We start from the raw sequence: 106,580 nt of genomic DNA, 5'->3' as shown, positions 1-106,580 counted from the left end.
CTTAACTACTTACGCTAATTGGGTACACTATTTTCTGAAAACTCCCTAATACCTGCTTTTATAAATTGTTCCGGTGCCCCACTGCTGGGCAAAGACCCTCTCCTAGTGTTGGGAGGAATCGAGTCCTTTGAGTCCTCTGCTTCAAGACTCGACTCGGTTTTTCTGTATCATAATTAAGTCTAAACACGAGTTCTTTTCAACTTGATAGAGACTCTTGAGTCTTTTGTAGAGACTTGAGTCCTTTTCAGAGAACTCGATTTTTTTCACAAATAATTTCGAAATGCATTGTATAATTTGTGGATTAGGTACCCAAATCATACATACAATGACGCCTAATTTATTTACTGTTATTTAGGAAAAACCTATAAAAAATTTCACGGAGTCTTTATTTGGAGGCTCGAGTCCTTTTGAGTTGCTCTTAAAAAAGACTCGACTCGGGACTTAAAAGATTAAAGTGTTTTAAGCGCCGAGTCTCGTAAAAACGAGCTTGTGTCGCTTAACTTCAAAGTTCAAACTTCCATTAGACCCTCTTAGTCTCTCAGCAAATATCTAATACCCTATTACCTCTTATTAATACCAAAATCGCATAATCTGAAGCCCGCTCTAGACTACACGGCGCGAAGCCGCGAACGCGAGTGTGGAGTCTATTTCGCTGATTAGCGAACTAAACTCCACACTCGCGTTCGCAGCTTCGCGCCGCGATCGCGCATGAGTGTGGAGGGCCCTTGACAGATGGATTTACCCGAATTTGAAGTTAAGTGATACATTTGTACCTGTAAGTTATTCTTTCTAATCTGATTGTTAATTATTGCAGTTTGGCGAACTCTAAAAGAACTCAAATAAAAAACACCTGCAAATGTAATAATCTCTTAAGGCGTGATATTGAAAAAGAAGCTGTAACAAGATTGCAAGGTATTTATATTACCAAACTGTATTATAGGTTTCGAGGTATGTAATAATTGTTCTCCTCTTATGTTACTAGTTTAATATTCCGCATGAATCTGCTCGAACATTTACGAAACTCGCTCTAGGCACAGAATAAATAATAGTACTACCGTACAGAAAGGAAACTTCCTACAAAACCGAAGTTTGACAGCGGTTCAGGGTCATGTTCTAACATATGGCACTCCCTTTTGGCTATTTAAGGTTGTCAAAATTCAGGTCATTATCTTATCTGTGGTCGTGCACGCAAAGGGCGTCAAGTTGTGCCAACCCTAATAATTGCTCGGAACAATGCTGAGCCGAACGGAGTCGAGCACCCGTGCTCTAGGTACAATTGAACGTTACAAACGTAGCCAGTCTATCCTACACAAGCCATCTCGCATACGAAAAACGTATGTGACGTATGTCACTTATAAATAAGTTTAGAGAATCTTACTTATAATACTTATACGTATAAGGTCAATGTGAGGAAACTGATCTTCCTATGTCCTATGATATAAAACTTTTGGTTCTTGGTTGGGAAGACCGCGATAGGGGACTTTCGTCTTTGTATACGTACTTCGCATAGACAGTCAAAATGGAAGAGATTCGCTGCTCCTGCTATACCGACCTTCTGTAAGTGGAGTATGTAAACAAACGCAAGTTACCCAGCGTACTACGTAGGCGAACAAGACGCAAACGCGAACGCGAAGCGAAGCGATGCGGCGTGGGGTGAATCAATTATTTGATACCTACGAGTATAGAAGTGTCCTACGTGGGCGATCTCGTTGCGAACGCGAACGCCGTGGGCCTGCCGCGCCGCGCCGCGCCGCTACGCGTTCGCGAGTTGTTCGCTTACGTAAGGTTGGCAGCATAATAATTATATTTCCAGAACGTTGGTGTAATTGCGAAGCCCCGAGCGAAGGGTGCCAGACGCAAAGGGGTTGTACAGTAGTAGTGAAACATATCAAGACGCAATCGGATGCATCGCCAAGCATGCCCACGTACCGTAAGTTATTATTTGTATGTCTTTCCATATCTCGGGACCCGATGGTCCCGGACCTTTGGAGGCGTGCATGGGGCCGAAGCCAACATCGCAGAGGCCCTTTACGACACATTTTATTTCATGTAAAATTCCTGCTGGAACCCATTCACGGGTACACAGTCCCGTTTGAGACCCGTGAACCGGTCTTAGTAGGCGTTGGGGCTATAGTAACAAAAATGAAAAGAGTTCTAAAATTAATTTTGCTGTCGTAAAGACGACCAGGGGAAACACCGGTGTGAGCGGCTCAAGGGTGCCGGTGTGCGCCGCTTTCTACCCAGTGACTGTTAACAACCACTGTGCCAACTCGCGTCTTATGCTTTTTCCACTTCCACCCTCTCTAAAGACTTCTCTGGACGGCCAATGAAGGCAAGCCAGAGCTGAGAGTCCTGCGGGTCCCCTTCGGGTCCACCCACTTTGACTGATGAAGACACGCCGGAGTCGGAGACCGAAGGGGACCGACTTGGGAGCACTCGGGTCTGTGGGTTTGTTACCACAAGGCCCACAAGCTGTCATGCGGGCTTATTATTCTTATTATTGCGAGCTGATTGTGTGAGCTACTGCTGGGCAAAAGCCTCTCCCCTCTTCTTTTACTTCTCCCGGTTTAGAGTTACATCTGGCCAGTCTCTCAAAAAGGAGTCCAAGTTATCCCGCCATCGCCGACGAGGTATGCCAGATCCCCAGTTTGACACATGGGGCACCCACTCCGTGGTTATCTTGGCCCACAAATGGTAAAATAGTAATCAGTTTAAATAAAAATCATTTTAATTCGCGTACGAATCCGTACAAACTTCCAGTTATCTCATGCATGCTGATGCACCTCTAGAGACATGGCTGTTATTTTTGATATTCTTTTATTACAGATACTGCTGTGCAGAGTTATGGGACCTCTGAATGCGCCCCGAAGTACCGTACCCCAATCAAACCGTTCAAGGGCAAAGTTATAAGTAAATATAATATTATAGGTCTGCCTACAACTTGGGCCGATTTTTATTTTGTTTTCGATATTTTTTTCGCCAGGTTTTGATAAGAATGACGATTCTGAGCAGAATAAGAAGTAAACTATTAACTAAGACTTATTTTTCAAACGTGTTTTTCAATAAAAAGACACGTCAAGATTGTTTACCCGTTTTTCTAATGCTAAAAAAACGAAGTGAGAAACGATTGGTTATAAAATTCAATATACTTATTGTGCCATCAATTATCGTTGCAGAGGAAGTCACGGAAAGACTTATTTGGCCAGACAGTGATGAAGTAATACTAGAATACACAGATGAGACTGCGAAACCAAAGAGGAACAGAAATGAGACTGTAAAAGGCAATAGATCGACGTCAACCATAACAAAGGCGGTCGCCGATGTCAGCACTATCACTTCAGATTGGTGGAGCCCGCTGTTTGAGAGAAAAGTAAATGGAATAGTTAATTTAGTAGGTACTAAGCTATCTGCCCACCGATACTTAAGGGGCCCACCCATTACCAGTCCGCCGGACGATAACGGCCTGTCAGTTAGAACAAAAATTTAACAGTACCGAACAACTGACAGGCCGATATCGTCCGGCGGACTGGTAATGGGTGACCCTTTAGGATGACGTCCAGTCGGTCGCCCCAAATGTGCTCTCCTTACCGCACGATTTTCTTCCATCCTTTCGAAGTGGCCAAACCAGCGGAAACGATGTGCTTTGATCTCACCAATTACTTATTCATATTTCATATTTATTTATTCCATTACCAATACAAGATTGTGTTTGAAATTATATAACAACAGCACAAAACAAATTAAGCGCACAGAGGGCATAAGGTGGGCGGATAGAGCGGAAGTAGATCTCCATGAGCTCGGCGTCAGTGAAAACAATTTCACTATAAAGTATGAGCTGATACCATAATCACTTTTGTATTATGCTCAATTTACAACTTATACTTACCTAGACCTATAAGTAACCTAGACCTATAAATAATTAAGTATAAAAACTAGTAATCTTTGCTAATTTTAACATTATTATTTTAGCCGATGCGGAAAAATTGGGACATGGTAATGGAAAATAACCGGAATGAAAATAGATATAAAGGTCCCGCCGCGAAACGGGATCCATTGTTATGTCATCACGGTTAGTTTAATCTAACTATACTGTAGAACCCGCTTATTCAATTCAATTCAATTATTTATCGCTTGAGATCGAGTGCAAACCTGACTCTCGCTGTGCCGTGTAACAAGACCCGGTCATATGCGAAGTCTTTCACAGTGCGCGCTGTACAGTTGTGGAACAAGTTGCCATTATCCCTTAGACAGTCCCAGTCGGTAGCATCACTCAAGGGAAAATTACATAAGTTGTGGCTTTCTGATGACTTGTGTTGTACTTAGTTGAGTACTAAGATTATTTATTTAGTTGTGATAATATATATATATATATATATGTATATATATGTATTTATGGGTATATATTTGTGTTTATATGGATATGTATTGTATATATATGTTTATTTTATATTCTAGATTACAGGTTTTAATTATTTACGTTTGTAATAATTGAACCATAATTTACTTTCTGTTCATAGTGTTCGTTTGTCTATCTTGATCTGTTTATTGTTTCATTCTCAATTGCTCAAAGGTTGACTGGAAGAGATCCCTTATAGGGATAAGTCCGCCTTTGTACATTGTATATATTTATGTTCTTTTATTGTGTTTGTAATCTGTCTTATGTACAATAAAGTGTTTACATACATACATACATATTAAGATTAGTGACATACAATTACAATTCACAAAACACACACATAAATTATAAAATAAAACACAATAACAAAATAAAATAAAATCTAGGCAATCTAGATGCACCATTTCTCAACATCTGTTGCTGCCACATGTAGACTGTTCCAGTGTAAAAGCGATCACATTTTTTTTACGATTTTACTGCATAATACTATTATTTATTATTTTTTAATGAATAGTTTTATTTAAATGTCTGTGCAGTGTAGTTTTTGAGTAAGGTTAATACCTAATGCTTAAGGCTAAGGCTTAGTTTTATTTAATTTTCTTTATTGGGGAAAAAAACAGACACAGGCCAGTGACAATACCCAGATAAGATTACAAAATGATAAATTTAGCATGCATCCTAACACAACTCCCACTAGGAGTTCAGGCATTAATTTTAAGACAGCGTTGTAATCGGAACTTAAACAGATATCCCTACTTATACTAAAACTTAACAATAACGATAATTACTCGTAAAACACTTAAGCAGCTAAACCTACATAAACACAAAAATAATTATGTTTATCGAGTTCGGCCCAAATTACAGTAAATAAATGACGATTTCGATGACGGTGACCTCAACAATCAAGGTTTTTCCCTCTCATGAGCTCTTATGTGGCTGGCCAGGCCAAACTTGCTCTTAAAAACTCTTTTACACAATTCTTTTACAAATAAATAGTACACAAGAAATGAAGCTACAATATAGGTAATTAAAATTATAGGAGCAAGCTGACTTTGCGCTTGAAGTTAGATCGCGTATTATTTAGTTTATAAGTTATTATAAGTTCGTATAGGTTTAACTAACATAGACTTAAGGGAATGTACACTAACACGATGGACATGGTCTGAAAATAAAATATATCGATTGATTGATTGATTGATTGATTAAGACTAAATTGCTGTGCTCTTACGGGGTCTATATTCCATGTAAATGTAATATATTGGCAATAAAGATATTTGAACGATCATATTTTACGATCTCTCATTTAAGAGGAAATATTAGTGGTAAAATTTCCATAAAAACATTCTCAACATTTTCCTCTCTGGATTTTGGCCTACCTCGCACAGCTGGTAAGGCGCCTGTTGTATTGGCCATCGTTTAGGTCGAATCAAAACAAGATTAAAACCGTAAAAAATTGCTTAATCCGAATTGGCCTCGAGTATTAGACTGCGAACTAGAATGAGTAGTTTGATGTTGCGGGTGTGTGATTAAATACTTATGTTATTCCGTTATGACATGGATCAGTATTTTGTATGAGTTAAGTGTATTCATGGTACTAATTTAGACTATTTAAAAGGAGAATTTCTGTTCACAGATTTAGGTGGCGTTCTTTCAGCGTCTAACTATTTATTACAGGTGAGATTCCTAAACATACATATATTCGAAATTAAACTATCGTGAGACATATTTCAAAATATTTAGATCAGTACGGTTTCACTCACTATTATTTTTAATCGCTTTTGGGAATCCGAAACACGTCGCCAAAAGCGATTAAAAAGAATACTGAGTGAAACCGTACTGATCTAAATATACATAGATATACTTCTTTAACAGTGGGTTCAGCCAGCAATTTTGAAAAATCTTAGCGTTTTTTGTTTGAGGTCGTAATACGTTCACCAAAAAAAATGAATGAACCTTGATCGAGGACTTTCTATAGTAACTTCATCGATTCAAATTCGAAACCTGATTGAACAACTTTCGTCCGATAGAAAAATCACGAACATAGGTCTAACAAGCACCATTAAAAGTTTGTAACTATTTCTGCACAAAAGTTTTTAACATGAATTTTGCTTCTAAAAATGCATAATTTTATTTTTGATCGTACCCACTTCGATTGCTTTATTTTGTTAAAAATAACTAATAATAACAATTCAATAACAATGATATCCGCGATTCTTCGATTCGACTCGATTTTCGCGGTAGGCCCCCTTGGTTACGTTACTCAGAAATCCTTCCGCCAACATTGAGAAATCGAAAATTTTTATCTGCCTCTATCGCTCTTTGATATTCGGACGATAGAGGGGTAGATTATAACATATCTAAAATTAATTCATTTTTAAACGTGCAAAGCGTAAGAAAATTTACAGCTAGCAGTGAAATATGAAAATACTCCAAATTTTCTCTGAAATATTTTTAAACGTGTCATTATTGGTATGATAGCTTTACATTAACATTCGTTTTCAGTCGGAGGAGTACTACAACCAGGTATATTCTATGAACCTACTGACCTCGTCCCACTCACGTGACTCACGTATTAAGGTACTCACACACCATCACTTCGATTCGACCCAGGGCTCGGAAATCGTTTTATTTTTCAAATCGGTTTCGTTCATTCACCCGGGAACGAAAAGGATTTCGTTTCTGTTTGCGGTTACCGGTTGAACTGTTCTGTTGAGATAACGGTTTATGCCAAATACGTTCTCATTTCGTTCTTGATTAAGTTTTTAGTTAACGATATAATATAACGGTTTTGGAACGATATTAACAGGTACTTCAATACCGGTTCCGAGCCCTGATTTAGCCACAGGTCAGCAACGCCGCTTTCGCTTAACCCTTAAATTGGCAAAAAACGTAGTCGTGAGTTCAAAAAATTCAAACCTCGTTCAGAAAACAAGTAATTGTCAAAAATTTATTTTTGTGACACACACTTTTATTGCTAACTGTACTTACTTCTGATTTTTAATAAGCAACTGCCATCTGACCTTCTAACCCAGAGGGGAAGGGCGTTTAGTCCGGTTTCCCTGCGATTTTTTCCTTCACCGAAAAGCGGATGGTAAATATGACATGATACGTAGTTCCGAAAAACTCATTGGTAGGTTAGGTACGACCCGAGCTTTGAACCCGCGACCTCCGGATTGCAAGTCGCACTCTCTTAATTCTTCATATTATTTTAATTTATAATTATACAGAACTACCGTCAAGATTTTTTTTTTATGTTTCAGAAATATTCCGTAATCGAAAAGCCAAGTTTTAAAATGTATCGTTATTTGAGAAAAGGTTGGTTGTATTTTAAGGTGCAGTAGATTCAGCCAGCAGCGCTACGATTTTTACGGTTCCGTACCCAAAGGGTAAAAACGGGTCCACTGTCCGTCTGTCAGTCATTTTCTGTCTGTCTGTCTGTCTGTTCGTCTGTCTGTCAGCAGGCCTCATGAACCGTGATAGCTATGACAATTATAATTTTCACAGATTATATATTTCTGTTGCCGCTATAACAATAAATACTAAAAAGTACGGGACCCTCGGTGTGCGAGTCCGACTCGCACTTGTCCGGTTTCTTTATTATTACTTATAAGACTTCCATACAAATATTTAAATGCCACCTTATAATACTAATTAAAATCTCGAAAAAAAACGGAGGGGCATGCACCAAATTCTCAAAATCTTTTCAATAATGTTAATATCCAGAGAGGAAAATGAGGACTACACGTTTGTATGAAAAGTTTGCGTAATCGCGCGGTTGTCTTGTTTTTTGTCCTCAAAAATGTGACGGAAGGGAGCTTTTTGTTCATCATCATCCTGCTAGGCCTTGTTCCCATTTACTTGGGGTCGGCCTTCCCTGTTCTTTTCCTCCATTCTGCACGATTGAGTGCAATGTCGGCGTCTATATTAAGCTCTTTCAGGTCTCGCTGAACCGTCGTCAGCCAGGTGGTAGGTGGTCTTCCACTTCCTCGCTTCGTCGTTGGAATATCGAGCGCTACCTTAACCATGTAGTCTACTGGACGCCTCTGTACATGACCGTACCACCTCAGACGTTTTTCCGTCAGCTTTTCTGTTATTGGCGCTACTTTGAGACTACCCCGGATATACACGTTTCTTATTTTGTCCATCATGGTGACACCCGCTGACCAGCGTAACATGCGCATCTCAGTGGTGTGGAGCTTGTTCAGGTGGGGTTTATTTGTAGCCCAGCACTCGGATCCATACAGCATCGCTGGTCTTACTGCTGTCTTGTATACATGACCCTTCACCTTCAGAGGTATTTTTCTATCGCATAGGACGCCTGTGAGTTCTCGCCATTTCATCCAGCCTGTCTGAGTTCTATGGACTACATCGCTGTCAATCTTTCCGTCGTTGCTGAGTACGGAGCCAAGATACTTAAACTTTGTAACAGTTGGCAGGCGGTCATTTCCTATATAGAATTTGAAATCTTCTGGGTTATTAGCCGTTTTGTCGAACAGAAAGGACATATGTTCGGTCTTTTTACGACTTATTTTTAGGCCGTGTCCTTCTAGCGCTTCTATCCAGCTATTCAAATCGTCTCTCAGTATAGTATCAGTCTCTGCTATTAAGGCCACATCATCGGCATATAAAAGGTGCCAGGGTACAGTCCGTTGGCATTTTCGAGTGAGGTAATCCATCGTGACATTAAAGAGAAGTGGACTAAGTGTGGAACCCTGGTGTACACCGACCTTGAGCTCGAAGCTATCACTCACACCTGCTGGGCAAATCACCTGTGTAGAGACGTCTGTGTACATGTCCATAATAAGATTGATATACGGCTCTGGGATAAGCTGGGCGCGGAGAGCCTCCCATATAAGGTCGCGTGGTACATGGTCAAACGCCTTCTCAAGGTCGATGAATATCATATGCAGGTTTGTGTTGTTGACTTTGGCTTTCTCAATCAGGATTCTTATAGCCTGAATGGCGTCAGAGGTGCCCTTTCCAGCTACAAACCCGCACTGATTGGGTGTGAGCTTCACGATACCATTAAGTCTGCTGTTGATTATCCTCTCCCATAGTTTAAAGGTATGATCCATGAGCTTTATTGCTCGGTAATTCCCACAGTCACGTACATCGCCTTTTCCTTTGTAAAACGGTATTAAATGACTTCTTCTCCAAGCATCTGGTATTTTATGTCCTGCCATAAGTCTGTTAAACATCTCGCTTAGCCAGTCGATGCCAGAGTGCCCTATATGTTTCCAGATTTCTATTGGTATCTCGGTTGGACCTTGGGCTTTGTTGTTTTTCATCTTTCTAATCTCTTTGATGATTTCATCCGTTGTAACTGCTGTTATTGGACCTAGGACCGGCGATGGATTTTCATGGTTTAAATTTCTGGGATTCGTAACATTAAGCAAATGGCGGTAGTACTCTGCCCATCTTTCTCTTATATCATTGTCTTTTGTTAATAGTTTATTGTTTTTATCTGTGATATATTTGGCTGAAGTTATGTCTTTGCTGTTTTTATTTCGAGTTTTTGCGACCTGATGGATATTGATTTCTGTAGTGGAAGATTCTAATTCTTTGTAAAAGTCAGCATCGGCCTTGGCTCGTGCGATTGCCACTTCACGTTTTGCGTTAGATTTCTCTCTCTTGTAGTCTTCTTTATCCGCATCATTACCGGTTTCTTGCCATTTCTTAAATGCAAACTTCTTTGTCTGTACAGCATCCTTGACAGATTGTTGCCACCATTTGGTCTCTTTGAAGGGGGCTCTCTTACTCCTGGTTCTCCCTAAATGTGTTTCTGCGGATTTTCTACAGAACGATTCGAAATCGTTCCACATATCGTTTGGGTTTTCTACTTTTGAAGTGTCTTTTGTGCCAAAGTACGTTTCCATGTCTTGAATGAATCTTGATCCCGCGGCGGTTTTCAGGGATTTCCATTTAATTTTAGGTATCTGCTTGTTGCTGCACTTGACAGGTTTATTTAGCTTATGGACTGATACTAATAGTCTGTGCTGAGAGGTCAGGGCCTCTCCTGGAATTACCTTACAATCCCTGACTTTGCCAAGATGTTTTCGCCTTGCAAGGGCATAGTCTATTTGGGTCAGATGTCCTCCGCTCCGATATGTTATCAGGTGGTCTCTTTTTTTTTTAAAGTAAGTGTTCACAATGGCAAGTTCGTTTCTCGCTGCAAATTCTAGGATTCTATCACCGTCCGCGTTACGAGTACCGAATCCAAAACCGCCATGCCATTGCTCAGCGTTAATATTGTTTTCGCCCACATGACCGTTTAGATCTGCACCAAGATATAGGCTTTCATCCTCTGGGATTTCACTGATGAATTTGTTAAGGTCTTCCCAGAATGCGTCTTTATCATCTTCACTGCTGTTTGTTTGTGGTGCGTATGCACTGATAATATTCGTACATGGTTGACCCTCTAGGGCGATCTTCACTGCCATGAGCCTATCGCTGACTCTTTCGACGTGTAATAATCTCTGGGTTAATTTCTCAGATAGCACTATGCCAACTCCGTTTCTGCCGTTGGTGGTACCGTGGTATAGTAGTTTGTAGCCGTTGCCGAGTATTCTTGATTTTGACCCCTTCCACCTGGTCTCTTGTAAACAACATGCGTCGATGCAACGTCTCTTTAAGACATCGCTGAGTTCTGTGCCTCTGCCAGTCAAGGAACCAAGGTTCCAGGTAGCCAATCGCATTGTATCACATGTGTCGCATCGATGACCGTCGCTTGAGGGGAACGCCCTAGCATTAGTACTCAATCTTTTATCTGGACTTTTCATATTTGAACAGGGAAAGTGTTGTGGCTTCTATTTTTACTGCCGGCTGCCGCCTGACGCAAAGACAGTATTCCTCTTGGAGACGTGTGGGAGCCACCGTTGGGCTTTTCTAAGCCTCATCCGCTGCCATCCCTACTAACAGCACCCTGCCTAGTGCTGCATTCCACTGCAACCTGTGACCTCAATATGTAAGGGCAGCTTAACAGTGGGGTTTTGCCTCTTCCGCCTGCTCCGCCGTACTGGTGGTTACCACCTCCGCCTTTGCAGCCGTTAAGGTCTTCGCCCGTAACCCTGGGCACGGGATCCGCGCTATACCCCGCGGAACTGGGTCCCTGGCCGAACTCTGTGAAGGGAGCTTTTTGTATGGGGTGAAATTTAGTTTTTAATTTTGCTCGTGTGACTATCTACAGCTAGACAGGCGGTTCATGAGATACAGCTTGGTGACAGACAGACAGACAGAGTAGTCTTAGTAATAGGGTCCCGTTTTTACCCTTTGGGTACGGAGCCCTAAAAATCGAAAAAGTCGACCATTCATACCCCCTTAATATAATGGGTTGATATCTAAATAAATAACATTTTTATTTTGTGTTTATTTATTTATTTATAGCTATTGGTTAATACATAAATACAACAAATTATGCAAGACTAATATTTTCCATAATGTAAACATCCAAGAGGATATTTGGGACTACGTTAGTATGGACATAGAGTAGGTAATTTATACTAGAGCGGTACTGTCATAGTAAATTTTGTAACCCCAGTAAATTCACTGCCATCTAAATAAAAATGAAGATTTATAAAAATTGGATAAAATGTATTTAAATATAGATAAATGATTTTTTTTATTTGCATTAATTATTTTTATGATTTTGACCCATGTTCTTTCACTGATATGCGTTAAAAATGTTAAATAACAAACGAAACCGTCAACGCCATCTATACGATAGTAGGCCAAAACTAGTAGCGCCCTCTGAACGAGAATCAAATTTTCTTGATTTTCGAGGCACGTTTTTTCCTTATACTGTATCCATCTATTACGGAGTTATATCTATCTTTGGTATGGAGAGATCGTCCCCTTTCCTCTTAAGATTTCAGGAGTCTGTTTTATTTCAGGCACTAAGGCAAAGAGACTGAAGGAGTGCTACCCATGTCGTAAAAAAGTTAGTCTTCAGGTATTTAACTGTATTACACAGCGTACTACGTAGGCGAACAACACGCGAATGCGAAGCGAAGCGATACGGCGCGGGGTGAATCAATTTGATACCTATAGAAGTGTCCTACGTGGACGATCTCGTTGCGAACGCGAACGCCGTGGGCCCGTCGCGTCGCGCCGGGCCGCTTCGCTTCGCGTTCACGAGTTGGTTACGTAAGATGCAGCGTTAGCTTGCTTCTAAATATTTCTAGAATAAAAGCCTAAAGGCGATTATTATTGTTAAAAAAAATTGTCTAACATAGGATAAAGGCTGTTACATTTCATTCAGTTTCACTATTTGGCGCCTTCAGCATACAATTTTTAAGAGCATGCATGTCAAAATATGTATAATAAGTAGATATATTTACAAGTCCTTATTATCATCTAAAAAATCTTTTATAGAGTAAACCTCTTTCGAACTTAAAAAAGGCTACTATTATAGGTACCTACGTAGTGTGCTATACGTGGGCGATCTCGTTGCGAACGCGAACGCCGTGGGCCCGCCGCGCCGGTGGGGAATAATACTAAATATAAATCTTATTTTAAGCATTTACAGATGCATAGCAGCTCTGTGAACATTACGCCAAAATGGCGACCAGTCGTCACTGAGGAACAAGCTCACGCCCTGAAGTATTACAAACGCAGGTAAACTTTTATTTAAAAAAAGCCCGCTCTGAAACGCCTACCGCGAACACCGAAGTTCGCGAATTGCGGGCATCTTTCTCTTTTACTCCAATCAAGGCGTAATTAGAGTGACAGAGAAAGATGCCCGTAATTTGCGAACTTCGTCGGTATTCGCGGTAGGCCCTCAGGTTTCATTTTCGCATAGCGTCTCCGGCAAACCTCGAGTTTCAATTAATTAGCTTACTGAGAAAGGAAATTATGAACAAATGATTTGATGAAAAATATCGTGCTTTAAGTTGTGCCTTTCTGTGCTGTGCAAAAAATCTCGAGCGTGAACGTTCCCCATCCATACCAAAGAGAATATATAAGATAGAGGGATACTGTCATAGTAAATTTTGTAGTCTCATTAAATTTACTGCCATCTATCGACACACGATTAAAACTAAAAATAAAACTGTATAAAGAATAAATATCATAAAATGTATCATAATACATATGGATTAATGATTTTTTTATTTGTATTTTTTATATGATTTTGACCTATGTTCTTTCACTGATATGTGTTAAAATGGTTAAATAACAAACGTAACCGGCAACGCCATCTAGCAGAGAATAGGCCAAAGGTGTAGGCGCCATCTATCCGAGAATCATTTTTTATTGATTTCCAAGGCAAGTTTTTTCCTTAGACTGTATATCTTATACGGAGTTATATAGGTCTTAGCCCATACAAAACGGAAAACGTTATCGAGAAAGGCACATCTCTATCATGCTATTTTCAAATGGCACCTATTTACAAGAATTTTATACTATTCATAGGGTAGGTATTCAGGTAAAACTGCTGGTGCCATCTGTATTTGACTGTAGTCCAACCCCATTTTTTATCGTTTTAGGAACTCCATAGATAAAAAAGTTTATCACAAACCCAGAAAAGTGAAACAAGAAAAGGACTCGAATTCGCAAGTAATTATTGATTGCATTATTACACTTATACACGGTGTTTCCTGTAACAGGAGCAATAAATTAAACTGGAGGCTGTACGCCTCAAACTGACCAACATTTGTTCAGCACTTTTTAAAATTATGATTTATTACATTATACCTTTTTCATACTAATTAAATATTATTTTTAATGTACGCTGCCATCTGTATTTGACGTTTCTTATCATCCTTTAAACATAACAAATTTTGCAATACATTGCGTCTTAGAATAAATTTTAAAGTGTAATGAAAGTCAAAACACTAGTTATTTTTAAAAGTTGCTGAACAAATGTTGGTCAGTTTGGAGTACAGCCTACAGCTTAATTTATTACTCCTGTTACAGGAAACACCCGGTATATTCCTGCATTATTATACAGGCGTATATTCGGATTTTTATAACAGCTCATTCACATTAGATCAGCGGGCGCAGCACGGTCGCATTTTTATCGCTTGTCACCATGCCTGTCACGTTCTAACAAGTATGTAAGTGCGAAAGTGACGGGCATAGTGACAGGCGATAAAAATGGAACCATGCTGCGCCCGCTGGATCAGTTATGAACATATGATTGTTATGAATTATGAATCTGATCTGTCAGTGTCAAGTGTTATACTTTTTTTTCCAGACAAACTCGAATATGTGGTCCAGTGTTTTTTCGAGCAGCTATTGATTTATTTATAAAATGTGAAAGTTTTGTGTCATTAAATAAAGTATGTAACTAGTAAAAAGAACAATATTTTTTTCTTTCATTAACGTTTCATGTATATGTGGTGGTCAAAAATAGCGAGTTCAAACCTCAGTTGACCATACAAGGTGAAATTTTATTACTATACCTATCATAGACCTAGCATTACATAGATGAGCTATACGCGTGCGCCCGTGAGGGACAAAACATACGCAATGCGACAATATGATTGGTCGAGTAGATTTGTAGCCCACCATAAACCATACTAAATTTACGGTGGGGAATAAAAATAAAAACCGGATAAGTGCGAGTCATACTCGCCCACCGAGGGTTCCGTACTTTTTAGTATTTGTTACAGCGGCAACAGAAATACATCGTCTGTGAAAATTTCAACTGTCTAGCTATCACGGTTCATGAGATACAGCCTGGTGACAGACAGACGGACAGTGTAGTTAGGTCCCGTTTTTACCCTTTGGGTACGGAACCCTAAAAATGAGACTGACAAGGACAAACAATAACATCGCTTTCTCTGCGACTCCTACTGAAAGATACATAAGACCCACCCCACCCCTCATGACCGATCCAGTTGTACTAGATTCATGGACGAAGCCCTCCAGTCGTGAAGGCCGGATTCGAACCGGCGTCTTTAGCAATCCGGGCTAACGACTTTAACCCCTAGGCCACCCCGCCACGGCGGAACCCGTCTCAATTTCTCGACAATATGCCATCTTACTAAGACTTGACAAAAAAATTAATAAAATAATTTGATTTGTTCCCAAAGTTGTGTACATGAAAATTACAAAAATTTTGGTCAGGATCCTTATCAACATAGACAAAAGGTTAAACACCAATGCTATTGGGCTGTGTAGCGTTGAGTCATTGATTGTGTTTAAATATGAAGGGAACAATTACTATTATGTAATAACAGAATGAGAATGTTATTAAAGACACCTGACCGATGGTTAAACATAAATACAGACTTGGGAAATTCTAAAAAACTAATTGTGCACATTTATTTTTATTCAAACTAACACGATTTGCTTTTAGACTGGGCCACTTAGGTATCTGATAGGCCAATTGTGCCAATAGGGTATTTCACTGTATTTAAAATAAAATATTTTACACCATGCAGGAAATAAAGCACCAGAAGATTAATAGAGAAACGTAGACAGCAGTTAGTATTAAAGACAATTTCTATTTTAGAACCCGTTAAAACCATAAAGAGTAGGTAACTTGATCGTGACGTCACATACTAGTGTTTCATATAAATTCCAAAGTAGCAAATCGTTTTGACAGTTCGAAACAAGAAACTGATTTGACTAGTAGGAGTAGGTAGTCAAATACACTATTGTCTAAGATGTTTTTTCGGCTCAAACCCTAATTATATTAAGAGGAAAGGGGACGGCCGTTTATCCATACAAACGTAGTCCCCATTTTCCTCTCTGGATATTGACATTATGGAAAATATTATAACACAATTTGATGTATATTAACTTATTAACCATAGCTATGCCCCTACTTTTTTCGATTTTTTGATTATGGTAAAAATTAGGAGCGAAAAACAGATTTCATACAAATTTTACTGCTCACGTTTGTACGAAAAAGCGGTTTCGCGCGGGTCCTTCACTTTCGTCTTAAACAAAACGCATTGTTTAATGCAGTGGTCAGCTTCCGTCTTCGGCACACGTCCGAAGTAACAATGTCTTTTAAAACTCAACTATGATAGTACATATTAACACGTTCGCGAACGGTAAGTGACGTCATGTGTCATAGGCCAGAGGAAACAGAAGACTACGCGAATGCTTATAGCATTCGTGTCCGCGAATGTGTTCAGTTTCAAATCCAGCTCATTTGGAAATTAATGTAATAGCTAGCTCATTCGCCCACGTGCAGGTAATTTTTAACAAAACGTGTTATCCTTTTCAAATCACCTCAGAAAATTTCAACTATATATAACATGACTATAAATAGTGGTAAAGGGGGATGTATTCTATAGCCTCGTGAACGTCAGTAGCAGCACCTGACTAAAAATCGTGGTAAGTATATGTAATTTTAGATTATTTACTATTTATATTACCTATTTAGATTATTTTTAGATCAAACTTTGTAATAGTTGTTTACGCACGGAATGTAGAGCATTGGCAATGATTGTAGTGAACCGTAGGTCACGCAAACTTTAGATAATCTGAATAGTTTACAGAAGATAAATGCTAATTAGCATTGTAATGTTAGATTCGCTATAGGTACAATTCCCATTGAAGTAAATTATTTCTATTTAAGTTTTTGGCAAAAAAAATTGGTACAAGCTTTTATCGCTGACTGTACTTTTCTTTCCACAGACAACTAATATTCATCGAGACAATTCTAACAACCCCAAGTCCAAACCAGAAATTGGGAAGTGGGTCAAATTTCACTTCCAAGATTTGACGCACACTAATTAACATAGGTACCTAGCAACAGGACAAGCTAAGTAAAAACTTGTAAATATTAACATGGCAAGTTAAATAAAAGCTTGTAATAAGAATAATCCGAGCGTAACGAAGAAATAAATGCTCGCAAATATTGCAGAATCGCCCCTCACGTCAAGATATGATAGCGTCTTGTAGTGTAAGTGATAGTATCGCGTAATACGGCGGACGAGATGAGCGGCTCAGCTGCGCTCATCTGGTAAGTATATTTTTATTATTTGGATTAGATTCACTTCTCTCCCCTTATGCTCGTCACACGAACCGTCCGGAGAAGACCTGCTCATAACCGTAAAAATCCACTCCCATACAATCGGATCTTACGCTCTCATTTTGAAACGGTTAATAATAATATAATATATATTTATTGCTTTCACATTGGTAAAATTACAGATGTTCTTAATCGATAATGTATCACAACATGACACCCTGTAAGGGTATTGCAATTTTATCTATCTACTCTAAACTAATACATATGTAAATTAAACACAGAGATAACGTGCAAAATTTGGCTTTAAAAACTTCTCTCTCTAATTTCTTTGTACAGTTCCCCTCCCTGGGGAGGTTTTGGGATTATACTGAGCAACTTTTACTATGGGACTAATCACGAAATGGCGAAAAAATTTTTACCTTCCCATAGAAAATGGACCAGCGAAAATGTATGAAACAGCCAAATTTTTTACAAAACAGCGATTTCGGGGCTGGTCCCATAGTAAAAGTTGCTCAGTATAATCCCTGGCAACGGTAATGCACTTGTTTTTTAGCCACCGTGTACATTATGTTACTTGAATGTTCACGATAAATTACATGCCATTTGGCATATGGCGGCGCCCGGCGGCATGATAATAAAATTATAAGTATGTTTAAAAACCTAATTGAGAAATATGAGAATATTCGTATTTTCAGTCTTCTTTTAATCTCATGGAGCCATCATGCGTCTTCGAAGGGCGACATACGGAAATTTCCGACAGGCTTCCAATTTGGGGCTGCTACAGCGGCCTACCAAGTCGAGGGCGCTTGGGATGAAGATGGTATTAGACCTGTACCAATAACTTCTGAGGTTATAAGAATATTAATGTTGCTTATTTTTTATATATAGTTTCCAGACCATATACTAAACCTAAAAATAATATTTTGTGTCATCCTAGGTATTTGCTTAGGTAGAAATTTAGGTATTTCTTTTTTCAATCAGCATTCTGTAAAAAAAATATTCGAGACGAAATTCTTTGTTTCCCTGTAAAGGCAAAGTGGCTTCCGACGTACACACGCATTTTGTGTCATTTTCATCCACGGGTATAATGGCATTTAATAAATACCTAATATTGATCCTAAAACGCCTAAAAAAATATTAGAGTCGGTAAGTGAAGTGTTGTACTTTACAGAACATTGTTATATGTTATTCAAACAAATCTGTGTCAAATTCATCCACCGCTTTTATTTAAAAAAATTTTTTTTCTAATTAACACCCTGTATCTGCCACAAAAAAAAATTCATATTATTAAGTTTACGTCTATAATATTATAATACCACATTGAGACATCATTCATAATTTGGGTCATTTTGATCCACGGTTTTTTTACTATTTTAATAAAACTCAATTGAGCAAGAAGGGCGTGCGCGGGGAAGGGTACCTACGCGGGTGGGGTGCTTATTATACTTGCCGCAATATCAGCCGGCGACTGAGATCTTAATACTATCTCCTTTACCCTTGTTAAGTTAAGACCAACCAAGAGATGGCATTATGAGCTGTCTCGCCACTTAGTTTTGCGATACAGTGTATTTATTTCATTCGGAGGCATAATTACATTGTCTTATCAATCTTACCGTAGTAGGTATATAAATATAATTAAAAATAAACTGTAGGCTGCACTCCTCATACTGACCAACATTTGTGACGTTCCTAATCAAAAGGTACCACTTTCTCTGACAGGTTATTTGTATAAAGATATAATCAAATTTCGTCTTTATGGTAAACGACAAAGTGGTACCTACCTTTTGATTGAGAATGTCACATCAGCGACTTAAAAATTACTTTTGTTTCGATTTTTAGTAGATTTTTTAAGTTTATTTTAAGACGCAATTTATTGTGATTTTTGTTATGTTTAAGCGTGGCAAGCAACATTAATTACATTGATGATGATGTTCATTAAATACAATATTTTTTCATACTATACTGAACTGTCACCCTATACATGAGATTGAACAGCGCCCTCTTGACAATGATCATATATTACTGGTCAGGCTTTAATATGTGTCATAATTTAGTAAAGTCCCCTTTGTGGATTCTAAGTTTCCGAGTTACAGCAGTTTAGTGAAAGCGTTTTTTTTTTTAAATATAAATTAAGGGTTGAATAAAGAGGAAAGAAAATTTGATTATTTTTGCGCTACGACGCACGGTTTAGGAGATACAGCCCTATAAAGTTTTTTTTATTGTTTTTTTCTTTTTTACATTGTGTTTTTTGTATATTACTTTGGGTTTCATAAAGGGGAACGAAAATTTAATTATTTTTGCGCTACGACGCATGGTTTAGGAGATCAAGCCCTATAAAAAAAAACTTTTTTTTTTGCGTTTTTTTTTTGTATAAATTAATGGTTACATAAAGGGGACCGAAAAGTTGATTATTTTTGCGCTACGACGCACGGTTTAGGAGATACAGCCCTATATAGATTTTTTTCTTTTTCTTTTTTACGTTTTTAAATCTTAATTAAGGGCTTCTTAAGGGGAACGAAAATTTGATTATTTTTCGCTACCATGCACGGTTTAGGAGATACATCCCTAAAGTTTTTTTTCTTTTTTTTGTCATTGCGTTTTTTGTTATTACTTTGGGGTTTCATAAAAGGGAACGAAAATTTTATTATTTTTGCGCTACGACGCACGGTTTAGGAGATACAGCCCTAAAATGATTTTTTCTCTTTTTCTTTTTTGCGTTTTTAAATCATAATTAGGGGCTTCTTAAAGGGGAACGGATATTGATTATTTTTGCGCTACGATGCACGGTTTAGGAGATACAGCCCTATAAAGTTTTTTTGTTAATATTTTTTCTTTCTTTTTCTTGTGTTTTTGTATATTATTTTGGGGCTTCATAAAGGGGAACGAAAATTTTATTATTTTTGCGCTACGACGCATGGTTTAGGAGATACAGCCCTATAAAGATTTTTTTTTAAAATTTTGCGTTTTTTTAAATATAAATTATGAGTTGCATAAAGGGGAACGAAAATTTTATTGTTTTTGCGGTACCACGCACGGTTTAGGAGATACAGCTCTATAAAGTTTTTTTTCCTGGTTTTTTTTTGGTTTTTTTTTAAGTATTAATTACAGGTTTCTTAAAGGGGTTTTTTTAAATTATTTTTGCGCTACGACGCATGGTTTAAGAGATACAGCCCTATAATGATTATTTTTTTAAATTTTGCGTTTTTTTTTTTTAATATAAATTATGGGTTGCATAAAGGGGAACGAAAATTTTATTATTTTTGCGCTACGACGCATGGTTTAGGAGATACAGCCCTATAAAGATTTTTTAATTGTTTTTTTTCTTTTTTTCTTTTTTACATTGTGTTTTTTGTATATTACTTTGGGGTTTCATAAAGGGGAACGAAAATTTTATTATTTTTGCGCTACGACACATGGTTTAGGAGATACAGCCCTATAAAGTTTTTTTTTTAAATTTTGCGTTTTTTTTAAATATAAATTATGGGTTGCATAAAGGGGAACGAAAATGTTATTGTTTTTGCGGTACCACGCACGGTTTAGGAGATACAGCTCTATAAAGTTTTTTTTTCCTGGTTTTTTAAGTATTAATTACGGGTTTCTTAAAGGGGTTTTTTAAATTATTTTTGCGCTACGACGCATGGTTTAAGAGATACAGCCCTATAATGATTTTTTTTTTAAATTTTGCGTTTTTTTTTTAAATATAAATTATGGGTTGCATAAAGGGGAACGAAAATTTTATTATTTTTGCGCTACGACGCATGGTTTAGGAGATACAGCCCTATAAAGATTATTTTTTTAAATTTTGCGTTTTTTTTTTAATATAAATTATGGGTTGCATAAAGGGGAACGAAAATTTTATTGTTTTTGCGGTACCACGCACGGTTTAGGAGATACAGCTCTATAAAGTTTTTTTCCTGGTTTTTTTTGTTTTTTTTTAAGTATTAATTACGGGTTTCTTAAAGGGGTTTTTTAAATTATTTTTGCACTACGACGCATGGTTTAAGAGATAATGATATGTTTTTTTTTTAATTTTGCGTTTTTTTTTTAAATATAAATTATGGGTTGCATAAAGGGGAACGAAAATTTTATTATTTTTGCGCCACCACGCACGGATATTATATCTATATATATAGCTATAATAGCTCTATAAAGTTTTTTTTCCTGGTTTTTTTTAAAGTTTTAATTAAGGGTTTCTTAAAGGGGAACGAAAATTTGATTATTTTTGTGCTACGATGCACGGTTTAGGAGATGCAGCCCTATAAAGATTTTTTTTGTTGTTTTTTTTTTCATTGTGTTTTTTGTATATTATTTTGGGGTTCCGTAAAGGGGAACGAAAATTTTGTTCTTTTTGCGCTACCACGCACGGTTTAGGAGATATAGCTCTATAAAGATTTTTTCCTGTTTTTTTTTTGTTTTTTTTTTAAGTATTAATTAAGGGATCCTTAAAGGGGAACGAAAAATTGATTATTTTTGCGCTACGATGCACGATTAGGAGATGCAGCCCTATAAAGATTTTTTTTTGTTTTTTTTTTCATTGTGCTTTTTGTATTTTAGTTTGGGGTTCCACAAAGGGGAACGAAAATTTGATTATTTTTGCGCTACGACGGTTTAGGAGATACAGCCCTATAAAGTTTTTTTTGTTTTTTTTTTCATTGTGTTTTTTGTATATTACTTTGGGGTTCCGTAAAGGGGAACGAAAATTTTATTATTTTTGCGCTACGACGCACGGTTTAGGAGATACAGCCCTAAAATGATTTTTTTTCCTCTTTTTCTTTTTTGCGTTTTTCAATCTTAATTAGGGGTTTCTTAAAGGGATTTTTTTAATTATTTTTGCGCTACGATGCACGGTGTAGGAGATACAGCCCTATAAAGTTTTTTTGTTATTTTTTTTCTTTTTTTTCATTGTGTTTTTAGTATATTGCTTTGGGGCTTCATAAAGGGGAACGAAATTTTTATTATTTTTGCGCCACCACGCACGGTTTAGGAGATATTATATCTATATATATAGCTATAATAGCTCTATAAAGTTTTTTCCTGTTTTTTTTTAAAGTTTTAATTAAGGGTTTCTTAAGGGGAGCGAAAATTTGATTATTTTTGCGCTACGATGCACGATATAGGAGATACAGCTAATACAGCCCTATAAAGATTTTGTTTCTTTTTTTTTCATTGTATTTTTCATGTATTACTTTTGGGTTACATAAAGGGGAACGAAAATTTTATTATTTTTGCGCTACGACGCATGGTTAAGGAGATACAGTCCTATATATTTTTTTACAATGCATGTGCTCGAAAAGTGCGTTTCCTACGGAGCCATATCGTGCGGAAAGTACTGCTTTTCCGCACTAGTGCTTTTTGTTTTCAATTTTTTTTACAGTACATATGGTGCTACTTTCTCGCACTAGTGCGGAAAAGAGCACTTACCGTGCATATGTCGAAAGTTTAAAGGGCCATATGTACTGTAAAACGTACGATACACGTGCGAATAAGTAATTCGCAACTCGTGTCGATTTAAAACACTCCTTTTAATAATTAAACTTATTTGCCATGACATGTTTTTTTTATTTACTCGCACAATGCATAGTAAAACGTTGTATGATACACGTGCGTAAAGATGACTTCCGCACTTGTTGCATAAATAGCAATTTTTTTTATCAAAGAATGAAAGAAAGTCACGGTATTAATAACCAAATTTTACTTTAGTGGTACCTTTTCCCTATCACTGTCACAAATGTATGTGGCGTTCACGTAAACGCGATATTTTTAAGATTTCCCTGCGCAATGTTGCCAGCTCGCTCGCAAATCAAACATGTACTTACAGTTCTTTTGCATAATGGTGACATTGTACAATATCTATAAGTTTTAAAAAGGTAAAAGATAATTCGACGCATTCTTTGCTTGCTTGTTGCTTGTTGTTGTGTTGTTTGCGTAACTTCTTTGAATAAGTTGCGTTAATTTGGCGCACAGGCGAAGTAAACATGCGTTGCGTACGGCAAGGTCACGCCGCGGCCCCACCCTGCACGGCCTCCGTTGCCCATTCAGACCGCCCGCTAGCTTCGTTTGAACGCAAATAATATTTTTGTAATATTTGTTTATGCAGTGGATGCAAGTGACACAAATTCATACATCTTATTTATCTTGCATTTCAAATTAATAAGATGTAAACTCTAATATCTTTAATATTCTTTTGTAACGGTGACAGCCTGTTACAACAAAATCATCAAATATCTTATGAAGCTATGCCTTAATAAGACACAAAATCATTTAATGGACCTATTTAAACGATTAAATTCGACCTAAGTAATTTTTTTTAACTCTAATTTTTTTTTGTGTCATTTAGAATATTATGACATAGTATCAGATTGCAGTGGACGTAATTGACACAAACTATGTTTTCACACTAAAAACACTATCCTAAATGCAACACAGTTACATGTGTTCTCTCGAATATTTTTTTCTCCAAGATAATTCAAAATAAAAAATAATTACCACAAAATAACAAATTACTAGAAAAGCAAATTATATATATGACACAAAACAAAATGTAAGATTTACATCTTAACAAAGTATTCATAAGCGAAAACAGAATTGACTTTAATATTTTTATAACCTAGGGGTCAAAATATAGCCAGCGGTACAGGTCTATATGTCAACTGAATCCTGAATCTCTTTCACACCCGGCGTGCCAACCGCCAGCACTGCCCTGTTACGGCAAAAAAGCGTAGGTTTGAATTATTGTTTCCTATCTAGATACCTTCGCGGTTTTTGCCATAACAAGGCAGAGGCATCGATAAAACATGTTCAGGAATATTTCAAGCAATAGAGATATGGGGCATTTTCTATGAAAAGGGACCTTATTGTCGATGGCGCTTACGCCGCACAGCGGCATTGTATTTATATCGGAACATGGTTAATAATGGCGTAAGCGCCATCGACAATAAGGTCCCTTTTTATAGAGAATATCACATATATCGTCATACTGGGTGAATTTTTTTTTATGAGCCCTGGAATAAAAGTGCCTTCAAACTTTAAGTTAGTTAATTTTACTTAAAAGTGTTTCTTTTATTTAAAAAAAGAAACAAAACTGTGTTCCAAGGTTTTTTTTTTCAATTACGCATGTCTGAAAATATCATAACATTTAACTGCATCGACTAGAAGAATAAAATAGCGAGTGTTTATTTTTTGGATTTTTTTCTCGGTTCAATTCCCGGGCGAGACAAGCGAATTTTAAAAATTATTTAAATGCAGTTTTGTTTCTTTAAAAAAATAAAAGAATGTTTCCTTTTAGTAAAATGGGCTATCCAGGGCCCATACATTTTTTCCACACTGTATAACGATGTTCGATATTGGCGGTAGACCCTCTACAGTCTAGGCAGGATTTCTGTACATTTTTGAATTGAGCCACAATTGAGTCAGCGCCGTGTGTTGAGCGTGAGGATATGGGGGCCAAACAGAGGTTCCCTTTTCATTTTAATTCCTTAAATTGTTGTTGTGCCCTAACAGGGTGTCATGAATTTACTTACTTTATTTGTAACACCTTATTTTATGTATCATGACTGTGCAATAAATGAAATATGAAATAAATGTTCTATCTGTGGAAACTTGTAGGTAATTGGCTCACTCTTTCTATGTCATTACCTGACTTGTTACTCTAGCTGTACGTTTTCCTAACAAATAAAATAAACAAATGTTATTTATGTGTATACTGTATGTCTGTATGTAATACGGTCTATGTATTACGTCGATAAATTCAAGGAATTTTATTTTTGTGCCACTTCGTACCTTCTCACATAGATAATAATGAGATCACTAGCTCAAACTCAGCCTCATCCGCGCGCTTATTAGCAACTACCTACTGTACGAATTTAATGTTATTTTTACAACGACATAACCTAGTATATTACTAGGTATATTTTAACATCACTGCTGTTTATCTGTACACCAGGCAAAGGCGTATCAATATGGGATGTAGCGACACACATGGACCCATCCCCTATTGAAGATCAAAGCAATGGCGACATCACCGCTGATTCCTACCACCACTACCAACGAGACGTCGAAATGGCTAAAGAACTTGGCCTAGATTTCTACAGATTCTCCATATCCTGGACTAGAATTTTGCCCAACGGATTCCCAAACAAAATCAACCAACATGGCGTCAATTACTATAACAACATAATCAATAAATTGCTTGAGAATAACATACAACCTTTAGTGACCATGTACCATTGGGATCTTCCAGAAAACTTGCAACAGCTTGGAGGATGGTCGAACCCCCTTGTTGTGACTTGGTTTCACGATTACGCGAAAGTACTTTTCAATAAGTTCGGAGACAGGGTCAAAAGGTGGATAACTATTAATGAACCAAAACAGATTTGCTATGAAGGATATGGCAGCGATGGAAAAGCACCTTTTCTGAACGCTACTGGAGTAGGAGAATATATCTGCTCGAAGAATGTATTGCTAGCGCATGCGAAAGTCTATCATTTATATCATGATAACTACAGAACGATGCAGAACGGCACCATTGGTATTTCTATAAGCTGCACGTGGTTTGAGCCGAATACGGATACGTTGGATGATGATCAGGCCGCGTTTGATGCTAGGCAGTTCGACGTAAGTAGCCACTTTACTCAATTATTAGTGGGTATTGGCTTTAGTAAGTACGACAAACAAGCACAGTCGATTATAATTATTTAGCTAGGATATATCCAACTTCGAGAAATATGTTACTCGTGGAACTTTGAACTTAAGTAACATATACATATAATCTTTTGAAATTTCAGTGGGGCCAATACGCGCATCCAATCTTCTCAAAAGACGGCGACTATCCTCAAGAGCTGAAGCACAACGTGGCCTACAAGAGCGCGGAGCAGGGCTTTGCTCGCTCCCGCCTTCCGGAGCTCTCGGCCAAGGAGGTGGCCTACATTCGCGGGTCTTCGGACTTCTTCGGAGTTAATTCGTACACGACCAAGATGGCGTACAGGTAAAGTAAAAATAATCTATTACACTAGACGAATTTGCCACAAATATAGATAGTCAACGGAGAATATAGAGCACAACGTGGCCTAAAAGAGCACTGAGCAGGGCTTCGCTCGCTCCCGCCTAATCGATAGCTAAGTAGTTCCGCAGACAGACGGACACAGAGTCGCACCATAGGAGTTCCTGTTTAGGGTTCCGTAGCCAAATGGCAAAAAACGGAACCCTTATAGATTCGTCATGTCTGTCTGTCCGTCCGTATGTCAGCCACTTTTCTCTGAAACTATAAGAACTGTTGAAACTTGGTAAGTATTAGATGTATTCTGTGAACCGCATTAAGATTTTCACACAAGAATAGAAAAAAATCAATAAATTTTGGGGTCTCCCCATACTGAACTGAAACTCAAAAATTTTTTTTTCATCAAACCCATACGTGTGGGGTATCTATAGATAGGTCTTCAAAAATGATATTGAGGTTTCTAATATCATTTTTTTCTAAACTGAATAGTTTGCGCGAGACACTTCCAAAGTGGTAAAATGTGTGCCCCCCCCCCTGTAACTTCTAAAATAAGAGGATGATAAAACTGAAAAAAATATATGATGTACATTACAATGCAAACCTTCACCGAAAATTGGTTTGAACGAGATCTAGTAAGTAGTTTTTTTTTAATACGTCATAAATCGTAAACCGCAATTTACCTTTCACTCACGTTTTACATAAAAAGTACATTGTTAAAATTATGTCATGTACGGAACGCTCGGTGCGCGTGTCCGACTCGGACTTGGCCGGTTTTTACCTTTTTGGTACGGAACCCTAAAAAACACAACCCAAGCTAATCAAACATCGATATATAATAAAGTACCTACCGCAAAGTGTGTAGTTATGTAGAAGTAAAAATTAAATATTAAAATGTCTTTGTCTGCACATAAAAAAAGGCTTTTGTCTTTCAGGGACGCTTCGCTTGACGGCATGTATGCTACACCGTCGTATATGGACGACATGGGCGTGGTGCTCGTTAAGGATCAGTCGTGGACGCAATCGCAGTCCAGTTGGTTGCAGGTTTGTTTACTCAATTTACGTAACTGAGTAAAAGGCGGCATTAGCCCATTTTTGCCTTGTGAACGTGATCACCAGCTCATAGTCAAAAAGGGTACAAATTGACAATTACTCGGAATCTGAATGCATGGAGATATTGAAGGACAATTTTATTTTTAATACGACACCTGTCTCCTTTCAGATGGTCCCCTGGGGCTTCTACAAATTACTAATCGACATAAAAAACCAATACGACAACCCAACAGTGGTGATAACTGAAAACGGTTGGTCGACGGGCCGTGGGCTACTGGACGATACAAGAATACAGTACCACAGGAGTTACCTCAATATGCTTCTGGACGCTATAGACGAAGGCTGTGACATACAGGGCTACACCGCTTGGAGCCTTATGGATAACTTTGAGTGGAAACATGGATACAAGTGAGTGGAACTTAGTTTTTGGAAATATCTTTACTGGACGACACAATTGTCTGTGCCACAGGAGTTACCTCAATATGCTTCTGGGCGCTATAGACGATGGATGTGACATACAGGGCTACACCGCTTGGAGCCCTATGGATAACTTTGAGTGGAAACATGGATACAAGTGAGTTGATCTTATTTTAATAAGTATCTGTACCACAGGAGTTAGGTACATCAATGTGCTTCTGGATCCTATAGACGATGGCTGTGGAAACATGGATACAACTTTCAAGTGAGTAAATCTTATTTTGAAGTAGGTATAGGTCTACGTCTAGTGTATATAATTCGCGAGTTATTGGACACACAACAAAAGGATCTTGTACCACATGAGTTACCTCAACTTGCTTCTAGACGCTAAACTACTGACCGACATTGCGGCTATAAGGTTTTTCACCTATGTGTATTGATTAAAAACATGATATTTTATAACCAATTTCAGCAGTTTCTTGCATACATACATATTCGCATCAGAAAAGATTCTCAACATTTTTTTTCATATCTATTCCAGTTCACGTGAATGTTTTCTCACATACATATCTTACATTACAACCGTATGTTTTTTACCGGTGTGTATAGCCTGTGTAGGTACTTATTAAAACTTATAAAAAAATAGTCTTGATGCTAAAACCACTACAGTGTTCCTATAATAATTGAATTCATAATTGTGGGTTCCTATAGACTCTATAGAGGGTCGGTTTTTTGTCTAGAAGTCTTCTAGAAATCGATTTTTGCTCATGATTTATACATTATTTTACTATCCATTGGCGTTTATCAACGATTGCCACTTGGCTAGACCCCCAGGACCTCCTAGTGAGTATTGTATTCTTTGCCCAGGACCTAACAACTCTGTATGATCAATTTATTGACATACTATTTATTAATTGCAGGGAAAAATTCGGCTTATACGAGGTAGACTTCCATAGCAACGACCGCACCAGGACTCCGAGGAAATCTGCATTTATCTACAGGGAAATCATCAAGGCGAGGGCCCTGGACCCCAACTTTGAGCCTGATAAACTGCCGGAGATAGCGCCGCTCACCACTAGCCAAGAAACATAAGGACACAAAATAAAAGGATTTAATGCTTGCGATTAAGATAATACATTTTGAAAAATAAATTGATTTTGAAGAAGTTTGCGGTTTTTGTTTATTGTTTGCCACCGTGGTTGTATATTAAAAAAAAACTCAAACACAGCTTTTTCACTAAATACTTATAGGCGGGAGGAGTAGCAAAATATAAATACTTATTTGTGCAACAAGAGAGGAAAGTTGGTTTTTTTTGCGAGTGTTTATTTTGAGTCCCGAGAAAGCGAAAGATTCTATAATTGAATCGCGAGCGAAGCGAGTGATTCTAAGTTAAAATCTTGAGCGTAGCGAGGGACTCAAAAACACGAGATGTAAAATAACTTTGCTCTCGTGTTGCACATATAATTTTTCACCTCAGTAGTGAGAACATATTAAAGGTTAAAACGTATTTCGAATTATACAGAATAATACAGAGAAACAAAAAACAAAAACGAATTTGTAATAGAAGTATGAAGTGGCAGTTCATGGCCTTCACTAAATTAAAAAGCTACTTTGTTTCACTCCCTGGAGTGACGAAAGTAGGCTTGTTCGAGCTGCTGAGGTTAAAAAAAAATATTTGCCCTTCGTTTGATCCTCACTGAACGCGATATTCTGCATAGGTACCTATAATATAACTTTTGAATACTTATATCTCGTATTTATCACCTTAATGATGTTAGCCTCATCGTTGTTCACTTATTAAATGCTGGAATGATTACGCTCTTTACTATTGGTGTTAAAAAACACTACGAGAAAGCTAACCACGAGTCGTTTGGGTTTGCCTACTTTACGAGAAACACAAAAAAACTTACAATACTTCGAAAGGGCAGTAATAAAGTAAGTAAAATACCGTTTCTAAAATAAAAGACAGCTTGCAGACAATAACAAAGGTCACTAGACTTATATTGACCGGGATATAGACCGTGATTACCTTTTGTATTATTTGTGAGCTCCCGATATTTCGACGCAGTTACATGCATCATGTTCACGGGTGACTGAAGATAGCGGGTGGGTGTCAAAGTTGTGTAGACAGCGCTCTGTCTACCCTCATTCTTGCGCGTCGGCTGCGTTCACTTTCAACGTTACCAACGGTCGCATTCACACTTGTTGGTCCGGTCGCGTTCACACTCGTTGGTCTGTCCAAACACACTACACTCACGGTGTCACTACGCGTGTTTGATTCGGATATCACTGGTTTTTTACTACTGGTGATAGCCGAATCAAACACGCGTAGTGACACCGTGAGTGTAGTGTGTTTGGACAGACCAACGAGTGTGAACGCGACCGGACCAACAAGTGTGAATGCGACCGTTGGTAACGTTGAAAGTGAACGCAGCCGACGCGCAAGAATGAGGGTAGACAGAGCGCTGTCTACACAACTTTGACACCCACCCGCTATCTTCAGTCACCCGTGAACATGATGCATGTAACTGCGTCGAAATATCGGGAGCTCACAAATAATACAAAAGGTAATCACGGTCTATATCCCGGTCAATATAAGTCTAGTGAAACTAACCGTGAATCATTCAAAACTCTAATAACAAAGGTCCTTTGGAATATCTTTACGATCAACATCTGTTGGTTAAATAGCTATGGACTTGGAAAACAGACCGACGGACGGCACAATAGGGATGATGACACGTTGAATTTTAAAACAAAATTTACAGTCCGTTAACTCTCAGAATTACATTCGTTTTTCGGGTATAATCGGACGTAATCGCGTAATAGAAAATAACAGTCTCTCACTGATTTAGTTGCAATCCAACACCCAAAGAGTGCAGTCGTCTTTTCCCCTTCATCCACGTTCATAACCAAGATTTCATAACCAGTTATGAATATGGATTTTTTTTCACTGCTACAAAACCAGTTATCAAACAAAACTTTTTTTTTCCATTTTTACAACCAGAACCTCCTATACATGTCTGGTCTCCTGGTACTTTTCTGAATAATAAGAGTTTACTCAAACATGCAATTGGGTATGAGATTCAGTTAAACTGAAAATACAAATTTAATAGTTAAAAACACTTATAACTATTGTTCACGCCACCACTGCGTGAGGACGGAGGACGATTCCGGGCAGCGGGCGCGGGCGGCGGGCAGCGGCGCCGGAGCGGCGCGGCCGCCGTCTCCCACTCACTCTCTCTACGAACGACCGGCATGACATCATGTCGCGTCCGCGCATCAAGCGCCTGTATTTTTTACATTTATATTAATACATAACATTTACTGTGTACAGGGTTGTTTGTTTGCTGCCGAAGCCCCAATCCTGCACAAGTTGGCGACCGTGACAGGACACTGCCTGCAAGAAATGGCCAGTGAAGTCCACAGGAAAGAATAAGAAGCCATCCAATTGCCTGCACTATCACGCACTCGTCGGGCGAGGCGATCACCGGTCCAAGGTCAAGCGGCGGATCTTTCTCGAAGTCTCTCGGACAGCCATCGCTCTGGAAGACCATTCGCAAAGGAAGTAACCCGTTCCGTGTAAACCCCCGTTTTGATTCCCTTGCACCCCCTTTCGATTTGTTGTGAATAGTGTCGTGAGTTTGTGGATAGGTATAATAGGGTTAGTGTGATCCAAATTTGCACTACCAAATCGTAAGTAAAACAAATAGTTAACTTACAGTTTAGTTCAGTCGCCGGTAGGTACAGAGAAATCTACCTAACCGGGATTGCAAACATAAAATATATATAGCATAGATTCAATAAGAATAATTTGCTTTAAATTCATCAACGCCGAGTTGTTTTCAAGTTTCCAAATAACTTGTTATTTAAGTATAAAGATATACTTAACGTTTATTATAAGAAATAACGTTTCTTTGTTCAAGTTTGACTACTTATATTTAGTTTGTAGTTGCCTACCTACGTAAATACGTACTGTAATAGCAATTAGTACGATTTATTGAATCTTTATTGCCTCCGTCAGACATTTAGGGCGCAGTTTAGGCATAGATTCGTTTAGGCATTTAGTCAGTTGTGATTAATATTGCAACGTGACAAGTAACAACCCGAATAAAGGGTACAATATTTGTAGCTTATTTACAACATATATTTCGTGTTATATTTGTGCGCCGAGCATAAAAAAGGTACCGATTAAGGATAAATACTTAAAAAATTACAATAAATAGTCCCACTTAACCCTTAGATGGTCCAATCTTACATTTATTTAAGATTTGTTTTCATTTACGCATTTTCGTGTTTATTTCACGGTGCATTTAATCGCTAAATATTCGTTTGTGCTCATCATATCTAAACTTGAAACTTATTTGCACATTTTGCTTTCCCCTGTTCTCGCATCCGCAACAATCATTGCACCTCGCTTAGCCCACGCACCGAACATTCCAGGTGGTTGTGAAGCGGCGCTCGCTCGGCTACCTACTCCGGCTACGGGGCCACGTGTCCGCGCAACAGCGCGCTCGCTTATCTTCTTGCTTCGCCTCGCTGGAATTTGGTTTGCTTGCACATTTTAACCCTTCTCTTCATTTATTTATTTGGGTGCTTTGATTCAGTGAATAAATAAAATGTCAGACACTGACAGCAAGGACAGCGTGGAAATGGACGAAGTGAAACTGAAAATGTTAGTTCGCAAACGCGGTACTATTAGATCGCGGATTACTAAATTTAAGGAATTTCTTACCGCGTATGAACAAATTAATAAGGAAGAGTTGACCACTAAGAATATAAGCGATATTAAGTTAAGATTAACAAAGGTCAACGAACTCTTTCAAGAGTTTGAATCGGTTCAGACGCGGATAGAATCCAAAGACAGTGAAGAAAATTTAGATAAACGTTTGCAAGAAAGATTTGAAATAGAAAATCAGTTTTACTCTGCCATTTCTAGCGCTGAGGAAATGGTCTCCGGCCATGAGAAGCGAGCCGAAAGCCCCAGTAGGAGGCTTTCAATTGGAAGTAGTTCTAATCATCATTGCGCTGGTCACTCTGGCCAGCTACGTCTCCCGACGATAAAATTGCCCACTTTTGATGGGAATTACACAAAATGGCTCGAATTTCGGGATACGTTCGACTCGCTGATCAATGGAAATGAGACTATTCCCAATATTAGCAAATTTCATTATCTCAGATCCTCCTTAGAGGCTGGTGCTGCAGTCACAATAAAATCAATCGAGTTTACGGCCGATAATTATCAAATAGCGTGGGACCTACTTTGTAATAGGTACAATAATAAGAACGTGCTAATAAATAATCACCTCAAATCATTTTTCACACTTGACTCTCTTAACAAAGAATCTCATAAGTCGCTAAGATTTATTGTAGACCATGTTTCAAAAAATTTGAGAGCCTTGAATACGCTTGGGGAGCGCACAGATATGTGGGATACTCTGATAATATACATAGTTGTTCAAAAATTGGACAGTGTGACTAGCATTAAGTGGGAAGAGTACAAAGCCACCCTTGCGGAGTCTCCACGTCTCGAAGACTTTTATCAGTTTCTAAGAAATCGTGCCGACGTATTGGAGACTGTGCAAGGAGGCAGCGCCAAGAGCGCTCAGACAAATAATAGTCAAAATAAAAATGATAAGTTTAATCATACAAAATATGGCAAGTTTAATAATTACAACAAAGAACATAATCAGGTTAAGTCCTTCTTTTCATCAGCGTCAAACAACAGATCATGTATCATGTGTAGTCAGAATCATAGATTGTTTGAATGTAAAATGTTTGCAGAGATGTCACCTGAGGCGAGGGAAGTTGAGATCACCAAGAAGAAGTTATGCCTCAACTGCCTTCGCCCCGGCCATCTCACACAAAACTGTCGTCTTAGCTCCTGCAGGGCCTGTAATCAAAAGCATAATAGTTTATTATGTAGAAAAAATAATAATGAAAATAACAATAAAAATAAAAATGAGACTTACCATGAAAACAAGAACATCAACTGCGACAAACCTTGTTCTAGTAGCGAAGGCCCAAATAATCATAACTCAGCTGTTGCTAGCACTTCGGTGACGTCACTTACAACATGCTTGGACGATAGCGAGGTTCTTCTGGGCACCGCCATCGTTGAAGTCAATGATGATCATGGTAATACTCACCTTGCCCGAGCTATGATTGATTGTGGTAGCCAAAGATGTTTCATAACTGAAAACCTGAAAAGGAAACTTAATATTAAAAGTAACAATTCGAAAAGACGAATAACTATGCTCAATAATATAACATCAAGTGCCTCTGATAGCTGCACAATTAAAATTAAATCTAGATTTAATTCATATTCTGTTGACGTAACTTGTATGATTATTGAAGCGGTTTCTGACGATGTACCCGAAATGGATCTGAATATAGACGAATTGAACTTACCTGACAATATACGCTTGGCGGATCCTCTGTTTTATAAAAGTGACAAAGTTGATATTTTAATGGGGTCCGACATAATGTGGAATATTGTTAAGGCTGGGTATCAAAAAACGCTAGGCAAAAATGGACCTACGCTAATTTACTCAAAGTTAGGTTGGTTGGTAGCGGGTCCTATGTGCCCTACCACACCTATTTTGCCGCAAGGTAAAATATTATGTAATTTTAGCCAAGAGATCAAGGATTCACTTTCCAAGTTCTGGGAGTTAGAAACGTTTACCGCACCTACTAAGGTATGTTCCACGGATGATCAAATATGTGAAGAATTGTTTGTAAAGAACACAATCCGGTTAGACTCCGGTCGATTTCAAGTTTCAATGCCATTGAAAGAGTCCCCAGAGGTCCTGGGAGACTCATTTGCTTTAGCTAAAAGATGTTTTTTCAATTTAGAGAGGCGCTTTCGAAAGCAGCCTACTTTAAAACAAATGTACAGTGAATTTATTCAAGAATATGCAACACTGGGCCACTTGACTGAAATAGAAAGGCCACCAAATGGCAATTACCTCCCTCACCACGCTGTGTTGCGCGAAAAAAGTGAAACTACCAAATTGCGTACTGTATTCAATGGATCAGCACGTACCACATCAGGTAAATCATTAAATGACATTCAGTACGTGGGCCCAGTGGTGCAAAATGACCTATTGTCTATTTTGCTGAGATTTCGTCAACATAAGTTTGTTCTTACTGGCGACATAGCCAAAATGTATCGCCAGATCTCATTGGACGAATCTCAACGTCATTTACAGTTGATATTATGGAGAGATAACGAATCTCAACCTTTGAGAACACTGCAACTCAACACTGTCACGTATGGCACGGCATCAGCATCTTTTTTAGCCTTCAGATGTCTAGTTCAGCTTTCAAAGGAATGCACAGATCCTAAGATTGCAGATGTAATCAAAAATGATTTTTATTGCGATGACCTCATTACTGGCAGTGATGATGTAGCTGAATTAAAACGCATACGCGATGCAGTGGTTGACAAGTTAGCCGAAGCTTGTCTCCCGCTAAGAAAATTTCGAACAAATGTGCCAAGTATATTTGCGAACGATCCCACTTCCACCACATGTGATGAAAAGGATTTATCGCAAGTAAGCGATCAATATTCAAATTTACAAAACCAGTCATCAGTACTCGGTTTGAATTGGTGTCCTTCGCAAGATAAGTTCAATTTCTTAGCTGATTTTGATATCGAGCCTGTGTCCACAAAGAGAAATATTCTGTCAGCTACGTGCAAGATATTTGATCCACTTGGCTTGCTAAGCCCTTGCACGATAGTACCCAAAATGTTGCTGCAGAAACTTTGGCTTTCTGGACTCGGGTGGGATGATCCGGTGCCTTGCGATATTGACAAAGAGTGGAATAATTTCATATCTAACATAAATCAAATTGCAGACATAGGGATTCCACGCTTTGTCATGCAAGACTCACCGGCATCGATACAACTTCATTGCTTTGCGGACGCATCCCAGAATGCATTCGCAACATGCATTTATATACGTTGTGTGGACTCGAAGGGTAATGTTTCAGTAAAATTGCTCTGTGCTAAGGCCCGGGTCACACCGGTATTAAAAAAATCGACTATTCCTAGGCTTGAATTAGCTGCTGCTTTGCTGGGAGCTCAATTGAGCGCGAAGGTATGTCAGTCACTCACATGCAATTTTGACAAAAAATACTTTTGGAGTGATAGTACTATTGTTTTAGGTTGGATCAAGAATGTGAACTTAAGCAATCTCAAACAGTTCGTTTACAATAGAGTGAATGAAATACACGAGCTGACTGACAAATCTTCGTGGAATCATGTACCTACGGATATGAATCCGGCAGATATTGCCTCGCGAGGCATCGGCCCGAGCCAATTACAAAATGCTAGTATGTGGTTCAACGGTCCTTCATTTTTGATGAAATCCGAGAATGAGTGGCCTAACACTGAAATAAGCAGCGCCGAGCTGCCAGAATTAAAGGTTTATACTTGCTTAGTCTCAAAGCAGCCGTCATTCGACTTTGATCGGTTTTCCAAGTTCCACCGAATGATTCGCGTGGTAGGATATATTTTAAGGTTTATTTTCAACTGTAGACAAGCAATAGATGCACGTCAACACGGCTTTTTATCGACTGAAGAAATAAATAAGTCTACTCGAACTCTCATCAGGGCCAGCCAAAGGGATTCTTTCGCAGACGACCTACAGTGCCTCAAGCAAGGTCGGCCTGTGCACCGTAAGTCCAAAATTTTAGCTCTCAATCCCTTCTTGGATGAGCATGACTTGATTAGAGTTGGAGGACGTATACAAGGAGCGATTTGTGACTATTCTAAAAAACACCCTATATTATTGTGTTCAAAACACACATTTACTAAACTTTTATTGAGAAAGGAACATGAGAGCCACATGCATTGTGGTCCTCAATTGTTATTAAGTATTATCAGAGACCAATATTGGCCTATAGGGGGAAGAAATCTTGCGCGTAGCACTTTTAGAAAATGCATAGTGTGCGTGCGTATTCAAGGCAAATCAATCCAGCCCATGATGGGTAACTTGCCTCCTCCTCGAGTTACACTGACCTACGCGTTTACAGTAACGGGCATGGATTTTGCAGGTCCCTTCTTAATTGCAAATCGCCAAGGCAGGGGCTGCAAGTTATCCAAATGTTGGCTATGTCTGTTTGTATGTCTTAGTACCAAGGCTGTTCACTTGGAAGTAGTGAGCAGTCTGAGTACTGAGGCCTTTCTCATGACTTTCCGTCGATTTATATCACGCCGCGGCCGGCCTCATGATCTTTATTGTGATAATGGCACCAACTTCGTGGGAGCCTGTAACGAGTTGGGTAAAATGTTGCGAGCAAGCCAAAAGGCTATGACTGAGGCCGCCCATGATAAGGGCATCAAATTTCATTTTAGTCCGGCATATTCGCCTCACTTTGGAGGTATCTTTGAAGCAGGCATAAAATCGGCAAAGTCACTTTTAAAACGTGTAATTGGTAATTCTAGTCTGACGTTCGAAGGGCTTACGTCACTATTCACTCAAATTGAAAGTATTTTGAACTCCCGGCCGTTAACCCCTCTGACGTCAGATCCCTCAGACCTGTCTCCTCTGACTCCAGGGCACTTCCTGATAGGGCGTCCACTCACCGCCTTACCAGAGCCACCTGTTACTACAAATTGTCCGAACAGATATCAAAGAATAGAGCAGATGAGACAACACTTTTGGACCCGCTTCCACGATGAGTACTTGAGCGAGCTACAGCAGCGGACCAAATGGAGGGAGAAGCGGAACGAGCTAAAGGAAGGTGATCTCGTCGTAATCAAAGATGACAACGTTCCACCGATGCGGTGGCGCTTGGGACGAGTGCACCAACTGTATAAAGGCCAGGATGGCATCACCAGAGTGGCGGACTTTAAAACTGCCAGAGGCATGGTGAAGAGGGCAGTAAACCGAGTCTGCCTCCTGCCAGTCCAAGACAGCGAAATGGATGGTTCTCTTGCAAGCCAGGGCTTCCAAGGCGGGGACCCTGTTCACGCCACCACTGCGTGAGGACGGAGGACGATTCCGGGCAGCGGGCGCGGGCGGCGGGCAGCGGCGCCGGAGCGGCGCGGCCGCCGTCTCCCACTCACTCTCTCTACGAACGACCGGCATGACATCATGTCGCGTCCGCGCATCAAGCGCCTGTATTTTTTACATTTATATTAATACATAACATTTACTGTGTACAGGGTTGTTTGTTTGCTGCCGAAGCCCCAATCCTGCACACTATGAACACGAAAATAGTTATTTTGTCATTTTGATAAATAGTAAAACTTAAACTTGTTTGTTAAATATAGATATTGTATAATAGGAACTGTATGGTAAAAAACTGGCTAGCTTACACTCATAGATAACTGATTTCAGCCTTAAACTATATATAAGAGTAGTTAATACCACCATAATAATAATATCACAATTTTCCAATTGTATAATTTTACCATATGAATTGAAATATGTGACTAGTATTATCAACTCTATATAATTTCAAATTTGTTTTTTTCATATTGTGATTCTATTTTATTTAGATTATGACAAAAAGTCAAATCGCAATATAGTCATCAACCGAATATTAAACATAATGTCATTCAATTAGGGCTTATTTTACATTGAGACAATAGGTATCCTTAACTTTTTGCTGTAAGTTTATAACTTTTGTGAGTTAATAAGAGAGCAGAACAGCAGTATCACCTTCGCGTGTTATCGCCGATACCCGATGTATCTTTCTAAAATCCGAAGGTCATAAAATAGATAGCAAATGAGCAATTTATCGAAATAATGTGGATATTAAAATAATATATGGGAATGATAAAAAAATACAGAATCTAAGTTTCAAAATTTAAATTTAGATTTTCTTGTTTCGCGATAGACCCTCAGATTGTGGTAGTGGCGCCCCCTTCGCAGTTTCGCGTAATATTCCCTATTTAAAATAGTTAATCATTCAAGTTATTGGTACTATAGAAGGTTAATAAAAAAAATCGTTATCAGTATTAAAATTATAATCCATCAGTAAATTATCTTTTTAAAAATAAACAGTCTAGGCAGAGACTATGAGTAGTATGAGTACCCGTTTCAGAATATCACGTACCTTACGTTTCTATATGGGTTTTACATGATAATAGTTAGTTTTAGTACAGTCAGCAACAAATGTGGCTTTCCATTACAAAAGGGTCCTTATGTTTCAAGTACAGTCGCCATCAGATATATAAGAGCGCCCGAGGTGTTCAAAATATCTGAACACGCACTCTAACGTCTTGACAATAGAGGCGTGTTCAGATATTTGTGAGCACCTCGGGAGCTCCGATATATCTGATGGCGACTGTACAATAAGGACGTTTCCATCTGAAATTTCGACTAAAATTCTGATAGAAACGTACCTTTCTCTAATGGAAAGCCACGAATATCGTTAAGATAAGCACTTCGTCCGCTCCGTTTAAAAGCTTATTACACTATCCTAATTTAGTAACTAACAAGAGGGACGCCGCTATACGTGAGAAACGATAGGATGTATCTCTTATCGCGTCTCACGTATAGCGGCGTCCCTCTTGTTAGTCACTAAATTTAGCAATGTATAATAAGCCCTTTAGTATTGACTGTACACACTGTACCTTGTAGGTACAGTAAGCTGCAGAGCTGTTTTTAAGTTTAAGCTAACCCCCCTGCAAACAAATTTCTATGCAGGGGGGGTCACTTCACTCTGCAGCTTACTGTACACCCCATTAACGCGTATTAAAAAATAAAATTTCAAAAACTTCTAAACAAAAAATACTTCTCATAAACTTCCTTGGCACATACTTACAATTCATAAATCTTCTATTGTAATTACTACGTCACAACCGCATGTCACCATATACTAATGCTATATAAGGGCATTTTCAATAAGAAGCGTACCATTTACTTTTTTCGAAAATCCATCAACTTTTGCGTTATTTCTACTCAATCACGAGGACTATCGATGTAAAAAGAAAAAAATATGTCCCCAAAAAAATTACAGTTTTGTAACGCATTACATTTTATATGGACCGTCACAAAACTGACACCCAAAATTTGTATGAAAAAGTACACTTTTTCTTTGTTTCATTCAGTAGTACTCATGATTCTGAGTGTAAACAACCAAAAAGTTGATGGTTTTTCGAAAAAAAGTAAATGGTACCATTTTTTTCTGAAAAACCCCATAATATAATGCGATGCAAGATCTTTAAAAGTTGAGTAGGTATCAACAATTTTACAATGCACAATGCAAATATGTCCTTAATTTTGTACGTTGGTGGTAGCTCTTAAAGCTAACCTCCCCTGCAAACAAATTTCTATGCAGGGGGGGTCACTTCACTCTGCAGCTTACTGTACACCCCATTAACGCGTATTAAAAAATAAAATTTCAAAAACTTCTAAACAAAAAATACTTCTCATAAACTTCCTTGGCACATACTTACAATTCATAAATCTTCTATTGTAATTACTACGTCACAACCGCATGTCACCATATACTAATGCTATATAATATGTGCCATTTTCATCTAAAAGGGTACTTATTGTCGGTGGTCAATAAGGCGCTATTTCCATATAGCTTCAATTAGAAATCAACCTTATCGACAAGCGACAATGTGGTACCTTTTGGTTGAAAACGTCACATATAATGCGATGCAAGATCAAAAGTTGAGTATCAAAAATTTTAGAATGCACAATGCAAATATGTCCTTAATTTTGTACGCTGGTGGTAGCTCGCTGTTAGTTCCCACGTACCTGTGCATGCGCAGCGTTGTCCGCTTGTATGTGCCTGGAACAGACAGTTTTCCTTTAACACTTGTTTAATGGTTTGACAAACAACTTAGCAGTCAGGGTCGGTTGCACCAAACTGTTTGTAACCGTTAAAGAGTTCATTAAATAATTTCACGGTTTAGACACTTGTTTTAGTCACTCGCGCGACATGTTTCGGAGAGCCTAGGCCTCCTTTCTTAAGCACTAATAGTGCGAGCAGCGTTCACGACGACCGTGTATTGCGTACGCAATACATACACGCACACACGCAATACACGGTCGTCGTGAACGCTGCTCGCACTATTAGTGCTTGAGAAAGGAGGCCTAGGCTCTCCGAAACATGTCGCAAGAGTTACTAAAACAAGTGAGTCTAAGCCGTGAAATTATTTAATGTTAGTATGTCTCACAACAGTTTAAATTTTATTGTATGGAAAGTTTCATAGTAAACCGCCGCGGCGCGCCGGGTGACGTTGATCAGTCTGTCAAGTGCGGATGGTGCAACTGGCACTTAGGGTCGATTACACCAAGCTGTTTGTCATCATTAAAGAGTTCGCAAAATTTTATTGTACAGAAAGTTTCATAGTAAACAGCCGTGCGCCGGGTGACATTGATCAGTCTGTCAAGTGCGGATGGTGCAACTGGCACTTAGCCGATAAGAAGTAGTATCACTCCTCAGGCTTCGTTCCAGATACATTCCGTCAAACAAAAAGCCCTTAATTAAAATTTCTGCTTCACCAAGCTGCCTTGTGTAAACTGGAGGATGTGCATGTTTTAATGCAATGTCCACAATGAAGCCCTGCTAATTGACTTGTCATGTTTACATTCTACAAATATAGGTGTTTGCTATACCATTCTGGCTTTGCCTCTGTGAGGCCAAGATGATGTTGAAAATATTTATAAAATAGTGTAGGTGGTATTAAAATAATAAAATAAGTAAGTCAAACAATGTATGATCACATACAGCCGGGCTAGCACATGATTGGTGCGAGAGTATCTTGCCGCGACATAGACTACCTGTCCCTCTTTAATTAATGCAGTTAGTAAAAGACGGGTAGTCTATCTCGCGGCGAGATACTCTCGCGCCAATCATGTGCTCGGCCTACAGGAGTGACATTGTTTATGTGTGATAAAACGTCAAAACTTCCATAAAGATAAATGTATTATGTATAGGGGATATTACTGGAATGTTCTGCCACCAGAGTGCAGCACTAGCTTTTTTAGTAAACCATAGAGTAACTCAACTAACTCAACATACTGTACCTTTAACAGGTTTTTGACAAGTTTTTAGAGATAATAAAATATGACGTTGATACATCATGGCGGTTTGTTTACAGAGGACTTACCGGGAAACGCGAACCCGAAATTTCGCCATCTGCCTCTTTTATCGCTCGAATATGCAAGAGTGACAGAGATGTTAGACAACGAAATTTCGATTTTCTTGTTCACAATAGACCCTCAGATTGTGGTAGTGGCGCAACCTACGCAGAGTTTCGCGTAATATTCCCAATTGCCACACTTACATTGCAATAATACTAGCCCTTGTCCTCCTCCTCTTGCGACTCTTTTTTGGAGAACTTGTTCCAGTTACATTTGTTGTGTCTCCGCCATTTGTTATTGGCCTATCTTCAGGTTCCTTCTTAACAACTCGCTGTATGTGTTCTTCCCATGTTGGTTCTTGTTTTATCTGAATAGGTTCTTTTATATCTATAGGTTCTTGCTTTATTGATACTGGTTCTTGTTTGATTGTAAGGTTTATTGTAGGTTTATTGTAGATTGTAGGTGGGTTGTTGGTTGACGTCATTTTGTTCAAATGCTTCTTGTCTTTAGGAGCAACTGTAAAAGAATAAAATATGTATTTTAAATATACATTTTAGAGTTTTCATTATTTGTTTAATCCCTTAAGATGACTTTCAACCATAATCATTTATGGCAATGCGAGACAATAAAAAGTTGATTCACTCACATAAAATTTCATTGCCAAGTTTGAGTAAATTTTGAATAAAAGAAAACAAGGAAAGGAGGTATTGTTTAGAAAGAAAAGGAGCACTAACATAAAAAAAAACTATCCAATCACCAAACAATAGAGGTACAAACAATTTTTTGGTACTTATACTAGACTTTAACCATGCTATCTTTGCACCAACATGGCAGTAAGAATGCATGTGCATAAGTTCCATACTAGACATAATTATGACATAGCATGATTTTTTTTTACATTGTAAATTCAATCTACTTACATTGATGAGCCGGAGCTCTGCGGCTGTGGTTTGTGTGCATGTTGTAGCCACCATACATTTGTTTATTGTAAAAACGGCAATTTTGTACAAAGTGATTTCTTCTACCACAATAATCACAATACATTTGTGAATAAGATTGTTGTCTTTGAATGTTTGTATTTTGATAATAATAATTAGGTTTCCTCCTTTTATTAGGACCGTTAGCATAATCGTTTGCCGGTCTTTTATTGTTAGGGACATGACTTGTTGATTCTTTTAGTTTTCTTATTGCTTCGATTTCCATTTTAGCTTCATGATCTAAAAGGACAGTCTTTATAAAAGCTAGATCAAATTGATTTTCATGAAGAAGTTCTATAGTAGCAATAGTTTCCTTATAAGAGAAAGGTAGCGTCATTAATAGATGGCATATTTTATCCATTTCGTCCAAATTTGCGCCTGAACATGTCAATTTAGCAATTAATGTATCAAATGTTGTAAAATGCTGTAAAAGGCTTACATTAGGCTGCAATTTTAAATTAAGTAAACGATGTCGTAACGCTAATTGCGTGCCCAAGCCACGTTTCTCATATAACTTGTCCAGGCTGTCTATAATTGACTTCGCAGTAGCACTACCTTCAGCCAAATGTAAAAATGCGTCGCCCAAAAAATTTACGATCGTACACTTTGCAACAGAATTTTTTGCAGCCCACACGGCGTCCGGATATTCTGGCGGAGACTCTTCAATTACAAATAAAACTTGGAGTTCCTCTAGAAGCGATTTTATGCGAAATTTCCACGTTCCATAGCGAGTGCCGTTAAATTGTTCAATATTTCTTCCATTTAGCCATTCCATGTTTTCGGCTGATGGCAGAGAGAAAGTTACAACAATACACTTTTAAATAACGCTGTGAGCAACACTAATAAAGTGGTAAATAAAACTTTACGAGTCGTTTGAACTTTTTGAAAAACTGGTGACGAAAACGAAAAGAGTGTAAATCACAAACTGTGTAAATTCTTAAAACAACCACAGATAAGTAAGTAATAAGTAATGACAGCATTGACAGCAGCAGCCAAAAAAACGTCAGTGTGTGTGACGTTCCGTTTAAAACCTAGTACTCACGGTTCACCATCTACTATGAAGCGAACAATAAAACTCGACATTTCGTTATATAAAAATGCTAATTCGTACGATAGAGAGACAAATAGATGAAAAATGAACAATACATTTCGCACTTTCAGTTATAAAGCTCGCTCCAGACTACACGGCGCGAGGCCGCGAACGCGAGTGTGGAGTCGATTTCGCTGATTAGAACTAGAATCCACACTCGCGTTCGCGGTTTCACGCCGCAATTCGCGCACGAGTGTGGAGGGCCCTTAACGTGTTAAATGTTAGTCTGGCAAAAAAGAGTAGAAATTAAAAAGTGGCAACACTGTAGTGTCGTCCCGTTTTTCTTAAATTGATTTGAAAGGGACGACACTACAGTGTTGCCACTTTTTAATTTCTACTCTCTTTTTTACTAGACTGTAGTTTGCAAATTCCCATGACAAAATCAAAATTTCATAGTCTTTTTTTCGTATTTTATTTAAATAAAAAACTAATGGAATAAATATGTTTTTTATTTTTTATGATTCGCGCATTTATGGAATTTGTTACATCTGCACTGCGCCTAAAATGGCGCTCCTGAAACGTTACCGTTTTCTCTTTTTAGAGGACATCACTATTACCGTCATAAAAATTATAAAATCAATGCAGAGTACTGCACTAGCGTCAAGTCAAAGTTGTTTTGTTTATGTGTCATATTTGCCGTTATTTTTCTGTATTTAGCTTCATGAAAAAATGTGTGATTTCAACGATAGCCCTTTAAAATTAACAGTAAAGTGGAATGGCAAGGAGTTTAATATCCCGGAGTTCTCTCCCTCTGATTCCGTAGCGATGTTGAAGATCGCAATCGAGAATGCTACAGGCGTCCGTCCGGACCGACAAAAATTACTCAATGTCAAATTCCAGGGTAATTATGCGTTTTTAGAATGAAATTTGTCGTTAAAAACCTGGCTGAAATGTTACTAGATTGATATAGAAGTTAATTCATGTTATTTTTGAGAGGAGAGAGGTTGGTTTTACATAACACGATGTTGCTCTACGTTCGGCTTTCTAAATCGTTGATGAGTTCTCAGAATCGTGCAATTACAATATTATTACACACGTTGCAATATGTTACTCCGTAAGTTTGTGTTGTGGACCCGACATTTCAGCCGGTTTTTTCATTACTCATTATACTGGTATGATAAACTGATTAGAAAGTTTTTCGCCGACAAATGATTATTATCATGTAACCTGAATATAGGAAAAGCCTAAACCCTCTTATAATATAAGATACCATAAACTTGCACTATAAGTTTATCCTCTCATCATGATAAAAGACTTCTCTGACACGTACTTACTATACAATTAAAAAACTTACAGGCAAGGTGGCAACGGATAACTACACCCTGGCCGAGTTGAACCTCAAGCCCAACCTCAAGATCATGATGATGGGTTCGCTGGAGGAGGCGATCCAGGGTGCGCAGACCAAGCCCGAGGGAGGGGACGAGGTGGTCAACGATTTGGATATTGAGGAGGAAGAGGTGGATGTAGAGAATCAAGAGGTATAGTAATAATAATAAAATAATTCAGCCTGTATGTATACATTCCACTGCTGGGCATAGGCACATGAGGGTTTGCCTGTAGTCCCCACGCTGACCCAATGTGGGTTGGACTTCACAGACGACTTTTAAATTTCTTTGCGGATGTATGCAGGTTTATTCACACTGTTTTCTTTGACCAAAAAGATAGTGGTAAATATCAAATTATGTTCGTAAATATGTTATGAAAAACTGATTGGTATGAGTATAAGCCAGGATTTGAACCTGCTACCTCCGGATTGAAAGTAGGATGTCAAATCCACTCGGTCACGATTGTTTACATGAGCAAGAGTATAGAATAGAGGTATTCTGTCAGGTGACAGCCAAAACGTAAATTAACGCTAGCTCTTCTACGCGAGGCACGTCTAACTGGCCGTTTTGTGCGCACGGAAATTGCCTCTCGCGTATGCTCGCTCTGTGTGAACCTGGCTAATTGCATAAAAATAATTAAACAAAAATCAACCTTGTTTTGTTACTAGTATTGTTCACTATGGCTCTGAATTTGTGATAGTAATTACTGAGTTTTGGTTATCATCTGACAATTTGACAGTATTTATTTCGAATGAGGGTTATTCCATCCCAAAAATAATGCACTTCACCATTTTATTGCATATGCCTTGAATGCCAATGAATTTGTCTATTGTAAAATAAGCCATGAACAAATTTGTTTTTTTTTTTCATGGTAATTTATAATTAATATTACCATTCTATTTAAATAGAGTTAATCATGGGATATTAACTAATTACTATTATACTTAAATATTATTGCTGGCTTCCTATCATAAAAATAATGAAGCTCATTCAAATTTTTTATTTTTTATTGTGAAGTGATTGAAATGAAAAAAACCGGCAAAGTGCGAGTCGGACTCGCGCACCGTGGGTACTTTTTACTATTTGTTATAACAACAAATACATGATCTAGGAAAATTTCAATCTGGTGACAGACAGACAGACGGACAGCGGAGTCTTAGTAATAGGGTCCCGTTTTTACCCTGTGGGTACGGAACCCTAAAAAGTCAGAAAGAGAAGAAAAGGATTTTTCATAAAAGGTTGTTAACTCCCGCTCTAAACATTTCTAAGTAACTCAAATTCATCATTAAACTTTTCAGGTATACCTAGCAAAAATAAACAAGCGTGTGAGAGACTACAAAATCAATGTGCTCAATGAGCCTCGGCCTGACAAGAAGCTCCTAGTCCTGGACATAGACTACACACTGTTTGATCACAGATCAGTGGCAGAGACAGGTATGCTTGCCATATTTTCTGTTTGTTACCGTAAAAGAGGTTTTACTGCTAATCATTATGTGTATCTTTCCCATCATGGAACAATAGTATTCCGGACATTTTGGAGGCGTGCGGAGCCGAAGCCTACATTTAGAGGCCCTTTTGACACTTAATGAATTGTAAGGGGTACACCGAGCGGCTGCTGCGACGCACGCAGAGGCAGCACCCGCCCGGGTGTAAAGACTATTGGAAGTTGATGGAATCTAAAGTGAACTGGGCTTATGTGTGAAAGCGAGATGGACTAAATACTGGGCTATGGGATATAAAACCGGACGCCTGCCTAGTAAAATGGGTTTACTAATGTATTGCCAAAAATCGTTTCCCAAAGTATTACTTCCCAAACTATTTTACGCAAATTATCATTTGGCAAAATTTCATTTCGCAAATTTTCATAATCCAACCTAACCTAACCCAACCTAGTATGTCATTTTCATTTCGCAAGTATGGGGTTGGGAAATGAAATGGTTGCGAAGTAAAAAACTTGCTAAAATTTCATTTGGGAAATGAAACTGATGCCATAAGTTTGTTGGGAAGTGAAATTTGGCGAAAAATATTTTGGCTAAACGGCGGTATCCCAGTAAAATGGTATACAATTTTATTTCCCGCAGATTGTGTTGTGACTTGCCCAAAGATGGGCTCCTACAATAAGCGACGTAATTATTATTATTGCAATAGCAAGCCTATTCTCACCGAGTCTCACTGCTGGGCAAACAAAAATTGCATTTTTGATATAAGCTTCTTATATTGTTGACTGTATTTGTACAGATGTTTAGTACCTATTATTGAAATGTTTGTAACGAAATTAAAATCAAGACTAGTTGTTTTATCCACCTAAGCCACCTTTGATCTCCATCATCAGATCAGCTTGATGTCATAATTAATTACAGATGTGCAAATTTCAAGAAAGCTTCACAGGAAACAAAGGCAACTTTCATTTTGGAATTTGAAATTTTCAGGTCTTCTTTACCATTCTACTCTGTTTCCAGGTTACGAACTAATGCGTCCGTTCCTCCACGAATTCCTGACCACCGCCTACGAAGACTACGACATAGTGATCTGGTCGGCGACCGGTATGAAGTGGATCGAGGAGAAGATGCGACTACTGGGCGTCTCCACCCACCAGGAGTATAAGATCATGTTCTACCTGGACTACTTGGCCATGATCACGGTGCATACGGCCAAGTATGGTACCATCGATGTAAGTTGATATATAAAATTAAATGGAGACTTATGACAAATACGTTTTAGAAGCAAAAATAATGACTGTAGTTCTACAGTAATTATTTTTGGTTTTGAAACCTATCGCAAATCGCAACGCCATCTAGTAAGCGTTCTTAAAGAGTAATAAACCCAGTACAAGTAGTTGCGTGGTGGTTTTCTAATACCAACACAATCAGACTTCTTTCGGACTCGATTCGTGAAAGTATTTAGTATTTTAGTTGTACTTACCGAATATTATACACATAAATCTAATGAAGACAGTTTAATCCATACTCGCCTCAGTTGTAGCCGTATGGATTGCCTATACTTTGATATTATCAAAGATAGATATAACTCCGTATAAGTTACTCTATGATATTATATAAAGTACCTTAACATAACCTCTACTTTGTATATGACACCTATGGAGCCTAAGCAAGCTTTTGTCATTTATTTTTTCGAGAACGATTTTTCTGCTCTATACAGCATTATCGAGGTTTGAACCCACGATTTTTGACCACACGCGTATGAAAGGGGAATATCATTCGAAGTATTTTTATTGTTTCCGTCTACTCTAGTACTGGGAGATCAAGGGTTATAAAAACATTAAAAACACTAGGTATTTAATATTAATATTTACATCTCTTTCCAGGTCAAACCTCTAGGCGTAATATGGGGCAAATATCCCCAATACAGCTCAAAAAACACCATAATGTTCGATGACATCCGAAGAAACTTCATCATGAACCCGAAGAGCGGTCTCAAAATCCGACCATTCAGACAAGCGCACCTCAACAGAGACAAAGACCGAGAGCTGTTACACTTGTCTACATATCTCCGGGACATTGCCCAGTACTGTGATGACTTTGATACGTTGAACCATAAGAAATGGGAGAAATATAAGCCGGATAAGAAGCATCATGCCAGCAAGAGGAAAGCGGAGGACAGTGCGCCTGAGACGCCTAAGGAATGACGGCGCGCGTTTATGTTTTAAAGTATGATTTAATGGGATGTTACAAAAACAATATATCTGGCAGTCAATTCATACAACCTTCAAACGTTCCCATCTCAAATGCCGGCAACACACTTACAACCAGGGTCAAGACAAACATGGAATCTGTGTATAGCCATCACATATATCGAAGCGGGCGAGGTGCTCATAAATATCTGAACACGCACTCTAGCGCCTTGATAATAGAAGCGTGTTCAGATGTGTTTGAACGCTGTGCCGCTCCGATATATCTTATTATGAGTGTGCAGTGTGCTAAAAATATGTTGTTTTTGTAAACATCCATAATTATGGTTTATGCACCATAATCTTTGGTTTAATTATAGCTTGTACGGAAAATAAGAAGCGGTGTTTAGTCACGAGCTAGAACTCTCTATTATGCAGTGAGAATCACAAACATGTGCACATTTGCATCATTCCGCTTTAAAAGGGACTTTTCGCCTTTCTCTAACGCAGAGCATTTAAAATCCTATGTCATTTGCAATATGGTTGGAAATGTACACATGTTTATGGGCTTGACTGAACGTAAAGTATGGACGCTAAGCACGAAGAATTTCGTACCCCCATTTCCTATCTATTGTAGTATTGCACGCGCGTAGTAGGGTAGTTGACATATTTTTATTAATGGTATCAGTCAATCAGGTTTGTTTTGAGGATCAAATGTCTGTATGGGACCCATTGTCTTAAAGCAATACAAAAGTTTACTGACGAAACGCTTCTAACAGAATGGCAATACATCGTGACGTCACCATGTAACGTCGCTATTGCTTAGAAGCCGTTTCGATGTATGGAAAACAAGGAAATTGCGTCGGTGAAATGTTGCGTTTATGTACCTATATATTGTTGCCATACAATATTATTTTTAATAAAATGTAAGTAATCAAATGGTACCATTATTTTTTTCTTTTTTGGATCTTTAAAAAATAACTTAAATTTTGAAACTGAGGTCTTGTATTTCTTTATTCCCACATTTATTTAAGTTTTCTATTTATTGTGATAAATTGCTAATTTTCTATCTATTTAACAAGATTTAGAACAGTTACAAAATTGAACATGTGTCAACAACCCTATTAAATAGCTGTCACATGATGCCGGCGGTCAATGCCACTGTGCGAGCGAAACAGCTATATAATAGCGGGGCAATGTGTAAAATTTTTCGTTCTCAGCTTCCTTACTTTATACTAAAACACTCATGTTAACTTTAAGTATTTGACTGCCGTCATTTTTATGCTGAACGTATAAAAAAGCACCTTTCTAGCGTAAATAAGTAATTTAATAAACTTATTTTTTATGTATCTCAAATTCATTTTCATTCTTGTTAAATTTGATTTCGTTCAAAAATTGTTGTTTTTATTTAATTAAAAAAAAAACAATGTAAGTATGATTTGTAGTTTTAAGTATGATTTAACGCAATATATAATTGATATTATAAAACGAATGTAAGTTCATAATACATATAGTTGTATGTAGGACTGGATTGTACAATTTAATTGGTTCCATTACGTAATGAAAGCTATCCATATACCCAGTCTATCTATTCCATTATTACAGTCGTCGTCAAATATATAGAGGCGGCCAAGGTGCTCACAAATATCTGAACACGCCTCTATTGTCAAGGCGTTAGAGTGCGTGTTCAGATATTTTTGAGCACCTCGGCCGCTCCGATATATCTGATGGCGACTGTACTTTAAAATAATGTAAACAAACCAAACCTCGTGACTCGGTCATTCCGATTCCGCTAATGAGATAAAACTTTTTGTATCTGTGGAATTATATCATTGGCTGTGCCGTACGACATTGTATAGTTTGTTTACATTATTTTAGGGTCATAATGGAATAGAGTATCACGTTATTTTTCATAAAGCGCGCTCCAGACTACGCGGCGCGAAGCCGCGAACGCGAGTGTGGAGTCGATTTCGCTGATTAGCGAACTAGACTCGCGTTCGCGGCTTCGCGCCGTGATTCGCGCATGAGTTTCCTTACCCAAAGGATTAAAATTAAGTTGGACATAATCAAGGCCTTCTATATAATTACAGAAAAAAAGGCGTTTGTAGATTGCGATTAATGCCCCTCAACTGATTTCATGTAATACCTATGTAACTTATTTTGTGCATTTAATGCGAATTTTATTAGTCTTTCGAACAAGTGCCCGTGTACATAATTATTCGTAATAAATATTAAAAGTGCTCTATATCTAGTTGGTAGGCATCTAAAGAGTTACTTGTATTTAAAAAATAAAGGATTTAAATCTTTAACGATTGTTTTATTTATTGTTACATAGGAAAATTAAAAGTAATGTTTTCCATTAAATGGAACTTTATAAATATAACAGCTTCTACTCGCGACTTTGTGTAGAATAATTATTTCTATACACAAGGGATAACTTCCTAGCCATAACTATCCTATATACTTTAAGGACTCAATCTCCATACCAAATTTTAACTATAGTTTGTCAAAGGACTGCCTCATTTCATACATACACAGAGAGAATCATACTATCTTTGTCTACACTAGTACTAGCACCCAAAAGAAAAGGATGTATAGTTTTTTTGTTCTTATTTACTGCCAATTTGGTTTCACCAACTATATGTCTGCTCGGCGGTTTAGGCGTGACGAGGTAGACAGATGTTACTTTCGCATTTTTAAGTATGAGTAGGAGTTTAAAACATCATGGGGAGAGGTAACAGAAAGACAGTTACTTTCGCATCTATAATATTAGCAGGGATTTAAAACATATCATACAAACTTGTACGCAAAAAACTAAAACTAGGCATTCTGCACACGCTTGAGCCGTTTGAAAACAAGCAATGTCATTACAACTACAGTTACAACATTTACAGCAGTGGCTGTCACAACATTTATTAGGTACGTCACTGTTTTGCACCATAACACCGCGTCCCGGCTGCTTAGTCACAACACTACCGTCGCCATATTCATCACATTTTGTTGTGACATCATTATTATTATTTTCGGTCGTCGCAATTAAAGTTCGCTCTTCAGGCTGATTTTTTACAGCACTATTTTCGCCATCATTTTCTAAATCTTCGCGCAAATCACAATTTGTTATGACGTCATTATTATTTTCTCTTATTTCTAGTATTTCTACTAAAATTGGCTGTTTCGGCTGTTGTATCACATCACTATTAGTGCCGCCATCTTTAAACTGTTTACCCACACAATTTGATATGATGTCATTATTACTTTCGTTCATCGCGACCAAACTGTCCACTGGCTCATTTACTCTATCAGTACTTAGTAGTTCTAATTCTTCCGTAATAACACTATTTGCAGTGACATTATTCGAACAGCTTTCTTTAGGACTTGGCACAGCACTATCTGTTTTGTTTTTCAATTGTTTTATGACATCATCTTTATTGTTTTGCACTGAATACAATCCGCATTCATCATTTGTTTCTCTAAATCCACTTCCCCTTGAGTTGTCCTTTGAATCTGTATCAGTTTCGCGTTCACTCAATTCCATTCTGATTGCGAACTCTTAGATCTTTTCCGGATAATAGCGGTTCATAAAACGATTCACTGAATCATGCAAAATTAGATCTTATATAAATGTTATCAAAACTTAAAGTTGTAACACGAGCACATCAAGGTTACGTATTGTTGCATGTTCAAAAGAATTATACGTCCTTTGGTTATGTATTTCCCGTTATTCGGCCCGAAACCAAGGTAACTAGCGCTGCCGACCATCTCGCCCGGCGTATGACCTCACACTTACCAATTAGATTCAATGAAACATTAGTAAGATAGGTATGCCATGATTCCAATCCAATGTTCTGTCCTATGATTGATATAAAATGAATTGCATTGACGTGACCAGAGTTCATTGCCATAAGAATAAAATACACATTAAATACCAACTTCTCTTTATCTATTCGCTAGAATTCTAGACGTTCATTAAATACATGAAATACAAACGCGCATAATTAGAAAACAACACTGTATTGCTTTGAAGCATATAAGAATTAAGAATAATCTATGCCTTCTAAACAATCTTCCTCGGTGTAAGAAAAACTTGCAGACACTTTTAGTTTGTTTTGTTTTCACTAAAGCCTAGTTCGGACTACGTTAGTATTTAGTCAAGTGGCGAGTATTTTAGTTACTAAAGGTGTTTGAACACCAAAAATGTAGTCGAGTAGATTAGTAAGAGTGGTGGATTAAAAATGAATCCACTCGATTAATAAATCACCGACTAATTTACATGACTAAATTTTTGGTGTTCGGACACATAATACTCGTCACTCGAGTAAATTACTAACGTAGTCCGAACTAGGCTTAAATATTTAAACGTCACTTTTCGGCTGATTGGTTATAACGTCAGTCAGTTTCGGTTTTGGGCGGGTAGATTGGATTCCATGATTCTAAATAATAACACTACCTACAAATTGCTTGCAGTACTGAGAGTTCCGCTACTTGACGCTAGATGTAGACTACGAAAATAATAGTCGTTTTGGTAACAAAACCGATGTATGGAGTGAGTACTCTGTGTTCTTTTCTCTTTGGTAAGATGTAACTATTGTATTTACAAAAAAGGCGCAGGAACGTTTTTAACCAAAATTATGTATGGAGTGAGCACTAAAATATAATAATGTCGGCCTATATACGTCTCACTGCTGGGCACAGGCCTCCTCACATGCGCGAGAGGGCTTGGGCTATAGTCCCCACGCTAGCCCAATGCGGATTGGGGACTTCACATACACCTTTGAGTTTCTTCGCAGATGTATGCAGGTTTCCTCACGATGTTTTCCTTCACCGAAAAGCTAGTGGTAAAAATCAAATGATATTTCGTACATAAGTTCCGAAAAACTCATTGGTACCCGTCCCCGGCAAGCTCGGTTCGCCATACAAACGTAGTTACGTTCTTATTTTAAAACGAGTAGCTAGTTTGTTCTGAAACTTTGTACTTACAATAGGATAAAGTATGTCTAGGTCTGTAATAAGTTTATGTACCTTCAGATACCATAGTTAAAAAAATACAGCGAATTTAAGCTTTTCATACAAAACATGTTTTTGCTCTATTTCGTTTGTTTTATAAACTGGAGCTATATAAACGAATTACAGACCTAGATATAACTCATGTCATTGTGTGTGAAAAGTTTCATTACAATCCAACACGTAGTTTTAAAATGAGAACGAATCTCCGTTTGTATGGGAAGGTGAAATTCGGCCGAGCTTGCCGGGGACTTACTTAACTAATACTAAATAAGTTTTTTGACCCATTTCTAGTTTCAATAACAAGACTGGTGATTGATTTGTTTAACTTTATTTAATAAAATGTACATACTAAATCATACTAAGTATAGTTCTTTAGATATGCTAAAAAGGCAGTTTATCATAAAATGCGTTCTTTAACTAAATCCACACTATCATCCATAATTTAAATTTCTTAGTATCTTGTACATTTTGAGAGACCGAAGTACTATTAATAGTAGTGGCCAATATATCACCTTTTCCGTGTTTTTTTTTTTAAATCATGACACTTTAATATTGTTCTGACATGGTTCTGATAGACAAACGTACAAAAAAAAAGACTTGGCGGAAGCATTATTGGCCCATACTCTAAATCGCTATGCACATATTTTGCAGAATATAAATTGAATGTTTGTATATAAATAGGACAAATCATTCTTGCTAGCGAATCTAAATAATTTTCCAATAAATCCAATCAGTCCAGCTAAGTGAAAATCTTATTGTATTCGACATTAATTCACAAAACCTCAGTAAAAATACGTTTCGTCTCGTTCTAACAAAAACATATATCAGTGACAAAAAAAAACCAACGAATTAGATTACCTACAGTAAAGTTTGGCTAGTCAAACAAGCTCTAAAAAAGAGTTACAAAAGTCTATTTACTTTTTTCCGTTTTAGTCTATTACTTAATTTTTTACTACCAATTTAACTCAAAAGAGAAATGACTATTACTGCAACTGATAATAACTAAAGTTATAAAAAACAAAAACTAGGATAAGTGTGATTTAAAGTGAATAAAGAAACTTCACAGCATTCGCTCAAAACAATAGTAATAAAAGAAAACATTTTTATTCTTTACATGTGTCAAACATAATTGTAACTATATACAAAATCCATAAAATTATTTACAAAATTAAACTCAAAAAGTAACTTGATACATTCTTAATGATATAAAAGCTTTCGACAAATCTTTGTTGGAAAATAAATCGTAATTTAATAGCAATAAGATTCATTTTAAATGTCTTTATATTTTTATGTATGTTAAAGGCGTCTAGTATAACAACTGAATACCTTAATTGTATAACAACTGAACGCTTTAAAGCCGTAGTTATATTCTTATAATGATTAGAACAATCCTTGTTTGATTATTTGAAGTGAACGTAGTTTACAAAATCTAATTCTTCGATTTTATTGTGGTAGTCACATATAAGTCGACATAATAAAGTACTATTTTGTTAAATACGTTCACATCATAATATGTACTTTCCATCCTATTTCTGGTTTAATGTAGCATTTGGAGCCCATAAATATTTATTACACATACTCTATTTTCTATAGTTATTTAATCCTTGTTTTTATACAGGATGGCTAGAAAATAAGTGCATTCCCGTTGCCAGGGAGGTTTTGGGATTATACTGAGCAACTTTTACTATGGGACCAACCCCGAAATCGCGAAAAAAAATTTGGCTGTTTCATACATTATGGCTGGTCCATTTGCTATGGGAGGGTAAATTCGCGATTTCGTCATATCATCTTAAGTATTTCCCAAAACCTCCCTGGCAACGGTAATGCACTTATTTTTTAGCCATCCTGTATAAGGCCAATATTGGTGAGTGTGGCTGGCTACTTGAAAATCTTCCAAAATTGCGTTACGTAATATTTGAACGCCCCCTAACTGTCATTTAGTAACTGGGTAAGCTACACTCAATGGCTAAGGTGTATAATTAATATGGTTGTAAGCAATACTCAACGCAAATGGCGCTACAAGAACAACGCAAACATGCAGTCGGGGCTTTGTATTTATAGTTATATTATAACAGCTGTTTTCAGCAGTTTGCAAATTAAAATAGTCATCAAGTCTAATGACATAAAACCTGTTAAAATAATGTCGAATGCTCCCTGTAGTGAACATGCTTTTCAGTATTGTAACAACATGATTTCTTATTTTCATCTTTACAGTCAATCTTTGATTTTTGTTTGAGTTTCATTGCCTAATAAACACAAACTTATTTCTCTCCGAACTTATCATCCTAAGTATATGACAAACGCGAAAAAATACATGACACGCTTTTGACTATTCAGGCCTTCCTACCCTTTTCTAGGCCGCGCCAATCTACAATTAATTCCATCTTTGATGATTTATTTGAAGACAAGACACATTTCCCGAAAGTGTCCAATTTGAACCTTAAATCGGAATGCTAAAGTTGAAATTCTATTGGCACGTATGTGGCCGATCGTGCTATGCCTGGAAAAGGCTTAACCTGCACTTTTAGGGAACTTAGCTTTCTTCCCACCAGACTTATTAGTAAAAATGCCTGCCTAGATTAGGTCTAAAGTCCTTTTCATATTAGATAACGATTCACATTTAAAATCCACAAAAGGTTTGCATTAGACGGCATCAACTTCAATTTCCAACTTAGCTTTCTTCGCACCAGACTCGTCAGTGGAAAAACTAACCCTTTTTCTTTTCAATGCCTTAGGATTTTTATCCTCTACACTAAGTCTGCTTTCCCTTCCTGATTGCCCTTCTGAATCACTTGAAATTCCGTTGGTAGCATTTTTAATTATAAGTAAGTCCTTTTCGATCTCAGTGAGTTCTCGCGGCTTGATAGGTTTAATTTTTATTTTCGGTACTTTTGGTTTTTCTTCGACCGGTTTTCGCTTCTTGTATGTGCGCTTGGGTTGTTTTGGTTTGTCTTCCTGTAACTGAGACAACGTTAGGTTATTACACAGAATAGTGAACACTACATTTACCTCGGGGCAAACTGACTATCAGTCCGCTGGACAATATCGGCCTCAGTTAGAACAAAAACTTGACAGTTCCGAACAACTGACAGGCCGATATCGTCCGGTGGACTGATAGTCAGTGGACCCCTTTAGGGTGAGTTATTGATCAACCTCGTACGAATCGATTGTATAAGGTTGGTATACCACCTGTGCAATGTATTGGTCCAATTTGCGTCTCACTCTCTCACTAAGAAAAATGTGAGACGCAAATTGCAAATACACATTGATATTGGACAAATAAATTTAACAGGTGGGATAACACCCTAAGACATGCTGCGCCGATCCCAAGTGATGGGAGAAGGGCAAGTAAACGATGATGTTGGATCGATTACATATGTACCAAGCTGCAAAAGTGCATACGCACTTCGTGAATGAATTCCATTCATAAAGTGTGTATGCATCATTTCAGCTGTGTACTTACAATAGGATAAGGTATATATATGTCTGTAATTAGTTTATGTAGCTTCAGATACCATAGTTAAAAAATACAACGAATTTAAGTTCTTCATACAAAACTTGTTTTTGCTCTATTTAGTTTGTTTCATAAACTGGAGCTATATAAACTAATTTCAGATCTAGATATACCTCATGTCATTGTATGTGCAAAGTTTCATTACAATCCAACACGTAGTTTTGAGAACGAAACTACGTTTGTATGGGAAGGTGCAATTCGGCCGAGCTTGCCGGGGACTCTTTTGTTTACATAATCAGCTTTGTTAATAATTTTTTTAATTCCAGAATATACTTTTCAACACACTTGCTCAAAACGACGTTTTTATTCCACCGATTTTTGGCTCATAATCCTAGATATTAAACACGCGTGCTCTTTCTGTGTATTATTCCGCTCGTGCTTTTTCATTATATTATCCGACTGAGATAAGAAGCTAACTGATTGCTAATAATATGCATGGAAAGGGAGCCTTCTTTAATTGGTCGCCCGAGGGCCGGCCGGCAGTACGAGTATGACAGATGAAACAGACAATACTAACTGTTTAAACTATTAAAATTTGATTAATATGAAAGTTTCTTTTTTTTTCTCGCAAGTGTGTTGAAAAACGTCGTATGAAACGCGTGTGCATTGGTCATTACACACATCGGCTTTCTTATTGCGCGCTCGCTTACAGCTCGCGCGCACACTATCGCCTCGTGTGCAATGACCAACTTAGCACACTTGTATCATAATGTACTATTTCTTAGTACCTGTTTGGGTTTAGCACCAATGTAGCCAGAGCACCTCTTGGCGCCGCACAGACAGCGTTTCTTCTCTATACCGGCGCACTCCAGGTTGTAGTTGAATGTTACTTCGCTATTCTGTAATACATTCAAATATGTTTTAGTGTGAATCCCCTACAGCATTGATATTTTATTAAGGGTAAAAACGGGACCCTATTACTAAGACTCCACCGTCCGTCTGTCTGTCACCAGGCTGTATCTGAACAGTGATAGCTAGACAGTTGAAATTTTCACAGATGATGAAATGAAAAAAACGCTATAACAACAAATACTAAAAACAGAATAAAATAAATATATGTGGGGCTCCCATACAAGCCATACAAATAAATAGTATGGTAAATTTGCTTTTCAAACGGGCTTGATCCCGTTACTTATGTCGGGGCTATTAGCAGTAAGCAGTGTAACCACTGCATAAAGGAAACAATACATTTTCTTTAACAGATTACAGCATGAGTACGAAAAAATCATCTCGAGATAATTCATACTATAATTAGCACTGACATATATGTATAGACAAGCTGTCGAGAACAAATTGTGTCCGCGAGGTGTCCGCCATTTTTTGCGTTTGACGTCTGTCACTAAGCTAAAGAATAAGCGCAGCTAGCCAGTAGCAATGAAGTGCATGCACTTCATTGAGGAGCGGAAACATTTTCTTCGAGAGGCCGCCTCTAGTGTACACATATTACCTCAATGATAATTAGTGAGTAAAGTAGAAGAAAATGAAGCCCAGTAGTATGTAACTCACGGCGGGTATGTCGTAGAGCGCGAACAGCCCGACGCGCACGTCGCCGAGCACCGTCCACTTCTGCGTCTCGCAGTTCGGCTCGCAGCAGTGGTTCATGAACCTGCAACCGTACAATAGTTAAAAAAAAAATATTATAGGGACATTTTTACACAAATTGACTAAGTTCCACGGTAAGCTCAAGAAGGCTTGTGTTGTGGGTACTCAGACAACGATATATTCTGTTAACTGATAACAGTTCTGTCTAAGGCGTTTGAGTGTGTTGATAACCATTCAATTTGTTATGAGATATTTAAGGCAGTATGCGAATAAATGTGATACCTTAGACGTTAGCTAATCATAATTTTTCAGGTAAACTGAAGAACGGAACAGTTATATTTCATCGATTAAGATAATTATTTCTCTTGGGGTACCTCAGGGTTCAATGTTTTTACCTGAAAAACATGTTATTTGTATAGTTTTACCTGGCAAGGTTGCCTTTAGGCCCCGCGTCGATCATCCGCTCCTTGTCCAGCGTGAGGAAGTAGAAATTCTCGTCCCGGATCTCGTGCTTCCGGCACATCCTCCTGCGGAACTCCTCCATGTCGATCAGCTCGCCGACGTACTCGATCACAAATTGACCTAAATAGAAAATATTTTTTAAATAAAATAATTGGAATAACCAACTAAACAAAACATCGGTCTCCTGGGTTATTCTTAAAACCTTGGTTTTATGGTATTTAAAATAATGAAACATACATTGTTACGGCGGTTATCAGCCCTTTTAATAATGGGTCATCTTGGCATATAAGAAGAACGTTCTAACAAGGTATGCTACTGTTGTCGCCTGGCTGATGGGACAGAATAACATCAAAAAAGTCGATCCACCCACCTACACGGCTTTGAAATGAGAGTATCGGGCTTGGAACTTGTCGAACGTTACCTTGCTTGATGTCCTGCAGCGTGCGGAGCCCCCAGCCGCGGTGCGGGGTGCGGTAGGCCTGCAGGCGCGGGTAGGCGCGCTTCTCGAACGTTACCTTGCTTGATGTCCTGCAGCGTGCGGAGCCCCCAGCCGCGGTGCGGGGTGCGGTAGGCCTGCAGGCGCGGGTAGGCGCGCTTCTCGAACGTTACCTTGCTTGATGTCCTGCAGCGTGCGGAGCCCCCAGCCGCGGTGCGGGGTGCGGTAGGCCTGCAGGCGCGGGTAGGCGCGCTGCTCGAACGTTACCTTGCTTGATGTCCTGCAGCGTGCGGAGCCCCCAGCCGCGGTGCGGGGTGCGGTAGGCCTGCAGGCGCGGGTAGGCGCGCTTCTCGAACGTTACCTTGCTTGATGTCCTGCAGCGTGCGGAGCCCCCAGCCGCGGTGCGGGGTGCGGTAGGCCTGCAGGCGCGGGTAGGCGCGCTTCTCGAACGTTACCTTGCTTGATGTCCTGCAGCGTGCGGAGCCCCCAGCCGCGGTGCGGGGTGCGGTAGGCCTGCAGGCGCGGGTAGGCGCGCTTCTCGAACGCGCGGTTGTGGCAGCGGTCACCCGCGCGGCACAGCGGACCGCACTCCGTCAGCAACATCCTGGGATAAACATAACACTTACGGTAGAATCTAATTCTCCAAAGGCCAGTTGCACCAATCACAATTAGCTGACTGATCAACGTAATATCTGAAAAACGGCCGCCGTTTTGAAATTTTTAATTAATAGCTCAGCTGTGTTCAAAATAAAATCTGGGCGCAATAGTCGATCGTTTGTCTCCGTCTCTCTTTTTTTTTTGTTAAGAGAGTGAGAGAACAACCCACAGGGATCAGGTTCATTTGTATTACAGTCACACTGCGTAAGTAAGTTCGCATGTATGTCCGCCGCCGTTTTCAAACTTTTACTTAATGGTCCGATTGCGTTCTAAACAAAACTAAGCGCTAAAGACGATCGCTTCTCTGTTTCTTTCTTACCTGTTAAGACAGTGAGAGTAGAGCCCACAAGGATCAGGTTGGTTCGGATCGCAGTCGCACTGCGTAAGTGAGTTAGCATCTACATCTCTACGAAAGACGGCGCCGGCCGGCTTGTTGACTTTCAACTTGACGTAGTGCGGTGGTAGTAGGGAGGATGCGATGTCTAGGTCTTCTTCTTGATTAGGCTCCATTTCTTTAAAAAAAAACAATTGGAATGAAAGAAACAGAGACAGGCATTACCGATATATTTGTTTTTTTTTTTTTATTATTTATTAAGAAACAAACAGTCTTATAAAACAGATGAGTTTATAAAGTAACATTTTTCTAGTAATAGACCTATAGTTTCCTATATGTAAACGAATATTCATAAAAATTTATTACTAAGTACAAAAGACATGCATATTGTAGATATAGTCCGACAAGAAATTGTAGAAAATTATTAAGAAGAAGAAGATGGCAACAATTTAGTACGATTTTTTTTTTTTTTTAGTTCAATTTTATCTAATTTCTACCATTTCATGCCGCACCACATGTGTGACAAGATATATGACGAAATCTTAAATTTAGAATCGGGTATTTTTATCTCAAAGAAGAATAAGCTAATTTCTTAAACAATCTCAATGAGCTGCTAAATATGTCCACGTTTTGGCACTTTTCATTGTACAACCTATATGTGCGTATAATGTATGAGTGCTGCGCATGTTTAGTTCTGCTGCTTTTAATGCTAAATAACATTTTATTGCGACAACTACGTTCTGTTCTGCGGGGTAAATGCGCGTAAATCTATATTTTGCAAAAGTTCAGGGGCATCTACTAAATTATTGAAAATTTTGAATAAGAAAATTAAATCGGTACAGGAGCGTCTTAAGGAAAGAGATTCAAGATTGTATCTGGATTTAGTTAGGTTAGGGATTTAGTCTTCTGCAAACCTAGAAAAACAGTGCATATTACAGTAGCTCAAAAGTAGACATCTAACGTGACGTAGCTTGTATTGTAGTAATTACTTTTAGTATTAAGATATGTATAATAACATTAATAAAAAATAAATAAAAAAATAAAATATCTTTATTTCAGAACATTCAAAATTCCATACAATATTGTTAGTACCATCGTTATACCTAAGCAATGTTATGGCAGGTGTCCGGAATTTTTTGCAATAGCCCAGTTTTTTTTCCACCCAAACTTAAACCATAGACCAGTACTCTGTCCATATTCTCTACAATAGCTTCCAATGCCTGCTGAAACCGGTTCACGGGTATCTATTGATGTACCCATGAATGGGTTCCAGCAGGCGTTCTACATGACATCAAATCTCTCCAAACGGCCTCTACGTGTTGGATCTATATCCCCACGCACGCCTTATAAATGACCGGGATCGAAAGACCCGAGAGTTTTAAAACGGAGATACACAATAATAATAATAATAATTTCATAATTAATAACGTGGACATAATTGTCAATCGCTCTCGCAGACTTCCATGATACAGGCTCAGCCTAGTTTGGAGTCTGACGGATATATCGATACACATGTAAACAACTTTTATGATAATAAACTATTTGTATTTGTATTTGTACGTTGATTAGCACCGTACGGGGCCATACATTTTATGGAAAGTGAATTGTCAAATGTTAAGCGTTTGATAACCTTTTTGCCGCATACTGGGACGTACTGCGTCAACTTACAGTTATTATTCTTTTATCTATATCTTGAGTCCTACAGATGAGATACGGCGTTCGAAATGGTAATTAAACTTAAATTCTAAATTAAACCTAATGGTTTTTAGGGTTCTGGACCCAAAGGGTAAAAACGGGACCCTATTACTAAGACTGCGCTGTCTGTCTGTCTGTCCGTCTGTCACCAGGCTGTATCTCAAAAACCGTGAGACAGTTGAAATTTTCACAGATGATGTATTTCTGTTGCCGCAAACAAATACTAAAAACATTAAGTGGTAAGTAAGTAAAATATTTAAGTGGAGCTCCCATACAAGATACTTGATTTTTTTGCCATTTTTCTGCGCCTCCGTGCGCGAGTCCGACTCGCACTTGGCCGGTTTTTTTTGTTGGTAAATTAAAAACCCTAGAACTACAGTTAATCATGATTTACCAATATGTCAAGAAAACGGGTACTTTCACGCCTGAAAATGATTTCGTAGTTAAATAAAGCAAAACAATCAGAGCCATATTGTGAACCACGGCACGAGTTGGCAGCCAAGATTAAGCGCGACCGGAGAGAACCTCCCGCCTCGCTCTCTCCCAGCAGCCGCGCTCGCCGTCTGTGAATGGTTTGAGTTCATCATTTTGTTTTACTTTAAAGCTCTGGTTTCCTTAGAAAGCGATGCCGTCATATAGCGGCCGTAATAGGGTATTGGACAGTATTTAAAATAAATTATTTTACACCATGCATGAAATAAAGCACCAGAAGATTAATAGAGAAACGTAGACAGCAGTTATTTTTACACACCATCTCTATTTTAAAACCAGTATAAAACTATAAAGAGTAGGTAATTTGATCGTGACGTCACATGCTAGTTTTTCATATAAATTCCATAGTAGCAAAATCGTTTTGACAATTCGAAAAAAGAAGCTGATTTGACTAGTATTCAAATACCCTATCCCTATACAGCGATGAATGAAGTCACTAGAACGTTGTCTATGTAAACCAAATGGCGCGGTTGACATCGTAACGTGAAAAAGCGGTCGCCGGCCGTTTTCACGGTGTCGATAGGTTTGTGAACGTTTTATTTGATAGCGGTGAAGCTATTTCTATAATTATATTATAGGTATCGGGTTTTTTTGACCGGACCGACGTGCAAAATGAATCCGACCCAACTGGAGCAGCGAGGACGACGAAATTTCAAATGCACCTTCTGTACCACGAGATTTGAACGAATAATTGGTGGCCGACGCGCGACGGTGTGTTATACGGCCGTGGAACTTTCCACGTGTCGTCACCGTAAAGACGGCCGTCTTTTTGCGTCCGTAATATTACGGCCGCTATATGACCGCACCGCTTTACTAGGAAACCAGAGCTTAACCTATTGACCACCAATGACGTCACTGAAGTGCGGTTTGGTGTTCAAGGGGTTAACCTAATCATTGATGTATAAACTTAACCAGTTAACTGGTGGCAAGGGTCACACTTACTTTTTAATATTTCGCAAGCCCGCTGCGCGTGTTCCATGGCGGTGGTGAAAGCGGCGTCTATCTTGGACTTCTGACTAGATATTCTTCCGGAATCACCTGAAAATACAACAGGTTGTAGAGTAAATCACCATTATTTAGCACATGCCATCTTCTAGGAGTTACTGTTATCAATGAGAAGATGACATTGGAACTGTGCCGTAATATCGGGATGTCTTAGAAACATGGTAAATACCCCGTTTTTCAAAGTGGAACATTATTTATTTCTTGGTAAGGAACAGACCTAGCATTACATAAATGAGCTATACGCGTGCGCCCGTGAGGGACAGAACATACGCAATGCGACAATATGATTGGTCGAGTAGATTTGTAGCCCACCATAAACCATACAAAATTTACGGTGGGGAATAAAAAAAAAAGTGAGACTGTGACAAGGACAAACAGTAACAGCGCTTTCTCTGCTACTCCTACTGAAAGATACATAAGACTATCCCGTTCGGTCATTTCTTCCCACCTCTCATGCCCGATCCAGTTATATACTAGATTCATGGTAAGGAAACACTTTTCCCCGGTTGACTCGGTAGTTGGTCATACTGTGCAAAGAACCCCACTGCGAATTCGCCTGACGAATGTTTTGACTGCTAGAATGTTGTCTGGGATCTGTATAGTGTAGCACACACAACTTACCTTCTTGGAAAGGGAACACTCTGCCCCAGTTGGCCTTAGCGGTGATACTGCTGAAAGAACCGCACTAAAACAGGGTGTATCACCGCCAGAATGTCCAGGATCTCTGTGGGCAACACTATGTAACTTACCTTCTTGGAATGGAAACACTCTCCCTCTGTTGACCCAGTAATGGTCATACTGTCCGAAGAACCTCACTACGAATTCGCCTGGCGAGTGTTTAACTGCTAGAATGTTGTCCGGGATCTCTGTTGGGTGAAGGACTATGCCCGGCCACCATCTGAGAAAAAATTACAGTAGTGATATGTTTGGTATTTTTGACACGATTAAGTTAAGACTGATTTTGATACACCTACTTACTGAAATACTAAGTGCAGGGAGCCGGTTTTAGGCGATCTAAATCACAACCAGATATAAGGTCAAGATATTTAATTTTCTGATAGAGAAGGGAGATTTTATGTTTTGGCTGTCTAATTATGACTTAATTAAAGTTACGTCAGCTTGAAGGTGTATTCAGTCCAGCGACGTAGGAACGTTTCGCCAATGTTCGTATTATAAAGTTACGAAACACATGAAATCTTATCGCACCCAAACCCCCGATGTATGGTTATCAATGTTATCATGCAAATTGTACAAAGTAACATACCTGTAGTGTCCCAATTTGACCCACACCATCTCCCCATACAGAGGCAGACGTCCAGTTTCACAATCTTCGCACATATAGCTTCCTGAAATCACATATTATATTAGCATTTGCTTTCAAAAACTATTCTCAAGAGGATACGCGGCTTATATATGTTCCAAAAAATATTATTCCTAGTGTTAAAAAAAAGAATTTGCAATCGCAAATTTAATTATTTAATGGGTCTTAAAAATTCTTGAAACTGGTTTTTAACCCTTTGAACGCTTTACGTCATAAACAAAAACGTTACTCACACGCCAAGGTCCTGGGCGCAAGCGAGCTAAAGTAAACCTTACTTGAAAGTGTGAAGGTTACTTTGACAGCGTACGCCATAACACCTATATGTGTTAATGGCGCTGTGGGCGCGACTAGTTACGACGCCTTTAAGTGTTCGTGACGTTAAAAGGTTAAATGAGGGTGACTTTATCATAATCCCAAAATTTTATATAAGAATATAAAATTTTCGATTATGAAAGTGATTAAAAAAGATAAGCAAATAATGATTATTACCTTCAGGCGGCTTGATATTGAGGCATTCAGCGTGGAACGATGTAGGGCAGTACTCGCAGCAAATAAGCGTGCCGCCGAGGGCGCAGATGAAGCACCAGCCCGTGTTCACGTGGCACGGAACCTTGCCCGGTCTGGGGAAATAAGGGTTACAATTCTGTAGCATAGGGTATTACACTGTATTTAGAATAAATTAATTCACACCATGCATGAAATAAAGCACCAGATAATTATTATTCACAACGGCGGGACTTGAGAGGAGAAGACGACGGGGGCGTTGTCCCCGTGGTCTTCTCCGAGACCACGGGGACAACGCCGTCCTCGTAACGTCGGACGGTGGTAAATTTAAAACATTTTACGCGATTAAGTCCCGCCGTTGTGAATAATAGAGTAGAAATCGTAAAAAGTTTAAATCACCCGATAATTATTAGAAAAACATAGATAGCCGTTATTTTTAAACACAATTTCTATTTAATCAATCTGATTGAAGTATAAAAAGTAGGTGAGTTGACCGTGACGTTATTGTGTAATACTTTCATATAAATTCCATATTAGCAAATCGTTTTGACAGTTCTAAAAAGAAACTGATTTGACCAGTAGGAGAATACCCTATTTGAATAGTCGAAGTCAAAATGTTTACGATTTTAAAAGCTTTTTAATTATCGTTGTTTATGATCTCTCAAATTTTGTTTATGCTGTTAGCTGTTCTTTAGGATAAGATTGTTATATTTTAGAACTTTTTTGTTTTATCTAGTCAAGTTTAACAACTACAGGTTGATTCACGAAAGCTGGCACGAATGGAATAACCGAAACTTTCATTGTACTGTATCGGCATAAAGTCAGCCACCACTTTATTAGTTAATGTGATACAGACATAGATATTTTCAGTCACTCATTCATTCCATTCATGCCAGCTCTTGTGAATCGACCTGTAACATATACTGCAAACGAAGCACAATTAAAGAATATACAAAAATTAATCCAAATAAACCAATAACAATTGGTAGACGGTTGAATAGAGGTCATTTTTAATTTGATTCCTCAATTCAACAGCTTTATTAGGTTACGATTAATACATAATTTATTAAAAATAAACATAATCGGCTTACCTATGCTCATAATGCCTTGGGCATATAATCTGCGACCCAGTAAGTATCTGTGATCCCGCCGGCAAACACTTCGTGTACGAATGATAAGTCGCCGGGCACTTTACGCATCTCGCCAATTTATCCCCACAAAATCTCGTCTTACATCCCCTTGGATCATCCGACACACAAGTATGGCATACATGCCTGGGGCATGACAACGCTTCTATGTATTCAATCTGTTTTTTATTAGTTTTTGACGGCTCCCAAGAGTTAAACTGTGTTTGCGGCCAGTGATCTAAACATTCTAAGTGGTAGTATCTATGACAGTGAGCTACTTGGCATTTTTGACGCACTTCTGTTAATGCTTTAGGAGATTTATTCGAATTACAAACGAAGCATACCGGAGTTTCATATTTTAAGCAATTATTACATTTGTAGTCTGAGAAGTCTACAGGTTTTTCTTTATGTTTTAAATCGACTATTTCGCAATGACCCGGCTCAACTTCCCAATCAATTTCCTGATCGCTAACATATTCATCTTGAGTATCAGTTTGCAGTTCCTTCATTTTATTCTCCCATAATGTTTCGAAGTTATCCTCATCAAATACTATATGAGATTCGGCTTCGTCTTCAAAGGATATGTTAGTTTCTTCAGAGTTATTGGCATCTTGAGATCGCTCGTCGCTTTGGCTGCCAGTGTCTAATGAAGGATCGTAGCCTTTAGGCTTCCGGCCTCGCTTTCTCTTTCGGCCTCTTGTAGGTCCCGCTACTTCAGTAACTTCAGTTTTTTTCGTTACACATTCTACATGATACGTCGCATGGCAGCTTTTACATTTGACTAAGTTGCCTGCGCGATAACAGTTTTCGCAAACTCGCTCTCTGACATAACCTTTAAAAACGTTAGGCTTCGGTTTCGTTAGTTGTTCGAAATACAATTCTACTTCATCAATTTCCTCGCCATCTGCGTTCGGTTCGTCTCTGTCAAATATTTTAAATGTTTCTAAATCTTCTTCCTCCAAATCGGAATCATCTTCGTTATAGTACGGCTTGGATTGTGTCGCTTTCCGTTTTGGTTTTTGTATCATGTCCCTTATATCGGCGTTTTTCAAAACCCTTTCAGATTTTTCGACTTTGGTGTCCTTGACTTCGGTGCTTTTCACCTTTTCCACAGGTTCTTTTTCAACTTTAGGTCTCTTCTTAATTTTCTTTGGTTGTAGTAGCGGTTCCTGGTTCAAACCTTTGACCAAATTAGACTGTTCGGTTTCATCGCTCTTCTTCATCTCCGACTTAGTACTTTCTTCGTAAAACCAAGTTTGATACAAATACGTCACGATTTCTTCTTGAGTTAAATCAGGTTGTTCATCTATCAGAGCGTCTTGACGAGCTTCCAAATATTTTAAAAATTCAGGATCGTCCATTGACTTCGCGTCTTTTTCTTTACGTTGTCTACGTGTTGTAGTAGAGACTCCGCTGTCTTCGGATTTGATGGAAACAATTTGCGGATCAAATCCTTCATTAATTTTAGATTTTGAACGTTCTTCAAATTCAATAAAACCGTTGATTATTTTGCAGTGTGTAGATTCTTTCGAGTCTTCATTGTCTTTGTCCTCAAGTTCATCTAGGGCAAGCTCCATGTCTTCAATGTCATCTGATTTTTTAGAGATGTTATTTTCGTTTTCGGCTATATGTTGATCTGACTTATTGCTTTCTCGGTGACCAGAAATATGTCCTTGAAGCATCTCTGCTTCCTCTATAAAATTATTCAAGTTTTTAGAGCTTTCCTCTTTAAAAGTCTTCAGAATATTATTAGAAATTTGGTCTGATGTATTTTCTTTAAGGCTAATAGCTTCTACCCTGCCAAGTGCTTCCGAATCTACAATATTATTTAGTTTGTCGATATTTTGGACATCTTTAGATTCCTGTGTGCCATTTTCATTTTTGCCACAAGAAGTTTCGTCGTTTTCAGAAAGATTATGTTTGTTTTGTTCTTTGGCACCTTTTTCCTTTGAAAATTCGGAGTCGAAATTCGAAGGTTTTGAGATGTCCTTGTGCCACATATGTCTTATATCTACATTTTTAATTACTGGCACTTTTTCAAACTTAGATTTCTTCTTGACTTTCTTAAGCTGTTGCGCTGGCAAATTATTTAAACCTTTAACTAGATTAGACTGCTCATTATCGTCAATTTTCTTCATTTCTGATTTATTACTTTCTTCATATAACCAATTATGATACAAATAATTAACAATTTCATCTTGCGTAAGATCAGGTTGTTCATCTAGTAAAGCATCTTGATGCATTTCTAAATATTTTATAAAATCTGGCTCATTCATTGCCTTCTTTGTGTCTTGTTTTTCTTTTGTGCCACCTGTAGGTTTAGTCATTATACTGTCGTTAGAATTCATTGAGGATATTTCTAGTTCTGTACTAATTGTCTCTTTGGCATCTAGTTCTTCTTTTATAACTGAAATTTCACTGTCATTCGATGAAGCCATTTCTAATACACATTTTTCCGACTCAGTGATTAATGACTGTACGATATCTAGTTCTCCTTTTACATGACCTGAATGTTCATTGTTTTCAGTATTGTAAGTTTTATTGTTGCAAGGACTGGCTGAATTATTTTTCTGTTGTGGCGTCGGTTCTCGATTATTGAATAAATTAAACTGTTGATTGTCATAAAAAAAATTCAGATCGGATTTGTCTTTATAAAGCCAATTTTTATACAAATAAGTAACAAGTTCATCCTGCGTTAAATCAGGTTGTTCATCTAATAAAGCATCTTGATGACTTTCTAAATATTTAATAAACTCTGGATCGTCCATTGCCTTTTTGGCATCTTCTTTGTGTTTTGGCTTATCTGGACTAGTAAATGGAATTTCAATGTCATTTGAACTGATTTCAGACCTTTCTCTGGTACATTTTTCTGGGCATGCATTTACTATCTGTTTCATATCTTGATTGTCATTTGAAAGTCGTAAACGTCTATTACGTGTCGTAGACACTTTTCTGACAATGGTATTTATCAAAGCAATTTTTACAACACATCTATCTTCTACCTTTTCTTTTAATTCATTCATTGTTTTTTTGGTGTCGTGCTTGTCTTTTGAACGTCTAGAACGTCTGACAGTGGATAAATCGTTAATATTTGTGATCGAAACTGTTTCTTTAACATATTTCTGCGGATAAGTGTGTGAATTTTTGTTACTTTCAACAGTTTGTAAAACATTGTTTTGATGTGGCTCTGGTTCTTGATAGGAATCTTCGCAGGAAGCTATGTTGTGTTCAGTGTTATTTAAAGGTTCACTTGAAAGTTCTGAATGGCCAGAAAAAGATTTAGTTTTCCCTTTGTGCAACATCTTCCGTATGTCTATATTTTTCAACTCTGCTGCTTTTTCGACTTTACGTTTCTTCTTAATTTTCTTCGGCTGTTGTGATTCTTGAAAACCTTTAACTAAACAAGCCTGTTCATTGTCATCCATCTTTTTCATGTCTGATTTTTTCTCCTCTTCATAAAGCCAATTTTTGTACAAATATGTTACAATTTCATCACGAGTCAAGTCAGGTTGTTCGTCCAATAGAGCATCTTGGCGAATCTCCATATATTTAACAAATTCTGGGTCACTTTTTGTACTTTTACTACTAATCAACATTTTATCGTCATTCGAAATAACAGATGCTGGTTTTAGATGATCGGATACTTTGTTTAATATTAACGAGTGATTTCTGGTTCTATTTAAACTTAATCTCGGTGATTTTCTTTTTTTTTCTATATTGTCAGCTGATTGTGCATCTGCTGTTTTTGAACGTTGATCTAAAAAAACACACTTGTCATTATTGTCTTGAGTTACTTCGGCAGAATTATTTTCTTCTTTCACTATAGTACTTACATCACCTGTAGGAACTTTGTGGTCTTCTACTGTTTCGGAATCGTTTTGTATATTCCTTTTATCTAAAAAAATGCAATTATCTGGGATCTGTGAATCGTTTTTAACAATTTCAGGCCCACTTTCATTACTTAAACTTGATATTTTTTCAGTACTATTGTTTGTTTTATCTGTGCAAGACTCCTGAGATGAAATTTCTTTATTACTCATCAAATTATTTTGAATTAAAATGGCTTTTTCAACTTCTTCATTAATAATAACCTGGGGTAAGTGACTATATTCATCATAACAATCACCATCAATTTCATCGTAATCTTGTGATAAAGTTCTATCAAATACATATGTCTCTTCTCCAATAACAACATTGGTTTGAACATTACTCTTAAGAATGTCATCATCTTTCTTCATAAAAGGTTGTTTAGGAACTTCAATTATTTTGCTTTCTATTAATGTGGAAGGATCTAGACCTGTTTCCGTTATTTCAGTATGCGGAATCACGCTGGTCGCAACGGCCAGATCCTTTTCAACAACATGAGAAGTACAGTCATCGACTTCCACTCTCTCGGAATCATCAAAAATTATCTCAGTCTCCTGATGACCGTTTTTAGAAACATCTTGACTTGTCCCGGGTTTCAGATCAGTATATTGACTTGATGTATCTGTATCAGTATTTGGTTTGGTATTTACGTTTTCTAACTCTACATCAACTGCGTTGCTCATTTCAGTTGCGTTGTTTACGTCTTTCAAAGCATTACTAACATCATTTCGAACCAAATCTGATAATACACTGGTTTCTGATTTGTCTTCAAAGATTTCTTTTTTATTTAAACTATCTAACGACCTATTTCGAACAAGTGGTTTTGACCCTTTAATTACGAATTGTGTTTCTAGACCTTGCATGTCAAGTGGTTCAATGACAACCACGGGTTTGGAACTTTTATAAAATGCCATTAGCTCCATTGATTCAAGTTTGTTATTTAGAGAGGTTTCTTTTTCTAAATTTGCAATGATCGGTGGATTACATTCAGTTACTACGTTTTCACAGTTAAGTGGCTCGATTACAACGACAGGTCTAGATTTATTATTGAGTAGCATGAGCTCTGTTGCTTCAGGTTTGCTGTTTTTGGTAGTTTCCTCTAAATTCGTTACAATTACTGTATTACTTTGTAATATAGTGCTTTCAAAATTAAGTGGTTTGATAACAACCACGGGTTTAGATTTACTACAACACGGAATAGGCTCTGTCGATTCAAGTTTCTTATTTTGAGATGTTCCTTCTTCAATATTTTTTAGAGTTGGCACATCACTCTCTGTTACCGTAATTTCTGAACTAAGTAGTTCAGTTTGAATCTCATCTTTAGGTTTGTTACCACATATCTCCATTGATTCAACCCTACGGTTTTGAGAAGTTTCTTTATCTAAATTTATAGTAGTTGATTCATTACTCACTGTTACCGCGTTTTCTGAATTAAGTTGTTTTTTGTCTACCACAGGATTGGATATACTACTAACACATGAAATAAGCTCAGTTGATTCAGCATTACTGTTTAGACATATTTCTTTTTCAGTTTCGGTTTCGGTTGGTAGATTATTCTTTGTGGCTGATTTTTCTGAATTAAGTGGTACATTATCAACCACACATTTAGGTATATTATCAAAAGCCATACGGTCAGTTGATTCAACCTTGATGTTTTCTTTTAAATCTTTTTTTGTCTTTTTGGTGTCGTGTTTTTCTTTTGAACGTCTAGAACGCCTGATAGTGGATATATCTCTATCATTGGTGGTCGTGATCGAACTAGTTTCTTTAACACAATTCTCCGATTCTTTGTTGTTTAGAGATGTTTCATTTTCAATTTTGGTTTCGGTTGTTAGATTATTCTCTGTGTCCGTGTTTTCTGCATTAAGTGGTACATTGTCAACCACAGATTTAGTTATTTTATCAAAAGCCATACGGTCATTTGATTCTACCTTGTTGTTTTCCTTAAAATCTTTTATTGTCTTCTCGGCGTCGTGTTTTTCTTTTGAACGTCTGATAGTGGATATATCTCCATCATTGGTGGTCGTGATCGAACTAGTTTCTTTAACACAATTCTCCGATTCTTTGCTGTTTAGAGATGTTTCTTTTTCAATTTTGGTTTCAGTTGGTAGATTATTCTCTGTGTCCGTGTTTTCTGCATTAAGTGGTACATTGTCAATTACAGATTTAGGTATTTTATCAAACGTTATACGGTCAGTTGATTCAACCTTGCTGCTTTCTTTTAAATCTTTTTTTGTCTTCTTGGCGTCGTGTTTTTCTTTTGAACGTCTAGAACGTCTGATAGTGGATATATGTGTATCATTGGTGGTCGTCATCGTACCAGCTTCTTTAACACATTTCTCCGATTCTTTGCTGTTTAGAGATGTTTCTTTTTCAATTTTGGTTTCGGCTGGAAGATTATTCTCTGTGTCCGTGTTTTCTGAATTAAGTAGTACATTGTCAACCACAGATTTATTATCAACCGTCATACGGTCAGTTGATTCAACCTTGCTGCTTTCTTTTAAATCTCTTTTTTTCTTCTTGGCGTCGTGTTTTTCTTTTGAACTTCTAGAACGTCTTATAGTGGATATATCTCTATCATTGGTGGTCGTGATCGAACCAGTTTCTTTAACACATTTCTCCGACTCTGCGAGTGCTTTTTTATGACTTTCAACAGTTAGGAAATCACAGTTTCGCTGTAGGTCTGGTTTTTGATAGGAACTTTCGCATTGAGCTATATATACAGAGCTATTTAAAGGTTCATTTGGATGTTTTGATTGATCAGGAAATGAGTCTGTTGATTCAACCTTGATGTTATAAGATATTTTCTTGTCTAAATTGTCAATGGTTGGTTCATTACTCGGCATTTCCGTTTTTTCGGATTCCTTCTCAGATTCTTCTTTACTTTCTTGGTTGTTATTACTTTTAGGTACATTACTGTGAGTTGTTATTACCTCATTGGGTTTTTGGTTATGTAAATCTAACTTAGGTTCTTTAGCTTTCTTTTCAGTGATACTATTGTTTAAGCCTTCAAAGGTCTGTCTTTTTCTTTTACTTCGTCTAGGCTGAATAGTAGTTGTTAAATCACAGTTATTTAATGTAAGCTCCTCTTTTATTTCTACAAGTTCATTATTATCTTTGTTACCAGTGTCTAAAATATGTTCATTGTTATTTTCTATTTTATTATTACTATTGTCTTTAGGATTTGTTTCATTATTTCTGGTTTCATCTTTACTAATATTGACTGAATCTGTCATAACAATGTCATCATTCACTATAGATGTTATGATATCTTCTTGACTACAGTCTTCCATACTGCTAGAAATATTTTCTATTTTTACGGTAACACCAATATCACTAATAGTTGTACTAGTATCCAATGTACTGTCAAGTCCGCTGGCCGAGTCAGTATTTTTATTAGAACTGTCATTGATATCATGGTTTTCATAATTTACACTACTATAATCATGCTCATTTTGATATGGAAGCAAGTTAGTATCAGAACCAAGAGATTCATTCTTCCTCGTTTTATGCGTACTTTTACCTTCTTTCTTCTTTTTGGCTTTATCCTTTCTCTTTTCTCTTTCTACCTTAATATGTAATTTTGGTTGTATTTTTTCTGGGGTTTTAGATTTTGCTTTTTGCAGCCACCTGTCCATGTGTGACTGTCTCTGAATTTGTATGATGCCGCTTCTAGCCGCCATATTGTCTAAGCAAGCTGTGACCACTTCAGAGACGTCCAAAGACTTATTCCTTGCTCTATTCGAACGGTTATCATCTTGTTTGCCATCATCTTCAGAGAACAGTGTATCGTATAAGCTTTCGCTTAAAGATACATCGCTGCCCGTTCGTGTGATCTTCCCACCCTTATCGCATTTGCTTGGGGTAGTTTTGGCAGCTCTTGCCTTTTCGAGCATGTCGTAGAGGGCATCAATTCGAAGTCTCTTGGGCTCTTTCATAAGTGTTTCTGCCTCTTTAACGGACACATTCCATAATGGTAGTTTCTTCTCTGAGACGAAGTGCGCCGCATACAGACGTGGATCCTTCTTCTTGGACTGAAATTTGAATATTTATGTATGTTAACGCTTTTAAATTGTATTACTAGATAATGTGAAGTGTTTTAGAATAAAAATGAAATTTCCTTGTATGGGAACATGAGGGCATGTTTCAAGAAAGCAAGCAAAGTTTTTGTAAGTTATCAATACATCATACAAGACAAACAAAAAGAAAGTTACAAACCTATCTATAAATTGATAAGCGTCTTTATATCTAACTCCTTTTATTAGAAATATATTTTTGCTTCATATTACCATTCACTCGCTTCGTGAGGTGCAGGAGCCTCGTTCTAGTATTGTTTTTTAAATACTAATATTGTCAAGCAATGTAAGTACAGCATATAAACTTGTTTGCAGGGCGGGTCAGTTATCTCTTCAGCTTACTGTACACGTAATTCAGTAAAAATATGCACGATGAATAATTTTAAGGCCGCGACCGGCGGCGACAGCGGTGCGATCGTTGCTGCCCGCCCCCACCGCCACCGCCGCTGTCGCCTGCCGTAAAGCCTTTGTTTTCTACAGAACCTTTCGCACGGGTTACACAAATCCTTAACATATTATACATCTAAACCTTCCTCAAGAATCACACTATTGAAAGGTGAAAACCGCATGAAAATCCGTTCACTAGTTTTTGAGTTCATCGCGAACAGACAGACGCGGCGGGGGACTTTTATCACCTGTCATGTCATGCGTCACTTTCGCACTTTCATACTTGTTAGGACGTGACAGGCATGGTGACAGATGATAAAACCGGCCAAGTACGAGGCGGACTCGCGCACCGAGGGTTCCGTACATTACATAATTTTAACAATGTATTTTTGGCAGTGGCTGTGACATACGGACGGACGGACAGACAGATAGACATGACGAATCTATAAGGGTTCCGTTTTTTGCCATTTGGCTACTGAACCCTAAAAAGGCGACCATCGAAGTGCCAGTTCAGCCAGTTGCACCATCCGCATTTGACAGACTGATGAACGTCTACTATGAAACTTTTCCATACAATAAAATTTAGCGAACTCTTTAACGATGACAAACAGTTTGGTGCAACCGACCCTTAGTGGTGTGAACCCTACTGGTGTGAACTTGTTGCGACATGCTTCAAACTCTGCCCTGCCGTGGTACTGGTACTTGCGCATGTTGTCTACGATCCAGCCGCGGCGGCCGTTGTGTGTGTATGTATGTGTGTTACCTCCTTACCTCTGGTGTGAACTTGTTGCGACATGCTTCAAACTCTGCCCTGCCGTGGTACTTGCGGAGCATGTTGTCTACGATCCACCCGCGGCGGCCGTTGTCACCGAAAAACGTCACGTGGATCACCGAGCGCTCTACGCGGCCGAACACTGGAACATTTAATAATAAATATTAGACAATAAAACACTTAAAATATGTGAGTGACCAGTTTTAATATAGTAAATATGCCTGCGACTCATGGAAGTTTTGTTATTAAATAAACACAATATACATACTGCATTATGAAGTTTTTCCAAAGGGGTCACATCATATGGCTATTTTGCTTATAAAATATACCCTACGAGCCATAACAATTTTATTATTCAATACAGAAGTTAATATTGCCTCAATTCAATTAGCCTCATGCATGAAGTTTATATTTGAACGAAATATGTTTTATTTGGATATTTGTTACCGTTATATCATGGTACAAATGCATTTCCGTTTTTAAATTACCATTTCATTACTTAAAATTATAAATAAAAAGTACAAAAATTTGCCCTCGAAAAGCTAGTGAGCGAAACGCTCGAAACGCCACGTGACGTCACGCGTTCGACAGATTAGTGTCATTAGTAGCAAAGGTCAGTTGGGCCGCCCAACGTGTGACGTCATCACGCTCTGTCGAATTCGCGCCAAAAATTATGAGCGTTTCAACCGCTCTAAAATTTTCAACATTTTAAATATTTTTTAATAAAATAATGTTAAGGTTTACAAAAGTATTTTTATAATTTCCGGTGTTCCAACGATATAAATTATGAATCCAAAAATAAAAATAAATTCATGCATGGAGCTAATTATTATAAAGACCAAGGACAATCTACAACTCAAGTGTAAAAACATTTCTTAGCATTCCATGTCGTTCAAGTATTACTACTAACTTCTAACTTTCAATTAAATTTAAATAATTATTAATTGGAGCAGAATTACATTTGATGGTCCATTTTTTTTCAAATTTATAAATAATCGGATGTAGCTACTTACTGGCTGAGGATTCTTTTTAAACGGACGGCCTTGCGAGTCCGTTGAATTCAATCCGAAGCCAGCAAGTAGCCTTCCAGCCGAGTCATATACTCAAAAATGGTGCAAGTTATATAAATATAATAGGTTTTTTTTACATAAGCATAGTTATGTAATGTATATATTTTCACAGAAAAAAGTAAAAACAATTGATTAGATTTGCTTTGCCGCCTTTCTATTTTTTAAATTAAATATAGAACTATAGAAGTGTATTTTTCTGCTGAAAATACGCCAACCTATTTGAGACACCTAAATAGTCGCGGTACCAACATTATAATAATAAGTACTGATCATCTGTTTGGCTGTTTAATGGACCTATGCCTTCATTTGATATGGCCACTTCAGCTTTTAAAAGTTTGGTACTTGACAAATAATGGAATTTGTATGCAATATTGCAGTCCCGAAATCGAGACTGCAATGTTTTTAACATTTTAATTTTTTGACTGACCATAAACTACGCACTTTGCGACCTACTTTTTAACCAGCAACGTCGACTGCCGTTCATTTTTGAGAAAAATATTTTTTTGTAATACAGCACCTGGCCGGGATACAGTAAAAATATGGCCCGTCTACAGGATTCCTAATAAACTGTTTTTATTCTGTCATTAATTATTGGGTATTTACCAAATATATTTATGTATTCTATGGAATACTGGGAACTCATATAAACGAATATATGTGGTAAATATATTGCTTCTGATATTTTATAGTGTCATGACTGTCATGTCAATCTTGATTATATGTGCAAAATTCGCTAAGTGCATAATAATCATTGTGAAAAGTTTACTAAGCATTATTTTAATGGAATCTTATTTTCATATACATAAGGTTGAAATCAATTATCTTACTATGTAGATTAACTTTTTACGTTATTTAATAAAATCCATTCTAGGTGCAATCATTATTTACGTACATTTAAGTAAGCTTATCATTACATAACTTCTTCAAGTAATTATGTATACAGTGTAGTGACAAGGCTATTTCCTTTAGATAAAACATAATAGAAACATTGCTGTCATATCAACATAGGTACAGTTGCCATCAAATATATCAGAACAGTGGAGGTGCTCAAAAATATCTGAACACTCCTTGACAATAGAGGCTTGTTCAAATATTTGTGAGCACCTTGGCCGCTCAAATATATGTGATGGCAACTGTACCTATATGTCAGTATAGTGGTTTAATTGTTCTATTATGGTAAAAATATGTATATTTGTATATATGCTATTAAGCATAAAAATGCTTATCTATGTCAAATAATTGAGGTAAAAGGCAAGTATGAAAGTTGTGCCACTTTGTATATAAATAACAAACATGTTTAAACAATTTAAAACTAAGTAAGCAAAATTTTCTTTACCAACATTTATTTTTAGTGTATGCATTAAAACACTAATAATGTTTAAGTTTAGGTATACCATGTAAAATGGTTGTCAATAAATTAATTTAGATTGTATTGATTTAAATAAATCATTTGAGTTTGTGTGACAGGAAAATAATATAATAATTATGCATTTGATAAGTTGTCTAAATTTGAAGACAAATATAAAAGACGAATAATAATATTTAAATAGCCAGGTCCACACAGAGCGAGCATACGCGCGAGGAAATTTCCTCGCGCACAAATATGCGCATGTTGTATCGACATTTTTAGACGTGCCTCACGCTCGCCGCCTCGGCCGAGGCACGTCTACACTGGCCGTTTTGTACGCGAGGAAATAGCCTCGCGCGTATGCTCGCTCTGTGTGGACCTGGCTATTGAATGAATAAAAATGTTACTTACATTTCTTCTTAACAAACATGTCACTGAACGGTTCTCTAGTGACAATGCATGGCCAAAATGGATATGTGCCAACCCTTGCCCATGCCAAGTCTCCAACTTGGTACTCGCAGGTCGCCTCCAGCTCAAACAACTCATTCTTAGACACCACCTTCTCTTTAACTTCCTTGGACACCACTTTCTCTTTTACATCTTTAAACATAACTTTTTCTTTTACTTCTTTGGATATTATCTCTTTGATTTCTTTTTTAATCGGTGGTGCAGGGGAAACCTGTTTGTTCTTCTTTTTACCATCAAAATCTAATGTTTTAACAACTGAAGAAGTATCGGGAAAACCATTCATGGCCTTCCCATGTCCGTTTAAAGAATATTTCTCAGATGACCTTTCTAGGATATTGCTTAAATGAGAATTTGATTTGTTTGGTGAAAACATATTCTTAATCAAAACAACAGTATCTGTGTCTGGTTTCTGAATCAGATCCTTCCGGATATAAACTTTGCTGAATTTCTTGGCTGGGGACTGAGAGTTAGCTTTCTCTTCGGACCCAAACCGGCTTAGAGAAATGTTCTCATTATAAATGTTCTCTATCTGATGTTCAATGCTCGAACCCACTGAGATTGTTCTTTGAGGAGATTCCTTTTGTATCGGTGAATTAGATGCATGCATCTTATATGCCTGCGGTTGCTTAGAAACATCAACTTTTAACGGTTTCATGATTTTCTCTGCATCCATATCTGAGGCAGTCTTGAGTCTACGGGCCCGGCCATACCTGCTGGTGCTAGAGACTTCGCCGGTGACAGGAGATGTCACTCGGGCTGTCAAGTTAGTTTCAAGTTCTCGCTCAACCAGCGACCTCTTCTTAGGTTTTATTTTGACAGACACAGGACTGTCAACATTATTGATATCTTCAGTACTCATATTCTCCTCAGATTCATCCATTATTAATCAATTCAGGCGCTAAACACCCTCATTTAAAATCCTGTTTCAACTTTCACATATATTATGTAAAATTTTCGTATTTCACAATTTCTGCAAATCATGGATTTGGTGAATATAAAATTGAGTGATACAACGCCAAACCACGGTAGTCGAGTAGCAATAGTCAAACTATAGCTAGGTTGGCATACTGAAACAAAAGAAATAAAATGAAGTTCACATTTCCGAAAAAATAGGTTATTCAATTATTTGCACAAATTAAATCCCGTAAGTCATAAAAATGAGCATATCATGAATAAGACCAGCTCTTAAACACTTACCGAGGCATTATTATGCCAATTCAACGTCCAGTGAACGTAATAGGCACTCAGACAAAATGGGTGATAGGCGGTCTGGCTGGACATTATCAAACTGAGTACATCGAAAAACTTAATTTCCTTTTTTGCTTAACACCACAAAATGATACAATTATTTCAAATATCACAATCGAACCTACCTGCAACACTGATACTGAAAAAATAGCCAGAAAATTGAACGTCCCGATATGATATGTGCAAAGTCCTATTTTGTTACGAGAATCAGCCTAGTGCATTAGGCCCAGACACGCCATGATAGTTTCACAGGCTTGTTAACGATGAAAATCCATTGCCGTATAAGTAATGATAATATTTATAGACGCCAAAAACACATTTGTTTAACATATGCACAAAAACACAGAGAAATATAGATATATACACAGATTTTAAATGAAAATAAGTTCAACGACGCTTCAGTGCCGCGAAAACCAACATGGAAACGGGTTATTAGTGTGAGTGAGATCTTGTCGTTTCTATGGTATAGAACGCATGTGTGAGTGAGCGTGCCAAAATCTTTTTTAAACTATTTAAGACAGCTAAAATGAGGACACATATGATTTTTTAATTCATTTTAATAATTATTTTTTTAAATTTCAATTGTATTTAGAGTAGTAAGAAAAGTAATTTATATGCATATCAAATAGCATTAGCTTTATCTTCACGATAGAAGTACTCGATTTTAGGAAACTTAAGGTCCATAATCATTAATAATTTGTGTCACACGCGTCTTTATCTGCTACTTGAATAATTTTACTTTTGACAATGTCATGTCCACTTGCTGTCAATGCTGTCAGTGTCAATGTCATTTCTGACATATCTGTGTCGATTAATTGATGAATTTGGGTAGCCGAGTCTTTATTTCTTTATTTTCTAAGTAATAATTGAAAAATATCCACAATGGCTACTGTTGTAAAAACGAAGGATATCAAGCCGGAGCCCGTGGCGTACAGCGAAGCAGCGCTCAGAAATAATGGCGCTGTTATCGAGTATTGCAGGACTTCGATGGCTGCCCTTTCGGGCTCTACAGCAGGTAATGTTTAATAAACTAACGCTTTTCTCACGTGCCAAGAAGGTTATGGTAATATGTAAAAGACACACTTCTGTATTAACCAAAATGTAACCATTATTGTTGAAAGGAATTTTCGTACTGAGTCCTGAAATACTTATCAACAATTTTTTCGTCAATATCTTCAACAAGAAATAATGGTGTAGTGTAAAAGATGAAGCTTAGAGTTTTTTGTGAGCAAATGATATCTATAATTGATCAGAGTTTTCGCAGATGGTCTTCCATTGTAGTAATTGGTAGTTTGATAAGAATAATGATGTTAAGGTAATTAAAACACTTCAAAATTCACCCTGTCCATAGAATAGTCCCAATTCAAATGCCCCAATTTTTCAAATTGGGACATAACAGGATGATGAGTGTAATTCGACTAATCAAATGGTCATTTTTGATGTGGAAATAACAGACATAACATTGAATTCTATCACTAATGTTTCTAATGTGCCCCAGAAACATTAGTGATAGAATTCAATATTTCCAAATAAAACCGTATTTTGAAAACTATTTCTAATGTAAAAACCATTGTCCATTCCAGGAGTCCTCGGCCTAACCAGCCTCTACGGCTTCATGTTCTACGTCCTCTCCGTTGTGGTGCTGTTCATCATGTTCATGGTGAAGACGGGACCCAGCTGGCACAAGTACCACATCTCCCGGCAAGCGCTGCTGACGAACAGCTTCTTCGCCTCGCTGTGCACTTATGTGCTGTTCTGGACCTTTATTTATGGGATGGTTCATGTGTATTAAAAAATGTAAATGTAACCTTACTTGTTTGTAAACTTAACCTTTCGTATCCGTCAAAAAATTGCCATATAAATAGCAATTGTGACACCTTCATGTTTAAATTGAATATATATGGAGCAGATCTGCTCCTAAGCATATGAAATGTTAAGAGTCAAAATATTAGTTTCATGCATTTTAACTGCCTTCTTGCCTAATCGGTATTAGCCCATTGGCCCGCATATGACGAAGGTCCCGGGTTCGAATCCTGGTAAAGGCATTTATTTGTGTGCTTTAAACAGATATTTGTTATTGTTATTGTTATATTTATTGCTTCTGATTGTTTCTGAGTTATGGATGTTTTCTATGTATTTAATCTCCATTCAATGAGGTATGAGTGTGAAATGTTACTTCTGTAGAATATACAACCAGTTTTTGTAATTTGTATCAAACAAAAGTGGTTTAAGATAAAAGTATCAGAATTATTTATTTCTGTTAATTTTGGACTCAGACAAAAGTGGCAGTAATGTGTTTTTCATAGACTACTGACAATTATTTTATCAGAGTAGAGTAGGCCAGGGATACACTAGGGGACCAATTTAATGTCCTCCGACATATGTCGCCAGCGACCACAGGGCGGACACGCTATACATCAAAAATCACTATCGTTTCTATGTTTGAACGGCACGTCCGTACAGGTGTCATAGTCTGAGTAAGTTGCTTAAAAATAGTACTGAGAGTACGCCAGAAGTCCACCAGATTTCTGTCGCGGGGCGAGGTAATTCGAGTCGGGGCGGGGCAGTGCGTCGCCGTTCTGTATGATAATACTATTACTTATTCTGTGGCAGCGACGTTGAGTGAAGTGTAACGACGTTGCCGGACTTCGCTTGACTGCTTGACTTTGCTTGTCTGGCAACATCGCGCGACACATGTTGCCAGTGTGTTCCATAAGTCGTGCGACTTCGCCCTTCAGTATGTCAGGCAACGTTTTGCGAAGACACGAATTCGCCTGACGTCGCTACAGATATAAGTTGCGCGATCTCGCCAGATATGGCAAGCGAAACCGCTCGACTTCGGTTGACATGTCGCCGACACGTCGCTGCCCCAATGTTACAGGGTTCTATGTTACATTCTGCTCCATATATATTCAAGTTAAACATAAAGTTGTCATGATTGCTATATCAATGGCAAATTTTTGACAGGAGTATACGAAAGGTTATTAAACATATTATGTTACATTTATCAATTTATTTTATTGGAGCTGGACTGTTTTCAGCTATTATTTATTTTTAGAACTACGTAGGGTGCGATGGGGTAAGATTGAATTGGTTTTTCATGCGGGGTAAGATGAATAGTCGCCCGTAATCAGTGGCGTCACTGGGGGGGGGGGGGGGGGCAAAATGGGCAAAAGGCAGCAGCAGGGAAACTTTTGTCAGTCTTCAGGGGGCGCAAATTCGGTGATTGCCCCGGGCGCCATATCCTCTAGCTACGCCCCTGCCCGTAATGCTTGGTCATACGGACTATTTTTTGTCTTAACCCTCATGAAAAACTCGTTCAATCTTAACCCAACGCACCCTAATACTTATATTAGTAGAACTGGTAGGTCTTTGTTGTCCCTACTTTTCTACTAATATTATAAATGCGAAAGTAAATCTGTCTGTTACCTCTTCACGCTTTAGATTGAGATGAAATACTGTATGGAGATAGTTTGAGGTCTGAGGAAGCAAGTGAGATAGTTTTTACCAATTGTCATCATCCTACGCAGACGAACTTGCGGGTAGAAGCTAGTCTTATATATTCTGACAACTAAATATGTGACATTTTCAACCAAAAGGTACCACATTGTCGCTTGTCAATAAGGTTGATTTCAAATTGAACCTGTATGGAGTAGCGCCTTATTGACAACCGACAACAAGTACCCTTTTGATTGAAAATGGCAAATATAGATCAATTTGTTGAGGTTAATCCATGCACATACATTTAGAATACCTACATTAACTGTTAGTTGATTGGTTTGTGTGCATCAGAGCTATAACCGTGAACACCCAAGTTCGCAAATTGCGGGCATCTTTCTCTGTCACTCTATTTACGCCTTAATTGGAGTAAAAGAGAAAGAGGCCTGTAATCTGGCGTGTCTTAAATAGCGACTTTATTTTGTTTGTCTTAAGGTAAATAGTCAAATTACTATAACCATCTTTCAATTTGAAAGAACAATAAAATTGCCGATATAGGTAATACACAAGGTGAAAGAATATATATAATTTTAAGTATGTCTTAATTTAATAAATAATTATGTATGTTTATAAAAATACATCATATAGAGCATTTGTTATTTAATATTTCACCTTGAAGGTCGTATCGGTCCGGAAACACCTTCAAGAAAAGAGCGTACTCCCATCTTAAAGGCCGGCATCGCACTAACCCTCTGGTGTTGCGAGTGTCCATGGAGACGGTAATCGCTTACCATCAGGCGATTTTTCTGCTCGTTTGCTCAATGAAATTAGTGCGTTTTTTTAATGTTAATTGTTACCACAATTATAAGTAATTAAATAAATATTATATTACATTCTAACATAGATTGACTAAGTCCCACGGTAAGCCGAAGGAGGCTTGTGTTATGGGTACTCAGACAACGATATATACATATGTGGCGAATCGCCACGCATCCAAACACCAGGTTGGCAACACTGGGGGGGACAGAGTAGACAGACGTGTGGATTGTATTGTATCTTAAATTAGATTAATACCATAATGTAGTTCTTATGGAAATTACTGTGTGCCTGCTAGCGTAAGCTTGGCAAATAAATAGTCTACTACCAGAAGCGATTGTGTCATTTAATCGACGTGCACCTTCATCATCCAAACATATAATATATAAGTACTTAAAGACATAGAAAACACCCATGACTCAGGAACAAATATCTGTGTTCATTACACAAATAAATGCCCTTACCGGGATTCGAACCCAGGACCATCGGCTTCACAGGCAGGGTCACTACCCACTAGGCCAGACCGGTCGTCAAAATCAAAATTAATCACGGAACCCATCACTTGACGACGATATATATACAATAGATATATTATAGACATACATACGAAGAAAACACCAATAACTCAGGAACAAACCCAAACTCGAACCTGGGACCTCCCGTCTCGTAGGCAGAATCACTACCGATTAGACTAGAAGGCCGTCCAAAAGTATACAGTGAGGAAAGAATGAATGGGCCCTGGAGGGGAAATGCCTTTTATGCAGTTTAGTTTATTTTCAAAAATAAAAGTATGTTTCCTTTAAGCAAAATGAGCTATACCTAACTTAAGCTTTTGAGGTACTTTCCCTCCATGGCCCATCCATACTTTCCACACTGTATACCAATGAGTTGTACGAAATCATCATCTTCCTCGCGTTTGTTTCGGCCTTTCGCTACGGCTCATGGGAGCCTGGGGTCCGCTTGGCAACTAACCCCAGGATTGGCTGAGCACAAGTTTTTACGAAATCGACTGCCATCTGACCTTCCAACCCAGAGGGGAAACTATTAGTCTGATTTCCTTACGATGTTTTGTTTTCCTTCACCGAAAAGCGATTGGTATAATAAATCGTAGGTATATACCTACATAATAAGTTCCGATATAGTCATTGCGAGCGTGGTTTAAGCGTGTGCTAGATGGTCGCTGACAAGCCTTCAGACCGTCTGACCTTGGTAATGTTTGTATGAAATTTTGTTGCAAACAACTGTCTACACGATCCAGACCAAGGCCACGCGGTCCGAGGGGCTTGTCGGCGACCGTCTAGCAAGGGCTTTAACCAGCGAACTCTGGATTAAAAGTTGCTCTTAGGTGTCGCTAGACCACTAGCGCTTTTTGAGTTGAGTTGTACGAAATATCATCTGAAATTTACAAGTCCTTTGTGGTGAAGGAAAAATAAATCCGTAGAGAAGTTGATTCTTGGTACGTGAAGCCCCCAAGCCGCCTTGGACCAACATGGGGATTAATCTATATATACTTATGTTACGGTACACGGAGTATACCTACTGTTTTAGCAACCAACATACAGATCCACGCATACCAAGTTGCGGGCAACAGCTAGTACCTACTTTTATAAGTGTGAATGGGTTCAAATTTTGCGTCCATGTTCGCTAGTAGGTACCATAGACAAAACTTATTAAACATAAGTAGGTAAGTACATCATCTTCCTCGCGTTATCCCGGCATTTTTCCACGGCTCATGGGAGTCAAGGGTCCGCTTGACAACTAATCCTAAGAATTGACGTAGGGACTAGTTTTTACGAAAGCGACTGCCATCTGACCTTCCAACTCAGAGGGGGAACTAGGCCTTGTTAGGATTAGTCCGGTTTCCTCACGATGTTTTCCTTCACCGAAAATCGACTGGTATATATCAAATGATATTTCGTACATATAAGTTCCAAAAAACTCATTGGTACGACCCGGGGTTTGAACCCGCGACCTCCGGATTGCAAGTCGCACGCTCTTACCGCTAGGCCACCAGCGCTTTTAAGTAGGCCAAACTGTCACCTAAATATATATCACCTAAGCGTTTATTACTTGCGTAGATGCTACTGGGACGTAAATGATCAAGAATATTGAAATCTATATAACAATTTATTAAATTCACACTAATACTAATATATAGGTACACTATCTCGTTTTAGCTTAGAGATAAGGTTCAGTTTACTATATGTAAGTAGGAGATAAGAAAAGTAAAAATAACAATGTATCTTCTTTAGTTGTGCTTAGGTGCCTATAGGTTAAGGCTAACCTATTTTGTACGGTACCCTAGCGCCCCTAGCTGAAAGCCGAGGTCAGTGCGAGGCAAACATGCTTCCACAGTGTTGACTTAGTCGGACAAAACTACGCCATCTCATCCCGCGGGTCAACACTTCATATTTTGTATGCAGGTTTTATAAATGGGTGGATCAACAATTTTCTATTGCTATTATATCCTGTCCTGTTTATACTCGTAGGTACTTAGCATAGTTTGTTAGAAGAAAATGACTCAATAATAATTTTTAAGAAAAAAAAACCGACTTCAATGGGGGATGCCGTTGAAAGGTTTTTTATTGTTGCCGGTGCACTCCAGATAATGAAATGAAAAAGACAGCATCTTTTGCCTAACTAAAAGGACGTAAAACCACCCACTTTTCTAGTAGCATTTCGTTTCTGTAGGGGTCACAGTTCTAACCTAACCTAACCCAATGTTCTGATAGCATTTCGTTTTTGTAAGGGTCACAGTTCTAACCTAACCTAACCCACTTTTCTGATAGCAGTTCAAAAAAAGTTCAGGTCCAAGTTTGGGTCTGGGTCCATAACGAAGAGAATAAATCCCTAAACGTGAACTATATGTCGTTGAAGAGTTCCACTCTGATCATTACAGCAGTTCCACTTCATCAAATGTCACTTTTATATGTAAATGCTCGATTTGTTGATGAAAATACAAAAATCACTACATGTATGCCTTTCATATTTGAGGAGTTCCCTCGATTCCTCATGGATCCCATCATCAGAACTCGAGCTTGACAAAAATGTGTCTTGAAAACCTAACTTGCTTAACAAACATAACGAAGAGGATAAATCGCCAAACGTGAACTATGCGTCATTGAAGAGTTCCGTTCTGATCATCATCAGCAGTTCTACTTCATCAAATGTCACTTTTTTAAATGTAAATGCTTGATTTGTTGATGAAAATACTAAAATCACTATATGTATGCCTTTAACATACGGGACCAATCTGTATGTATATACTTACAATCAAAAAAAGAATTTTTAAAATTGGTCCAGAAATGACGGAGTTATGGAGTAACAAACATTTAAAAAAAACATACAACCGAATTGAGAACCTCCTCCTTTTGAAATCTTGAAGTCGGTCAAAAAGTAAATGTTATTGGTAAACTTGTCACTTCAAATGCCTTTACTATTTTTTAGGGTTCCGTACCTCAAAAGGAAAAAACTGAACCCTTATAGGATCACTCGTGCGTCTGTCTGTCCGTCTGTCACAGCTCATTTTCTCCACAACTACTGGACCAATTAAGTTGAAATTTGGTACACATATGTAAGTTTGTAACCCAAAGACGGACATGTAACGTAAACAAATTAATTTTCAACATGGGGGCCAGTTTTGGGGGAAAAATGGGAAAATTAAAAAATAAAGTTTTTAAAACTATATCGTCTTACATATCAAATAAAAAAGCTCATTTAGGGAATCTCAAATATATATATTTTGTAATTTTAAAATAAATAGTTTAGAAATTATTTAAGATATTAGCCAAAAAATTACCATTCCCCCCCTTTATCTCCGAAACTACTGGGTCAAAAATTTTGAAAAAAAATACACAAAATAGTTCTTTACATATAGATGACAGGAAAACCTATTAGAAATGTGCAGTCAAGCGTGAGTCTGACTTAATTACTTAGTTTTTGATCCGGTCTTCACATAAAAAATACATTGTTAAAAATTGAACCCTTGGAACGCGAGTCCGACTCGCACTTGGCCGGTTTTTTTCATAAAACCTAGTTTTTACAAAGTTTTATATATTTGTCACTTTTTGACATCTATCAATAAGGATACTTAGCCAGATTTAGCCATCAGAAATGCGTTTTGCACTATTGTACTAGTATGTAACAATAAAAACTTATTTTATTTGATTGGTATGCGTGCGGGCGGCTCGGGCAGTGCACGACGTACAACCGCCGCGGACACTCGTGCCTGAGGATGGATTCCCAAAGAATCCGAAACATGTCGCCAAAAGCGACTAAAAATAATAGTGAGTAAAAACCGTACTGATAAAAATAGTTTATAGGACATTTTAGTCTTTAAATATGATCAGGAATACGCTGTTAAAATTATTCGGTTTCCTCATTTTACACCGTACATAACTGTATTATCAAGTGCAAGCGTTTTACGTTGACGTTGTTAAAGTTACCGTATTAACACATACTCGCACCCGCAACCAGCAATTTTCCGACAGGGGATAGCTATCACCCTTTATAAGACCGTGTATTTACAATCACATTGCTAACCGAGCGGACGAGTCGAACGCGCAGAGCAACTAATGTCGTAATGTTATGTTTTCTTGGTTATTTCTGTCACCTAGTTTTTAGTTTTAGTTTTGCCAGGCGTCACTGAAAATCAGCGTCACGTAGTGTGTCCTAGGATTCACTTCGGGACATCCAGCTGAGTGAGGAACTTTTAACACAATTCTGTTCTTCTAAAAAAATCTATGTTTCATCTTTTTTTTGTGCTTATAAATATTTCTTATTCTTCTTAATGTCACTGTAGCTTCGAGATATGGCAATAATTACTTAAGTATGTGTAAGGTACAGTCGCACTCAGTGATTGTTGAGCCATTTAGGGTCCTAGCTAAATTGGTTGTTCAATTTCAATACTTACTTACTTATGGAATGTCCGATTTAGCTGGAACCCTTAATGGCGCATCAATCACTGAGCGTGACGTGACTATGCATTGAAAAAAAAATATGGGCCCTGGAGGGAAAGTGCCTTAAAACCTTAAGTTAGTTCATTATACTTAAAGGAAATATTTATTTATTTTTAAAAAGAAACAAAACTGCATTCTCAAACGTTGCTGCGTCGCTGGATTCGTCAATGTATGCGTCCAAAGATAATACGCCCGTTTTTTTTCATAGATCATAAAAACTAGGTTGATGCATTTAAAATTAGGTTCTTAAATTCAAAATACAGTAAGTACGTAGCGGTCCCTTTTTTAAATATCTATCATTAAATTTAAATAATCACAATATTTAGCAGTGGGGCTAGTGAGCACGCAATGTTATACATTTAAAATAAGTGTGAATGGGTTCAAATTATGCGTCCATAATTAAACATGAGAAAAATAAAAAAATAAAAGTTCCGCGGGAGTTGATTTGGCAAGCTATGCAAGCGCACAACATACCAGAGCATTACGTGAATGTTGTGAGAGACATGTACTTAAACGTCAAAACTAAAGTGCGCTGCGCAGCTGGAACGAGCGAAGAATTTGAAGTACAGGTCGGCGTTCATCAAGGCTCAGTATTGAGTCCCTTCTTGTTTAACCTGGTTATGAACCATTTAACAGCCAGCTTGCAGCAAGCACCGCCGTGGAACCTACTATACGCAGACGACATCTTTCTGATCAGCGAAAACGCAAACAACCTAGAAGTAACTCTAGAAAAATGGAGGACAGCACTGGAATCAGCTGGGCTACGCATCAGTAGACCAAAGACTGAATACCTTCACTGTAACTTTAGCGGCGTTAGTAGCCTTGACATCATTAAACTACAGCACACCCCACTAAAAAAGGTAGACAGCTTCAAATACCTTGGCTCAGTTATTAGTAGCGATGGATCTATAGATGCTGACATAACCCACCGAATAAACACAGGATGGATGAAGTGGAAGGATCTGTCGGGAGTGCTGTGTGACAATAGAATGCCGGTGCACATCAAGGGTAAAGTGTACAAGGCTGCAGTGCGTCCAGCTATGTTATATGGGGCGGAGTGTTGGCCTTTAAAGAAACAACAGGAAAATAAGCTGCACACTGCGGAAATGAGAATGTTGCGCTGGGCAGGTGCTGTGACATTACTGGATCCCGTACGAAACGTACACATACGAGGCAGCTTCAGAGTAAAACCTATCCCTGACAAACTGGAAGAAACCCGACTCAGATGGTATGGTCACGTCATGCGGCGACCACCTGACCACATGACACAGAAAGTGCTGCACATTTACCCACCGCCGTCGGCGAGGCGAGAAAGACCCCGACAAACATGGATGGCCACTATAAATAGGGACTTAATGAAGGCAAAAATACCAGCCCAGACGACCCGGGACAGACAGTCCTGGCGAAGAATTACTAGGAGAGCCGACCCCAAATGATGGGATTAAGGCTAGGAAAAGAAGAAGAAGAAAGATAAAAAAATAAAAATATCGAAGGGCCTTTTTTGGCGCAGGTATAAATTAAAAGTAGTGTTTAACTCTGGTGAAAGGCATCATTTCAGCCAGGAACTATAGGGTCTATCTTAGGCGCTCTCACTGCGACTGAGCTCCAAGCGCCAAACTACGACGACTAAAATACTCATTTAGCCTTTTATCCCTCGGTTAACAATCTACTATTACATTGGTTATTTTGACCGTTCATCTCAACTATGAAACACACCTTCAATAATATTTCGGTAGCGGTGATACTATCACATCTTCCGCTTTATAAGATTACTTACAGGATATACAGACGTAGAGCTTCGTTTATACTATACGACTAGGCTGTACTTATTCGCGACTCATGGTATATTATGTACGAAAACGGAACTTAATCGCGTGTAAAACTAAATAATAATCCGCTTTCGTAAGAATATTTAATGTGTAATAAGCGTGAAAGCTTAAATCAGTGAGTTTAGGTATGTTGGCAAATCTTTTGGAAAATTTTACTTTCATGACATTGACTGCGATTAACGCAAAAATTAAGGTAAAACGCACAATTACTATAATTACTATAATTAAGTTATTCACGACCAACGAATCCCGACCGACGATCGCCATACGACGCGCGTAGCAGTCTATAGGGGCCGTGCGCGTTGGAGGGTCTGCCATCTTGTTGCCTGAATCGGAAACATAATTAAACATGTACATACATACTATGTGCTGCCTTCTACCGTTCTCGTACGTTTTTTGTGCATATGTTTTGCCATCTTGTGGGCTACATCGAAAGCATAAACTTCACATTTGCGCCTCGTGTTAAATATCTGACAGCTCCTGTGCTGCCCCCTACAGTTCATGCACGCTCCCTATCTAACGCTGCACTGTAATTGTAAATTAATCATCATTCATCATACATTTTCATTGATATAGCAACGCTCAACCGATGTCACCGCCCTTTACAGTAGGTGACTTTCTTAGGTCACGTTCTGAGAACGCCATAAAGCGACCGTATGTCGTACAGCAAATCTGGTTGCTGGTATAGATATTGTTCGTGCAGGTAGAGGTAGTTACCGTTAAATCTTACTATCTTAAAAAAAATGACTAACTCAGAAAGTGACGTCTTCAAAAAGTGGAGTTCTCAAAACGTGACCTAACTCGAAAGTTACCTCCTAATAAAGTGACCTAGTCTACCTAAAGAGTCAGCGCCGACTGTCGATCGAGCACTGTCTCTAGCTATATGAACGATCTTCTCGTTATCGTGTCGTTTCATCTAAAGGCGTTCAGAACTCTATCTAGGAGTTAAACAAGCGTCAGCTCGCTGATAGCTCGGTAATTGCTTCAACTATCTGATCTAAACATAGTTTGACAGGCGTTTTGATGTTAATGCAGTTATTAGGATGCCTCGATACGGGTTGGGAAGCAACGCTACTAAATAGTTAGGAAGTGGTTATTAGTTTAGAGAGTAGATTAGATATAGATATATATAAATACTTACTAGCAATGGAAACAGGTCACATTTTTATACAAAATGACCGCGTTTTCTCTATTGATAGAGTGTTTCACACGTTTTGGTTGATCAGATGTTTTATATGGGAGAATCAAATTTCCGCCCGATCCAACCAATCCCGGTTCTATAGAAACAATCGGTTTGGTTGGTAGTAAAAGTTGCTTATCCTATCTTTACATACTCGTAGATATATCCAAATCGTAAAATATTGCTAAGGGTTAAAAAAACATATACCTAAATTTATATGAATTTCATGTTAACATTTTTTTTTTGTACAATAAAGTGATTTACTACTACTACTACTACTACTTAGGGATAACCCACAATTTTTTATTAATGGTATCAGTCGATCAGAATTTTTTTGAGAATCAAATGTCTGTATGGGACCCATTGTCTTTAAGCAATACAAAAGTCACAAATGATGGTCAAAGTCTGGCACCCGCACTTTACTGACTAAACGCTTCTATTAACATATTGGCATTACATCGTGACGTCAGCATGTAACGTCGCTATTGCTTAGAAGCCGTGGAAATCAAGGAAATTGCGATTTTATCGGTGAAATATTGCGTTTATGTATATTGTTGCTGTACAATATATTTTTTAGTAAAATGTACGGAATCGAATGGTATCATTATTTTTCCTATATGCAAGTATTTTTTTTTTAAACTGAAGTCTAGTATTTATTTATTAATCCCATATATATTAAGTTTCCAATTTATTGTAATAACTTGTTCATTTTCTATCTATTTAACTAGATTTAGTTATAAAATTCAACATGTGGAAACAACCCTATTACAATCCTAATTTCTCCGACATTAGGCCCGGTACAGACGGACTGCAATCCGACTGCAATTTGTATGGGAACTGCACGTCAACTGCAATGTCGCCGTGCAGTTCCCATACAAATTGCAGTCGTGTTGCCGGTCTGTACCGGGCCTTACCTACAATATACTCGTACTCAGAGAGGACGGGCGTTAATTCCTCTAGTTTGTCGCCCGCAAATATTTGCCGGCCACTCGCGGCAGCCACTCGCGAACATTCAACAACTTATCTATTGGCAGATTTCGAAGCAAGTAAGTAAGATTTATTAATGAAAATTAGTTTAACTCATAGACCTAGCATTACATAGATGAGCTATACGCGTGCGCCCGTTAGTGACAGAACATACGCAACGCGAGAATATGATTGGTCGAGTAGATTTGTAGATCACCATGAACCATACAAAATTTTGCTCTGGTTTTCGTGTACTTGACGGAGTAGCGAATATTAATTTTTATTTTGAATTCGCAACTTGTAAAGCACTTCAGGCAGCTGCCGCGATAGCATAGGACGCTGTTTCGTGTCTAGCCATGCACTGCAGCATAGCACTAGATGCCTGGGTCAGTTTTTCTTGATGATATTTATTTTGGGTTGTATTAAGTAAGTACCTCAGTAGATAGTCAAAACAAAAGTTAATGTTTCATAACGTTCCAAAAATTTTGACGTAATTTCCATCTAATTTTTTTATAGGCAGGCGTTTGACCACGATCCCACCTAATGATAAGTGATGATGCGGTCTACGTTGGAGCACGCTTACCTATGAGATACCTATTAAATCTTGCCTTGAAGAGCCTCAGATTGTACTCATGCGGAAACACAGACTCGGGCAGGGCGTTCCATTCCTTGGCAGTTCGCATTAGAAATGTGGAAGCAAAACATAGTGTAATTTATTCTATAATTTTTGAATTGCTTTCGATTATTCAAATATAATATAATATTAAACCTCATCTGGATAAATATGTATACTTGAAAATACTATTAACTATTTTTCCTATTGCATGCGTGTTGCTTTCTGTTAAATTCCTGTAAGGGACTCGGCAGGACAGGCTCAGCCTAGTGTCAGAGTCACTGTGAAAAATTTGTTAACAGTGTTTTCTGGCAATAAATATTTTGTATTTTGAAACGCTTCGTGTGTATTTTTGGAGTTCCTACCATGAACCGTAGTGCCGTTTGTTACAAGACAAACGGCACTACGGTTCATGGTAGGAACTCCATCTCTAATCAATGTTCTCAAGTGTTACCTATCCAGTAGAAAATGTTACTGTGCCCACCTTGAACTTGCCTTGCTTTTGGACCCATACGTCTCCATTGAGCAGTCAAGGGCCCACCTGAGCCCAAATTGCCGAGTTAACGGCTCCCCAAGCTGTTAAGGCGCCGCTTACAGATTTATGAGTTTTATGGCACAGGTAAATTTTACGCACTTGAAACTCGAGTGTTAATTAAATATTGCGAATAAATGAGTCAAAACAAATGCTAATTGAAAATAAACGTAATCAATGCAAATTGTACGAGTATATTGAGTACGAATTTTGTTATCAAAGTGGATGATATGGCATCCTGGGCCGTATTATTAAACGTTGAATGATCATCGTTCACAGTGTAGGTATAGGTATGCCGCATACCTTAAGTTACAATAATAAATACTAAACTCAAAACTCTAATAATAAATAATTTCTTTACTGCCACTATTTCAAACTATCTTTAAGCGGTAAGTACATAAACAGTAAAAGTTTGATGGAAAGCGCAGCGAGGTGATAAATGAAGTGTGTTCTTGCAGACGATAGCCGACACTAAATATAATATGTCTTCGACACAGACCATAGAGTAGAAAGATAAACAGAGGAAGGACAGAGGTGACAGCTCGTTTCAGACAAAACTGTGACTTCATAACAAGTTGGTGTATTCCCATTTGTCCTTGCCCCACGTGCCTGCTGTCATACATAAGAACAATGGGAATCGTTTTCGCACGCCAATGCACTACAAAAATAAAAACCGTTTTATGAGATAAAAACGGTTGTTTTGAGATCTATGTTTGACACAATGTGCTGAAAAAAAGTTTGTGTCAGTAAACGTCACTTAATAAAATATAAAATAAAATACGATACTGCGTGCATGCAAACAAGAAAAATGTGTAGTACCTAACCACGGGACAGAAAATTAGTTTTCTGTGTATTAGTCATAATATTTAAGTACCTAAAGGATTAAACAACCCTGTGACTAAACTTAATATTACAAATGCGTGCCGCCAGCAGCAGTCGAGGCGCGATAAGGAGTTTTTCAGAACCAGTATATTTTGGTAAAGTATTACGCACTGCCAGTACTCCCACACACATACTTACCTATCGGTTTTGAGCCACACCGCTCATCCTCGAGTAGTAAATTTGTGTGTTCATATCGCGTCGCGTGTAAACACAAGGAAATCGGCGTTTTATGAAATCATAATTTTATTTAAGCGATTTTCCATCTGACTGTCTTTCAACTCTGTGCTCTTCGCTATATTATCGGCTGCAGACTGCGATTCCGTATGTATAAAACATGATTTCGTTCAGTTTTACTCGCGTATTTCTAGTTTCAGAGAGAGAGTCTTGGTCCTCTTTAACTATCCATTTTCAAGCACTGATACCGTTTCGCACTATATTAACTAATGGTGCGGCGGTTAATAAAAAATAAAGGTAGGTATTTCAAATCTTTGACTGGATTCTAGGTATCGAGTTTCACTAGCAGATTTTTTATATCAACTTCCGAAAATGTTATTGTGTCCATGTTCGTCGCTATAGCTCTTGCAAAGTTGAGGATACCGAGGGGTTTCGAATTACGCTTTATATTCCCAGAGCAAAAATTCGGTAATCAAACTCGATTCTTTATAAAAACTCCAGGATACTTTTTTTATACTACGTCGGCGGCAAACGAACATAGGGCCCGCCTGATGGTAAGCAGCCTCCATATCCTATGAACACCTGCAAGTCTACAGGTGTTACATGCACGTTGCCGACCCTAACACTCCGCTCGTTGAGCTCTGGCCACCTTATTTACCGGCAGGAACACAACACTATGAGTAGGGTAGGCTCTAGGGTCTAATGTTATTTGTCTGCGGTTTTCTGTTAGGTGGTAGTACTTCCCCAGTTGGGCTCTGCTCTAAATCTGCAATGATATATCCGCTGTGTTGTGCCCTACCACACGTACAAAGCGAGATGACATTCACAGTGTCCATACCCTCTCTTTTGGACGTAGTTTAAGGACATACCCGGGTCCAATTCCAAGCCTTGCCTATACCTCTCTTTAGTCTCTTTACCTCTCTTTTGGACGTACCTTGTCATTTACTTACTTCCGTTGACGCTACAACCCTTTGTGGGTCTTGACCTCCTCCACAATCTTCCTCCAGTTGTCGCGGTGCCTGGCGACCTTCTTCCAGTTGGTAAACTTTCCCATTTTCCTGAGATCTTCTTCTACACAATCAACCCAACGCTTCTTAGGCCTACCTTTCGGTCTTTTTTGTATGCTCGGAAACACAAAAAAAAACGTACCTAGTCATAAGCTAGCCATACACGCACGGATTTGCCCGTCGGATCTGCCTGAAAGATGTGTCTGGCGGACTCATCCGTTAATGTGTGGCGAGAAATAGACACAGATGGGCAGCGGACGGGCATCCGGCGGACAAATCTGTGTCTATTTCTCGCCACTCATTGACATATGTGTCCGCCAGACACATCTTTCAGGCAGATCCGACGGGCAAATCCGTGCGTGTCTGGCTAGCTATAGTCCCTCAATAAAAGCTCGACGGAGAGTTGATACGAAAGCGTATTAATCCAATATCCCGTTAGGATATAAGTTTCCAGGGTGTGAGGATTTTTACTTTCTGACATGAGCAAGTAACGTTGCAGGACGCTCCTATGCTCCAATATCCCGGCGTGAGTTATAAAGCGACATAAAAAGGCCAGTAAATCTGTCTCGGGCACTAAGTGCCATGCGAGACGCCATATCTGTACTTGTGAAATTCAACACTTGCTCTAAAAGATTCTGCAGAAGAAATATAGTTATGACCCCGTCGGCTGCTAGTGCTAGCGGCAATTATTTGGAATAAACAAAATCGTTTATTTCAGGTGTTTAGCCCATAATACAGTGAGACGTGAGACAAACAATAAAATAAGTATGTTTACAAAATGCCAGAGATTAAAATGTTATACGTATTTCTGTGCTTAAACTTAATCACCAAATAGTTTAAGCCTAGTTCCAAGCATAAGCAATGTCAAATTTAGTGTAGGCGAGTGATATAGGTATGACAATAAATTAACTTGTAATTACTGGACACGGTGAAACATGTCTTACACAATGAGCTGTTTCGTAAGCTCCAGACAAAGGCAGGGTGGTGAATAAGTGGGCTCTGACCCTTACAATATTACCTACATGCAAGAGACACAGGAATTCAGTAGGTAGGCTTTAACAGGCCTGCCGGCCTAGCCAAGGTGACAATCGCTATCGCTTCGACAACGAAACGCTTTGTGTCTCTCTATCACTCTTCCATATGAGTGCGACAGTGACAGAAGCGTTAGCGATTGGCACGTTGGCTACGCGGCCAGGGCAGATCAGATTCCTGGTACCGCACTGTGGAACAACGCCAAACGTAAGTAAGTAAATAAGCAAACGTACCTATTTACTTGTGGTTGGACATGAGAATTTTCTGCTTTTCTAAAATAACCTTCTATGGTGTTGACAAAGAATCGTTAAATTTAGCAGGGATAGTCCTGAACAGGTCCCTAAGGTATTTAATAAATTCTCTAAGTTTTTATTTGGACAATAAAAAACTGGCCAATTGCGAGACGGACCCCCGTTTTAAGGGTTCCGTACATCACACAATAACAACGTAAACCATTTTCACGTAACCATTGCGGCTGTGTCCCTAAACCAGCCTAACCGCATTTTTGTTCTCAAGTCCGACTTATGCTTGGCTGTATATTTCTAATATAGGTTTTCCTGACATCTGTAGGTCAAGAACTATTTTGTGTATTTTTTTCAAAATATTAGACCTAGTAGTTTCGGAGATAAAAGGGGGGAGGGGATGGTCATTTTTTTGCATATTTTCTTGAATAACTTCTAAACTGTTTATCTTAAAAATATTTAAAGAATATTTCAGATTCTCACAATCACGTCACATGTCCGTCTTTGGGTCTCAGACTTATACATATGTGTGCCAAATTTCAACTTAATTGGTCCAGTCGTTTCGGAGCAAAGAGGCTGTGAGAGACGGACAGACGGACGGACGGACCGACATACAGACGCAAGAGTGATCCTATAAGGCTTCCGTTTTTTACTTTTGAGGTACGGAACCCTAAACATTATTGCCGAAAAACAGAAAAATTTTCATGACCAGCCAGTCCAACGTATGGCTTCGTTCCATAGTGTGTATGTCATACAACTCATACAAGCCATCAAAGTCATACTACATAGCCCAATCGTCATTTACTAGCCTAATTGACGCACCGCCACTAACCCAAATAGTCATGTTTTTAGGCATTGGCTATCTGTTCATCAGATTGAGAACCGGAAATAAAAATGTTGAGTATTGAATTATATTTAATACTCAATATTTTTATTTTTGTTAGTTAATTTATAGTTAGTTATTAAGAAGTGTATGTTTTTTTACTGCAATAAAACATTTTATTATTATTTATTATTATTAATACTGTGCTAACAACAAGGGCCTGATACTCTTTGATAGAGAAAGATAGTCTTATTGCGATTCCTATAAGAGGAAAGAGAAAAAAGTGCCATGCTTTGTCCTTATCACCGACCGGATGGCATCATAGGTAGGAGGCGATAGCGACATACCGAAATTTATAAGAGTGAAAGAGAAACAATCATATGCTGCCCAAATTTGATATGAATATTCTTTCTCTTACCTCCGGTTGCTCGGTGGCGCGTCTATAACTATTTGTATATACTATGTCTATGGCTAACAACAAACGTAAATGACGCACTTTTACAGCAGAGAGAGATGGAAATATGGATGTTGAAGCTCAGTGGCGCCCTCAATAAATTTCTTGTCGGTCCGTATGATGTGAGACCTTCTGTGCCTTGCCTACTAGAACACACTAGTACTAAGACACTAGACACGAGTCATACAAGTCATACATAACACAATTCTCATTAGCACGGACAGGTGGCATCACTCATGAATGCACTAAACTAAACTAACGAGACTCCGTTTTAAACATAATTGATTTTCTAAAGTTAATTATGAGCGTTTCTAATTGCTAGTTGCGTAATTCGTATGAGTAATATAACAATTTAAGATGTTAAGGTTTGTTTGGTTTGTTAAATTCTGTAGCTAAGGGCGATTAGGGCCACCTGCACCATTCACTAACCCGGGGTTAACCGGTTAAACCTGGAGTCACCGCGCTCGGAAATGCATGTAACTGCATCGAAATATCGGGAGCTTGAAAACAATACAAAAGGTAATCACGGTCCATATCCCGATCAAAATAAGTAGTTATATCTTTATTATTTGATTATTTTTTTTATGAATAATTGACTCATATGTACACTACCTGTCAATTGGTACAATACCTAGCTGATATTAAATAATAAATCAATAAATAATAGAGAATAAATAAAATACATAGTACAATATTGTCCCATTTTTTGCCTTTAAAACAGTATCCATAAATTAAAACACAATCTCATAAAGTGGTGAAAATTTGTAATTTCTATAAAAGAACATTCATCACTGCGTAGACTTTACGTAAAAGCGCAGCAAACTGTCCTAAATCTAATTCTGTAAGTGATACGTAAATCATATGCTCAGTGGAAAATTCTTTTAGACCGAAAATGGGTGAATCTGGCGGTTGCAGTACACGTATTAATTTTAAGAACAATATCAAAACACTGATAAATATTTACTTGCAGAATACCTTTTCATGTTTTTAACCTTACACCGTACATCATATGAATCATATCACTGTATTCGAGCGTGTTCTTCTTTACTGTGAACTGTCTCGGAAGATGCTCGGAAGTGTCTCCGGTAAAAACCGGGGCAGGGGCCGGGCAGCTGCGCCGACATCCGGTCATCTGACTGATTGTTCTGAAATTGAATCGTTTTGAAAAAAGTTCATTAAACGGCTATTTGCGCCCTAGAGCAATAGAGAGCATTTCAAGGGGATTTTTTGTACGATTTGACTGACATTTGAAACAAATTTAAAACAATAGGGTTTTGTTTCGTTATTGTTCCATATTTCATTAACAAAATATTTAGATCAGTACGGTTTCACTCACTATTATTTTTAGTCGCTTTTGGCGACATTTTTTTTTAATTTATTTATTCACTTTAAATATTCATACAACTTTTGCCAGCATGCCACTATTTTAAACCTCACATGTTTCGGATTCTTCGGGAATCCTTCCTCAGGCACGAGTGTCCGCGGCGGTTGTACGTCGTGCACTGCCCGCGCCACCCGCCTCGTCGCTCTTCGCGCGCGCGCTGATGGGTTGCGCCGCGGACACTCGTGCCTGAGGAAGGATTCCCGAAGAATCCGAAACATGTCGCCAAAAGCGACTAAAAATAATAGTGAGTGAAACCGTACTGATCTAAATATTTTGAAATATGTCTCACGATAGTTTAATTTCGATTATTTCATTAACTTAAATTTAAAATTGATATAAAGTAAATAGATGATGATTTTTTTTGATGGTTGCCTTTAATCGGATACGACTACAAAAAAGCAAAAAATTGCCTTTTTATATTTTTTATACATTTAATTATTAGTAGTGTGTTTACTTAATTGAATTAACACAAATTAAAATATTTTCATACATAGTCATTGTATTCGTTCTTAGAGCTGGTATTAATTATTGTTTGATGTTAATGCAAAAATTATAACAAGTAACTTATAACAACATTTCTGCGATTCTGCGCATGTCGGAGAAAAAGTAATTAAAAGCATCTCGAATTCTGAAAACGAGAAATATCATAAAGCATGACAACAAAACAAATATGTATCAAAGGCAATATGTAGGCTTGTGTCGGATATTGAGGGCACTCTATCCAGAGTTTCGGTGTGGGGCCGGGATAATTTAGTGCGATTCAACCCCACCAAGACACAAGTTTGCGCGTTTACCGCTAAGAAAACCCCATTTACTGTGGTCCCACAGTTCGAAGGCACAGCCCTTACCATGTCAGGGAGTATTGGGATCCTCGGTGTCGACATCTCCAGTGACGTCCAACTCCGTAGCCACCTGGAAGGGAAGGCTGATCTGGCATCCAAAAAACTCGGTGTGGTCAATAAAGCACGGCGATACTTTACTCCGGGGCAAAGACTGCTGCTATATAAATCGCAAGTCAGACCCCATATGGAGTACTGCTGTCACCTTTGGGCAGGAGCACCTGGATGCCAGCTTGGACCCTTCGACTCAGTCCAAAGGCGCGCTGTACGAATCGTCGACGATCCCAAACTCACAAGCGGTATCGAACCTTTAAGTCTAAGGAGAGACTTCGCCTCCTTGTGTGTGTTCTACCGCTTGTACAATGGGCTGTGCTCCGAAGAATTGTTTGACATGATGCCAACGGCCGCTTTCTATCACCGCACCGCTCGCCATCGGCAGGGTGTTCATCCTCACACCCTAGCACCTAAATGGTCGCGTACTGTGCGGTTTAAGAGGAATTTCCTCCCGCGTACGCTTCGGCTGTGGAATGAGCTCCCTGCCGAGGTTTTCCCGAGGGGCTACAGTATGGGGTTCTTCAAAAAAGGAGTGTACAGGTTTTTAAAGGGTCGGCAACGCGCGTGCAATATCTCTGGTGTTGCAGGCGTTCATAGGCTACGGTAACTGCTTACCATCAGGCGGGCCGTATGCTTGATTGCCACCGACGTGGTATAAAAAAAAAAAAAAAAAAAAAAATGTAGGTAAACACATAGAATAATCAACCGAAGCTCGTAATTCAGCTGTTCATGATTTTCCAAACTAGACTTTATGTTTGTACCATGATGGTTAAAAACTGAAGTTAGGAAAATGCAGAGCTACGAAGTAGTGAATGGTATGTTTTCTATAACGAAATCCTTGGTTCTGATGGTGCTATTTGCTTGTATCCATTACTACCGGCGTCTACTGAAGCATATTATGTTACAGGCTGGATATAATATACCTACTTACAGACATATCGAGGGATAGGCGGTCAAACCCGATAAGTCTAGATATTTTGTCATTTAAATGAGAACTCTACACATATCACATATCGAGGGCTGAGCGGTCAAACCAGGTATCCTTTCATTCAAATAAGAACTCCACGTATGTCACATATAATTCTAATTTCAAAAACCCTTTTGCTCGAGATCGGATTTGAGCACTCACCCCTCGATATAGTTCTAATTTCAAAAACCCATTTGCACGACTTACCGGGTTTTACCGCTCATCCCTCGATATAATGTTTTTAAAACTAATACTACCCTTAGTTCCATACCAATTTTGTTTGAAAACAGCTCGTTTGTTCCTGTGCTCGGCCTTTTATTTATTTAAAATTAATTATAAATGTAAAACATTATGCCAAATATAATATGGACAAGTCTCAAAATACGCTCAAGGACATTTTTTCCGACGTTAAAAAATAATGAATGAAAAAGAAACGAAGATAAAAATAATGAAATTTAATCGCGTTAGACCAGGTAATGACATTAATTATGTGTACAAAACGCGAGAGTTTAGTGTTCTTTATTTGTATTTATTATTTTAATATGATTTTGACCCATGTTCTTTCACTGATAAGTGTTAAAATTGAAACAAGCGAAACCGTCAACGCCATCTAGCCGAGAATAGGCTAAAGGTGTAGCGCCATTTATCCGAGAATCAGTTTTTCTTGATAGGTCTTTGGTATTATTGTAAAAGAGCGCCTATAATGCGGATTCTGTTCGACGATGGTCTATAAATAAAGTACCGTTAGAAGCTAAATATATAGAAATACTTAAGACTATTATATAGGTAATTAACCATATCGAATATGCTACGCTATGACGCTCACAATTTCTCACGATGGTCAAGGAAAACAATAAATCACACTACAAAGTGATGGCCAATTCGAGTTTTAGGTATTCGATCTGTTTCCGAGTGTCAAAAGTGACGTTTTGGTTGAAGAAATGTCGTCACCTTTGACACTGACAAATCAGTATCATATCGGGAACAGATCGAATACCTAAAACTCGAATTGGCCTTAAATATTCGATAGACGACATGTATTTATAGCACCGATTATTGAAGTGACCCAGATTATTTTCGCGATTTCTGGTCAAATTCAACCTTCATAATTATGTTTAGCGTCATAGTTAGATGATTTCTAAGGGGAAATTGGGAAACATATGTGACATTCCACGACGGTAAAGGTACATTGTGGCATGGCGGTCGGCCCTTACGCCATTATTAGCGGCGCCCCAATACTTTTGGGGTACTACGCGACGTAAGCGCCGACCGGAGTTGGGAACTGTGCTTACTTATGGCACAAATGGAACTGGTGCGAGTCACCAGTATGCCGATGTGGAGCACCCGAGCAGACCGTACACCACACGGTATTTGATTGTCCTCTAACCAGATACCATGGGCAGGTGGAGGATTTCACCACCTTAACCAAGGAAGCGGTACAATATCTACAAACTGTAAATCTCTGAAGTAGAGTAACACAAAAAGCCATACGAAAAAAAAAAAAGCGCCGACCGGCATGAGGTAGGTACCTTTCGACGTGGAACGTCACATATTTTCAAGTATTGACAAGATTTTATTTGGCTTTTGCAATGTTGCGGAGTGGTACTATATTTTACTGGCAATGAGACTCTTTAACAACATATGTTGAAGGTCATCTAATAAGTATGTACCTATGTAATATGTATGTAACATGTTTGTAAGGGTCAAATCTTGCAAGTTAAATTTGACCCACTTCCCGGTTTCCGATAAAGCTGAAAATTTGCATACATATGTAAGTCTGGTGACAATGCAAAATTATAGTACCATCGAGCTGATCTGATGATGGAGACAGGAGATGGTAATAGGAACTCTGTGATAAAACAACGCAAAGTAATTGTCTCGATAAGTATTAGTTGCCTGTGGAAAGAAAAGTACAGTCAGCGATAAAAGCTTGTACAAAAAATGAAATTTTTGCTAAAAACTTATTTAGTAGTAGTGGAATTTTACTAATGCTGTAATTCTGTAATGCGACATGATAAAGACGGACCAAAAATATTGAGGCGATAAAATAAAAGTTTCACTTTAAAACTTTTTATTATTTTATCGCCACCTTGAACCTCATAACAATCATCAACAAAACAATGACTCATCGAATTCTGAATAAACAGATTATTCAATAACATTTGTTCAGTATTTTCCCTCATACATGTAACGTGGGAACAACTTCCTGAAACTGTGATAAGCTCTAGGTCAGTTTGTGACTAATTGTGCCAATTTCAACCAAAAGGTCGTTTGTCAGTAAGGCGCTATTTCCATATAGCTTCAATTAGAAATCAACCTTATCAACAAGCGACAATGTGGTACCTTTTGGTTGAAAACGTCATAATTCGATACATTCTTGCCGCTATAGTAGCTTTATAATCAGTGACAATGAAATAATGAACTGTTTAGTAGTTAATACCTACCTATATTTTTGTGTAAAGTTTAGGTATTTTTTAATTAGTCTTAGTCTTAGACTTAGTCTTACGAGTAATTAGTTTACCTACTTTTTTTTTCTCTTCTACCCAAATGCAGTCTATTGTTTACCTCTGGTAATCACTATTTTCGTAATCAAATGATGGGTAGAGATTTAGTGTCCGACCGACCGGTGTCGGCCAAAAAACTACCTAAACTTTCGGTTGCGTTGAAACTGTATTTTCGGTAATGTCCGTCTAAAGTTTCGGTTTAGGCAGGTCTCGGCATAAATATCAAATCGGCCGAAACAAAACTTCGGTTTCGGTTCCGGCAAAAATCCGGTTTCGGTCGGACACTAGTGGAGATGTCGACGGAACTTTGGAGATTAGCAATCTACTTTTGCCTCATTCTTAAGAATAATATTGTAAAACTGTCATTTTGTTCACAGAATCGCGCGACCTTGCAATTGGACTCACATTCCGCATTCTGTGAAGTTGCTTTATTTTTATTTTATAATGAGGTTTACCTACGTTTGTTTAGGAGGAAATAAGCATCTATTTTATTTATAAAATACTTCAGTTTAGAATTCTCCTATTAGGGTTTTTTATTGATCGTATTCGTATCGTATACTTACCATAGGTATCGTACTTATCTATCTATTTCTAGTTCAAATAGATTTTAATTACAAGTAGGTAATAGTTTTGCAGAACAGTACGTAATAAACGAATTAAACCGGTTAGTACGAGAGTAGGCCTAGAAATGAACCTAGCTAAGACTGCTAAAATGACCAACAGCACGAAGCGGCCAATATCAGCCAATAACAAGCCTGTTGAGTATACAGATAAATGTGCCATTTTCAACCAAATAGGTACTTATTGTCGCTTGTCAATAAGGCGCTATTTCCATATAGCTTCAATTAGAAATCAACCTTACCAACAAGCGACTATGTGGTACCTTTTGGTTGAAAACGTCACAAATATATATACCTCGGGAAACAAATAAGTTTTGATAGAGCAAGTAATATGGGAAGCGCTGGTGGCCTAGCGGTAAGAGCGTGCGAGTCGTGCGACTTGCAATCCGGAGGTCGCGGGTTCAAGCCCCGGCTCGTATCAATGAATGAATGAATGAATGATTTTTTTTATTTGCTAGAGACATGGTTATATACAGATGTTAACATAGTTGATGAGTTTTTCGGAACCTATGTACGAAATATCATTAGATATTTACCAGTCGCTTTTCGGTGAAGGAAAACATCGTGATGAAACCGGACTAATCCCAACAAGTCCTAGTTTACCCTCTGGGTTGGAAGGTCAGATGGCAGTCGCTTTCGTAAAAACTAGTGCCTACGCCATTTCTGGGGATTAGTTGCCAAGCGGACCCCAGGCTCCCATGAGCCGTGGTAAAAATGACGGGACAACGCGAGGAAGATGATGATAGAGCAAGTATATTTGGGAGGTAGAGCGCAGAACACAAATTACATGGAACCAATACTGGAGCTTCAGAGAAGTATTCAAAAGTAATGCCAATCGCTATAAAAACTAAAGTTTTCAATTTATGTATTATACCAGGCCAAACATGGAAATTTGATAATAAAGTTAAAAATAAATTACATGCCAGCGAGCAATAGAGCGAAGCATGCTAAGTATATTTAAAATGCAGAAAATTCGACGTACAAAGACTACAAAGATTAGAGATATTACCAAAGCAGGCCACGTATCACGTATCCGAGACCTGAGATGGACAAAAATTCCGACAACATGGAAAGGTC

General features: G+C 38.1%; 5 protein-coding genes and 1 long non-coding RNA gene across 6 annotated transcripts; 5 read left to right on the top strand and 1 right to left on the bottom strand.

Moving 5' to 3' along the window:
* The first annotated feature begins 1,839 nt into the window (after positions 1-1,839).
* On the top strand, positions 1,840-4,074 carry LOC134750757 (uncharacterized). Its single transcript, XM_063685998.1, has 4 exons — positions 1,840-1,930; positions 2,827-2,910; positions 3,177-3,370; positions 3,970-4,074. Exons 1-4 carry the CDS (start codon positions 1,918-1,920, stop codon positions 4,072-4,074), a joined length of 396 nt encoding a protein of 131 aa, XP_063542068.1. The 5' UTR covers positions 1,840-1,917.
* Positions 4,075-12,921: 8,847 nt separating this feature from the next.
* Positions 12,922-14,685, top strand: LOC134750592 (uncharacterized). Its single transcript, XR_010128568.1, has 3 exons — positions 12,922-13,009; positions 13,879-13,948; positions 14,589-14,685. It is a non-coding gene; the product is annotated as an uncharacterized LOC134750592 (long non-coding RNA).
* A 2,569-nt stretch (positions 14,686-17,254) lies between these two features.
* LOC134750500 (myrosinase 1-like) lies at positions 17,255-29,048 on the top strand. The gene is made up of 7 exons (XM_063685684.1): positions 17,255-17,315; positions 18,020-18,144; positions 25,267-25,937; positions 26,108-26,307; positions 27,252-27,360; positions 27,539-27,777; positions 28,707-29,048. The coding sequence occupies exons 1-7, from the start codon at positions 17,290-17,292 to the stop codon at positions 28,876-28,878; spliced, it is 1,542 nt and encodes a 513-aa protein (XP_063541754.1). The 5' UTR covers positions 17,255-17,289; the 3' UTR covers positions 28,879-29,048.
* Positions 29,049-44,506: 15,458 nt separating this feature from the next.
* Positions 44,507-51,169, top strand: LOC134750533 (ubiquitin-like domain-containing CTD phosphatase 1). The gene is made up of 5 exons (XM_063685728.1): positions 44,507-44,748; positions 45,204-45,385; positions 46,531-46,666; positions 47,692-47,903; positions 48,558-51,169. The coding sequence occupies exons 1-5, from the start codon at positions 44,577-44,579 to the stop codon at positions 48,876-48,878; spliced, it is 1,023 nt and encodes a 340-aa protein (XP_063541798.1). The 5' UTR covers positions 44,507-44,576; the 3' UTR covers positions 48,879-51,169.
* A 4,502-nt stretch (positions 51,170-55,671) lies between these two features.
* On the bottom strand, positions 55,672-80,647 carry LOC134750563 (repetitive organellar protein-like). The gene is made up of 14 exons (XM_063685770.1): positions 80,139-80,647; positions 78,885-80,008; positions 76,055-76,197; positions 66,918-74,854; positions 65,812-65,942; positions 65,266-65,347; positions 64,751-64,899; positions 63,939-64,034; positions 60,795-60,987; positions 60,274-60,422; positions 59,346-59,502; positions 58,885-58,984; positions 58,107-58,217; positions 55,672-56,825 (listed from the first exon to the last, which is right to left on the bottom strand). The coding sequence occupies exons 2-14, from the start codon at positions 79,819-79,821 to the stop codon at positions 56,508-56,510; spliced, it is 10,503 nt and encodes a 3,500-aa protein (XP_063541840.1). The 5' UTR covers positions 79,822-80,008; positions 80,139-80,647; the 3' UTR covers positions 55,672-56,507.
* Positions 80,648-80,989: 342 nt separating this feature from the next.
* LOC134750464 (ER membrane protein complex subunit 6) lies at positions 80,990-81,990 on the top strand. The gene is made up of 2 exons (XM_063685623.1): positions 80,990-81,204; positions 81,773-81,990. Exons 1-2 carry the CDS (start codon positions 81,072-81,074, stop codon positions 81,979-81,981), a joined length of 342 nt encoding a protein of 113 aa, XP_063541693.1. The 5' UTR covers positions 80,990-81,071; the 3' UTR covers positions 81,982-81,990.
* The last annotated feature ends 24,590 nt before the right edge of the window (positions 81,991-106,580 follow it).

This window comes from Cydia strobilella, chromosome 20 (assembly GCF_947568885.1).
Source record: "Cydia strobilella chromosome 20, ilCydStro3.1, whole genome shotgun sequence".
NCBI lineage: Eukaryota > Metazoa > Arthropoda > Insecta > Lepidoptera > Tortricidae > Cydia > Cydia strobilella.
Note: the sequence above shows the minus strand (reverse complement) of the source record. Positions and strands in the feature narration are given on the sequence as shown.

Excerpts from the sequence above, each read along its gene's own strand:
- LOC134750757 (XM_063685998.1), top strand. Across the intron at positions 2,911-3,176 it reads GTTCAAGGGCAAAGTTATAA|AGGAAGTCACGGAAAGACTT; the intron begins GTAAATATAATA and ends TTATCGTTGCAG. Across the intron at positions 3,371-3,969 it reads GCCCGCTGTTTGAGAGAAAA|CCGATGCGGAAAAATTGGGA; the intron begins GTAAATGGAATA and ends TTATTATTTTAG.
- LOC134750500 (XM_063685684.1), top strand. The coding sequence starts at position 17,290 with ATGAGCGGCTCAGCTGCGCTCATCTG. Across the intron at positions 27,361-27,538 it reads CGCAGTCCAGTTGGTTGCAG|ATGGTCCCCTGGGGCTTCTA; the intron begins GTTTGTTTACTC and ends GTCTCCTTTCAG. Across the intron at positions 27,778-28,706 it reads GAGTGGAAACATGGATACAA|GGAAAAATTCGGCTTATACG; the intron begins GTGAGTGGAACT and ends TATTAATTGCAG.
- LOC134750533 (XM_063685728.1), top strand. The coding sequence starts at position 44,577 with ATGTGTGATTTCAACGATAGCCCTTTAAAATTAACAGTAAAGTGGAAT. Across the intron at positions 45,386-46,530 it reads TGGATGTAGAGAATCAAGAG|GTATACCTAGCAAAAATAAA; the intron begins GTATAGTAATAA and ends TAAACTTTTCAG. Across the intron at positions 47,904-48,557 it reads CCAAGTATGGTACCATCGAT|GTCAAACCTCTAGGCGTAAT; the intron begins GTAAGTTGATAT and ends ATCTCTTTCCAG.
- LOC134750563 (XM_063685770.1), bottom strand. The coding sequence starts at position 79,821 with ATGGATGAATCTGAGGAGAATATGAGTACTGAAGATATCAATAATGTT. Across the intron at positions 76,198-78,884 it reads CATGTTTGTTAAGAAGAAAT|TGTTCGGCCGCGTAGAGCGC; the intron begins GTAAGTAACATT and ends TAAATGTTCCAG. Across the intron at positions 65,348-65,811 it reads CAATATCAAGCCGCCTGAAG|GAAGCTATATGTGCGAAGAT; the intron begins GTAATAATCATT and ends ATGTGATTTCAG.
- LOC134750464 (XM_063685623.1), top strand. The coding sequence starts at position 81,072 with ATGGCTACTGTTGTAAAAACGAAGGATATCAAGCCGGAGCCCGTGGCG. Across the intron at positions 81,205-81,772 it reads CCTTTCGGGCTCTACAGCAG|GAGTCCTCGGCCTAACCAGC; the intron begins GTAATGTTTAAT and ends TGTCCATTCCAG.